This window comes from Neoarius graeffei, chromosome 8 (assembly GCF_027579695.1).
Source record: "Neoarius graeffei isolate fNeoGra1 chromosome 8, fNeoGra1.pri, whole genome shotgun sequence".
NCBI classification, from domain to species: Eukaryota; Metazoa; Chordata; class Actinopteri; order Siluriformes; family Ariidae; genus Neoarius; species Neoarius graeffei.
Window position 1 is genome coordinate 47,030,225 of NC_083576.1, and position 127,227 is coordinate 47,157,451.

Consider the following 127,227-nt stretch of genomic DNA (forward strand, 5'->3'; position numbering starts at 1 on the left):
TGGGTTTCCTCTGGGTGTTCCGGTTTCCCCCACAGTCCAAAGACATGCAGGTTAGGCTAATTGGTGGTTCTAAATTGACCGTAGGTGTGGACGGTTGTTTGTCTCTGTGTCAGCCCTGTGATAACCTGGCGACTTGTCCAGGGTGTACCCTGCCTCTCACCCACAATCAGCTGGGATAGGCTCCAGCTTGCCTGTGACCTTGTAGGACAGGATAAGCAGCTAGAGATAATGGGTGAATTATTATTACAGCATAATTCTCAGAGTTAATTTCCCAGTGTTAAGCAAAAGTGTTAAAATATAGAGTTGAAATGACAGTGTAAAAAAGTTGATTTAACTGTGAAGGAGTCAATTGTGTATTTAGGAAGTGTTAAATTAACACTGCAGAGATTGGGACAAAATAAACACCAGCATAGTGTCAAAACTGACACTCTTAGAGTTGATTTAACACTATAAAATTCGCCGTGTGGTTTCTGCGTCAATACCAATACTTTTAACTTACTTGTTACTTGCAAAACAGTAACTTGGTCTTATCTGTGGTGTTTAATAGCCTGGTTAGTACTGGGACAGGATACTGTAACCGTAGCTGTATAGTCATACCAATAGCTGTATAGTAGCTGTATAGTCATAGTTCTACTCGCTGGCAGGTCATACCAAAGACCATCATAAAAATGATACCTACTGCCATCTGGCAAGGCATGCTGCAATACAGATGCAAGTGGGGAGTCAAACTCTCGTGGTTACTAAAGGACTAGCCCCCCACTGTAACCTTAGCTGTATAGGCGAGAGGCCAAGGGCTATGGAAGTGGAAATTGGTGCCACTCAATGCGCCTTAAGGGCCTGGTTAGTACTGGGATGGGAGACTGTCTGGGAAGACCAGGGCATAGCGTGGGAAGGACTTTAGACACATTGAAGTGGCATTAAAGCTTATGAAAGGATTCTGATTTGTTTCCAGCTCAGAGTTTCTGGACCCGCTCTCATGACCACATCACCCCTGTCCTCCAGAAACTTCACTGGCTCCCCATTCCTTACTGCATCCGATATAAACTTCTCCTCCTCACCTTCAAATCTCTCCATAACCTCACCCCCTCCTACCTGACTGACCTGCTCCACCTGTACACCCCTTCCCGCAACCTCCTTACCCGAGAGATAAATATAAAATTTAAAAAAAAGCCACTCAGCTGTTGCCACAAAAAGTATTTAATGCCAAGCTGGATTTGAATCAAATAGGCAGAGGTGGACAGTAACAAAGTACATTTACTTGAGTACAGTACTTAAGTACACTTTTTGAATATCTGTACTTTACTTCAGTATTATTTTTTTTTAAACTTATGACTTTAACTTCACTACATTTGAAAGACAAATATCATACTTTTCACTCCACTACATTTCTATCAAGGTCCTCGTTACTCGTTACCAGGGCCGGAGTGGGCCCTGTTTTCAGTCCGGGAGTTTAATTCACATTCAGGCCACTTTGAAATGGAGGAGGAATTTGAGTACATTAAAAAAGATAAAACAAATAACTGTTCTTTCACAATGCTTTTTATTTGGTTTAAATTCAGGTAGTGACAATGTATGTTGTTCGTCGTTCTCTGCATTACTTTAGGATTAATAAAACTTCCATTACGCGGTAGTTTAATGACCACAAACGTAATGCAGAGACCGACGAACGATTTCATCTAGTATGAGACGGGGCTCCACTTAAAATTGGATGGTGTGTGGCCGCGTGTCTAATCCGCATATACATTTATCTGTGTCACCAACATGTCCCAAAGTTCCTTGGTGAAAATATTTGAAAACACATCCAAAGGACATGCATCTTCAGAAATCGGCATCTTCGGCCCGGGTGTGGGAATGAACTTTTACGTCGGGGGCGAAATCCAGCTGACTGCCACTCCAAATAGCAAAGCAGCGAGTATGGCTGATTGTTTCGCGTTATTTAAGACGAATTACACAACACATTTTTAGTCACATAGTCTTAAAATAACGAAAGCACCCATCTCGCGTGCATTTGAACCAATGCTTGTGCATACATGCCGCATACGCCTCGAAAATAATGGCAAATCAACAATGCTGGGTACTCAGCAACCGGCAGATAAAGCGTGAGGACGCATTAGGCAACTCAAAAATGGTTAAATGAAATGTAGGCTAAAGCAAGTGTTCGATTCTGCTTAGAATATTGGCATACGCATACACCTCTTCTAAGTTATATATTTAACAACAATTATTTAACATCAAATATGACTTCTAGGCCTATGTGTTCATAACCACAATGTGCGCACGCCTGTGGAAATGCACGGTGTGACAGCGAGATGAAATAGGCTGGATGAGGAAATAACGCGCAACAGCACATTTGGGACCTGTTCATCTAAAATTGTTAATAACTGGGATGTAAAGCAATGTCCGGTTCTTCTTAGAATTAAGACATACACCACATCTATACCGTGTAAATTGCGAGATTTCACATGACATCAAAAAGCTGAATTGACATCGCAAACTATCGACACATTATAGGCCTAGCATAGACTGATAAAATCGACAAACAGGGTTATCATACTCCATATCTTTCGTAACCTACCAGCTGGTCTTGAGAACATATCTGTCAATTTGGCACATTTTGCTGCCACCTCCTTCCTTTTTTTAAGCTTCGTCCTTTCGGTTCCACCTGGCCTCTTTCTGCCCTCCATCACTGACGCGCGCTGTTTCGCGCCAATGTTGTTTAAGTTCCCCGCAATACAGAGGAGGAGTCTTGGACCAAACCAACTGCAGTAGAGGGGAGGGGAGAATTTCCTTATTTGGTAGCGCCTATTTAATCTGCTGCGATGCTGTCGGCGTCTGGGCTGCCATGTGAAAATGCAGAGTGCAGTTGAATTGATGATTAATGCAAGAATAAGATCAGTGACCAAAATTAGTGAAAATTATTTTCCCCATGCTCCAAGCAGGCCACCATTGATGGTTTGGGCTGGGGATGGTCCCGGCTAAATATAGGGCCACCCCGGCATTGCTCGTTACTATGAAGCAGCTTTGAAAGTGGATGTTTTTTGTTTTCTTTTCCAAAACATGATTGGTTTTTTTCACAGGTGACACGGAGACAGCCTTTCAGTAATCACTAGGGTCATGTCACATACATAGACTGTATAAAATTAAGTTCAATTTCTCAGCAGTATTATTTGAACACGATCAGTTGATGGCAGAATGGAAGGAGGCGGTTCTTCTGGGGAATGCACACACCCATGGCCATACCTAGAACCCATGTTTCAGTTTTCTGAAAGGGTTAAAGATTCCTTTCGTTTTAAATGTTTGCTTTGTGTGCCTGAAACGAACCGGCCTTCAAAAACTCGCCGTCCAACCTACAGAAGCATATTGAGGTATGGAAACGTTTTATTCCAAGAGAAAGCTTGCAACGAAGTTGTCTGTGCTTTTAGAACTAGCAATAACGTTGCAATAGCTATGCAGTCTGGTTAGTCAAATTACTTTCTCTGGATTTGCTCGCGGGTGGCACGGTGGTGTAGTGGTTAGCACTGTCGCCTCACATCAAGAAGGTTCTGGGTTCAAGCCCAGCAGCCAGCGAGGGCCTTTCTGTGCGGAGTTTGCATGTTCTCCCCATGTCTGCGTGGGTTTCCTCCGGGTGCTCCGGTTTCCCCCACAGTCCAAAGACATGCAGGTTAGGCTAATTGGTGGTTGTAAATTGACCATAGGTGTGCATGTGAGTGTGAATGGTTGTTTGTCTCTGTGCCAGCCCTGTGATGACCTGGCGACTTGTCCAGGGTGCATACCACCTCTCGCCCATAGTCAGCTGAGATAGGCTCCAGCTTGCCTGCGACCCTGTAGAACAGGATAAGCAGCTACAGATAATGGATGGATGGATGGATGGATGGATGGATGGATGGATTTGCCTACCAAGTTGCTACAGCCTTGTCCATAGCTAGTGATAACACATAGTTAGTTAACTTGGACACCGTTAGTTAGCATGTAAAAATGGAGTTATGCTAACATGAATAACATTAACTTATCTGAAGTCCTTTCAGAAATATGCTTTAGCATCTTCTTCTTTTGGCTGCTCCCGATTAGGGGTAGCCACAGAGGATCTTTCGTCTCCATTGCTCCCTGTCTTCTGCATCCTTCTCTACTACACCTGCCACTTTCATGTCCTCTCTCACCACATCCATGTATCTCCTCTTTGACCTTCCTCGTTTTCATGGGCCTGGCAGCTCCATCCTCAACATTCTCCTTCCAACATGCTCTGCATCTCTTCTCAGGATGTGCCCGTACCATCTCAGTCTTATCTCTCTTTGCTTAATTCCCAAGCTCTCCACATGTGCTGTCCCTCTGATGTGCTCGTTCCTTATCCTGTCCAACCTTGTCACTCCCATCGCAAACCTTAACATCCTCAACTCCTCCACCTCCAACTTTGCCTCCTGTCTCTTCGTTAAGGGTACGGTCTCCAATCCATATATCACAGCTGGTCTCACTACTGTCTTATACATCTTACCTTTCACTTTTGCTGGGACTTTCCTATCACAAATGACTCCTGAAATCCTTCTCCAACTGCTCCACCCTGCCTGCACTCTCTTTCTCACCTCACTATTGCAGCCCCCATTTTCCTGCACAGTTGACCCCAGGTACTTGAATTCACCAACTATCTTTACGTCAACTCCTTGCATCTTCACTACACTCTCATCCCCATTCTCATTGATGCACATGTATTCTGTTTTGCTATTGCTCACCTTCATTCCTCTTTGTTCCAATGCATACCTCCATCTCTCCAAACCCAGCTCAACCTTTTTTCTACTTTCACCACATATCATAATATCATCCGCAAACATCATGTTCCATGGTGAATCTTGCCTCACTTCGTCCGTCAAGCTATCCATCACTATGACAAACAAGAAAGGACTCAAAGCAGATCCTTGATGAAGTTCCACCTTCACCTTGAACCATTCAGTTGTTCCAACTGCACACCTCACTGCTGTTTCATTGTTCTCATACATGTCTTGCACCACTCTAATATACTTCTCATTCACTCCACACTTTCTCATATGCTTTAGCATAATCTTGCCAAATAAAAAGAATGGAGAAATCTTTCTTTTGTAGTAATGTTAGCTTCCCAATATGATTTCAGGTTTGAAAAGAGTTTGCTAGCATGTCAGGTGGAGCTTCAGCTCTACAGATTCTACAAGCTAGTCAGAAAATCCAGTCAGTTGCTTCAGAGGAATTCGGTATTTTAAGCGTTGTGGCAATAATACAACAGTGCACTGACAGAAAATGTACTTTTAATACTTAAGTATTTTTAAAAGCAAGTACTTCAGTACTTTAACTTAAGTAAAAATTTGACTGTACAACTTTCACTTGTATTGGAGCAAGGGCGTAGGTTTGGTATTAACATTGGTGGGGACATAAACCCAATGCCAACCCCCAGTGGCACCAACTTCAGGTCAACATTAGAGGGTCACAATATTTTGCTCTGTTGTGTTCCACCAAAAGAGTATCCGTCATCAACTCCAAAGTCCAGACTTGTAAAATTTGAAGTTCAGAACTGTAGTAATTCATGAATAATAATAATATGCAATTCATTTGATTAATTGCAAATCTTGCATGTGATGATTAACTCGTTCTATCAATTTGCAGATGTGTTTTACAAGTGAATAATGCATTGACTGTTGGGAGGGAGTATGTTCCTTTCCCTCATAAATGGAAGTAAAACACATACGGTGCCTTAAACACTGCATTACATTAGGCTGGCAGGGGAGTAGGCTATCTTCTGTGTGATCTTTAACTAGTTTTAGAATGCTAGTTTAAGCTGATATGTGATTGATCTAACAGTAAAACAGGACGAGGGCTCTAGAAATTTTTTGACACATTGAAAGGTTACAATTTTACTTGGCAACATCACCTTACATTTATGAAGTTTATCACTACACATTTAATATTTTATGAAAAAAAATTACATTTAGCCTACTTTAATCTACTATGCTAAGGTCTCACCTGCAACTCTGTCTCACCTCTCAGCGAACTACAACCCCGATTCCAAAAAAGTTGGGACAAAGTACAAATTGTAAATAAAAACGGAATGCAATAATTTACAAATCTCAAAAACTGATATTGTATTCACAATAGAACATAGACAACATATCAAATGTCGAAAGTGAGACATTTTGAAATTTCATGCCAAATATTGGCTCATTTGAAATTTCATGACAGCAACACATCTCAAAAAAGTTGGGACAGGGGCAATAAGAGGCTGGAAAAGTTAAAGGTACAAAAAAGGAACAATTGGAGGACCAAATTGCAACTCATTAGGTCAATTGGCAATAGGTCATTAACATGACTGGGTATAAAAAGAGCATCTTGGAGTGGCAGTGGCTCTCAGAAGTAAAGATGGGAAGAGGATCACCAATCCCCCTAATTCTGCGCCGACAAATAGTGGAGCAATATCAGAAAGGAGTTCGACAGTGTAAAATTGCAAAGAGTTTGAACATATCATCATCTACAGTGCATAATATCATCAAAAGATTCAGAGAATCTGGAAGAATCTCTGTGCATAAGGGTCAAGGCTGGAAAACCATACTGGGTGCCCGTGATCTTCGGGCCCTTAGATGGCACTGCATCATATACAGGCATGCTTCTGTATTGGAAATCACAAAATGGGCTCAGGAATATTTCCAGAGAACATTATCTGTGAACACAATTCACTGTGCCATCCGCCGTTGCCAGCTAAAACTCTATAGTTCAAAGATGAAGCCATATCTGAACATGATCCAGAAGCGCAGACATCTTCTCTGGGCCAAGGCTCATTTAAAATGGACTGTGGCAAAGTGGAAAACTGTTCTGTGGTCAGACGAATCAAAATTTGAAGTTCTTTATGGAAATCAGGGACGCCGTGTCATTCGGACTAAAGAGGAGAAGGACGACCCAAGTTGTTATCAGCGCTCGGTTCAGAAGCCTGCATCTCTGATGGTATGGGGTTGTATTAGTGCGTGTGGCATGGCCAGCTTACACATCTGGAAAGACACCATCAATGCTGAAAGGTATATCCAGGTTCTAGAGCAACATATGCTCCCATCCAGACAACGTCTCTTTCAGGGAAGACCTTGCATTTTCCAACATGACAATGCCAAACCACATACTGCATCAATTACAGCATCATGGCTGCATAGAAGAAGGGTCCAGGTACTGAACTGGCCAGCCTGCAGTCCAGATCTTTCACCCATAGAAAACATTTGGCGCATCATAAAATGGAAGATACGACAAAAAAGACCTAAGACAGTTGAGCAACTAGAATCCTACATTAGACAAGAATGGGTTAACATTCCTATCCCTAAACTTGAGCAACTTGTCTCCTCAGTCCCCAGATGTTTACAGACTGTTGTAAAGAGAAAAGAGGATGTCTCACAGTGGTAAATATGGCCTTGTCCCAACTTTTTTGAGATGTGTTGTTGTCATGAAATTTAAAATCACCTAATTTTTCTCTTTAAATGATACATTTTCTCAGTTTAAACATTTGATATGTATCTATGTTCTATTCTGAATAAAATATGGAATTTTGAAACTTCCACATCATTGCATTCCGTTTTTATTTACAATTTGTACTTTGTCCCAACTTTTTTGGAATCGGGGTTGTACAACCTGCCAAGATTGTTGCCAAGTTAATCCCTAATGAATTAACAAATGATGCATCCATCCATCCATCCATCCATCCATCCATCCATCCATCCATTATCTGTAGCCACTTATCCTGTCCTACAGGGTCGCAGGCAAGCTGGAGCCTATCCCAGCTGACTATGGGTTAGAGGCGGGGTACACCCTGGACAAGTCACCAGGCATTCGCAGGGCTAACACATAGACACAGACAACCATTCACACTCACATTCACACCTACGGTCAATTTAGAGCCACCAATTAGCCTAACCTGCATGCCTTTGTACTTGTGGAGGAAACCAGAGCACCCAGAGGAAACCCACGCGGACACGGGGAGAGCATGCAAACTCCACACAGAAAGGCCCTCACCAGCTGCTGGGCTCGAACCCAGGACCTTCTTGCTGTGAGGTGACAGTGCTAACCACTACACCACTGTGCCGCCCAAATGATGCATGGTAATTCAAAGTTTATGTCAGACATTACCCATTGTACATAAGCAACAAAACGATTCAAGATTAACTTTATTGTCTCACAAAGTGAGAAATTTGTTCTGGGTCATTCACCCATGCTGCAGCCACAACACAGAACATACAATACAACACAGTACACATACAAAGACATACAAAGGTGCCTAAAAGTGCAAGAAACATTGTGAATTAAAAAAAATAAAATAAAATTGAATTAAAATTAAAAATTAAAAAAATAAATAAAAATACAAAAAATAAATAAATAAGACAATGAATAAATAACACCTAATAGGTGTAATAAAATGCTAAAATTCTAATAAGTAAAAATACTAACCTGTGCAAAACAAACCACCACAAGTCATCTGTGCTCTGGTCTTATCTGACCTTGTTTACCAGCTTAATTGACACAGGAACAAATGAGTTTTTAAATCTGTTCAGTCTGCAGTGAGGAACTCTAAACCTTCTACCAGATGGTAGCAGCTCATACTCGCCATGCATGATGTGTGATGGATCGCAGATAATCTTATTTGCTTGTTGCAGAGTGGCCTGTTCATAAATACTCTGAATGGAGAAGTGCTCTTTAACACCAATAATTTTTCCAGCAGCATGAATTAGCCGAAGCAGTTTGTTCTTAGCTGCACGGAGAGGTTACCAAACCAAGCTGTGATACTATACCTGATCAGACTTTCCAAGACTGCCTTATAAAAAATCAACATAAATCTTTGATCAACACCATGAATTCTCAGACGACGAAGAAAATGCAACCGTTGCTGTAGTCTGCAACACAGGCTGTCGACGTGTGTGCTCCAGGTGAGTGCATTGTCAATAAAGACACCCAGATATTTGTATGACTGCACCTGGGCAATGGCTTGATTGTGGATGACCTGTGATCACCCAGTCCTTGAGGGTCGAACACCATTTCTTCTATCTTATTCACATTCAGAATGAGGTGGTTATCGTCACACCACTCAACAAACCTCTGAATTTCCAGAAAGTAGTCAGATATATCATGATTCTTTTTCAACAGTCATAAAATTGCAGTGTCGTCTGAGAACTTAATGATGTGATTGTTTGTATAAAAACTTCTACACGCATCTGTGTACAGAGTGAACAGAACCGGTGAACTCACGCATCCCTGTGGTGCACCTGTGCTCAGAGTTTTAGTTTCAGATAACGTTCCATTAACACTGACCCACTGTCTACGATTTGTTAAAAACGAAAAGTACCATTTAATAATAAAAAGATGAACATCAAATCATTTAAACTGCTAATTAAAAGATGTGGCTGCAACGTATTAAAAGCTGAACTAAAATCAACCAATAAAAGACGTGCAGATGAGCTAGAATCCTCCAAGTGCTTATTGATAAGGTGGGTCACAGCTAAAATGGCATCTTCAGTACTTCTGTTGCACTTGTAAGCAAACTGAAAGGGAGCTACAAAACCACTAACTTCTGTCTTGAAGAACTTGATCATGATTTTCTCAAAACACTTCATTACCAACGAAGTCAGTGCAACAGGACGGTAGTCATTATTCTCTTTACAGCTTGCTTTTTTAGGCACAGGAATGATAACAGAACTTTTCCAGATAGAGGGAACAGAATGTGTCTAGTGATTTCTGGAAGATGGGACACCAGGCTTCTGCCAGTTCTTTGCTACAGGACTTCAGTAGGCGCCCAGAGATGCCATCTGGACCAGAGGCCTTTCTGGGGCAGATGCATGAAAAAAGTCTCTCCACAGCATGCTGGTCAATAGTGATTACTCCAGGGCCTGATTCAGGTACACCATCCATAGCTACTTTCTTCTCATATGAGAAGTCTCTTAACCCTTTGATGCAAAACATGGGTCAAAAGTGACCCGGCTGAGTTTTTATCTTCTATATCTTTGCAATAAATTAATTCCATCATTCAATATTCAAGGTATTCCTCAATTAACTTGTTTTTGATCATCATACATCCTCATTTTATTTTTTCCTTTCTTACTTTTTGAATAAAAACCCTTTCTGTATCACTACCCTTCTAATGCACAACATGGATCAAAAACAACCTGCATTCATTTTCCAGGTTATTTCATGTATGGCTGAGTGTTTCTATGAGATACTTTTGAAATAAATTCATTTTGTCATTTACTTTTCCAAATATGCAGTAAATATCTTGTTTTTGTTTTGCACAAATCATCATTTTTATTTTTCCTTTCTTAAGTTATGAACAAGCACAGCTTTTGTAATTCTACATCAAGTTTACACACATGGGTCAGAACCGACCCGCATGCATTTACTACAGTGTTTGGTGGGAACTGTGAATTGTGCTTGTGTCAGACATTTCACAGCTCAGCACAGCGCCCTTTGCCCATCTAATACATGGAAGTAATGTTTTTCAATTGTTCGAACATTACCTTAGAAAAAAATTGATTATGTTTAGGTTACGTTGAGAGTGAGTAGATTACTTGTCAGAAAGTTACAAGTAATTACTCTTAGCTACCGAGCTGTTGACATATTCTACTTTAGTTAGCTAATTTTATTGTAGTTGGCTTAGCTAACTACATAGTTAATAAATAAATAAATAACTGGCCCCATTCACTGCTAAAGTAATTACTTGAAACAAATTATTATTATAGTATTAAGACATTTAATTTTAAATCACACTTGGATGACCCATATGTAGTAATATAAAAAGTATTTTTGTTCATGAAGTAGGAAAGAAAAAATTAAATTAATGATTTGTGGTAATTAAAAACAAGATATTTAAAGAATACTTGGAATATTCAATCATAAAATAAATTGATTTCAAAAGATAGAGCAAAGAAAAACTCAGTCAGCATGAAATAACCTGGAAAATGAGTGCGGGTCATTTTTGACCCATTTTGTGCATTAGAAGGGGTGTGCATATGTTTTGCATCAAAGGGTTAAGTCAAATTGGCAAAAAAAAAAAAGTTATTCAGCTCATTAGCCTTTTCCTCCTCATTTAACACATTGATTCACCTCTTAGCTGGAGTCATGTTTGTCATGGTTTTCATAGAGTCCCATAGTTTTTTAGTATTCATACCTGAGCAGTGAGATTCAAATTTCTCCCTCTCCTTCCTCCTAGCAGTCCTTAGTTTGTGATTAAGTTCCTTCTGCGTGTTTTTCATGCTTAGTAGGTCCCCATTCTTAAATGCTACTTTCCTCTGCACTATGCACTCTTTAATCTCCTTGGAGATATAAGATTTATTATTTGGGTACGTAGTGATAGATTTTTGAGTTACCACAGTTGCATTTAACATAGTAGCAACTAAGTCAAATTTACCTGTGACCCTGACTCTTCTTCACCTCTAAATGAAGTCAGGGTCTTGCCTGCGACCCTGTAGAACAGGATAAGCGGCTACAGATAATGGATGGATGGATGGGTTCTGCGTATCTCCTTTAAGTAATAAACTTGAGTACTTTGTCTACCTCTGCAAGTAGGCTATCAGAGGAATATTCTCATGGTCTTTTATAGAAAGTGACCAGGGGCGTAGCTAGGATTTTTCAGGGGGGGGTCACACACTGACTGGCAGCCTGAGTACTGTACATACTCACAGGTTTGTAAATGAAAAAATACATTGAATACATTTGAGAAAATAATGTGGTCTTTGCATCATTCTTTCATCTCATGTTGCGATGTCGGACAATGATTAGGCCAAATCAGCTTTATCCAGCAGTGTATGGATAGCGGCTCGACATCTTACCCTAGTCAACCGATGCAGATCTCTCTATTCTTGTTGTCTTACTGCTCATCGGCCAAAATGTTTCTAAGTAAAAGGCATCGTGGATGACGAACGGCAAAGAGGTCAACGATCTTGTCAATGTCAATCGCTCTGCCATAGGAAATTCTTCCATGTTTTCTTGATGTTGTGTTCTAGAAACAGCACACTAAAACTTAGCTTCGAAGCCACAAAATGCAACTTCGATGGAAAAAATTATATAATAAATTGCTCACCTCTCTTCACATCGAAAGAAGGAGGAAAGTTTGGCTTGTTTTGACATGGCGAATTATTAACACAAGAGGAAATAGTTTAGTTTAGTTTAGTTTAGTTTAGTTTAGTTTAGTTTAGTTTAGTTTAGTTTAGTTTATTAGCTTATTTGACAGGGACCATGTACAAGACATCACTAGTACCAGAGTTAGCTAGAAAGCTAATTTGCGTCTGTGGTCCCTGGGCAGGGAGCTATAAAAACACAAACATACACACATGACTTACTGTTGCCAATATGAAGTACACACTAAAATAGCAACAGCATTCTAAAACATGCATCATACTAAAACATATAAAAAACATATACTATCACATCATCACATAAAAACAACACACATACAACAGACATCGTCATATAAAACAATACACATATCATTTCACAATACTTACTATAAAACAGCACACTGATTAATGATCACATATTTGATTAGCCTTAAGCCATACCTTTAATTATAATTTAAACTGGCTAAAGCTTGCACTGTTTCTAATGTGAACTGGAATTGCATTCCATTTTTCAGCTGCACTAACAGAAAAAGCTGATTGACCAAAGGAAGTTTTCCTATAACCCACATAGCAATCACCTCTCACAGAGGACCTTGAAACTCTTAAATTGTCTCTGCACAGTGATATACACTGCCTAAGAGGTGATGGTGCAAGATCATGGAAAAGTTTATACAATAAACACATATTAGCAAAACAAATAAAACTCTCAAAGGACAGCATGTTGTATTTTGATATAATAGCACAATGATGGTAATATCTTGGCTTTTTGTCCAAAATCTTTAAAGCCATTTTGTAAAGAGAGGCTAATGGTTTTATGGTGGTCACACCTGCCTGTGACCAACTTGTACAACAGTATGACAGATGTGAAAAGATCATTGAGTGTAGGAATAATTTTGCAGCAGACAGTGGCAACTGGTGTCTGATATGCCTAAAATTTACTAAACTAGCTCTAACACATTTGGATATCTTCTTGATATGCATTTTAAAAGACAAATTAGAATCAATGATAACACCCAGATACTTGAAGTTATCAACAGTTTTTATGGCCTCTCCCTTAACAAAGATGTCAGGTTGCTGGCTTGCATCACACCTCTTGATGGAAAAGTACATGGTCACTGTCTTGCCCACATTGAGAGTAAGACAGTTGTGTGTCAGCCAATCTGACACCTTGTTTAAGGCTGAGGTAAGTTTTAGTGCAGCTTGTTCTCTGGTTTTGGCATGAACAAAAATAACTGTATCATCTGCATACATTTGCATTTGAACATCTGGGCAAACCAAAGGTAAATCATTAATATATAAGCTAAATAAAATTGGTCCTAAAATTGATCCCTGTGGCACTCCAGTTGTGCTATTGGACAGAGTAGAGCATGTGCCATTAATTCTTGTGCACTGCTTTCTAGAGTCTAAATATGATTCCATCCATGTCAAAGCGGTAGTAGAAAATTCAAGCTGTGAGAGTTTAGATAACAAAACATTGTGATTAACTGTGTCAAATGCCTTCCTGAAATCCAGGAAGACAGCACCAACTACACCACCTCCATCAAGCTTAGATTTTATTTGTTCTATAAAGTAACAGAGGGCCGTTTCTGTTGAATGGTTTTTCCTAAATCCAAACTGCATAGGATGCAGCAGGAAATGGTCTTCTAAGTAGGCCATCAACTGGTTACACACAACTCTTTCAGTTACTTTAGGCTACGTTTACACTAGACCGTATCTGTCTCGTTTTCTTCGCGGACGCACTGTCCGTTTACATTAACCCCCCTGAAAAAGCGGGGAAACGGGAATCCGCCAGCGTCCACGTATTCAATCTAGATCGTATCAGCTCCGGTGCTGTGTAAACATTGAGAATACGCGAATACGCTGTGCTGAGCTCTAGCTGGCGTCTCATTGGACAACGTCACTGTGACATCCACCTTCCTGATTCGCTGGCGTTGGTCATGTGACGCGACTGCTGAAAAACGGCGCAGACTTCCGCCTTGTATCACCTTTCATTAAAGAGTATAAAAGTATGAAAATACTGCAAATACTGATGTAAATACTGCCCATTGTGTAGTTATGATTGTCTTTAGGCTTGCCATCCTTCCACTTGCAAGTAGTAAGTGATGTGCACTGAGATCACACACACAGCGGCTCAGTCCCGAATCGTGGCTTGTTCACTTCACTCGCGCGCTCTGTGAGCTGCGCAGGGCCGGAGTGCGCACCCTCCAGAGGGCACTCGCTGTTCAGGGTGGAGTGATTTGGAGCGCAGGATGCCTGCGGAGCCGAGCGTATCCGCGTATTGGTGTTGCTGTGTGCACGGCTAACGGTTTTAGTGTCAACGCGAATCGTTTTAAGAACGTTAATCTGATGATCCGCTGATTCGACGTAATGTAGAGATGGTGGGAAGAATGCAAATAGGCCTATAGTTGGTAACGTTAGTAACATCCCCAGATTTAAAAATGGGGGTTATTACTGCTGTCTTCCAGGCAACAGGAAAATAACTTTCTGTAATGGATAAATTGACCAAGTGGGTGATAGGGGTACAGAGTATATTTGCGTATTTTTTGACAAATGCACAATCGCAGTCAAAAATATCTTTTGCCTTAGAATTTTTTAACTGCCTTAGGATTTTAGTTACAGAGGTTTCTGACACTTCTGACATGCTAAAGAATGACATATCATCTTTCACTAGTGTAATGGTTTTCTCTCTTGCACCAAAACCTAATGCAAGATCATAGACTGAGTTAATAAAATAGTCATTGAACATAGAGGAAATTTGGACTTTATCCCTTATAAGGGTCCCCTGCACTAGCAATTCATACTCAGTATATTTTTTATTATTGTCTTTCTTAAGTACTCTATTGATATTTTTCCATGTTTTCCTTGTGTTCCCTTTTGATTCATTTATAATATTAATAAAGAAATTAGCTTTAGCCTTCCTCAAGTCATTAACAACTTTGTTACGTAGCTGTTGAAATGTTCTCCTATACTCGTAATTCGCAACTAAAAAGACTGTAGCTACACTGGCAGCTTGACCATGCTTTCTAGTGCGATTGTGTTGCGCTTGCGCAGGACTGGGTTTTCGCACCCAAACCACAGGAAGTCCGTACAAGGTTATAGAAACCCTAATGAGGCTGACGTGACAATCTAGTTAAAAAATGTTAGAAAAATTACAGTGGCTGCTTTTCTAATATTCTTATGCAGCTATTGAAAAAATGCATGGTCCGACAAAGAGGGGGTCATGGGCACCCCAGGACCCCCTCCTAGCTACGCCCCTGGTGACTATTATTTATCTTCAGTGATACACAGCAAACAAAGAATTTAATTTTCTAAGGCAATGCAGATGTTAATGAGTCTCTATTACAGTGGTGCTTGAAAGTTTGTGAACCCTTTAGAATTTTCTATATTTCTGCATGACCTAAAACATCATTAGAATTTTACACAAGTCCTAAAGGTAAAGAGAACCCAGTTAAACAAATGAGACAAAAATATTATACTTGGTCATTTATTTATTGAGGAAAATTATCCAATATTCCATATCTGTGCGTGGCAAAAGTATGTGAATCTTTGCTTTCAGTATCTGGTGTGACCCCCCTGTGCAGCAATAACTGCAAGTAAACATTTCGGGTAACTGTTGATCAGTCCTGCACACCGGCTTGGAGGAATTTTAGCCCATTCCTTCATACAGAACAGCTTCAGCTCTGGAATGTTGGTGGGTTTCCTCACATGAACTGCTCGCTTCAGGTCCTTCCACAACATTTCGATTGGATTAAGGTCAGGACTTCGGCTTGGCCATTCCAAAACATTCACTTTATTCTTCTTTAACCATTCTTTGGTAGAACGACTTGTGTGCTTAGGGTCATTATCTCGCTGCATGACCCACCTTCTCTTGAGATTCAGTTCATGGACAGATGTCCTGACATTTTCCTTTAGAATTTGCTGGTATAATTCAGAATTCATTGTTCCATCAATGATGGCAAGCCGTCCTGGCCCAGATGCAGCAAAACAGGCCCAAACCATGATACTACCACCACCATGTTTCACAGATGGGATAAGGTTCTTATGCTGGAATGCAGTCTTTTCCTGTCTCCAAACATAACACTTCTGATTTAAACCAAAAAGTTCTATTTTGGTCTCATCTGTCCACAAAACATTTTTCCAATAGCCTTCTGGCTTGTCCATGTGATCTTTAACAAACTGCAGATGAGCAGCAATGTTCTTTTTGGAGAGCAGTGGCTTTCTCCTTGCAACCCTGCCATGCACACCATAGTTGTTCAGTGTTCTCCTGATGATGGACTCATGAACATTAGCCAATGTGAGAGAGGCCTTCAGTTGCTTAGAAGTTACCCTGGGGTCCTTTGTGACCTCGCCGACTATTCCACGCCTTACTCTTGGAGTGATCTTTGTCGGTCGACCACTCCTGGGGAGGGTAACAATGGTCTTGAATTTCCTTCATTTCTACACAATCTGTCTGACTGTAGATTGGTGGAGTCTAAACTCTTTAGAGATGGTTTTGTAACCTTTTCCAGCCTGATGAGCATCAACAACGCTTTATCTCAGGTCCTCAGAAATCTCCTTTGTTTGTGCCATGATACACTTCCACAAACATGTGTTGTGAAGATCAGACTTTGATAGATCCCTGTTCTTTAAATAAAACAGGGTGCCCACTCACACCTGATTGTCATCCCATTGATTGAAGACACCTGACTCTAATTTAACCTTCAAATTAACTGCTAATCCTAGAGGTTCACATACGTTTGCCACCAGTGTTGCGAGTAACGCGCTACAAAAGTAATGAATTACTGTAATGCATTGCTTTTTGCAGTAGCGCGGTAATGTAAGGCATTACAGAAAAAAATTGGAAATATTTTACTTGGTACAAATGTCAGTAACGCGCGTTACAATGCATTTTTAACCTGGAATGAAGTGGTGGGCTTTTTTTTTCCTTCATAAAAATTTGCCAAAATCACACGAGATCAGCAGAGGTGAAACGTCCACACAAAATGTTTCACTTCCTTTTCCTTTAGGCTAGTCAGACAGAAGAGAGAGATGAGTGAACCTGCAGCTGATCTAATGTCGGATAGCACATTCTCCAGATGGGCATACGCCCATTACTTTAAGTTTGTGAAAAATAAGGATGTGAAGAACATCGTAGTCAAATGCACTTTGTGTGCTAAATCTAAAGAACTGTCCACTTCCCGAAATAGCACCAGTAATTTAACTAAACATTTACAGAGGTGCCATAGTAACATGAAGTTAGCAAGGAATCAAGCGGAGGATGAGAGTGGCGATAAAATCACAAAACAGCAAGAAGGTCGCCTCACAGCAAGAAGGTCCGGGTTCGAGCCCCGTTGCCGATGAGGGCCTTTCTGTGTGGAGTTTGCATGTTCTCCCCGTGTCTGCGTGGGTTTCCTCCGGGTGCTCCGGTTTCCCCCACAGTCCAAAGACATGCAGGTTAGGTTAACTGGTGACTCTAAATTGAGCGTAGGTGTGAATGTGAGTGTGAATGGTTGTCTGTGTCTATGTGTCAGCCCTGTGATGACCTGGCGACTTGTCCAGGGTGTACCCCGACTTACGCCCGTAGTCAGCTGGGATAGGCTCCAGCTTGCCTGCGACCCTGTAGAACAGGATAAAGCGGCTAGAGATAATGAGATGAAATGCAATTTGCCAGACTTTCACCTTTTGTCTGTTCTTGCGATGATTGTTCCTTGTATTGTGCCATGAGCCATCACTGTGGCTATTATATTCTAGTGTTTTTAACCATAAGCCTAGCTCAGTCAGATACCACATCACCTTCCACTGGATGTGTGATGAGCTAATTGAGCGTCTTGAGCTACATTTAGATTGCCAAATCCATACTTCCAGTTATTTTGGTGAGAGTAACTTAAAAGTAATGCAATAGTAGTGTAATGCCTTACATTTTAAATACAGTAAAGAGAACCCAGTTACACAAACGAGGCGAAAATATTCTCACATCTTGTCTCTAATATTTACACTGCCGTTCAAAAGTTTGGGGTCACCCAGATAATTTTGTGTTTTCCATGAAAAGTCACACTTTTATTTACCACCATAAGTTGTAAAATGAATAGAAAATATAGTCAAGACATTTTTCTGGCCATTTTGAGCATTTAATCGACCCCACAAATGTGATGCTCCAGAAACTCGATCTGCTCAAAGGAAGGTCAGTTTTATAGCTTCTCTAAAGAGCTAAACTGTTTTCAGCTGTGCTAACATGATTGTACAAGGGTTTTCTAATCATCCATTAGCCTTCTGAGGCAATGAGCAAACACATTGTACCATTAGAACACTGGAGTGAGAGTTGCTGGAAATGGGCCTCTATACACCTATGGAGATATTGCACCAAAAACCAGACATTTGCAGCTAGAATAGTCTCATCTCATTATCTCTAGCCGCTTTATCCTTCTACAGGGTCGCAGGCAAGCTGGAGCCTATCCCAGCTGACTACAGGCGAAAGGCGGGGTACACCCTGGACAAGTCGCCAGGTCATCACAGGGCTGACACATAGACACAGACAACCATTCACACTCTCATTCACACCTACGGTCAATTTAGAGTCACCAGTTAACCTAACCTGCATGTCTTTGGACTGTGGGGGAAACCGGAGCACCCGGAGGAAACCCACGCGGACACGGGGAGAACATGCAAACTCCACACAGAAAGGCCCTCGCCGGCCACGGGGCTCGAACCTGGACCTTCTTACTGTGAGGCGACAGCGCTAACCACTACACCACCGTGCCGCCAGCTAGAATAGTCATTTACCACATTAGCAATGTATAGAGTGTATTTCTGATTAGTTTAAAGTGATCTTCATTGAAAAGAACAGTGCTTTTCTTTCAAAAATAAGGAAATTTCAAAGTGACCCCAAACTTTTGAACGGTAGTGTATGTCCCAATGTCTTGACCACATTTTAGGATGAAAATAATCTTTTTAGATAATCATTTTTCTTGTGGGGCGGCACGGTGGTGTAGTGGTTAGCGCTGTCGCCTCACATCAAGAAGGTCCGGGTTCGAGCCCCGTGGCCGACGAGGGCCTTTCTGTGCGGAGTTTGCATGTTCTCCCCGTGTCCGCGTGGGTTTCCTCCGGGTGCTCTGGTTTCCCCTACAGTCCAAAGACATGCAGGTTAGGGTAACTGGTGACTCTAAATTGACCGTAGGTGTGAATGTGAGTGTGAATGGTTGTCTGTGTCTCTGTGTCAGCCCTGTGATGACCTGGCGACTTGTCCAGGGTGTACCCCGCCTTTCGCCCGTAGTCAGCTGGGATAGGCTCCAGCTTGCCTGCGACCCTCTAGAACAGGATAAAGCAGCTAGAGATAATGAATGAATGAATGAATGAATGAATGTTTTATGCAGAAATATGGAAAATTCGAAAGGGTTCACAAACTTTCAAGCAGCCCTGTAGAGCAGCTGCTGATGGAGCTGTGTTTTTCCTCAGTGCTCCTCTATGAGGGCGCTCGCAGAGCTCTGTTTGGGAAACACCCTCAACGGCGGAGTGTGTGGAGAACACAGACTGACTCAGAGGGGGCTCGGAGACTGGAGCACCAGATAAACAGCACATATGGGCTGAGAGAGAAGAAAGCTCTGCTTATTTCTGCACTGCTGCCCTTCACTCCCATGCATGTGTTTGGTGTTGCAGGAAAGGAGCAGCTGCTGCTTTGCTTTTCGTGTCGAGGCAGTGAGGATGCTGTGCAGAGCTGCGTGTGGTCCGACCATCAGATCTGACTCATCTTAACCGCAGCCTAGAGGTCTTGTATTAAGGCTAAAATAAGACAAAGGGCTGTTTCGCATCGCCATGTTTTGTGAGTTTTAGGGGGAGAGAGAGCAGTGGCGTGATGGAGGCGCCGGGGAGCAGCAGACTGCTGAGGCGGCTGTGTGTTTGTGCTGGACTCATCGCCCTCAGCTGCATTCTCCGAGTAACAGGTGCAGGGTTGGGTGGGTTGTTTGTTTGTTGGTTGGTTTGTTTACTCACACGTTTTTGAAACAGCTACTAATTTGTCCCATCGAACTCGTATGAATCCAGTGGGAGAGATATCATGGGTTGTTTTACAATCAGGGTACAAAGTTTGTGTCACAGGGGTCCAAAATTCAAATAAAAAAAAAAAAAACTATCAAATCTGCACTTTTGGAAATTAATACACATATGAACATCGGCATGTGTAATAGTTTGTATTATAACAAGATTAAGTGTAGCTTTAAAGTGCCATTCCACCATTGGATGTATTCTCATCTCATCTCATTATCTCTAGCCGCTTTATCCTGTTCTACAGGGTCGCAGGCAAGCTGGAGCCTATCCCAGCTGACTACGGGCGAAAGGCGGGGTACACCCTGGACAAGTCGCCAGGTCATCACAGGGCTGACACATAGACACAGACAACCATTCACACTCACATTCACACCTACGGTCAATTTAGAGTCACCAGTTAACCTAACCTGCATGTCTTTGGACTGTGGGGGAAACCGGAGCACCCGGAGGAAACCCACGCGGACACGGGGAGAACATGCAAACTCCACACAGAAAGGCCCTCGCCAGCCACGGGGCTCGAACCCAGGACCTTCTTGCTGTGAGGCGACAGCGCTAACCACTACACCACTGTGCCGCCCCCTGTCTAGTCATGTTGTCATAAAATATATTGTATTTTATGCCAAAGAATACATCCAGGCGGCACAGTGGTGTAGTGGTTAGCGCTGTCGCCTCACAGCAAGAAGGTCCTGGGTTCGAGCCCCGTGGCCGGCGAGGGCCTTTCTGTGTGGAGTTTGCATGTTCTCCCCGTGTCCGCGTGGGTTTCCTCCGGGTGCTCCGGTTTCCCCCACAGTCCAAAGACATGCAGGTTAGGTTAACTGGTGACTCTAAATTGACCGTAGGTGTGAATGTGAGTGTGAATGGTTGTCTGTGTCTATGTGTCAGCCCTGTGATGACCTGGCGACTTGTCCAGGGTGTACCCCGCCTTTCGCCCGTAGTCAGCTGGGATAGGCTCCAGCTTGCCTGCGACCCTGTAGAACAGGATAAAGCGGCTAGAGATAATGAGATGAGATGAGATGACTAGACAGAGAAATCTTTTAGCTTCAAAATGATATATCAAACATAATTTTTTGACAACGACAAGTAGATTAATTTTGCGACCAAAGTCACCTACCCTTTTAATTTCCGCGCGGTAGTGAAACGTGATGTCATCGGCAGGTTCCCCTTCTTGTGTGGCACAGATTATCAGCAATGGCGGATAGAACGCGATTGTCAGCTTCGGAAAAGAAGCGAAGGAAAATAGCAAGACGGTCGATGGTGAATATCGGCACAGCAATCGACAAGTGGAAATCGCGTTCTATCCGCCATTGCCGATCATCTGTGCCACGTCACACGTGACGTGGCACACAAGAAGGGGAACCTGCCGATGACATCACGTTTCACTACCGCGTGGAAATTAAAAGGGTAGGTGACTTTGGTTGCAAAATTAATATACTTGTCGTTGTCAAAAAATTATGTTTGATATATAATTTTGAAGCTAAAAGATTTCTCTGTCTAGTCATGTTGTCATAAAATATATTGTATTTTATGCCAAAGAATACATCCAATGGTGGAATGGCACTTTAAGCAGGGCTGGGAGAAACAAATGAAGTGATTCTCGGAGAGAACATTTTTTTTGACAATTCAGAATCCACTACTTCCATAGTGCTTTTACAGCATAAGGCTGTAAGCTTTGTGTTAGTTGTCTCTAATATTTATGGTCCAATATCTACGCTACATGGTGGTGTAGTGGTTTGCGCTGTCGCCTCACAGCAAGAAGGTCCGGGTTCGAGCCCTGTGTCCGCGTGGGTTTCCTCCGGGTGCTCCGGTTTTCCCCACAGTCCAAAGACATGCAGGTTAGGTTAACAGGGCGTATTACAGAAAAAAAATCCTAACCGCTCGTCCTAACTTAAGATAGGAACTCAAAGATAGGAAAAATCCTAACTTCCTATTACAGAAACAATTCCTAAGTTGCTGGCTGTTTCCTATCTTATCTTTGGCCTCCTATCATATCTTAAGTTAGGAAATCCTAACTGTTCTGTCAGAGTGATTTTTTTTGATTGGTCGTGTCTGTTTCTGCCACTTCGAATGTGCATGAGATAATTACTTTGTAACGACCTAAACCGTTATAGGTGAAAAGACCTAGAAAGTCTTCAGAAAAGCTGACAAAAATGACAGAAAAGAAGCGGAGGGCATTTAATTTTGCGCACGACGAGCTGGAGGCTTTAGTTGTGGCAGTGGACGAGAGGAAGTCCACCTTGTTTGGGTCACCCTTGGCAAAAAAACGCAGAGCATTTGTTACCTGCATCACCACAGGCAAGGCTCCATGTCTCCTTGTGGGTCTTTCCAGGGCTGGACGCAACTCCTCCACCAAATTCAAAATTAAATGTCTTGGCAGGCGATAAAAAGACATCAAAACACGATCCGAAAAATTCAACATGTCATTATGTGGTCTCAGTAGCCTTTCAACCATTAAATTTCTTTTCTCTTCATCCTCGTACAGACCTACTAGCAGTGCTGCTGCCATTTTTTCAGTTACTGACAGTTGAAAATTTGAATTTTAGGACAGAGTGTATGGCCTTGTAACTTAGGCATCCTTACTTAAGATATTCCTAACTTAGGATGGTTCTGTAGTGGCTAAATTCCTATCTTAAGATAAGATAGGATTTCTTCCTAAGTTAAAGGAACAGTCCACCGTACTTCCATAATGAAATATGTTCTTCTCCGAATTGAGACGAGCTGCTACGTACCTCTCTGAGCTTTGCGCGACCTCCCAGTCAGTCAGACGCGCTGTTACTCCTGTTAGCAATGTAGCTAGGCTCAGCATGGCCAATGGTATTTTTTGGGGCTGTAGTTAGATGCGACCAAACTCTTCGACGTTTTTCCTGTTTACATTGTTTCATGTCACTGGTCATATAAACCTAAGTTCAGTTACACAAATTGAAACGTGGCAATTTTCTATGCTATGGAAAGTCCGCACTATAATGACAGGCGTACTAACACCTTCTGCGCGCTTCGACAGCGCATTGATACTTTCACTCAGAAGTGAAAGTATCAATGCGTTGTCGAAGCGCGCAGAAGGTGTTAGTACGCCTGTCATTATAGTGCGGACTTTCCATAGCATAGAAAATCGCCACGTTTCAATTTGTGTAACTGAACTTTGTTTCATGTCACTGGTCATATAAACCTATGTAAACAGGAAAAACGCGGAAGAGTTTGGTGGCATCTAACTACAGCCCCAAAAAATACCATTGGCCATGCTGAGCCTAGCTACATTGCTAACAGGAGTAACAACGCGTCTGACTGACTGGGTGGTCGCGCAAAGCTCAGAGAGGTACGGAGCAGCTCGTCTCAATTCGGAGAAGAACATATTTCATTATGGAAGTACGGTGGACTGTTCCTTTAAGTTAGGAAACCTCCTTCTGTAATACCAAAACTCCTAAATGCCTTCCTAACTTAAGATAAGATAGGATTTTACACTTAGGAAGTTTCTGTAATGTGGCCCCAGGTGACTCTAAATTGACCGTAGGTGTGAATGTGAGTGTGAATGGTTGTCTGAGAAAATCGAATTTCTGCCGTAGCTCGACTGAAATCGAAGTTCTAAATGCCATGGAAACACCTTAGCTCGGCTGAAATCAAACCGAACTGGATTTCTCGTAATCGAGCTACGCGACCTAGATTATGTGATTGTAGCCGAGCTACTTAGTGCATGTAAACCCTATCGAGCTACGTAGTCGAGCTACTTACTTCAGCACTGCCCCTTCCGGGAGTGACGAGACCACAAGCGGGAAACACAACAGCCTCGGTTGGCATGACAACAGTAGTAGTAGCGAGCAGCAGAAGAGGTCAGGAGGAACAAGGAGAACTTTTATACTCTTGAATAGCTCTTCTTCATGACGACAACCGGAAGTGTACCAACACGATGGGGCGTGTAGCGCCACCTGTGGCTCGGGTGCACAATGTACCTCACACAATAGCTCGATTTCCTTGTGTGCATGTAGGATTGGATTTCTCTGGCACCCCTGCTGGGACCCTTTGCTCAATAAACGCACTGTATGTGTCAGCCCTGTGATGACCTGGCGACTTGTCCAGGGTGTACCCCGCCTTTCGCCCGTAGTCAGCTGGGATAGGCTCCAGCTTGCCTGCGACCCTGTAGAACAGGATAAAGTAGCTAGAGATAATGAGATGAGTCTGAAAACTTACTGGCATTCAACATTAAAACTTAACTATGTTTCCAATGATATGGAACCAAATATGTGTTTTATGGTATAAAGAATGATTTAAGTGCATCCCTTTTGGAGCTACCTGTGGTCAAAAAAGCACTTTTTCTAAATGACACGAGTAATTTTGCTAAATATGACACATATTGCCATACATTCACCAAAAATAACGTTATCACCAATTTTTTTTTTGCATGGTAAATAGAGCTATCACAGGGCTACAATAATAAATAAACAACCAAGTTTATTTAGTCAAGCCTTTTGATATTGAAGATAATAAGTGTTAAATGTGATTTTTAGCTTGCGTACCATGATTGTAAAACAACCCTCATCTCAGTTGGGTGCACCTTGTTTCGCTGTCCAACCTTAAAGCCGGGGTAAGTGATTTTTAAGCCAGAGCAATGGATCATATTAAACATGTAAGAAAGTACCTACTGAGTTCCAATACGTCTTAAATGGACAGTCTATTTCTAGAGTCTCTTCAGCACTATATCTTGGGATCACTGTGGCAGATAACTTGTGCTGGAATGAGCATATTAACCCTTTGATGCAAAACATGTGCACACCCCTTCTAATGCACAACATGGGTCAAAAATGACCCGCATTCATTTTTCAGGTTATTTCATGCTGACTGAGTTTTTCTTTCCTCTATCTTTTGAAATCAATTTATTTTATGATTGAATATTCCAAGGGGCGGCATGGTGGTGTAGTGGTTAGCGCTGTCGCCTCACAGCAAGAAGGTCCGGGTTCGAGCCCCGTGGCCGGCGAGGGCCTTTCTGTGCAGAGTTTGCATGTTCTCCACGTGGGTTTCCTCCGGGTGCTCCGGTTTCCCCCACAGTCCAAAGACTGTGGTTAGGTTAACTGGTGACTCTAAATTGACCGTAGGTGTGAATGTGAGTGTGAATGGTTGTCTGTGTCTATGTGTCAGCCCTGTGATGACCTGGCGACTTGTCCAGGGTGTACCCCGCCTTTCGCCCGTAGTCAGCTGGGATAGGCTCCAGCTTGCCTGCGACCCTGTAGGACAGAATAAAGTGGCTAGAGATAATGAGATGAGATGAATATTCCAAGTATTCTTTAAATATCTTGTTTTTAATTACCACAAATCATTAATTTAATTTTTTCTTTCCTACTTTATGAACAAAAATACTTTTTAATATTACTACACATGGGTCATCCAAGTGTGATTTAAAATTAAATGTCTTAATACTATAATAATAATTTGTTTCAAGTAATTACTTTAGCAGTGAGGGGCGGCACGGTGGTGTAGTGGTTAGCGCTGTCACCTCACAGCAAGAAGGTCCTGGGTTCGAGCCCCGGGGCCGGCGAGGGCCTTTCTGTGTGGAGTTTGCATGTTCTCCCCGTGCCCGCGTGGGTTTCCTCCGGGTGCTCCGGTTTCCCCCACAGTCCAAAGACATGCAGGTTAGGCTAACTGGCGACTCTAAATTGACCGTAGGTGTGAGTGTGAATGGTTGTCTGTGTCTATGTGTCAGCCCTGTGATGACCTGGCGACTTGTCCAGGGTGTACCCCGCCTTTCGCCCGTAGTCAGCTGGGATAGGCTCCAGCTTGCCTGCGACCCTGTAGAAGGATAAAGCGGCTAGAGATAATGAGATGAGATGAGATGAGACTTTAGCAGTGAATGGGGCCAGTTATTTATTTATTAACTATGTAGTTAGCTAAGCCAACTACAATAAAATTAGCTAACTAAAGTAGAATATGTCAACAGCTCGGTAGCTAATAGTAATTACTTGTAACTTTCTGACAAGTAATCTACTCACTCTCAAGGCAACCTAAACATAATCAATTTTTTTCTAAGGTAACGTTAGAACAATTGAAAAACATTCCTTGCATGTATTAGATGGGCAAAGGGCGCTGTGCTGAGCTGTGAAATGTCTGACACAAGCACAATTCACAGTTCCCACCAAACGCTGGAGTAAATGCATGCGGGTCGGTTCTGACCCATGTGTGTAAACTTGATGTAGAATTACAAAAGCTGTGCTTGTTCATAACTTAAGAAAGGAAAAATAAAAATGACGATTTGTGCGAAACAAAAACAAGATATTTACTGCATATTTGGAAAAGTAAATGACAAAATGAATTTATTTCAAAAGTATCTCATAGAAACACTCAGCCATACATGAAATAACCTGGAAAATGAATGCAGGTTGTTTTTGATCCATGTTGTGCATTAGAAGGGTAGTGATACAAAAAGGGTTTTTATTCAAAAAGTAAGAAAGGAAAAAATAAAATGAGGATGTATGATGATCAAAAACAAGTTAATTGAGGAATACCTTGAATACTGAATGATGGAATTAATTTATTGCAAAGATATAGAAGATAAAAACTCAGCCGAGTCACTTTTGACCCATGTTTTGCATCAAATTTAATAACATCTGCAAGAAGGCAAATTCAATTCTTGGGCTACTGCGTCGTATCCTTAGTGGATGTGATCCAAAAGTTAAAGATCAAGCCTGTCGTTTGTTGGTGTGTCGAAAGCTTGAATATGGTTGTAGTGCGTGGAACCCCTATACTAAGCAGAGTATCGACCAAATTGAAATGGTCCAGCGACGCGCTGCACGATTCGTCTACAATGACTATTCTCGTTTTAGTCATGTGACTCCAATGATAGAGCGTCTTGGTTGGGATTCTCTTGAAGATCGCAGACTCTTCTTTCAAGCCAGTATGTTCTACAAGATCTTAAATGGACATGTTGGCATTTGTTTCCCTCCTGAAGTGCGTCAAATTACAAGAGCTACTAGACTACCAAACACTCGTCCTTTTCATCAAATCAGTGTATCAAATAATGTTTTTAAGTTTTATTTTTATCCAAGGACGATAACATGGAATAATTTACCTATAAATTATGTAAATTTAAATAATTTTAAATCCATTGCTCTTGCAGCCATTACATCATAAGCAAGTATTTTATATAAGTTTTTTTTAGATTTTACTGTAAATAGATTTTGTTGGCCACTATATTTATATATTTTATTTATATTTTTATTTAAGTTTTTTTCCCCTCCTAGTATAGTGTATGCTGTTTTTAGGAGTATTTTCATTAAAGGATTAAAGGACCTGGGTTTCCTTTCACCCAAATCTAGAGCGGCGGCTACAATTATCGACACCTTTTCAGATTTACCAATAAAGCTGAGTTTCAGTTACAGCAGTTATTATTGGTTAATTAATCAACCAGAAGACCCGCCTCGCCCTTTGATCTTGTCATTTGATGATACAGCTCGTTACCTGAGATGGAATTTTTTCGCACGATCAGCAATTTGAGGAAAACCCGGACATTATGATCGCAGGTAAACATGGTGGAAAGATCACGGACATGTTATTACTTCTCAAATTCACCGATACAGGTAGTCGTCGACTTACGACTGCGTTTGGTTATGACTGACCGGTCGTAAACCGATCTGGTCGTAAGTCGGCCTATGTTAAATGAATGTAAGTATATTGTGATGTGTAATGATATTGTAATCATCTTAAAGTCTTATTTTATCAACATTTTCTTATTTCATTGCCTTGGCTCATTATTTGGTTTAAGTCAAACACTGCATACTACACTGCGTACAGTACAATTCGTTTAATATGTGCAAAACAAAAAATACAAAATACAGGTGTGAAAAATAGAAAACATTTTAGTTTGAAACATACCAAAATACAAATGTAAAACATAGCAAAATACAAAACTTGGTGACCGCTGGCATCACTGGTGCTTGGCTGTGGGTCGTCTACGTCATCATCAGCTGTTGCAGCGCTCGGGCTGGCGGGAGCATTTGCTCGTTTCATAAATCAGGAGCTGGGGCAGAAACTGTCATACGCGGCTGGATGCTGGGCGGGGCCAGGAGCTGGGGCGGAAACTGTCATACACTCAGCTAGCTCAGCTGGGAAACACTTGCCAGTCATAACCAGACGGTCGTAAAGTCAATCGGTCGTAAGTTGCATAGGTCGTAAGTCGATGACTACCTGTATTTCATGATCTCCTTGTCGAAACCTACTTTGTTTCTTACTCTTTCGTTTGACACGACAGTTGGCGTTTTGTATCTAAACGTGCGTTTGAGAAGTCACGTGACGTGTTGATAATAGTGATCACTTTCACTGGTGTCCACCATTATCGACACCCTGTGGAATTAAGTGACATTTACAACTGTTATGGATCGATTTTTGGGTAACGTTGTTGAAGTAGATGAAGTACTTTAAAAAAAATAATAATAATAAAAGTGCTGTGATTTACAATAGGTTTTTTTTCTGATTCATAACAGAATGGAATGTTTATAGAGTATTTGGAATCTGATTGCAATAAATATAATTAGACCAGAATTAAATTCCTAGCATATAAAAAAATTACATGCTTGAAATATTCAGAAAATATCTTTTTTTGCAGTTTGTTGTAAATATCTACCACGTATTACAATATCAGTAGACATTTTATATTTTGGTTCGAGGAATGACATGCGACCTTTGACCTGGATTTTCATGTGGTTACAATATCAATCGCCTGTTGACATTTATCGGTAAACTACAAAACTAGAAATTAATACAACCAACAACGAATGATGAACAAAATGTGATCTACGAAAATACTCCGAAAGTGGGTAGAAAGTGGAACAAAAGATTTTCTGACACAGGTTCAACATTATCAGTTCATTTGTTTACAAACATTAGAATTACTTCCTCATTTACGTAAACACCGACATCGATATATTTCTCTAAAAGATATTTTGTACTAAATATAAGTAAAACACATTTTAAATAATAACTGTGTTGTTAACTTAATATCACATACTGATTTTTTTCTGGTAAATAATCATCTGGATGTCGATAATTGTGGAACGGTGTCGATAACTGTGGATAAAGGTGTCGATAATTGTGGAACGGTGCCACATGACCCCATATGCTAAGTAATCGAGAATCGACTCTTTTTTTTTTCAGTGGAAGTTTGAGTAATTATTCATGCACAATTTACGTATTGAAAGTCTTTTCTACTTTTGCAATGGCCAAAAGATCGTTAAGGTGTTGATAATTGTAGCTGCCGCTCTAGTATTTGTAGAGCCCCAGACTCTGTAAATTGGGAAACCATGGTGTGGGCCACCAGCATCATCCAGCCAATCAAAACAAGGAGGTGTGTCCAGTAGCCAGAAAGTAGCTGATGTACAAGTCTGCGGAAATGACCCTCCGCTAGCAGTGACCAAGCTGTTGTACATCAAATTTCATGCTTTCCAACCATCAGTTATGCACAAAACCAACAATGTGGGCAAAACATGACACTGTGACTATAACTACGACATCAGCATAACAGCAAAACCTGAGTAAAGAACATAAAACAGCATTGCTGAACAGAGGAAGCAGATTGTGCATGTAGCCAACATATGAGCAGTTTTTTTTTTTAATACAACAACCCCGATTCCAAAAAAGTTGGGACACTGTGTAAAACATAAATAAAAACAGAATGTGAAGATTTGCAAATCATGGAAACTCTATATTTCATTGAAAATAGTACAAAGACAACATATCAAATGTTCAAACTGAGAAATTTTATTCCATTTTTTGAAAAATATGTGCTCATTTTCTATTTGATATCAGCAACAAATTTCAGAAAAGTTGGGACAGGGGCAACGAAAGACTGAAAAAGTTGTCGTGCTAAAAAAACTAATTTGGTTAATTGGCAACAGGTCAGTCACATGATTGGGTATAGAAAAAGCATCTCAGAGAGGTGGAGTCTCTCAGAAGTAAAGATGGGGAGGGGTTCATCGCTCTGTGAAAGACTGCATGGGCGAACAGTGCAGTGATTTGAGAATAACATTCCTCAATGTAAAATTGCAAAGAATTTGAGGATCACATCGTCTATGGTACATAATATCATTAAAAGATTCAGAGAATCTGGAGAAATCTCTGAATGCAAGAGACAACGTTGAAAGCTGACGTTGTATGCCTGTGATCTTCGGGCCCTCAGGTGACACTGCATTAAAAGCAGACACGTATCTGTCCAGGAAATCACTGTATGGGCTCAGGAGCACTTCAGAAAACCATTGTCTGTGAAAGCAGTTCATTACTGCATCCACAAATGCAAGTTAAAGCCAAATATAAACAATATCCAGAAACACCGCCACCTTTTCTGGGCCTGAGCTCTTTTACGATGAACTGAGGCGAAGTGGAAAACTGTCCTGAGGTCTGACGCATCAAAATTAGAAATTCTTTTTCGAAATCTTGGACACCATGGCCTCCAGGCTGAAGAGGAGAGGGACCATCCAGCTTATCAGTGCACAGTCAAAAGCCAGCATCTGTGATGGTATGAGGGTGCATGACTACACATGACATGGGTAGCTTGTACATTGAGAAGGCATCATTCATGCTGAATGATATATGCACGTTTCAGAGCAATGTGCTGCCAGCCAGACCAAATCTTTTTCAGGGAAGGCCTTCCTTCTTTCAGCAAGACAATGCAAAACTACTTTCTGCACATATTAAAACTGCACGGCTCCGCAGTAAAAGAGTCTGGGTGCTAAACTGGCCTGCCTGCAGTCCAGACCTGTCTCCTGTTTAATACATTTAGTGCATTATGAAGTGCAAAATACGACAAAGGAGACCTCGAACTGGTTCGAGGTCTCTGATTTTGACATCCTAAAGCCAATGTGATTCGGCTGTATATGCCCTGCAAGATTGGGGGTAGGAGATTGGTTAGCATTGAAGATTGTGTGGCAAGTGAAAGACGAATGCGAGATTGATACTTGGCAAATAATAATGAAATACTGCTGAAGCAGGGTTTGGATAATGGTACTATTGAGACTAATATAGAATATCGTAAGAGAATCGAAGATGCGAAAATTGCCTTGCAGGAGAAGATTCCTCTTCATGGACAGTTTCACAGAGACACAAAAGATCTCAAGAAAGACACAAAAGATTCATGGAAATGGATTATGAAGGGAGACCTCAGAAGGGAAGCCGAGAGCCTTTTAATTGCAGCTCAAGATCAAGCTCTAAATACTAACTCAATCAAGATGACTATATATAAAGAAGAAATCTCTGACAAATGCAGGTTCTGTGGAGATGGAGTTGAGAATGTCACTCATTTAGTAAGCTCTTGTAAAATGCTCATACAAAAGGATTACAAGAGACGGCATGACAAGGTATACTTAAATCTTCATTGGAGTCACTGTCATAAATATGGTTTCCAAGTGAACACTTGTTGGTCTCTCCATGAACCAGATAAGGTCCTGGAGAACAAGCATGCAAAAATCCTTTGGGACTTTACAATACAGACTGACCGGAAAATTGAGCACAACAAGCCAGACATCACTTTGGTGGACAAGACGGCAGATCGGTGCTTCCTTGTTGATGTTGCAGTGCGTCGAGATAGCAACATAACCCAGAAAGAATTTGAAAAGACCAGTAAATATGCTGATTTCAAAGTGGAAACTGAAAAGATGTGGAGCAGGAAAATGACAGTAATTCCAATAGTAATAGGAGCACTGGGGTCAGTTCCTCACAAACTTCCGTATTTTTTGGACAAGTTGAAGATCAAGTACAATGTAGGGGTCTTTCAGAAATCTGCATTGCTCGGAACCATAAATATCTTGTGGAAGGTACAAGGTCTGAGGTCTGGTATCTGAGGTCATGGGGACCTGATGGATATGCAGCAGTACGAATAGACCAGTCAATTACACAGAGACTGTGAACTTATCAGTATAATAATAATAGTAATAATAATAATAATGTCAAGCCAAGTCAGTTTATTTGTATCATGCTATTAACAATATACATTGTTGCAAAGCAGCTTTATAGAAAAATAAAAAATTTTAACATGTGAACTAATAAGTTTATCCCTAATAAATTTATATAGTATAAATACGGGGATGATTGTAGGAAATCACGTGCTGATTGGTTGATAAATTCAGACTATTTCTCGATAATCACCTCGAGTGACTTGGCAAAATAGCGACCAATCGCTTTGCCACCGTAAGTGAGGAAGAATTACAAATTATGAAAGAAAACGCTGTTCCTAAAAGCACTAAAGATGCTACGAAGTTTTGTCTAAAACTATTTAAAGGTAAGGTGGAATTGTGATTTATTTTATCAGTTTCAAACCAAAGTATTTTATGTGACTCAGGAAAGATAAGTGGCCCATTTACAGTGGTGCTTGAAAGTTTGTGAACCCTTTAGAATTTTCTATATTTCCGCATAAATATGACCTAAAACATCATCAGATTTTCACACAAGTCCTAACAGTAGATAAAGAGAACCCAGTTAAACAAATGAGACAAAAATATTATACTTGGTCATTTATTTATTGAGGAAAATGATCCAATATTACATATCTGTGAGTGGCAAAAGTATGTGAACCTCTAGGATTAGCAGTTAATTTGAAGGTGAAATTAGAGTCAGGTGTTTTCAATCAATGGGATGACAATCAGGTGTGAGTGAGCACCCTGTTTTATTTAAAGAACAGGTATCTATCAAAGTCTGATCTTCACAACACATGTTTGTGGAAGTGTATCATGGCACGAACAAAGGAGATTTCTGAGGACCTCAGAAAAAGTGTTGTTGATGCTCATCAGGCTGGAAAAGGTTACAAAACCATCTCTAAAGAGTTTGGACTCCACCAATCCACAGTCAGACAGATTGTATACAAATGGAGGAAATTCAAGACCATTGTTACCCTCCTCAGGATTGGTTGACCAACAAAGATCATCCCAAGAGCAAGGCATGTAATAGTTGGCGAGGTCACAAAGGACTCCAGGGTAACTTCTAAGCAACTGAAGGCCTCTCTCACATTGGCTAATGCTAATGTTCCTGAGTCCACCATCAGGAGAACACTGAACAACAATGGTGTGCATGGCAGGGTTGCAAGGAGTAAGCCACTGCTCTCCAAAAAGAACATTGCTGCTCGTCTGCAGTTTGCTAAAGATCATGTGGACAAGCCAGAAGGCTATTGGAAAAATGTTTTGGGATGGATGAGACCAAAATAGACCTTTTTGGTTTAAATGAGAAGCGTTATGTTTGGAGAAAGGAAAACACTGCATTCCAGCATAAGAACCTTATCCCATCTGTGAAACATGGTGGTGGTAGTATCATGGTTTGGGCCTGTTTTGCTGCATCTGGACCAGGACGGCTTGCCATCATTGATGGAACAATGAATTCTGAATTATACCAGCGAATTCTAAAGGAAAATGTCAGGCCATCTGTTCTTGAACTGAATCTCAAGAGAAGATGGGTCGTGCAGCAAGACAACGACCCTAAGCACACAAGTCGTTCTAACAAAGAATGGTTAAAGAAGAATAAAGTCAATGTTCTGGAATGGCCAAGTCAAAATCCTGACCTTAATCCAATGGAAATGTTGTGGAAGGACCTGAAGCGAGCAGTTCATGTGAGGAAACCCACCAACATCCCAGAGTTGAAGCTGTTCTGTACGGAGGAATGGGCTAAAATTCCTCCAGGCCGGTGTGCAGGACTGATCAACAGTTACCGCAAACGTTTAGTTGCAGTTATTGCTGCACAAGGGGGTCACACCAGATACTGAAATCAAAGGTTCACATACTTTTGCCACTCACAGACATGCAATATTGGATCATTTTCCTCAATAAATAAATGACCAAGTATAATATTTTTGTCTCATTTGTTTAACTGGGTTCTCTTTATCTACTTTTAGGACTTGTGTGAAAATCTGATGATGTTTTAGGTCATATTTATGCAGAAATATAGAAAATTCTAAAGGGTTCACAAACTTTCAAGCACCACTGTATATGCTCCTTTTGAAATTTGAAATAAATGATTTTTTATTTTTATTTTATTTTTTTAAACAATCACCCTTGTATTGATACTAAAAGAATTATCCGCCTCAGGCTCAGTGAATATCGGTGAATGATAACCTTGACTTTGTCTCGGTTATTATTCACCGATATTCACTGAGCGTGAGGTGTATAATTGTTAATTATCCTTAATGAGCAAGCCTGAGGTGGTGATGGCAAGGAAAAACTCCCTCAGACGATATGAGGAAGAAACCTTGAGAGGAACCAGACTCAAAATGGAACCCATCCTCATTTGAGGGATAACAAATGGCGTGATTATAAATAACCCAGTTCTATAAGTGTGTCCTATAGAGTCACAAAGTACAACTGTGTAACCAGGAAATTCATTATAATTTTAACATGAAGTCTATTTTGTTCAAGTTATCAGCTGTTCATTGATGTTGATGTATAATAATAATAATAATAATAATAATAATTGTTACGAGCCTTAAAGCTACTAATATTTTGGATAGAATAGAAAACTGCAGCTCCTTTGGTTTACAAATAGACAGTGACATGGAACATCTAAGAATAGTACAACACTAGGCAGTCAGATTATTATTATTATTATTATTATTATTATTATTCAACCAGCCAATTTAAAGGGAAAGTTTTATGCACAGCATTGTACAGTAGATACAGTTGAGTGAGTCTGAGTTGAGTGTAACGTACGTCACCTGGCATTCAGATCATACAGACAGACATGATTAATTATTCTAAACATGTTTTAAAGCAGGGGTTCTCAACCTTTTCTGCCTTAAGGCCCACCTATTCTTACTTGTAACAAGTCGAGGCCCATTAAAAAAGATCCCCAATTATTTTGGCTCATCTATTCTATTAGAATCTAATAATCTATTGTAAAGTGTATTAATGGAACGCAACATCACTCCCTGTTTACAGATGGGAGCCCAGGAATTAAATAAATGCAATAAAAACAAACTGTTTTTAATTGTAGGTCTTGTATTTAAAACTGTATGAATTTGCCAGAAGCCAACATAAAACCATGCATGCAGGGCATTCTCAGTCAAAAGGGATTAATGATCCAAAAGTGGAGTCTGGTCCATTAACACAAGAACTTATTGCCATGTTTGTGTTCAGCAAACAAGCAAGTTATTAAAACCAATAAGTCCACTCAGAAGAAGTGGATATAGAAACCACTCAATGGGATTAGATCCTTACAAGCTAACAAAGAAGGATTTTTCATGTGAGTTGGAAAATTATCCATCCGTTGAGTTCCCCGACATCTCAAACTACCTGGTGCTGTAGACATCGTTCTACACGGACACACAGATGAAAACCTGGAAGAGTATGGAGGTGTACGACTTTTTATATGTGGCTGGGTTAAAGATCTGGTGATCAGGACACTACAAGATAGACGGCAGTAGACGGATCTAAGTGCAGGAAGAGTGTTTATTAGCACGTCTGATATTTACAAAAACAAAAGCAAAATAGAAAGCAGAATCTTAAAGCAGAGTATTTAAACAGCGTCATAAACATGGCTAGAAACCAATGTGACCGTGATAATGATAATACTTTGCAAGGCCTCTGTGAAAACAGCGTTCGTATCTGCATGTGCTGATTGCACTCAAATCAGTATCCGGTGTTTCCTATAACGACCGGGTCCCTAGCGCGCGCGGCTGCTTGAGCTGCACCAAACTCAAGTGCGCAAAGGCATGACAGTCAAGTGTTCGCGTGCTGTGTGACCACAACTTTTAGCTCATGTGTATATCGTCATGCATCGCCGGCAAAATGCCTAATTGATAATCCATCGCAAAGCATCTCGAGCTGGAGTGTGACCGTAGCTTAATGAGGTGGATGTGATGTCGGATACAACCCAGCAATTGTCCCCTACTATGAGTAAAAATTTGCTTCAACTTGGGGGGGAAAAAAAAAATCACAGCCCACTAGAGGGTGGGTCTGCGGCTCAGTGGTTGAGAAACACTGTTTTAAAGTATACAATTATTTTTACAACTGTGATGGATTTTCACACACTTCATCGTGTCCCAACAATTGATATGCAGATGTGAACTTTGCTACATCATTAAAACCTCCAATTATCTCATATTTCTAAGAAACTGACTGACTTTTCCACCACACAGTGATGAGTCTCCAAGGAATTTTTCTTGGTGATAATATCCTGGAGATAATCCATCCATCCATTATCTGTAGCCGCTTATCCTGTTCTACAGGGTCGTAGGCAAGCTGGAGCCTATCCCAGCTGACCACGGGTGAGGAGCAGGGTACACCCAGGACAAGTCGCCAGGTCATCCTGGAGATAATTTATCTCTGTAATAACAATGAACAATTTAATATTATTTGATCATTGTAATAATAAATTTGTACTATACTACGAAAAGAATCGTCATTTTTATAACAAATATAATTCATTCGCATTTTTGTTACAGTTAATGGATGCAGACACAAAAAGGAGTGTCACGTCATTGATCCGTTTACTGATTAAGAGAAAGATTGTGAACTGAGTACCTCCATGTGTTCTTATTATCTACACTACCGTTCAAAAGTTTGGGGTCACTTTGAAATGTCCTTATTTTTGAAAGAAAAGCACTGTTCTTTTCAGTGAAGATCACTTTAAACTAATCAGAAATCCACTCTATACATTGCTAATGTGGTAAATGACTATTCTAGCTGCAAATGTCTGGTTTTTGGTGTAATATCTCCATAGGTGTATAGAGGCCCATTTCCAGCAACTCTCACTCCAGTGTTCTAATGGTACAATGTGTTTGCTCATTGCCTCAGAAGGCTAATGGATGATTAGAAAACCCTTGTACAATCATGTTAGCACAGCTGAAAACAGTTTAGCTCTTTAGAGAAGCTATAAAACTGACCTTCCTTTGAGCAGATTGAGTTTCTGGAGCATCACATTTGTGGGGTCGATTAAATGCTCAAAATGGCCAGAAAAATGTCTTGACTATATTTTCTATTCATTTTACAACTTATGGTGGTAAATAAAAGTGACTTTTCATGGAAAACACAAAATTGTCTGGGTGACCCCAAACTTTTGAACGGTAGTGTACATAATCCAGTTCTTTTCTAATGTAAGAAGTAATATATGTAACATAATAGTTCTGATTTTACAGATCCCCCTGATAAGGACTTTGATCCGATTTGGTCGAAACGAAAACTGACTCAGCAGAGTGGAGAGTTGAATCAAACATCCAGCCAACCCCGAGCTGGTGAGTTCTAGTCAGTTTCATTTACATTTGCATTTACTCATTTCCCAGCCTTAGCGAGGAACTGCAAGCGCAGAACAGTTCGAGGAGCAAACAGTGCTGCACATCTTTACAAGTGACTAGAAAGAAATGCAAAAATAGAGAACGACAACTCAGCCTTCACAGACACACACACACACGACTCATTTCCAACAACACCAGTGCATTCACACAGGAATTGTAAGCCATTATTATCACATGTAGATTAGATATTTACATTAAAGTATATTTAACCCATCAGGGGGGTTTGAACACACACACGCACACACCCAGGGCAGTAGGTGCTACAGCACCTGGGGAGCAGTTGAGGCCTTGCTTGGGTAGAAGAAAGTACTGTTCATTCACTCTTCCACCCACACATTTTTCTTGCTGGTCCAGAGAATCAAACTGGCAACCATTTGATCCCAGAGTTGCTTCTTTAACCTTTAGGCCATGGCTTCTGCTTCTTGCTTTTTTTGCTTGCCTTTTTTTTTGTTTGGTTGGGGTTTTTTTAAGGAGAGAAGCCGTATAACTGCTCAAATTGTGGATTCAGCCTCACTTATTTAAATGTATTTAAGACACACTAGTGCATTACAGCAGGGGTTCTCACCCTTTTCTATTTTAAGGCCCACCTGTTCATACTTGTAACGAGTCGGGGCCCATTAAAAAACAGCCCCAATTATTTTGGCTCATCTATTCTATTAAAATCTAATAATCTATTGTAAAGTGTATTAATGGAATGCAACATCACTCCCTGTTACAGATGGGAGCCCAGGAATTAAATAAATGCAATAAAACACATTGTTTTTAATAGTAGGTATTGTATTTAAAACTGTATGGATGTGCCAGAAGCCAACATAAAACCATGCATGCAGGGCATTCTCAGTCAAAAGGGATTAATGATCCAAAAGTGGAGTCTGGCCCATTAACACAAGAACTTATTGCCATGTTTGTGTTCAGCAAACAAGCAAGTTATTAAAACCAAGAAGTGGATATAGAAACCACTCAATAGGATAGAGCCTTACACGCTAACAAAGAAGGATTTTTCATGTGAGTTGTAAAATTATCCATCCGTTGAGTTCCCCGACATCTCAAACTACCTGGTGCTGCAGACAGACATCGCTCTACACGGACACACAGATGAAAACCTGGATGGACACGGAGGCGTACTGTACGACTTTTTATATGTGGCTGGGTTAAAGATCTGGGGATAAATCCTGTATCGTTTTTGCCCGGATAAGGAGGAATTTCTGGGCTTTTTGTACACGTCTTTGCGATGATTGCTAGGACGCTACAAGTTTTACTATCGGGTGTAAACAAAGCACAGCCACTCGATTCTCAGTCCTCACTGCTCTTCTCTTCCAGCAGGTATCACAGATCCATATAATTTACCCACAAACATTTATTTATTCTGCTCTCTCTCTCTCGCGCTCTCTCTTTCTGTGTGTGTTGGGTTAAATGCAGAGGACGAAAGTGACAAAAGGCTTGTTCTTAATTTACTCACAAATTGTATTTATTCCACTTGAAAAGTGTACAACAAACCAGCTGCCAGATTTGGGACACTATGACATCCTGAACTATTTTTAGTATTTGGCTTCAAACTTGAAAAAAATTGCGGCCCACTAGATGGCGCCTAGTGGGCCACAGCCCAGTGGTTCAGAAACACTGCATGACAGCAAAGCTGACATTATGTAACACATGAATTTTTCAAGAAATATAATAAGAATTATTGGAAGTGTAACAATACATTCCAGTCACACTTCGCTTCGATTCACAGACACTGGCTTCATAATTTGATTCAAATTGATGCTCGGTATATTTTGAACGAAATTTCAATGAAGAAAATTTATACACATGCTTAGACAGAAACACAGCTAAATGTGAGGGTTGGGACTGCCACAAACATTAGACATAAAGCAGCCTGGAAAACTATAAACGATCGTATATTTGCAAGGTGAAAAAGCTTAATTTACAAAACACATTCTCTCTCTCTCTCTCTCTCTCTCTCTCTCTCTCAAATAGCACTCCTTTACTTTTTCCTTGTTTAGCTATTCCATCTTTTCCTCTCTCATCATTTAGAGACAGCTGCCTCCTTCCCAGCCAAGCTCCTTTTGAGGCTTAGTGTTGCTAAGCAGCAGAATCAGTCATTTCAGAACAGAGAAAGGTCTGTTTTAAGCAGTCAAAGCATGGTGCTCAAGGGAAACACATCACACAGCCCTTAGTTCTACCCATCAGCCCTCTCATCACTCACCTACAGCAATGTGTCTCTGTCTCACTTCCTTGGCCCTCTCTGAAGCCAGCTGCTTTTAATCATTCATGCTGCTTCCAGCAGCGTGTGAGCTCAGATCTATCTGTCTGCTCTGTAAAATCACTGTAAACACGAGTCGAAGTTTAACATCATCACAACGGAGTTCAATCGTATCAATCATAGTGAGTGTGTGTGGGGGGGGGTGTCTAGATCTGCTGTTACATAATTAAACAGAAAAGTTGTGCTGAAGCAACAAACCAGGAAGAAACATCCAGACACACAAGCTAACTGGCTTTCCGTATTATAGTTTACAGTGTCGTAGTTGGCCCTGATTGCGGTGGATCTCTCTGAAAAAAAGGCCAGAAAGGAATCCATTAAAGCAGCAGAAATTGTTTCAACTCCTTTAGGTCAAACTTTAAAGTCAAAGTTTCAGTCCATGATTTCATGTGGAGAAAACGCTGTTGTAATTTACTGGTGATTTCCAATGTTATGATAAAACACTGTGTTGTATCTGACCAGGCGGGTGGAGCACAGAAGCACGGCAGGCCAGAACTGAGTTCTCAAAACTCTTATTTGCAGCTTTTCGACTTTGCCTTTTACACTCTCCCAGCCACACACGCACATACACAAGTCTTCTGGTTGGGGAGAGAGCTCCCTTTCTCTGCTCTCTCTCCTTTTAAAGGGCATCCTTCAAGCGGTGGAGCCACTGCAGGGGCGCGTGGTCCGAACAGAGGGTGAAAGGGCGCCCCAGCAGGTAGTAGCGGAGGGCTAAGACCGCCCACTTGATGGCGAGGCATTCCTTTTCGATTGTGCTGTACCTGCCCTCACACACCGACAGCTTCTGTACAGCCCTGGACGTTCCTCCCCCTCCACCTCCTGGGACAGAACAGCCCCCAGCCCTCTGTCCGACGTGTCCATCTGCAAAATAAAGGGGAGAGAAAAGTCAGGGGAATGTAACAGTGGCCCCCCACACAGTGCAGCCTTTACCTCCGAGAAAGCCCGTTGGCATTGCTCCGTCCACTGGACCGGATCTGGTGCTCCCATTTTAGTGAGATCAGTCAGCGGGCTGGTGATGTCCGAATAATTAGGTATAAACCTACGATAGTAGCCAGCCAGGAACTGTTTCACCCCCTTTTTGGTCTTGGGCCTTGGGCAGGCCGCAATCGCTGCTGTCTTATTAATTTGGGGACGCACCTGCCCATTGCCCAAGTGGAAACCCAGATACCATACTTCCACCCGCCCAATCGCACACTTCTTCGGGTTGGCTGTGAGACCCGCTCGCCTCAGCGACCTAAGGACGGCCCTTAGGTGTTCTACGTGCCACGGCCAGTCATTACTGTAAATAATAATATCATCCAAGTAGGCAGCCATGTAGGTGGTGTGGGGGCAGAGGACCCTATCCATAAGCCGCTGGAACGTAGCGGGTGCCCCAAACAGCCCAAAAGGAAGTGTGACGAACTGGTGTAAGCCAAACGGTATAGAAAAGGCCATTTTTTCTCGGGATAGCGGAGTCAAGGGGATCTGCCAATATCCCTTTGTCAAATCCAGTGTCGAATAAAAACAAGCCGTGCCTAGTTGATCAAGCAACTCGTCAATACGAGGCATTGGGTACACGTCAAATTTAGACACCGCATTGACTTTTCTATAGTCCACACAGAACCGGACCGACCCGTCAGCCTTGGGAACCAAGACCACCGGGCTGCTCCAGTCACTGTGGGACTCCTCGACGATGCCCATTTCGAGCATGGCCTCGAGTTCTTCCCAAACCACCTTTTTCTTGTGTTCGGGCAGTCTGTAAGGGTGGCTGCGCACTACTACCCCTGGGGGCGTCTCAATGTGGTGTTCTATGAGGTGGGTGCGGCTGGGCAGGGGCGAGAACACGTCAGAAAATTCTGTTTGCAGCTAGACGACCTCCGTGAGCTGGGTTGGGGAGAGGTGGTCTCCACAGGGGACTGGAGCGGTGGGCGATGTCAATTTTCTTTTTTGAACCTCCGGCCCCAGCTCCGCCTTCTCCGGAACCACCGACACCAACGCCACGGGGACCTCCTCATTCCAAAGTTTTAGTAGATTGAGGTGGTAAATCTGTAATGCCCCACCCCTGTCCGTTCACCTCACCTCATAGTCGACGTCCACGACTCACCGTGTGACTTCAAAGGGTCCTTGCCACCTGGCGATCAATTTGGAGCTTGACATGGGCAACCACACGGGTACTTTTATCTCCCAGTGTGAGTTCCCTAAGGCGCGTGCCCCTGTTGTACAGGGGACTTGACGTTCTTGGGCCTGCCACAAATTCTCCTGGGTTAGGTGCATGAGTGTGTGGAGTTTGGCGCACAGGTCGATAACATATTGAATTTCATTTTTACTGGTTGAAGGTCCCTCCTACCAATTTTCCCGTAGCACATCCAGAATGCCACGCGGCTTACGCCCGTATAATAATTCGAACGGGGAGAACCCCATGGAGGCTTGCAGGACCTCTCGCACTGCGAATAACAGGGGCTCGAGCCATTTATCCCAGTTGCATGTCTTCACATACAAATTTTCTAATTATGTTTTTGAGGGTGCGATTAAACTGTTCGACTAAGCCCTCCATTTGTAGGTGATAAACGCTGGTATGGATAGGCTTAATTCCCAGTAACCCATACAGTTCGCACAGTGTGCGTGACATAAACGTAGTGCCTTGATCAGTCAGAATCTCTTTGGGGATTCCGACTCAGGAGATGACGTGGAAGAGCGCTTCTGCAATACTACGTGCTGAGATATTGCGAAGAGGCACTGCTTCCGGATATCGCGTTGCATAGTCCACCAGAACTAAAATAAAGCGATATCCTCGTGTTGACCGATCTAATGGCCTGACGAGATCCATCCCAATTCTTTCGAACAGGGTCTCGATTAATGGCAGAGGGCGCAAAGGCATTTGCGGCACGCTGTACACCACCTACGGACATCGCCGTGAATCCCTGGCCAATAGAACCAGGCCATTATTCGGGCTAGTGTCTTATCCTGCCCCAAGTGTCCGGCCATGGGATTAAAGTGAGCCGCCTGGAATATAAATTCCCGGTGGCTCTTTGGGATTAAACGCTGTGTTATTTGTTCCTTAGTCTGAGTGTCCTCCGTCATTCGGTATAATCTATCCTTAATAATGGAAAAATAGGGGAAGGACGGGGTGGCATTTGGCTGGAGAGTTTGACCATCAATTACTCTCACTTGGTCAAACGCATGCCGCAGAGTCTTGGCTCGCGACTGCTCTAACGGGAAATCCGCGAGGGAATCCCCGAGAGAGGGAGGAGGAGCATGCTGCTCCTCACTCTGATGCGATGATGACGTAGATAGCTCTGGGACAGCTGCTCCCGCTAATGCCACTCCGGGAACTCCCCCCCCGCTGAACTATGGCAGGCCCCACTCTTCACTAAATGCATCATGAATTCCCGAAATCCCGGCCAATCAGTCCCCAGAATTATCGAGTGGGTAAGGCGAGGATTAACTGCCGTCTTTACTCTAAATTTTTCCCCTCGAAATAGAATGTGGACCAACACTAAAGGGTAGTTGTGAACATCCCGGTGCACACACAACACCTTCACCAATTGTGCGCTTCCCAATGCCTCGTCTTGCACCAGGCTTTGGTGGATTGAGGTCTGATTACAGCCGGAGTCCACCAAAGCCTGATACGTATCCCCTTGGATACTCACCGGTATGCGATACGCTCCGGCCTGATCGAGGGCAGTCCCTGGCGCGTCAGGGATCCGGACCACCGCGCCCACCTCTATCGCCGAGCACTGATGCTGGAGGTGCCCCGGTTCCCTGCAGCGCCAGCATACCGGCCCAGGCTCTCTCCCTGCACCGGTGTTCCGGAGATCACTCACCTGAGGGGGGGAAGAGACAGACAAGGAAGTAGGAAACGGTAGGGCACCGCGGGCCCGGCAGGCCGGCTGGGGTGGAGCTGGCCCCCGCCTCCGTGGTAGGGGAATGGGGTGAGGACAAGGAACAGAGGGGGAAAGAGAGGGGAGAAGGGGAGACACGCTGTCCTGCCATCGGAATGGCTGCCATATGGTCCTCTGCCAGCTCGATGGCTTGATCCAGCGATGCCAGGCAATGGCACTGGACCCACTCCGCTGTTCCTTCCGGAAGTTGGACGACGAATTGTTTCAGCGCCACCAGATCGATGATTCCCTCGGCGTCGCGGTTGTCGGCCCTCAGCCACCACCGGCGGGCGTCCCGGAGTTGCTGGCCAAACGCGAATGGCTGGCCAACCTCCTCCAGGCGCAGCGCGCGGAAGTGCTGCCGTTGCTGTTCCAGGGTGCGACCCACGCATTGGAGGACGGCCCTACGGAGGTCCGCGTAGACCAGCCGGCTGTTGGTGGCGAGCTGTAGTGCAGCCAGCTGCACCTCGCCTGTTAGCAGGGGCAGCTGTTTTGAGCAGGCAGCTGTTCCACCGGCCAACCCCACGCCTCTGCTGCCTGCTCAAAAAGAGTGAGGAAGGCTTCGGGGTCGTCATGCGGACCCATCTTCATTAGGGTGAGGTGGGGAGGGTCTGCGGCGGTGGTGATCGTGGACCCCGCCGACGCGAGCAGGTTCCGGAATGCCTGGCAATCTTCCTGTTGCGCCAGCACCAGGGCTTCGAACCGTTGTTCCTGCTCCTTTCGGAGGGCGATCAGTGCCTGGTGCTGGCTCTGTTGGGCCATGGTGAGGGCATGGACCAGGTCCTTTAAGGGGGAGGACTCCATGTGGCTGTTCCCTTCTGCACTCCGTCCCGGGTTTCGGCACCACTGTTGTATCTGACCAGGTGGGTAGAGCACAGAAGCACAGCAGAACTGAATTCTCAAAACTCTTTTATTTTCAGCTTTGCCTTTTACACTCTCCCAGCCACACACGCGCGCGCACACAAGTCTTCTGGTTGGGGAGAGAGCTCCCTTTCTCTGCTCTCTCTCTCCTTTTAAAGGGCGCGGTCACTGGGGGAGACACACAAATACAGGTTAATTCCCATCAGGTGCAGTGATTCCACCACTTACCTTCCCTGACTCCGCCCTCCATTCACAGACCGACGCTTGGCCACGCCCCTGCTGCCACACACTGTTAAAACACTGTTAAGGAGATCCATGAAACATTTATTTTGCTTTTCTGATGTTGACTGAGCATCAAACATCCATCCATCCATTATCCGTAACCGCTTATCCTGTGCAGGGTCGCGGGCAAGCTGGAGCCTATCCCAGATGACTATGGGTGAGAGGTGGGGTACACCCTGAACAAGTCGCCAGGTCATCGCAGGGCTGACACATAGAGACACACAACCATTCACACTCACATTCACACCTACAGTCAATGTAGAGCCACCAATTAGCCTAACCTGCATGTCGTTGGACTGTGGGGGAAACCGGAGCACCCAGAGGAAACCCACAGAGACACGGGAAGAACATGCAAACTCCACACAGAAAGGCCGCCATTGGCCACCGGGCTCGAACCCAGAACCTTCTTGCTTCTTGCCACAACACCACTGTGCTGCCCTTGAGCATCAAACATCAAGACATTTGCTTTGCCAAACTTGACCTACAGTAATTAGAGTCTGTTGTGCAGCATTTCCTTCTACAATTATATTCCAGCGTCAGAGTGCTCATCAGGTTGATTATTTAGTCCATCCATCCATCCATTTTGTCATATCACTACAGTGACATGGCCACTCTGACTGCTTCAGCCATCAAAGTCCCTAGGGAACATTACAGTAGTGGTTTTCTTTTGCCTTCTACTGGATTATTATAGAGTTTTTCTCCTCTCAACCATTCACACTCACACCTATGGGCAATTTAGAGCCACCAATTAACCTAACCTGCATGTCTTTGGACTGTGGGGGAAACCAGAGCACCTGGAGGAAACCCACACAGACACGGGGACAACAAGCAAACTCCACACGTCCACACGAGATCCCTCTTCGGCCGCTGGATTCGAACTCAGAACCTTCTTGCTGTGAGGCGACAGTGCTAACCACTACACCACCGTGCTGGAGATTATATAGTAAATAGATTAAATAGTTTATTAGTGTCCCCAATTAGTTGGCTACTTGTGACCAGCTATAAGTTTGACACTTTAATAAAGTTGATCAATTGATTGATTGGCTTGAGGAGATTAACTGATCAATGGTAATATTTCAGACTACAAACATGGAACCTACCTTTTAAGCTAATTTGTTCAGAAATTCTGTCCCAGCTACAGTATGTAGTGTAGTGTAGTGTAGTGACTGATGGATGCCTAATGTCTGAACCCATGCACGAAATGGAATTAGTTGATAATTTGCCTCATGCATGATCACATTCAGTTTCGAAGCTGCTTTGTACTGTTGGCAAACGTTTTGATGGTCAAATAATAGCAATGTGTGCAGAAGCTATGTTTTTGTGCAACAGTTTCTGCATAGAAGAAATCTATATCTGAAATCTATATCTAAATCTTATATATATATATATATATATATATATATATATATATATATATATATAATAATGTGTGTATGATCCAGCAGTTAATTAACTTTCAATCAAAGTGCTGCACGCGGACTGCTGTATAATCGAGGAGGAGGTATTGGAAAGGCTTTTTTTTTTTAAGGCCTTATGCCAGTTCACATCCTGCTTGCAGATCATTTAGTTTGAGAATATGTAATAGAGTACTTTTATTAGATATCTGAATTCCTATTTGATAGAAAAATACCAAACCAGTATTTTGGCACTATTAAAAAAAAAAAGAAATACTGCATATGTTACTGCGTCTGCATAGGCAGCCTGAGTGGAAGCATTAAAGCAGACCTTAGATGGAGAAAGAAAATCTGTGAAGACTTTCAGTTGCTTTTACATCAGTAATGCAAGCTGCTCTCTCCATCTCTAACTCTTTACTAATGGACTGTGTTTTTCTTTCTGCAAACACATGCGCGCGCACGCCCTCAGCGATCAATGAATTTCCTGAAGATGTCTTCACTAAGGAGCAGAGAAGGCATGGGGCGCTGCTGCTGCATATCGTCTGCGTGAGTATCAGACAACAGTGGAATTTTTACACAAAAATCCTTGTGTGAACACACACACTGTCAGCAGGTCCATGTTACAGCATAGTACATAGAAAATAAAGTATACTTTGGTATTTTTAAGATGTGGTATAAGTGCATACATACGTGTCACAGTATGATAAAGTTCATTTTATATTCTCAGTATAAATATGGATGCCAAACCATGACAATGATTTTAGTTGAGATAAAAAAGCACAAAAACTATGCCATTCATCTCATCTCATTACCTCTAGCCGCTTTATCCTGTTCTACAGGGTCGCAGGCAAGCTGGAGCCTATCCCAGCTGACTACGGGCGAAAGGCGGGGTACACCCTGGACAAGTCGCCAGGTCATCACAGGGCTGACACATAGACACAGACAACCATTCACACTTACGGTCAATTTAGAGCCACCAGTTAACCTAACCTGCATGTCTTTGGGGGAAACCGGAGCAAACCCACGCGGACACGGGGAGAACATGCAAACTCCACGCAGAAAGGCCCTCGCCAGCCATGGGGCTCGAACCCGGACCTTCTTGCTGTAAGGCGACAGCGCTAACCACTACACCACCGTGCTGCCTTGTCTCTGCCATTAATGAACAGAATTTTAACTTATTTTTGACTTTGATACTAAACATACAGCATCTTGCAAAAGTATCCATCCCCCTTGCTGTTTGTCCTGTTTTGTTGCATTACAAGTTGGAATTAAAATGGATTTTTTGGAGGGTTAGGACAGTTTGATTTACACAACATGCCTACCACTTTAAAGGTGAAAATTGTTGTTTTATTGTGACACAAAGAATAATTAAAATGAAAAAACAGAAATCTAGAGTGTGCATAGGTATTCATCCCCCCAAAGTCAATACTTTGTAGGGCCACCTTTTGCTGCAATTACAGCTGAAAGTCTCTTGGGGTATGTCTTGATTAGCTTTGCACATCTAGCCACCAGGATTTTTGCCCATTCCTCAAGGCAAAACTGCTCCAACTCCTTCAAGTTAGATGGGTTGCGTTGGTGTACAGCATTTTCAAGTTATGCTACAGATTCTCAATTGGATTGAGGTCTGGGCTTTGATTAGGCCATTCCAAGATATCTAAATGTTTCCCTTTAAACCACTCCAGTGTAGTTTTAGCAGTATGTTTCGGGTCATTGTCCTGCTGGAACTTGAACCTTTGTCCCAGTCTCAAACCTCTGGCTGACTCAAACAGGTTTTCCTCCAGAATTGCCCTGTATTTAGTGCCATCCATCTTTACTTCAATCCTGACCAGCTTTCCTGTCCCTGCAGATGAAAAATATCCCCACAGCATGATTCTGCCACCACCATGCTTCACTGTAGGAATGGTGTTCTCAGGGTGTTGGGTTTGCGCCACACACGGCATTTTCCTTGATGGCAAAAAAAAAAAGAATTTTAGTCTCATTTGACCAGAGAATCTTCTTTCACATGTTTGGGGAGTCTGCCACATGCTGTTGGGCAAACTCCAAATGTGTTTTCTTATTGTTTTCTTTTTTCTGGCCACTCTTCCATAAAGCCCCACTCTGTGGAGTGTATGGCTTAAAGTGGCCCTATGGACAGATATTCCCATCTCCACTGTGGATCTTTGCAGCTCCTTCAGTGCCATCTTTGGTGTCTTTGTTGCATCTCTGATTAATGCCCTCCTTGCCCGGTCTGTGAGTTTTGGTGAGTGGCCTTCTCTTGTCAGGTTTGTCAGGTCTGCCGAAGACCCGCGCGAGCGGAGCTCCATACTTAAGAAAATATGGTAACCCATTGAGTTGATTTTTCATGGACACACAGGGATCCCAGCCATGTACGTCCGTCTGTCTGTACCCCTCGCGATTCTGATTGGCTGTTTGATTTTGGTGGGAACTAGAAGCGCAAGCGCACCTACATAACTTGTTTTTGTCTACAGATAATTTCATATTTATCGGGTTTTTCCACCTAGAACAACTCAAACAGCGCAACAAAATAATAATCATTTTGACAAACTTTTAATACAAACTTTAAAAAGATGTCAGAACAAGTTAACCAAGGAGAGAAAGATGAAGTCAAAACCGGGAAGAGAAAGAGAGTTTTGACAGAGGAAGAAAAGGAAAGAAGACGTGAAAGAGCTAGAGAAAGGCGAAGAAATATTTCACAAGAAAAGCGACAAGCTGAAAGAGAAAGAAAACGTGTAAAAAATGAATTAATAGAAATGATAAGTTGTAGGAATTTAATTCTAAATAGTGATGTTGATTTTGATATCACTGTGAAATCCTTCGGGATCTGACAAGTTGACCTGAATCCAGTCAGTGTTTTCATGAATCGTGTATCTTTTGTTTTCAAAACATTTTGCTATAAATCCCGACAGCACACTGTAGTTTATAGTAATAAAAAGAATAATATACGTGTGAGTTTGGAGAAATGTATCTTCTCGTGATGAAATTGAAACACATCAAAGTACAACCCCGATTCCAAAAAAGTTGGGACAAAGTACAAATTGTAAATAAAAATGGAATGCAATGATGTGGAAGTCTCAAAATTCCATATTTTATTCAGAATAGAACATAGATGACATATCAAATGTTTAAACTGAGAAAATGTATCATTTAAAGAGAAAAATTAGGTGATTTTAAATTTCATGACAACACCACATCTCAAAAAAGTTGGGACAAGGCCATGTTTACCACTGTGAGACATCCCCTTTTCTCTTTACAACAGTCTGTAAACATCTGGGGACTGAGGAGACAAGTTGCTCAAGTTTAGGGATAGGAATGTTAACCCATTCTTGTCTAATGTAGGATTCTAGTTGCTCAACTGTCTTGGGCCTTTTTTGTCGTATCTTCCGTTTTATGATGCGCCAAATGTTTTCTATGGGTGAAAGATCTGGACTGCAGGCTGGCCAGTTCAGTACCCGGATCCTTCTTCTACGCAGCCATGATGCTGTAATTGATGCAGTATGTGGTTTGGCATTGTCATGTTGGAAAATGCAAGGTCTTCCCTGAAAGAGACGTCGTCTGGATGGGAGCATATGTTGCTCTAGAACCTGGTGTGGCAGTTCGTAGGAGGGGGAGGAGCACAGAAAGACGGCAGGCCAGAATAAAGTTCCATAATGCTCTTTTATTTGTTCTTTTCAGAGACAAATATATCCAGTCACACAACACACACCAGTTGACTGGTTCCAGAGAGAGCTGCCTTCCTCTGCTCTCTCTCTCTTTTATATAGGGTGCGGTCACTGGGAAGACACACAAACACAGGTTAATTGACATCAGGTGTAGTGATTCTGCCACTTACCTTCCCTGACTCCGCCCTCCTGTCACAGACCGATGCTTGGCCACGCCCCCGCTGCCACACCTGGATATACCTTTCAACATTGATGGTGTCTTTCCAGATGTGTAAGCTGCCCATGCCGCACTAATGCAACCCCATACCATCAGAGATGCAGGCTTCTGAACTGAGCGCTGATAACAACTTGGGTCGTCCTTCTCCTCTTTAGTCCGAATGACACGGCGTCCCTGATTTCCATAAAGAACTTCAAATTTTGATTCGTCTGACCACAGAACAGTTTTCCACTTTGCCACAGTCCATTTTAAACGAGCCTTGGCCCAGAGAAGACGTCTGCACTTCTGGATCATGTTTAGATACGGCTTCTTCTTTGAACTATAGAGTTTTAGCTGGCAACGGCGGATGGCACGGTGAATTGTGTTCACAGATAATGTTCTCTGGAAATATTCCTGAGCCCATTTTGTGATTTCCAATACAGAAGCATGCCTGTATGTGATGCAGTGCCGTCTAAGGGCCCGAAGATCATGGGCACCCAGTATGGTTTTCCGGCCTTGACCCTTACGCACAGAGATTCTTCCAGATTCTTTGAATCTTTTGATGATATTATGCACTGTAGATGATGATATGTTCAAACTCTTTGCAATTTTACACTGTCGAACTCCTTTTTGATATTGCTCCACTATTTGTCGGCGCAGAATTAGAGGGATTGGTGATCCTCTTCCCATCTTTACTTCTGAGAGCCGCTGTCACTCCAAGATGCTCTTTTTATACCCAGTCATGTTAATGACCTATTGCCAATTGACCTAATGAGTTCCAGTTTGGTCCTCCAGCTGTTCCTTTTTTGTACCTTTAACTTTTCCAGCCTCTTATTGCCCCTGTCCCAACTTTTTTGAGATGTGTTGCTGTCATGAAATTTCAAATGAGCCAATATTTGGCATGGAATTTCAAAATGTCTCACTTTTGACATTTGATATGTTGTCTATGTTCTATTGTGAATACAATATCAGTTTTTGAGATTTGTAAATTATTGCATTCTGTTTTTATTTACAATTTGTACTTTGTCCCAACTTTTTTGGAATCGGGGTTGTACATCATCTGTTGCATGTTTGTTTTCATTTGAATGGAAGGTCCGCTATTAGGTAGGACCTAATTTTATATTAGTGGTGCCATATTCTTTCCATTTTGCTATAATGGATTTAATGGTGCTCTGTGGGATATTCAAAGTTTGGGATATTTTTTATAACCCAACCCTGATCTCTACTTCTCCACAACTTTGTGTCTGACCTGTTTGGAGTCTCCTTGGTTTTCATGTTGCTTGCTTAGTAGTGTTGCAGAGTCAGGGTCCTTCCAGAACAGGTTGATTTATACAGACATCATGTGACAGATCATGTGACACTTTGATTGCACACAGGTGGATCTTAATCAACTAATTATGTGACTTATGAAGTGAATTGGGGCGGCACGGTGGTGTAGTGGTTAGCGCTGTCGCCTCACAGCAAGAAGGTCCGGGTTCGAGCCCCGTGGCCGGCGAGGGCCTTTCTGTGCAGGGTTTTCATGTTCTCCCCGTGTCCGCGTGGGTTTCCTCCGGGTGCTCCGGTTTCCCCCACAGTCCAAAGACATACAGGTTAGGTTAACTGGTGACTCTAAATTGACCATAGGTGTGAATGTGAGTGTGAATGGTTGTCTGTGTCTATGTGTCAGCCCTGTGATGACCTGGCGACTTGTCCAGGGTGTACCCCGCCTTTCGCCCGTAGTCAGCTGGGATAGGCTCCAGTTTGCCTGCGACCCTGTAGAACAGGATAAAGCGGCTAGAGATAATGAGATGAAGTGAATTGGTTGGACCAGCTCTTATTTAGGGGTTTCATACGGAAGGGGGTGAACACTTATGCACACTCCAGATTTCTGTTTGTTTTTTTCATCTTAATTATTGTTTGTGTCACGATAAAACAATTATTTTCACCTTTAAAGTGGTAGGCATGTTGTGTAAATCAAATGGTGCTAATCCTCTAAAAATCCATTTTAATTCCAGCTTGTAACGCGACAAAACAGGACAAACACCAATGGAGATGAATACTTTTGCAAGACACTGTATATGATCGTAACAGAAAAGAAATTACTTCTGTGCAGTGCCACCATATATTTACTGAATCGCTGACTATTTTTATTTCAGTGTATACCTGTAAGTTGCTTTTCAGTTCACTTTTATACAAGCGCACAATGTCGGAGCTATCAGGGGGAGAGAGAGAGAGAGATTACAAATAAGCATCAGGTGTGCTACATTAATATAATCCCCTCATTTCCTCACACCCCCAGGATCGATTGCCTTTGCCTTCCCCTGAGTAACCCGGTTTTTATACTTGGATATTTTTTGTATTAAATTTTGCAGCCAGAATGTAATTTGAGTCCAAGCACTGAAACAAGCAACCTCAATACCAGTTTCTGAATATCTCAAAGGTGAATTATTGAACATGTTTTGAATTTGTGAACACTGAAAAAAATGGAAAAAGGTACTTTTTTTTAAATGTAAATTTCTGAAGTGTAATAAAACTACTATTTACTTCAAGAAGGTGCGTTCAGAATAAATAAAAGTGTCTAGTTTTTGAGCTTATATTATGAAATCAGTGGTTGATTAATGTTCATTATTAATTTTAAAAAATTCAAATCTTTCTCACGTTTTTGCTTCCATAAATTTACTTGTCTTATACTTGGTCATTAACTAAATTGGGACAAAATGCAGACGTCAAATGAAACTTTTCATGCTTCTCATACTTTTCATACTCGCCATACTTTGAAATAATAATTGATAGTACGTTACCTGTATATTGTGCTGAAAGTTCACTTGAAAGTCCACTTTACAATAAAAAACAAATCTAAAATAAAGCTGAGTCTCCCGCCATCACGTGTGAGCAACCCACCTGGAAATGCGAATGTGCTTCCTCGGTGATACGTAAAGTTGGCACCTCATGATGTGCCAACCACCAACCAAACATTTTAACTGGTTAGTTTCATGAGTCAAACCCACATACAGTACCAGTCAAAAGTTTGGACACACCCTATAATTTAATGTCTGTCGTTTTTCTTTACTTAGTTGAACGGTTACTGACATGACATAATACTACTACCAAACCCTTATCTGGTCGTGGGTACACATTCACATCTATGGACAATTTTGAGCAGCCAATTGAACTAATCTGCACGTCTTTGGACTGTGGGAGGAAACCAGAGCACCTGGAGGAAACCCACATAGACACGGGGAGAACATGTAAATGCCACACAGAAAGGCCCCAGTCAGCCACTGGGCTCAAACCCAGAACCTTCTTGGTGTGAGGCGACAGTGCATGACTCATACCTGCAAACTAGTCGCTTTTCGGTGAAATTCGCCGTTTTGCAAACAAAATATGTCATTCTCGTGATTTATCTAGATCTGAAGAGGTTTTTTTTTGGGGGGGGGGGTTGGGGGATCAGCGGTGGATGGGACTTTCAGTAAAATGGCATTGCCATCTTCACAAGAGTCATTTGGCCAATCACACGCTACTCATTTGGCCAATCACAAACATCCAAGTCAATCCATCTTTCTCACGGCGAACTAAACCTTTGCCTGACTAAACCATAGACAGTAAACATACGACCTGCGTCAGAGACTTCAGAGATCTATGGACACTAGCGACAGACTTGAGGTAAGTCTTGTTAGCTGCCAACAATGTAATATGCTGTGTAAATTAAACTTGGTTTGTCAAAGATAATCCTACTTTAGCAACGTTACGTGTATCGTGACATGAAACCTTTTCCAACATGTTTAACGTTATACATAATGTAAAGTTTTTCAGCTTGTATGCTAACGTTAGCTAGGATGTCAGCTAACATCAGTGAATTGTGTGTAGGGATGTCCCGATCAGGTTTTTTTGCCCTCCGATCCGATACCGATCATTTGATTTTGAGTATCTGCCGATACCGAGTCCCGATCCGATACTTCTTATAATCCATAAAAAATAAAGACGAGGAAAGAAACGGATCCAGGATGTTCCTCATTTTTTATTTAACACCTTATTTTAACATCCAACAACTCCGTTAGCAAACAGAGCACTTACGTGAGGCAGTTTGAACAATAAATAACAAATAAAAAAAAATAACCTTAAAATACCTGGCAGGAATGTAAACAAATAAAAAAAATAAAGTGCCACAGTGCCGGTAATTTGCTTTTAAGAACGCATCTCACAGTGGTGTACAGTAATTTCAATTAAGGAAATGAACGTTTTTCTTGATGAAAACAAGCATTTCTACCCTTTCAGGTTTGAGCCCGTTTCTTTTGTCATCCAACGAAAAAAAAAAAGATCTCATGCTTTGCTTTCCGCTTCGAACTGCTTCCGTGTTCAACTTTGCCGGCAACAGGCAGCCAATAACCAATAGCATCTCCGCTACAAAGTGATGTCATGCCGCATGCGTTGGTGTTGCTGTGTTGAGACAAGAGGTCTGGTCTCACTCTGTGCCAACGCATAGCTATTGATGTGTTAAAAATGAGAATATATTATATAGATATATATCCGATCCCTGATCGGGAGGCAATGCCCGATTCCGATTGAGTCTGAAACCATGTGATCGGGCCCGATTTCCGATCACGTGATCGGATCGGGACATCCCTAATTGTGTGTTAACGTTAACCTTTCATGCCAGTCGGTTCAGTTCGAATAATTTTTGTGAAGGCTAGCTCTACTGCATCCATACTGTTATCTGATGATAATGCGACATTGTCACAAGATGAGGAATGAAAACAAACACGTAACATTAACGTTAGTACACCGGCGTTTTTTAAGTGATTGAAACACCTTCTCCGGCGGATCATTTAACATGGATGGATGTAGTTAGAGTTAACCTTTACAAACATTTATGGTAACAAAAAGGAGCCCTGACCCAGCCGATATTTGGTCAATTCTCTTCCAGAATGAGGGAGCTTAAAGAGGAAGATGCTGTTTATGTAGCAAAGCTTGACGCAGGTCTGAGGTGCAGCTGGAGCTGGGCCTGGCTAAAAATCGAGGTCAAGACTGAAGTGAAGGGAGTTCAGCACAGCTTCCTGCTGTCACAATTTTTTCATAAGATAAACAAAGCCGGGTATTCAAAATTCAGCCTTTGCCAAAAAGAAATAAATTACAGCAACAAAGGCTCTCATGCTCTTTTGGCACACTGCCAAACAGAGGCGCACCGTCAAAAAGTGTGCACTGTTATGAGTACATCCAGTGCCCTTCCAGTCCCAGAGCAAAGTGCTTCCAAGAGGCCTGATGTTATGAGGGAGCGAGTTAGGATGCCTGTACCTACATTTCAGCGAGTTGCCAATGCAGAGGTGTGTATACAGTAGATTAGGCTAAATAGGCTAGGCTTGTAGTTTTCTGTAATTCTACCATTTCACTGTTTAACAGGTTACTTGATATTTGCCAGTAGGCTAATGTTAGGCAAAATAGGAGTAGACTAGCCTACATTACCAAAAAATATTGTACATTGCATGTTTAGTTAATTTAGAGATTAACTACCGTAGCCTAGATCATGTCTATTGGAATGAGGATCCAGTCTTAACAACTTTGTAATAGCAGTGGAAGTTTGTGAATATTAAACCAGCTTTAATAATGTAAATCTAATAATATTTTCTTTGTTTAGGCAATGGTTCTGGCTACTCTTGCTGAATATTCACTTCCTTTCACCTTTGTACCAGTGATGGTGAACCTGGCCCAAGTGCTGGCTGAAGACAAAGTAGCCCTTAGTGGGCTGAAGCTATGTTGCCCGAAAGAGACACATGGCAAAGCAGAGGAAACTGGCCATGGAACGGCTTGTCCAGGCCCAAAAAATGAAGAAATGAGATTTACTATTAGTAAATTACTCAGCTTGACATTGTTGTTACTTGATTGTGGTTGATTTTGTTGATTGACCATCAGCCATTTTGCACTGATTGACCAAAAAACAAGGTTATGTTAATAAACAATTTTTTTGTTTACTTGTAGCTATGTTGCACCTTTTTTTGGAGAGGGGGCGGGCTCGGGTTTTGGTTTACGTCGGGGGGTGTAAAAAAGTTTGTCACCTTTTTCAGACCTTCTGAGTTTGCAGGTATGATGACTGTGCTGCCCAGTATGGCTGTTTACTGCATTTTTATTATTTACTATTTGATCTCAAACACATTAAGAAGGCAAGAAATTGCACTAATTAAAGCTGTACTAACTTTCAAATTTTTCAAGTTTAGGTCATAAAAATAATTTTCTCTGACACCCAATTATTTTTGTTCAATGGACTGAAAACTACTGAATTACAATCACAGACTTCCAATTTTATGAGGTTTTTTTTTTAATAGAACAATTAATGAATTTAGGGCCACGTGGCCCTAAATTCTCTGCTATTTTTTCCTGCTTCACCATGACCCAATACAATATACTACATCATGCATCACGTGGTGGGCTTTCCCTGTTCGTACAAAGCATTGTGGGATAGAAATTTGAAACAGGAGAGGGAAATGGAGGACGCGAGTGTGCGAATGAAACATGGAAGACCAACTACAGTAATGGAAAGCGAGAAGAAAAGACGTTATGTTACGAAGGAAAGGAAACGCAGGACCAAACTAACAAATCTCGGCGGTCAGCGAGCACCTCGGTGTGATCAGCTGTTCGTTTAGTGGCAGAATGATGTAACTGTCAGTACACTACACGGTCAAGGTAAACCTGTAGATGGCAGTAATGCAACACTGGATGCCAGCTGCCATAACACCCAAAAGATGAAGAAGAAGAAAAAGACGATGAAGGTAAGCATGTGCATGCGCACACGGACTTCCTCTGTCTGCCTGACTGCGCGAAGCGAGCGATTTTATGCACATTATTTGCTCAGGAATCCCCTCAAATTAAATAACTTCCCAGCCACAGAAAGGCCTGGGTTTGTTTGTTTTTTTTGATATTACGGAAATAAACATATCACAATAGCCAAATTTCAGAGGGAACTAAATTTCACCAATTTTATGAAATCGAAAGGCCATCTACTTTTGACGAGGCACAGCTGTTAATTGAAAAGCCTTCCAGGCTACTACCTCATGAAGCTGGTTAAGATAATGCCAGTAGTGTGCAAAGCGTCATCAAGGTAAACAGAGCTACTTTGAAGAATCTAAAATATGAAACATTGTTTTTTTAAACACTTTTTTGTTTACCGCATAATTCCATATATGGTTCATATGTGATGTCTTCAGTATTGTTCTACAATGTAGAAAATAGTCAAAATACAGAAAAACCTATGAATGAGTCAGGCTTGTAGTACTCAAGTCCAGGACTTGGACTCGAGTCCAACTCGTGCCCTAATTTTAAGGACTCATGACTCGACTTGGGCTTGAGCACCGTTGAACCGGACTCATGCATTAACTGCATTTGGACTCATAAATTGAAGATTAGGACTTGGATTTTTTTCTTTATTTTTTGTAACATGCCATAATAATTTGACATACAATATTTATATCTACCTGAATTTTTGTACGAATTTTGTGTGAGTGTCACACCTGCGTGCCTTGGCGTGTGCATCAGATAGACTCTCGGGCGCGCTCCGGACAGCACGCGCTCCAAGCTGACTCTCGCGCGAGTGCCATAAACAACTCGTACCTGCACAGGATTAAGGCGCAATCAGCATGCCTATATAAAAACTGAAAACACACTTACTTTGCGAAGTATTGAGTTGTGTTGCTGACACATTACTGAGCCTTATTTCCTTGTTTGGTTTCCTGATCCCTGATTTCCCTTTGATTCTACCAAGTCTATGATGGCCTGTGCCTCGCTTGACCTATTGCCTGTTTCGCTGTTTTACGATTTTGCCTGCCGTTCTAGATTGTTTACTGTCTTCACTTGTATTAATAAACACACCTTCTGCATTTACATTCGTCTCCCAACCATCTCTGACAGAATACTTCACACTCCCTGATAAAGAGAGTGCACATTCACCTGTTCATACATCATGTTTAGGAACAAACTAATGTTAATGGTGCTGAAACAGCTACCGTCAAATGGTGCGGTTGGAGTCTTGTTCTCAGACTCGACTCGGATCAATAGTGGACTCGACTCGAAATTTTTTTTAATGGCTTGGACTTGACTCGGACTTGAACACTGGGGACTCGAGACTGGACTCGGACTCGAGGTTTAGTGACTCGACTACAACACTGGAAAGAGTTTGAGTGTACAAACTTTTGACTGGTACTGTATATTATTATATTAAAAACTATTTGATACATCAAAGCATACTACTGTAATATATAAAAGTAGAGTCTCTGATTCCTAGTACATGCAAAGGAAATGAATATTTCATTCGCTACTTATTTTACCTCTCTTCAAGAACAATACATTTGAACATCCTCAAATTAACAGGAAAAGCAAGTATAATGAATGTATGTACAGTATGTTAGTGTACGTTCCTTTACTTGTAGTAAACTTGGATAAACTTGTAGTATCATTAAATCAGCATAACTGTCGGGGAAGTCATTTCAGAGTAAACTGTCGATTAAGACTTCTGAGCACACAGCTACACCACAATGCTGGATTTGTTTTACATGTCCAGTGTCAGTGCAAAGGCTAGTTTAGTTGTTAATCTTCTCTTTCCTCATTTGTTTTACATCTGCAGGCTGTTTACATGTTCTACGCCCTTGCTATTGTCTGCGACGTGTATTTTGTGCCATCTCTGGAAAAGATCTGTGAGGTCAGAGCTGTTTTGCTATTGTCTCTGCTGTCCAACTTTATCCATGTAAGGAGACACATACTTGTATGTACAATACATCCTTTGTATTTAATTTTCAGAACCTACATCTGAGTGAGGATGTTGCTGGGGCCACCTTCATGGCAGCAGGAAGTTCTGCTCCAGAGCTCTTTACCTCTCTGATTGGTCAGTTTTATTGAAGTTGCTGAGGCAGATTAGTTATATATACGTGTGTGTATATATATATATATATATATATATATATATATATATATATATATATATATATATAATTTATTTTTATTAAGGGACTTTCTTCAGACAATTTGCTCCAGTGTGATTTCTATCTCACATTATCTCAGGTGTATTCATCACTAAGGGAGATGTAGGAGTTGGCACCATAGTGGGCTCAGCAGTCTTTAATATCCTAGTTATCATTGGAGTGTGTGGCATTTTTGCTGGACAGGTAGGATACTTGTTTTCCAAGAGTTTTCCCCACAGTAAGGAGAAATTGATATATATACAGTATCGAGATCTTGTTTTCTTTTTCCTCATAGACGATCTCTCTCACCTGGTGGCCTCTCTTCCGGGACTCTGTTTACTACATCATCTCAGTCTTGGCTTTAATTCTGGTGAGACTTGATAGAATTACATGTTAGATAATATAAAATGAAAGTATTGTATATATTCTTTTTTTCTTAGCTTTATTTGTTACAGACAGACATGTTCTTGACTTGCAGATTATTTATGATGAGAAAGTTCTCTGGTAGGTTGCAGTGTTTTTTCCTTGCTTTTGAAACAGTATAGAAATATTGAAACAGAATCTCAGACTTTGTGAACTTTGCTTGGTTGGCACAGGTGGGAGACGATAGTCCTCATATCAATGTATGGAATTTACATCCTCATTATGAAGTACGTAATGATCAGTCATTGAAACTGAATGCTTTTTATAGCGTTTTAATGATAGTAATGATGGCTCATTTATATGTGTGTGTTTTTTTTGTCTTGGGCATGTTTCAGATTTAATGGTCAAATCTGGGGCTGGGTGGAACTGAGGTGTGGTATACCTGGACAGCCATGTTTGGTGAGCAGCCTACGGCAAGATGTAGCAGCGGAAGAAGCTAGCACACACAGTGACACTTCTATGATCCTGTTGAAGAAAGGTGTGTGTGTGTGTTATTTGTACAGTAACACATTATAAATACAACCCCAATTCCAAAAAAGTTGGGATGCTCTGTAAACTGTAAATAAAAAGAGAATGTGATAATTTGCTAATCATGGAAACCCTATATTTCATTGAAACTAGTACAAAGACAATGTATCATGTTGAATCTAAGAAATGTTCTTGTTTTTTTTGCAAAATATATGCTCATTTTGAATTTGGTGTCAGCAACACATTTAAAAAAATTTGGGACAGGGGCATGTTCACCACTGTGTTGCAGCTCCTCTACTTTTAACAACATTCTTTAAATGTTTGGGACCTGAGGAAACCAACTGCTGCATTTTTGAAAGAGAAATGTTGTCCCACTCTTGCCTGATATACAATTTCAGTTGATCAACAGTTCGGGGTCTCCTTTGTCATATTTTGTGCTTCATAATGCACCAAATGTTTTCAGTGGGAGACAGGTCTGGACTGCAGGCAGGCCAGTTTAGCACCCAGACTCTCTTACTGCAGAGCCATGTAGTTTTAATATGTGCAGAAAGCAGTTTTGCATTGTCTTGCTGAAAGAAGGAAGGCCTTCCCTGAAAAAGATTTGGTCTGGATGGCAGCACATTGCTCTGAAACGTGCATATATCATTCAGCATTAATGATGCCTTCCCAGATGAACAAGCTACCCATGTCATGTGCACTAATGCACCCTCATACCATCACAGATGCTGGTTTTTGACTGTGCACTGATAAGGTGGATAGTCCCTCTCCTCTTTAGCCTGGAGGCCATAGTGTCCATGATTTCTAAAAAGAATTTCTAATTTTGATGCATCAGACCTCGGGACAATTTTCCACTTCGCCTCAGTTCATTGTAAAAGAGCTCAGGCTCAGAGAATGTGGCGGTGTTTCTGGTTATTGTTTATATATGGTTTTAACTTGCATTTGTGGATGCAGTAATGAGCTGATTTCACAGACAATGGTTTTCTGAAGTGTTCCTGAGCACATACAGTGATTTCCAGGACAGATACATGTCTGCTTTTAATGCAGTGTCACCCGAGGGCTTGAAGATCACAGGTATACAATGTCTGTCAGTTTTCAGCCTTGTCTCTTGCATACAGCAATTTCTCCAGGTTCTCTGAATCTTTTAATTATATTATGTACAGTACCATAGATGATGTGATCCTCAAAGTCTTTGCAGTTTTACATTGAGGAACATTATTCTCAAATTGTTGCACTGTTTGCCCACGCAGTCTTTCACAGAGCAGTGAACCCCTCCCCATCTTTACTTCTGAGAAACTCAGCTTCTCTGAGATGCTTTTTCTATACCCAATCATGTGAATGACCTGTTGTCAATTACCAAATTAGTTTTTTTTTAACATTATACAACTTTTTCAGTCTTTTGTTGCCACTGTCCCAACTTTTCTGAAATGTGTTGCTGACATTAAATTCAAAATGAGTGCATATTTTTCAAAAAACAATAAAATGTCTTAGATTCAACATTTGATATATTGCCTTTGTACTATTTTCAATGAAATATGGGGTGTGGCAGCGGGGGCGTGGTCGAGCGTCGGTTGTGAACGGCGTGGAGGCAGGTTGAACCAGCAGGTAACATGTGACGAGGTGCACCTGTATCAAATTACTGGCTGTCTATTAACCTGTGTCTCTGTGTGTCTTGCAGACAGTCAGGAATGGGCGAGAGAGCTGTGACACCCTGTCGCGTGTGTGTTTGTTTTGTGAATGGTCACTGAAAAGTGTGCTAAAATAAAAGAACTTGCCTGTTCTGAAGCCTGCTTCCCGTTCCTCTGTTTCCCAAAGTCTGAGAACTGTTACACTGGTGCCAAAACCTGGGTCTGAGGAATGAATGCCACCATGAGATCCAGACCAGTCCAGGAACTCCTCCAAATGCTCGTTAACGACCTCCAGTGCCAACAGCATGCCCTTGTCGCGCTGTCCATTGACCTGAGCTGGCGCTTTCAGGCTCTGCTTGAAGCCTTGGCAGAGGATTGGCAGGCAATACGGACCTGGGTCCAGTCTGCGGCTGCTCCAGCTGTTGTTCCTGCAGCCAGCGTGCCTATCCAGCTGGTGAAGACGGGGCCGCAGGATGACCCTGATGCCTTCTTCGAGCTGTTTGAGCGTGTCGCAGAGGCGAGCTCATGGCCAACCTCACAGTGGGCAGCTCGTCTACTGCCGCTCCTGTCAGGGGTAGCCCAGCTCACAGCTTGACAGCTCCCAGCCACCAACATGCTGGAATACCCCCACCTGAAGTGAGCCATCTTACAGTGGGTCGGATGCAGCCCAGAACAGCAGCGCCAGCGCTTCCACACAATGGCAAAGTGGGCTGGCCGTTCGCCCAGTAGCTCCAAGATGCCTGCTGACAGTGGCTTCTGGCCAGCGAATGCGACATTGAAGCCATCATCGAGCTAGTGACATTGGAGCAGTTCGTTGCTCAGCTGCCGAGTGGGACGTCAGCATGGGTCCGGTGGAGGAGGCAGTCCGACTGGCTGAGGATCATCTGACGGCGTGTCCGGAAGCAGGCTCTGTTACAACTCCCTCTCTCTCTCAACCACTTTCGCTTTCTCCTTCCCCCTCTCCCTGCCCGTCCCCATCCCAGCCCCATGGAAATGGGGGCCAACTCCCCCGAAACCCATTCCCCTCACCCATGTCTATCCTCGTGTTTCCACTGTCCCTTCTCTTTCTGTGTCTGTGCCACCATTAAGCCCCTCTCTCTCTCCACAGATGAACTCATCTATGCCCACCAGAACTGCGAGCGAGCCTGGGCAGGTCTGTAGATGTGGAGGGAAGGCGGGGAATCAGCACTTCTGCAAGGAGGCGGGGTTACTGATTCGCATTCCCGATGCACCTCAGGCTTCCCCTGATCAAGTGGGGCCATCCAGGATAGCTGTGAATATTCAAGGGAGTACACATTAGGTTTTGGTGGATTCAGGTTGTAATCAGACCTCCATACATCAAAGCCTGATTCAATGCGGGGCACTGGGAAATACACGTTTGGTGAAGGTTAAGTGTGTGCGCACAGTGATCTACACAAATATCCGCTGATGCCCATCACTGTCCACTTCCGGGGAGAAAAACATAGTGTAGAGACTGCAGTTAGTCTGAGTCTCACTCACCCACTGATCCTGGGAACCAATTGGCCGGAGTTTAAAACATTAATGAAACAAATAGTAGTGGGTGAGTCCTGCAGTAGCACATCCCAGGGGGATCCCACCGTAACGTTGGCTGGGGAGGCGGTCTTGGGCACTCCTGTGTCAGCTCTGCGTCATAAGAAGAAGAAAAAGAAGCCTTTATTTGCCACATGCACACTCAAGCACAGTGAAATTCATCCTCTGCATTTAACCCATCTGAAACAATGAACACACACATGCACACACACAAGTGAGCCATGAGCACACACACATACTCAAAGTAGTGGGCAGCGCTACAGTGCCTGGGGAGCAGTTGGAGGTTAGGTGCCTTGCTCAAGGGCACTTCAGGCCAAGGCTGCCTCATGTTAACCTAACCACATGTCTTTGAACTGTGGGGGAAACTGGAGCACCCGGAAGAAACCCACGCAGACACGGGGAGAACATACAAACTCCACACAGAAAGGCCCCCATCGGTCGCTGGGTTCGGCCACTGGGTCCGAACCCAGAACCTTCTTGCTGTGAGGCGATAGTGCTAACCACTACATGCCTCATGATGACACAGTGGGTGGGGAGAGCCCTCCTTCCTCTCTGGGGAATCCCTTAGGGGGCTTCCCATTGAAGCATGCACGTGACAAGTCTCTGAGACACGCCTTTGACCAAGTGAAAGTAATTGATGGGCAAATCCTCCAGCATAACGTTGCGCTTTCCTTCTCGTACTTTTTGTATTATTAAGGATAGGCTGTATCGAGTGATGCAGGACACTCTAATGAAAGAAAAGATAACACAGTTGTTGGTCCCAAAGAGCCACAGGGAACCTTTATTCCATGTGACTCATCATAATCCTATGGCTGGGCATTTGGGGCAGGATAAAACACTAAATCATCTCATGGCCCGTTTCTATTGGCCAGGGATTCGCGCCGATGTCCGCAGGTGGTGTGCAGCATGTCGCGAATGCCAGCTGGTAAATCCAGCAGCCACACCAAAAGCACCATTGTGCCCATTGCCACTGATCGAGATCCCTTTCGAAAGAATTGGCATGGATCTCATTGGGCCATTAGATCGATCTGCATGCAGGTATCACTTTGTATTAGTCATTGTGGATCATGCAATGCAATACCCGGAAGCAGTGCCTCTCCGCAATATCTCAGCACACAGTGTTGCAGAGGCAATCTTCCGCGTTATCTCCCAAGTCGGGATTCCGAAAGAAATCCTGACTGATCAAGGCACTATGTTTATGTCACACACACTGTGTGAATTATACGAATTATTGGGGATTAAATTGATTCGTACTAGTGTTTATCATCTGGACGGGCTGGTCAAATGATTTAACCAAACACTTAAGAACATGATTCATAAGTTCGTTCATGGGGATGCTAAAAACTGGGACAGGTGGCTTGACCCTCTGTTGTTTGCAGTGTGTGAGGTCCCACAAGCCTCCACCGGGTTTTCCCCATTTGAATTGCTGTATGGGCTCAAGCCTCATGGTGTCTTAGACATCATTAAAGAAAATTGGGAGGAGGGGTCTTCTCAAATTAAAAATGAAATTCAGTATGTTCTTGACCTGAGAGCAAAACCCCATGCACTGAGTCACATAACCGAGAAGAATTTGTTACAGGCCCAAGAACGTCAATCTTCCCTGTACAACAGAGGGGCACAGCTAAAGGCATTTGCACCGGGAGATAAAGTCCTCATTTTACTCAAGTTCAAAATTGTTTGCCAAGTGGCAAGGGCCCTTTGAGGTCACACGGCAAATTGGGGAGGCCGACTATGAGGTCAAACAGCTAGATAGGGATGACACGTCAAATTTACCACTTCAGTCTCCGGAAACCATGGAGAGAGGAGGTTCCTGTGGCTCTGGCGATGGTAGTTCCAGAGAGGGCGGAGCTGGGACCGGCGGCAAGTCCAAAAAGTGTGGCCCAATTCACCCCGGTCCCCTGTGCAGACCACCTCTCACCATTCCAGAGAGCACAGGTAATTAGGAGTTCGCCAATGTGTTCTCACCCCTCCCTGGTCACACTAACCTCATAGAACACGATATTGAGACTCCTCCAGGGGTGATGGTGCACAGCCGCCCATATCAGCTCCCCGAACACAAGAAAAATGTAGTACAGGATGAACTTCAGGCTATGCTTAAGATGGGAGTAATTAAGGAGTCGCACAGCGACTGGAGCAGCCTGGTGGTCTTGGTTCTCAAGACTGACAGGTCAGTCTGGTTCTGTGTAGACTATAGAAAAGTCAAGTTCAAGTCAACTTTATTGTCAATAATGCCATATGTGCAGGACATACAGAGAATTGAAATTGCGTTTCCCTCTTATCCGCAGTGCAAACAGTAATAAGCATGAAATATAAAATATAGGTACAAGATATAAACTCCTGTGATGACCTGACGACTTGTCCAGGGTGTACCCCGCCTTTCGCCCGTAGTCAGCTGGGATAGGCTCCAACTTGCCTGCGACCCTGTAGAAGGATAAAGCGGCTAGAGATAATGAGATGAGGTGAGATATAAACTATAAAAAGGAAAAAAAGGGGGAGGGGAAAAAACGGGGGGGGGGGGTGTTACACACACAAGCTAAAGCTATCTAAGAAAAGACAAGACAGTGGCAATCCAGAAAGTGCAAATGTGGCAGTGTGAACAGAATTAACGGTATAAATTTAAATGTGATGAATGACAATATAAACAGAATGAACAATGTAAACGGGAACAGCAGTCTGACATTATAGTAATTCAGTATAAATATAAATAAAGAAAGAAATGGCAGTATGAGCAGAATTTTCAGTGTAAGTATAAATATGGCAGATATGACAGTATAAACAGTGTAGCAGTGAAGTCTATCAAAGATTAAAGATGTATAAAGTGTAAACAGTGTTGTAAACGATTTTTATATAGTGCAATTAACTATTAAAAAAAAGCAGTATGAACATAATTTTCAGTGTAAGTATAAATATGGCAGATATGTGAAAAGTGTAAACAGTGTTCTAAACAGTTTCTATGTACCCGTGTAGGCAGTATTGTAAACAGTTTTAACATAGTGCAATTGAATTCCGTTACAGTTCGTTAAAGTGGCTGGTGACATTTGGTTTGTGTATTAGGGGAAGGGGGTACTGGCCTGGGAGGGAGTTCAGCATCCTGACGGCTTGGTGGATGAAGCTGTCTCTCAGTCTGCTGGTTCTCGCCCGGAGCCTTCTCATTCTCCTCCCAGAAGGCAGGAAGCTGAAGAAGTGGTGGTTGGGATGGGTGGAGTCTCCCGCAATCCTGAGTGTCAACGCTGTGTCTAAATTTGATGCATATCTGATGTCCCGCATTGATGAACTGCTCGATCGGTTAAGCGTAGCTCACTTTTACTCAACACTGGATTTGACAAAGGGATATTGGCAGATCCCCTTGACTCCATTATCCCATGAGAAAATGGCCTTTTCCACTCCGTTTGGCTTACATGGTAGTGTAAGTGGTTAGCACTGTCGCCTCACAGCAAGAAGGTTCTGGGTTTGAGCCCAGTGGCCGACAGGGGCCTTTCTCTGTGGAGTTTGCATGTTCTCCCCGTGTCTGCGTGGGTTTCCTCTGGGTGCTCTGGTTTCCCCCACAGTTCAAAGACATGTACTTGGGGTAACATGGGACGGTCTTGGGCTGAAGTGCCCAAGAGTGGTGGTGCGCACTCATGCAGTGGCTTTGCTCTCCTATGATGAACTAAATTTCATTGTACATTTGTGCAGTGACAATAAAGGTATTCTGTTCTGTTCTACACCAATTTGTCACCCTTCCTTTCAGGTTGTTTGGGGCTCCACACTGCATAAAATGATATATCTTAGCAAGTGAAAATATCTTGAAAATAGTTGAAATGATCTAGCATTTCCTATTAGAAGAATACAAGACACCAATTCTGAGATTATTAAATCTAGTTCTAGACTGCAGCCAACTTATTCCAAGATGTCTTGTCAAATAAAATTATCTGTCCATGCAGCAAGATAACTTCACAAAGTAATTGTCCATGCAGCAAGATAACTTCATAAAGTAATTTTCTCCTCAAATTCAGTTTTAAATTTTTTGCAGTGCAGCGATGTTTCAGTGTCTCATGGACTGAATTCTCTGTCCCCAGAATGCGTATGCGGCGACTAACTTTGATGATGTAATCATTTATAGTAATGATTGGGAGCGGCACTGCCAACATCTGAGGATGGTTCTGAGGTCACTGAGGCGTGCTGGGCTCACAGCAAACCTGAAGAAGTGTGCAATTGGATGGGTGGAAGCATGGTATCTGGGCTTCCACTTGGGTCATGGGCAGGTGCATCCCCAAATTGATAAGGCTGCAGCGATTGCGGCCTGCCCGCGACCTAAGACCATAAAGGGGGTGAGGCAGTTCCTGGGGCTGGCTGGCTGTTATAGGCGGTTCGTGCCTAACTTTTCGGACGTCACCAGCCCACTGACTGACCTGACTGAAAAGGGGGCGCCAGATCCAGTCCGGTGAACGGAGCCATGCGGACAGGCTTTTGCTCAGGTAAAGCTGGTTTTGTGGGGGGGCCCACTGTTGCATTCTCCTGACTTTTCTCTCCCTTTTGTTTTACAGACCGACGCGTCGGACAGAGGGCTGGGGGCCGTTTTGTCCCAGGTGGTGGAAGGTGAGAAGCGTCCAGTGCTGTACATCAGCCACAAGCTCTCCATGTGAGAGTCGAAGTACAGCACAATAGAGAAGGAGTGTCTGGCCATCAAGTGGGCAGTCCTCACTCTACTCTACTACCTCCTAGGATGCCCATTCACCCTCCATTCCAACCATGCCCCGCTCCAGTGGCCCCACTGCATGAAGGATGCCAACGCGCGGATCACTCTTTGGTATCTGGACTTTTAGCCCTTTAAATTTGAGGTGGTTCACAGGCCGGGGGCACAGATGGTGGTGGCGGATTACCTCTCCCGCCCCCCCCAGGGTCAGCTGCAGGCCGGACGGCTCCCCGCCCTGAGTCGGGCGGTGGGGGTATTTGGCAGCGGGGGCATGGTCGAGCGTCGGCTGTGAATGGCGAGGAGGCAGGTTGAACCAGCAGGTAACATGTGATGAGGTGCACCTCTGTCAAATTACTGGCTGTCTATTAACCTGTGTCTCTGTGTCTTGCAGACAGTCAGGAATGAGAGAGAGAGAGAGCTGTGACACCCCATCGTATGTGTGTTTATTTTGTGAACGGTCACTGAAAAGTTTGCTGAAAAATAAAAGAACTCTCCTCTTCTGAAGCCTGCTTCCCGTTCGTCTGTTTTCCAAAGTCTGAGAACTGTTACATGGGGTTTCCATGATTTGCAAATTATTGCATTCTGTTTTTATTTACAGTTTACACAGCATCCCAACATTTTTGGAATTGGTGTTGTACATTGAGGTTGTTTAGAAATTGGCAGTAGATTACTAGGTTAAAAACGTTGCATGGGAAGCAGAGCATTGTTCCACTTTGATGAGATGTTTAACACTAAAACACTTTGTACTGCTCAGGTCAGTGTGCAAGTGAACAGGACTCAGCCGTGGTGATGGTGGATGAGCTGATGAGTCTGCATCCTCACCAGTTCTCCTTATCAGAGGCAAGCCTCCATCTCATGGTCACCCCCTACTTGTCTCTCCCGCACATGCCTCAGCATGGCCGGATACATGCTCATCGCTGAGGTAATGCCCACCCACTCACCCTTCATGCTAGCTGACTGGCAGACACAGGACAACTGCATTCTCTTAGCTGATAAAGCACGGGTTTTCTAGTGAAGTGTGCAGATATTAATACTGCTAGCACCATAAGGTAAGAAAGCGACCTTACAATATTACAAATATCACTAGAACACGAAAGAACCAAAATGACATCCATCCAGATTGCTCTTGCTTGTGCCTGTTTATTCCCTGAGAACTCTGATTGTGTTTCGGATTTGTTTACCTGGATTTTCTCATTGAACTACAGACTGCACCTGCATCCTCATCTGCCTGTCTGTTCATAACCCTCTGCTTCCCATCATGCTTTACAGAATGTTTTTAACCCTCACATTCTCTTCACTGCATACTAATCGACTGTTCACTCGGTCTCTCAGTTTTAGTTTTGTTCTCAGTTAAATATAATCATCTGGTCGAAACAACAAAAGGATTATAATATTTGTCCCTTCTATCAATATGCTGTGTTCTCTTTGGATGGGTCTCCCATTCTCTCTCTGTCTCGCTCTGTCTTATCCCACAGAGGCAGAGATTGATCATGAACCGGAGCTCAGGAGAAAGTGGCAGTGGCACAGGAGAAATTCCAGGTCAGGAGTGCCCAGGCATAGAGGGAGCACCCTGGGGATTAGAAAATGGCGATAACATGGACAGTGAGACCCAACTGCTAGAAGAGGCGAGGACGAGGGGCAACGGGGGAACAATGGAGCAGGTGGAAGACGCGGGGGATGCACAGCCCAAAGACACCGATGAAGATGAAGAGGCAGAAGAACAACAACCCTTCAATCCTCTGATTGTGCCAGGCCAGTAAATTTAAAATAAAAATCGACTTCTCGATAGGCTGGATATACTGTAACTGGTCCCCTGTAATGGTAGCACTTATGTAGCCTAATTATCTTATTTTGAGACATGGCCCCATTTGGGATTTTTTTTTCTTGGTGACCTGATTAGTGGTGCTCATATTAACCTGCCTGAGTGCATTAATGTGCAAAAAGTACTATAAAAAATAGTTGTTCCAACAGATAATGAGAGAGATTTTCCACTTCCTGTAAACGCTGCTAGTGCCAGCGACCAATTTACAGTAATAGAACAGAACAACTTTATTTATCACACATACACTTAAGCACAGTGAAATTCCTCCTCTGCATTTAACCCATCTGAAGCAGTGAACACACACACACACACACACACACACACACACACACACACACACACACACACACTTGTGAGCAGTGAGCAATTTGAAAGAGTTCCATCTTTTCAGAAAAAAAAGTCAGTTTCCTGCTGGCAAAATACAATCCGTTTCAGCAACACAGAACTGCTGGTCTGTACCATAGAGCTTAATGGGAGAGGTCATTGCATGATGTGAACACCTCTTATGAACATTTGTACATTCAGAATAAGCCAAACTACAACTTTAAAGCAAGTAACCATTTGTCATTATAATTGCATCTGTAGCAATGCTGTTATAATGTGAAGAGATGCTGAGGCATCTGACGACGAGAATTCCCCATTATCGTTATGAATTAAGAACCTCCCATACTGTATGTTTTGGCTCCATGTGGAAACATGAGCAGGTTCTTCGGCTGGTGTCCTGACACCTTGGTGTTAAAAAGGCTAATTGTAGTTCAGTTTTAGCGTATGAAAGGTAAACTGCATTGATACAAAGAATCTTTCACTTTTTATACAGTACTGTGCAAACGTCTTAGACACATGTAAAGAAATGCTGTTGACCAAAAATGGCTTAAAAATAATGAAATGAAATGTTTCAACATTAAAAAAATACTACAAACAGAAGTAAGCCATAATGAAACAAAATCAATATTTGGTGTGAACTGACCCTTTGCTTTAAAAACAAAAAACGGTAATCTCAGGTACGAGTGCAATTTAATAAGGGTTGTTTTACAATCAGGGTACAAAGTTTGTGTCACAGGGGTCCAAAATTCAAATTGATTCAAACTGGTTCTTGTACCAGTTTTTAAGTGAAGGACAAGTTAAAGAACAGATTTCAGGTAATTTTTTGACATATGTGTATGGTAGTTTTGTGTAATCTGCTGTAAGATAAAGAAAAGTAGCAAAAATGTTATCAAAGACTCCTTGTCAAAAATGAAGTGATTCTCGGAGAGGACTTTTTTTTTGACAATTCAGAATCCACTACTTCCATAGTGCTTTTAAATATAAGGCTGTAAGCTTTGTGTTAGTTGTCTCTAATATTTATGTCCCAATATCTTGACCACATTTTAGGATGAAAATCATCATTTTAGATATGTTATTTTATATTGAAAAATTAGCTGTCTCGGAGAGGACATTTTTTTGACACAATTCCATACTAATTTGATCAAAATAGTCTGAAAACTTACTGGCATTCAACATTAAAACTTAACTATGTTTCCAATGATATGGAACCAATATGTGTTTTATGGTATAAAGAATGATGTAAGTGCATCCCTTTTGGAGCTACCTGTGGTCAAAAAAGCACTTTTTCTAAATGACACGAGTAATTTTGCTAAATATGACACACATTGCCATACATTCACCAAAAATAACGTTATCACCAAATTTTTTTTTGCATGGTAAATAGAGCTATCACAGGGCTACAATAAACAACCAAGTTTATTTAGTCAAGCCTTTTGATATTGAAGATAATAAGTGTTAAATGTGATTTTTAGCTTGCGTACCCTGATTGTAAAACAACCCATAAGGAAATGAGCTGTAGGTTTTACTGAGCAGCTTGCAGAACTAGCCACAGTTCTTATGTACACATTTGCCGCTTTTCCACTACCAACGCGGCTGAGTCGGGCTGAGCCGTGCCGTGCTGAGTCGAGCTGAGCGGGGCTGTTGGAGTTGCATTTCGACTACAACCGCGCTGAACCGTGCTGGCTGGAAGTGGGTGGACAAATTGGGTGGAGTTAGCGAAAGTGGGTGGATGTCACGTGATGTCGTTAGGCGGCACAAACAGTGACATCAGTGACCTTTTAAGCGGTAGTCTCACAACCCGGAGAGTAAACAATAAACATGGAGGACATGGAGTCGTTAGTGTTGCTGGTCTTGGTGCTGTGGCTTGTTGTCACCGACAACGCCAACAGATACTGGCAAGAGCGTATAGATGAGGCGAGGCGCATAAGGCTTCAGAAATTCTCGTAATTCTTCTTCTTCCAGGTTTACGGTGTTTACAGATCCCAGCGCGCTCGCGGGGCGTGTGGGCATGTGAGGACACTCCTCCTCACCAATCAGTGCACAGGGGAGTGTCTGCTCACGCCCCCAGCCTCACTCGGCTCGGTTTGGCTCGCTTCAGCCCCACTCCAAAACCGTGCGAGTTTTGGGGGCTGAGCAGGGCTGAAGCGAGCCGAGTCGTGCTGTTCTTAGATAGTCGAAACGCGAGCCGTGTCGGGCTGAAGCGAGCTGAAGTGAGCTGAAAAAGGGTAGTGGAAAAGGGCCATTTGTCACACTTGCTTCTTAATTTTGCACCAAAACCCAGTACACTTCATTATGTTTTCTTTTTTAATCTGAAAAGTGTTCTCTTATGTAATATGCTGCTCAGACACACATTTTTTTTTCTGTAATATTTAATTTTGTGCTGGAAAACGAACGTTTGGAATCTAAGATGTTTTTGTATTAACTTCATAACATAGAATTCATAAAATAGAAATCTATAACAAAGTTTGTATGAATAAATAGGGGGCCTAAGACTTTTGCACAGTACTGTAGGTATCAGTAACTAACAAGTTAGGTGTTATTGTGATTTGATTGATCACAGCTGATATTATTCAATAATCAGTATCATTATACATAAAGGACACTTTTTCGATGGAATAAAAACATATTCAATTCCCTTCTAGCGGGTTTCATTCATTTAGTTTGATAGCATGCAATATCATTAGCATATCGCTTATCCTATGTGTATTATGCCACTCTGCCAAATGAAGAACAAGCGTTGAATATGGTTTACAATATTGCATGGTTGTCAAGACATGATGTCACACGTCGGAGCTGATGTGAATATTCAGTGAGAGTTTTCTGCTGCACATGCGCAGAAATATTTGCTTGTACGTCGCCGGCACCCGCAGTAAACCAAAATGCTGTATTATCAGTGGTGAACCGTTCTGTTAGAGCTGGGACTTCAGCTCAGCCAAAACTTAGCTAGACACACCAAAAAAGCAACAGGGCAAAGGATTTTGCAAGGGATTAGCGGCAGGCTGCCAGGTCTCTCTGTTGTGTGAAGTTGTCGATGTTGATTTTAAAAGTAGCTAAGTAAATTACAGAGGGAAATGAATACTTAAGTCTGATTTGGCCTTAGAGATGGCCTAGGGTGATAAATTTTTGGTCCCTCCCACTATAAATCAAAATCTGATTTGTTAATTCATCTGTCATTTCCTACATAAACATACACTGTGATGGCCTTCTGTCCCGGCAATGAAGTCCTAACTAATGAGTGAGCAGCTCTAAACTCTTCTCAGCCTAGAGATTACAAACAAAAAAATCTCTTTGGATAACTCTATTTTAATGTTTTCAGGACAGTAACCCTTTGATTTCTGAAGCAAATTTGATAGAAAATGAGGCCGAATTAGAAGAGAATAATTATAATGAAATTCTGAAAGAAATTAAAGAATGAAAGAAATTAAATATAACATTTGAGATGCTGATATGTTTGGGCCTTCTCTGAAGGCCTAGAAGGCCCTGATGGTTCCCCTCTGTGTATTGCACATAAAACCTCTGCGCTAGCAAGCGACTGTGACAATTTGTAAACAAATCTATAATTGTTCCATCGAATGTGTATGTATAATAATAATAATGATGATGATAATATTGGCTGGCTTTTGTTCGTGGTCTATCAGATATATAACATTCAACTAACATGATATTGAACTAATCTTCAACTCGTTCAATATCATGCTAGCTGAATGGAATATATCTGATAGACTATGAACAAAAGCCAGCTAATATTATTATTATTATTATTATAATACATATGGGCCACTTTTTCCATGGAATAAAAACATGTATTCTGTTCCCTTCTAGTGGGTTTATTGATGGCATGCAATATTATCATATCGCTTATCCTCTGTGTATTACGCCACTCACACGTTGCCAAGACAACACAACGTCACACATCGTAGCTGTAAAACTTCCGCCTTAGTGAGCGACAGTGACAATTTGTCAACAAACATGGCCTCCAGGTTTGCGTTGTTAAAAATGGAAGATTTTGAGAGAAATTTGACTGCCAGGTAGCTCCATTGTGTGTAGTTGTCGAAGTTGATTTTAAAAGTAACTAAGTAAATTACACAGGGAAAATAATAATAACAATAATATCCGGCTTGACTGCACTATCGTTGGCCTTCGCTAACACTACACTGGCTGGTAGGTAATTAGACTGCCGCACTAACAGCACCGAGTTGCGGGTCAACTAGCGTTGGCCTTCGCTAATGATATTGCTACACTGGCTGGAAGCTAACTGGACTGCTGCACTAACAGTATCGAGTTGTGGGTAAGCTCCCATCAGCCTTCGCTAACACTACTGCTACGCTGGGTGGAAACTAACTGGACTGCCGCGCTAACAGCACCGAGTTGCATTAGCAACTGTCAGCCTTCGCTAATGATACTGCTACGCTGGGTGGAAGCTAACTAGATTGCTGTTCTAACAGCACCAAATCATGGGTAAGCTACCATCGGCCTTCGCAACACTACTGCTACGCTGGGTGGAAGCTAACTGGACTACCCTGCTAACAACACAGAGTTGCGGGTAAGCTACCGTCAGCCTTCGCTAACGCTACTGCTACGCTGGGTAGAAGCTAACTGGACTGCCGCACTAACAGCACCGAGTCACGGGTAAGCTAGCGCCAGCCTTCGAGAATGCTGATATGAAGAATGTATGTGTATAATAATTATAATATTGGCTGGCTTTTTTTGTGATACTGTATATCAGATATACCTCAGATATAATGAGTCGAAGACAAGTTCAGTATCATGCTAGCTGAATGGAATATATCTGATATACCACGAAAAAAAGCCAGTCAATGTTATTTAAATATTCAGTGGTTAAATCAGGCTTTCAATAAAGTTGTTTTAATGTTCAGATTTAATAAAGGCACCCTGTAACAGCTGTCTCAGGACAGATTCAGAAATTTGATCAATTGTTAAACATGCATACTCTGTCATATTACAGTTTGGAATAAATTTCACTGAACTATATTTTATGCTGTTTTTATTCTGAAAGAAGAAACTCATTTCACTTTGTTTAAAAAAAAAACTCCAATGAATTTTGTTTAAAAAATTAACAGAAACGTTATGTTCAAACTGTAATATCTGTATAACATATTCATGACATACATATTTGGACAATTTCTGACTTTGACCAAAAGTAATGTTCCATTACTATAGTGTGTTTTAATAAAAAAGTTGAGGGTAGTTCATCGAGGGAGTGGGGCATATTTAATTCCCCTCTTATGTAAAGTTTTAGAGACAATGCTGTTACAAGAATCTTATCACTAGGCTATAAATGAGAAACAGTAAAACTGTGGATTTTTAAAATCCCAATATGGTAGTTAAAAACTACAAAGCCAACTGATGCATTTGGCTTTATATATAACTTCTTGCAAAACTGCTGACATGCAGCTGGAGGTTTTGAAATCCTCAAGGCTTTTGGTTTCCTTTCAAATGTGTCTGTAGGGTTATTTTGTTTACCTGAATGGGGTACAGAACCAGATCTAATATGCTTCTGTGTTTTGTGTTGAGTAACTCCAAAGGTTCTGTATTTCTACAGCTGAAGGGCTGCCAAGGCAGTTTCCTGTCAGTTTCCTGTGGAACTACAGTGGGGCAAAAAAGTATTTAGTCAGTCACCAATTGTGCAAGTTCTCCCACTTAAAAAGATGAGAGGCGCCTGTAATTTTCATCATAGGTACACTTCAACTATGAGAGACAAAATGAGAAAAAAAATCCAGAAAATCACATTGTCTGATTTTTAAAGAATTTATTTGCAAATTATGGTGGAAAATAAGTATTTGGTCAATAACAAAAGTTCATCTCAATACTTTGTTATATACCCTTTGTTGGCATGACAGAGGTCAAACGTTTTCTGTAAGTCTTCACAAGGTTTTCACACACTGTTGCTGGTATTTTGGCCCATTCCTCCATGCAGATCTCCTCTAGAGCAGTGATGTTTTGGGGCTGTCGCTGGGCAACACGGACTTTCAACTCCCTCCAAAGATTTTCTATGGGGTTGAGATCTGGAGACTGGCTAGGCCACTCCAGGACCTTGAAATGCTTCTTACGAAGCCACTTCTTCATTGCCCGGGTGGTGTGTTTGGGATCATTGTCATGCTGAAAGACCCAGCCACGTTTCATCTTCAATGCCCTTGTTGATGGAAGGAGGTTTTCACTCAAAATCTCACGATACATGGCCCCATTCATTCTTTCCTTTACACGGATCAGTCGTCCTGGTCCGTTTGCAGAAAAACAGCCCCAAAGCATGATGTTTCCACCCCCATGCTTCACAGTAGGTATGGTGTTCTTTGGATGCAACTCAGCATTCTTTCTCCTCCAAACATGACAAGTTGAGTTTTTACCAAAAAGTTCTATTTTGGTTTCATCTGACCATATGACATTCTCCCAATCCTCTTCTGGATCATCCAAATGCTCTCTAGCAAACTTCAGATGGGCCTGGACATGTACTGGCTTAAGCAGGGGGACACGTCTGGCACTGCAGGATTTGAGTTCCTGGCGGCGTAGTGTGTTACTGATGGTAGCCTTTGTTACTTTGGTCCCAGCTCTCTGCAGGTCATTCACTAGGTCCCCCCGTGTGGTTCTGGGATTTTTGCTCACCGTTCTTGTGATCATTTTGACCCCACGGGGTGAGATCTTGCGTGGAGCCCCAGCTCGAGGGAGATTATCAGTGGTCTTGTATGTCTTCCATTTTCTAATAATTGCTCCCACAGTTTATTTCTTCACGCCAAGCTGCTTACCTATTGCAGGTTCAGTCTTCCCAGCCTGGTGCAGGTCTACAATTTTGTTTCTGGTGTCCTTTGACAGCTCTTTGGTCTTGGCCATAGTGGAGTTTGGAATGCGACTGTTTGAGGTTGTGGACAGGTGTCTTTTATACTGATAATGAGTTCAAACAGGTGCCATTAATACAGGTAATGAGTGGAGGACAGAGGAGCCTCTTAAAGAAGTTGTTACAGGTCTGTGAGAGCCAGAAATCTTGCTTGTTTGTAGGTGACCAAATACTTATTTTACCGAGAAATTTACCAATTAATTCATTAAAAATCCTACAGTGTGATTTCCTGGATTCTTTCCCTCCATTCTGTCTCTCATAGTTGAGATATACCTATGATGAAAATTACAGGCCTCTCTCATCTTTTTAAGTGGGAGAACTTGCACAATTGGTGGCTGACTAAATACTTTTTTGCCCCACTGTACTTACTGGAGAATTACTATTTGCTCCTTTCTTTTGCTAAATACCTATAGCAAAGTTATTAATACATGATTGTGACAGTAATGTAAATGATGTCCTGTGGATAGTGCTCATTACATTACAGGCATTTATCTTATCCAAAACGACGTACAACAAACCCAGAGCAGTCCGGGGAGCAGTTGAGGGTTAGGTGCCTTACTCAAGGGCACTTCAGCCATTCCTACTAGTCCAGGGACTTGAACCAGTGACCTTTTGGTCCCAAAGCTGCTTCTCTAACCAGTAGGCCATGGCTTCCCCACTGGTCTGTTGTTATCAAACTCCTATGCTCTAATTGCAGAAAAGATAATCAATCGTCCCACAATTTACTGCATAATTTCAGAAACTTCACCTGGATCCCCAGTAAATCATTAGAGGCTTGATTTACCAATATGGCCCACACTGTATCTTGCATAGCTTTTTCCATCCTCTGTTACAGTCTTTGAAACCCAGCGCCACAGGAATGTTGATGTGTCAGAGAGAAGGGGTAATAATTTAATGCCCCCTGGGCCTGTACACCAAAGAGCTGTCCAGGTGCCAACAGCAGCTGGCACAGGATGTTTTATTTTTTTGCCAACAATGGCATTTGGCCCAACAAAACTTGTCTCATTGTCATCCATTAGCAGTGCCAGTGATTTCCCTCACCCTGTTGCTTTGGCTCTCAGAGCTTAAAGTGCTATTTGTAGAATTTCTCTGCCTATTGCATCATGTATTACATTGCCTATTGCAGTGCATCATATCTACCAGAGGCATTGATCTCAAGGCCCTGTCCACACGGCAACGGATTCAGGTGAATCTGATAAAATTGTTTATCGTTTCGGCCTGGCGTCCACACGGCACCGGCGTTTTGGGTGCCCCACAACGATATTTTTTGAGAACGGGTTCCAGAGTGGAAAAATCTGGCAACGGCGCCGTTGCGAAGTCGTCTGGATGAGTAGAACGGATTTGTTTACGATGACGTCACAACCACATGACTAGAACAAGCAGCACTCTCGCTGTTTTGTATGAACTACTGCATTGCATTCACTTTTGTATACAGCTTTTCTTTTAAATAAACAAGTAACTGAACCATTTCTTGAATTTTTTTTTTTATTGGATAAGACTGCTTTTCAAAATGTTCACACACAATATAAAAAGTTATATAAATTATATAAAAATGCTTTTCAAAATGTTCACACACAATAAGAAAATTAAGTTATATAAAACTATGCACACTAATAAAACTAATTTGTACACACAGAAGACACGATTTCCTCGCGTAGTCGCAGCCATCTTCTTGTTGTGTTTGTTCCTGACAGTGCTTCACACCGGGTAGAAGAAGGGGTTTCTGCGCATGCGTTTACTTCTTCTATTGTTCTGGTGTCTCCGATGGGACCGTCTTATAGCGCCCCTAGAAGTGTGGCATGTGTATTGCATCGTTTTCAGCAAGCGTTGCATTGCCATATGTACCTGATGATATTTTACTGATCCGTTGCCCATGTGGACGTGATATTTTTTTTTTATAAAATCTCGTTGCCGTTGTCGTGTGGATGTAGCCCAAGCCTAAGGATTCTGCATATGTCATTGGAGACAGTATGCCTGCTCTTCAACATGCCCTTAAACAGCAATAAGAGCATAATAGCCCAGCCATTTGCATGGGCAGATGTACCACAAAATGGATTAGGCATTTGTCAAGCCATATTGGGTGGAGGATGGTCTTTACATCAGTCTGCAGCATAGACAGTACTGCTGCTATATTGTACTCCTGCTTTGTATGCCAATCTTCTCACTGATCTTATTATAAACTACCATCACTCCATACCAAATTGGGCCTCATGAATAAGATGCAGTCACTGATAACACAGCAAATGCTTGCATATGGCCCACTGCCCATTTCTCTAATCGTTTCATCTCAATGGTCTTTGCAGATGCATCAGCTGCTCTCCTCTCCCTTCACTGTGGTTGCACAGCCTCAAAGGAAGATGATGAACAGCCAAGGCACAGCCTTGCTTTGATTTTAATCTTTTAATGTACCTGTCCCAGATGTTTTGTCCCAAACAGTTTGGGAATAGATCATGATTGTTGTCCAGCTGTTTGGCGGAAAAGCTCACTTGAAACACACAGGAGGCTAGGAAAAGTGACAATGTTTCAACACCTTGCATAACTTATGAGTTTGTGGCCTTATTCTAACAGTGCAAGATTAGTTACTCTGCATCTACAGCACCGACCCTGCCACACTCAAACTCAAACAATAAGCCACATGTCTTTTGTAGCAGCACAGTCAAGAGTGACAAAAGACATGGATCATCACTTATAGCACACGTCCGCTCAATCTATCTGACAATGCAGATTTTAAAGGTGTCATTGCATCGTTTTTTCATTAATTGTGCGGTGGTCTCTAGTATGAATGAATGCCCTGTGAGCCGGTTTTGGTGAAAATAATGCTGTGGTGCTCCTGTTTCAGGCTGTTCTAGTTTGGTGGAGGAGTGGGTGGCGGGAGAACGACAGGATTTCAGCTCTTACTCATGAATATTCATGACATGTAAACATATCGCTTCTGATTGGCTAACAGCACTGTGACGCTCCCTCCAGTGGGTTATGGGCGAGGCCATGACTACTAATTTTCGAAGTGACGTAAGTTCGTAGGGCTTTTTCTGATTCGCTCGTTTTTCCGTCTATTTTCTTTCATAGGCTAATACAGGGAATGGGGGTAGAAGAACATTTTCACGTGCAGCATGCATATGCAACTCAGAGTGACCTATGGTATTTCAAAAAGAGCAAGTATTAAACGGTTTGTCGTGGAATGACACCTTTAACAATTATGTGAAGTTTGGAGTGGCTGACCTTTCTTGCAGCTGAATAATGAAGGATGCAGCTCAACATAGCCAAGTTGAAGGCAAACAAAGGCACTAACCATACTACTCATGTCTGACCACAGCTTAGGTATGCATGTCTTTGGACTGTGGGGGAAACCGGAGCACCCCCACACAGACACAGGGAGAAATGCAAACTCCATACAGAAAGGCCCCTGTCGGCCACTGGGCTCAAACCCAGAATCTTCTTGCTGTGAGGTGACAGTGCTAACCACTACACCACCATAAAAGAGTCGCAACAATCAAAGGATTAGAGAATGATCACCTACTCAGTGTCTTGAATCCACTTCCTCAAGTCCTAGACAATACTAGAATGGGAAGGAGGATGAGCATGATGTGGAGAGCACCTTTCATAGGGTATAGAACCCTTATGGGGTCATAGTCACAAGATGATCTCGACAAGGAAACAAGTAAACCACCTTCAAACACATTTAATATCAACCAAGTCCAGTACCAAACAACGAAAAGGAATCTTTATAGAATTGGTGCCATTGCCTTTATTTAGCCTACAGTGTCTTGCAAAAGTATTCTTCCCCCTCTGTGTTTGTCCTGTTTTGTCACATTACAAGCTGGAATTAAAATGGAATTTTGGGGGGTTAGCACCATTGGATTTCCACAACATGCCTACCACTTTAAAGGTGAAAATTGTTGTTTTATTGTGACACAAACAATAATTAAGATAAAAAAAAACAGAAATATGGAGTGTGCATGGGTATTCACCCCCCAAGTCAATACTTGTAGAGCCACCTTTTGCTGCAATTACAGCTGCAAGTTTCTTGGGGTATGTCTCTATTAGCTTAGCACATCTAGCCACTGGGATTTTTGCGCCTTCCTGCTCCAGCTCTTTCAAGTTAGATGGGTTGCATTGGTGTACAGTAATCTTCAAGTTATGCCACAGATTCTCAATTGGATTGAGGTCTGGGCTTTGATTAGGCCATTGCAAGACATTTAAATGTTTTCCTTTAAACCACTCCAGTGTAGCTATAGCAGTATGTTTAGGGTCATTGTCCTGCTGGAACATGAATCTTTGTCCCAGTCTCAAACCTGTGGCTGACTCAAACAGGTTTTCCTCCAGAATTGCCCTGTGTTTAGTACCATTCATGTTTCCTTCAGTCCTGACCAGCTTTCCTGTCCCTGCAGATGAAAAACATCCCCACAGCATGATGCTGCCACCACCATGCTTCACTGTAGGAATGGTGTTCTCAGGGTGTTGGGTTTGCGCCACACATGACATTTCCCATGATAGCCAAAAAGGTCCATTTTAGTCTCATTTGACCAGAGAATCTTCTTCCATGTGTTTGGGGAGTCTGCCACATGCTGCTGGGCAAACTCTAAACATGTTTTCTTCAGCAATGACTTTTTTCTGGCCACTCTTCCATAAAGCCCCACTCTGTGGAGTGTATGGCTTAAAGTGGTCCAATGGACAGATACTCCCATCTCCACTGTGGATCTTTGCAGCTCCTTCAGTGTTATCTTTGGTGTCTTTGTTGCATCTCTGATTAATGCCCTCCTTGCCCGGTCTGTGAGTTTTGGTGGGCGGCCTTCTCTTGTCAGGTTTGTAGTGGTGCCATATTCTTTCCATGTTGCTATAATGGATTTAATGGTGCTCCCTGGGATATCCAAAGTTTGGGATATTTTTTATAACCCAACCCTGATCTATACTTCTCCACAACTTTGTCTCTGACCTGTTTGGAGGCTCCTTGGTTTTCATGTTGCGTGCTTAGTAGTGTTGCAGAGTCAGGGTCCTTCCAGAACAGTTTGATTTATACAGACATCATGTGACAAATCATGTGACACTTTGATTGCACACAGGTGGCTCTTAATCAACTAATTATGTGACTTATGAAGTGAATTGGTTGGACCAGCTCTTATTTAGGGGTTTCATACGAAAGGGGGTGAATACCAACGCACACTCCAGATTTCTGGTTTTTTTTTTCCATCTTATTGTTTGTGTCACAATAAAACAACAATTTGCACCTTTAAAGTTGTAGGCATGTTGTGTAAATCAAATGGTGCTAATCCTCTAAAAATCCATTTTAATTCCATCTTGTAATGCAGCAAACCAGGACAAACACCAATGGAGATGAATACTTTTGCAAGACACTGTATAAGTGCAGATGAAGCTTAACTTTTCTATTCACACTGACCATGACACATTTATTCATTTTAACATCAGTCTTGACTCATTTATTATTCCACACTACCCCCAACTAATTTATTTATTTCATCTGCCCAGGACTTGTTAATTCAGTTTACACACAGTCAATGTTCTTCATTCACTGGAGCCCAGAGTTTCATTTCCATGCATTCTCACTATGGGTCAGTAATTACATCATGCAAAAACAGCTGCATATTGATAGATTACTATAAACATGTTTTACTATTGCATATAATCATCCATCCATTATCTGTAGCCGCTTATCCTGTGCAGGGTTGCAGGCAAGCTGGAGCCTATCCCAGATGACTATGGGTGAGAGGTGGGGTACACCCTGGACAAGTCGCCAGATCACCGTAGGGCTGACACATATGGCCCTTTTCCACTACCCTTTTTCAGCTCACTTCAGCTCGCTTCAGCTCACTTCAGCCCGACACGGCTCGCGTTTCAACTACCAAAAAACAGCACGACTCAGCTCGCTTCAGCCCTGCTTAGCCCCTAAAACTCGCACGGTTTTGGAGTAGGGCTGAAGCGAGCCAAAGCGAGCCGACTGAGGCTAGGGGCGTGAGCAGACACTCCCCTGTGCACTGATTGGTGAGGAGGAGTGTCCTCACATGCCCACACACGCCCCGCGAGCACGCTGGGATCTGTAAACACCGTAAACCCGGAAGAAGAATAATTACGAATTACGAGAATTTCTGAAGCCTTATGCGCCTCGCCTCATCTATACGCTCTTGCCAGTATCTGTTGGCGTTGTCGATGACAACAAGCCACAGCACCAAGACCAGCAACACTAACGACTCCATGTCCTCCATGTTTATTGTTTACTATCCGGGTCGTGAGACTACCGCTTAAAAGCTCACTGATGTCACTGTTTGCGCTGCTTAACGACATCACGTGACGTCCACCCACTTTCGCTAACTCCACCCAATGTGTCCACCCACTTCCAGCCAGCACGGTTCAGCGCGGTTGTAGTCGAAATGCAACTCCAACAGCCCCGCTCAGCTCAACTCAGCACGGCACGGCTCGGCCCGACTCAGCCGCGTTTATAGTGGAAAAGCGGCAATAGTCACACAACCATTCACACTCATATTCACACCCAGGGTGCGATTTGTCAAAAAAACAGAAGGGGGGGATGTTTTTTTTAAATCATGAAACGTCACAAAATTAAGGTAACAATAGGCTAACAGCTCAATAACATCTGATGATATTGTGATAACCTGTGTTGTGTTGTGTTCTGTTACCTGTTGAGTTTCTTATGTTGTTATATGCCTTTTAGGGGAACTGGGGGGTGGAGTTTAGGTGTGGGTGCGCGAGAGTGAGCGCGGGGGGTTGGCGCTGTTTATGGGCTGTTAGGAAGCGTGAGTTGTGGCTAAAACAGCAACTCCTTGTTAAATACTTGTTAATAAAAATAAAGGACGCAGTGTGTGTTAAGAAGTGTCCCTGGCGTTCTTACAATATCAAATGAATAACACTAAATGAAAACGAACACTAAACCAGAGATAGTAAATTCATCTTCGTATCTCTCTGACTAAATACACGAACACTAACACACAACAAAGTTCGCATTGCTTGTCGCGTTGCTGTGATGTTTCTCTCCCTCCGGATTAAATGGACAGTAACTCGAAAATCACTAAAATACATGAATATTAAATGAACAGTTTGCTCTGATGGCGCAGTTCACATTGTGCGCAGCTTTCCGATTTAAACTGTTTTTTTTTTCTCATCCTTATACTTCCTGTTTCATGGACTGTAACGGATTTGCTTATTTAGTAATTTTAATACAGAATTTACTTTGAAATTATAATCAGACACTCCAATGCCCCCCCCCCCCCCCCCCCAAAAAAAATCGGCCGTGAAAAAGGCGGCATCCGCCAAAAGGCGCGCTGTTTACATCCCTGCATAGAACGCAAAGATATTGTTATTATCTACAATGTATCTATTTGCTGGGGACGTTCGTGAACATCAAAGCTGCCACTTCGGGTCATTTTGAAAGTGAGTGCAATGTAGACCATAGAAAACTGTGTCACAACATGCCTGTCATGTCAACTTTTTTTTTGGTTTGTTTGTTTTATTGACGGGGTTGTCCCCGAGGATTATTTTTCAGCAGAAATAAAAACCAGAGGGGGGGATGATCCCCACCATCCCCCCCAGCAAATCGCACCCAGTTCACACCTATGGTCAATTTAGAGCCACCAATTAGCCTAACCTGCATGTCTTTGGACTGTGGGGGAAATCGGCGCACCCGGAGGAAACCCACACAGACATGGCGAGAACATGCAAACTCCACACAGAAAGGCCCCCGTCGGTCACTGGGCTCAAACCCAGGACCTTCTTATTATGAGGTGACAGTGCTAACCACTACACCATTGTACTGCCCCATAATCCCCTCTATAATCAACTAAAGGTTATTAGCTTGACAAAATAAAGCCTGTCTGCACAAGGGATTTAAAGGGAGCAGCCATGGCCTGAAGGTCAGAGAAGCAGCCTTGGGCCCAAAAGATTGCCGGTTCGATTCTCAGGATTGACAGGGGGGGAGTTGTGTGTGGGGGGGGTTGAGTGGATGAACAGCACTTCCCCCTTCCTCTGTATCACGGCTGAAGTGCCCTTGAGCAAGGCACCTAACCTAAGTTGTAGCATACTGTAGCTGCCTACTGCTCTGGGTATGAGTGTGTGCTCATTGCTCACTTGGGTGTGTATGCTTGTGTTCACTGCTTCAGATGGGTTAAATGTAGAGGAGGAATTTTGCGGTCCTTGAGTGTACATGTGACAAATAAAGGCTTCTTCGAAAAATAAACTATAAACGTTTACAAATATTCAATCTGGTCCAAATTAATCTCTGATAAATGCTTCAGATGGGTTAAATGCAGAGGATTTGCTGTGTTTGAGTGTACATTTGACAAAAAAAAGGCTAAGAAAAAAATAAACGAGCTTTCAATTCCACATTAGCAAACACCTCTTATTTAAAGATATGTAGAGCAAAAATGAAGATACAAGAGAACACATGCCTGCAGAAAAATTAAAGACTCTGCTGCCATTATGTTGTGTCAAGGACACAACACAATATTACAACCTCAGTTCCAAAAAAGTTGGGACACTCTGTGAAGCAAATAAAAACAGAATGCTATTATTTGCAAATCATGGAAAACCTATATTTCATTGAAAATAGTACAAAGACAACATGTCAAATGTAGAAACTGAGAAATGTTATTTTTTGAAAAATATGTGCTAATTTTGAATTTGATGTCAGCAACACGTTTCAGAAAAGTCGGGACATTTGCAACAAAAGACTGAAAAAGTTGTGTAATGCTAAAAAAACTAATTTGGTTAATTGGCACCAGGCCAGTAAGATGATTGGGTATAAAAAGAGCATCCCAGAGAGGTGGAGCCTCTCAGAAGTAAAGATGGGGAGGCGTTCACCGCTCTGTGAAAGACTGTGTGGGCAAACAGTGCGATGATTTAAGAATAACATTCCTCAATGTAAAATTGCAGACAAGTTGAGGATCACATTATCTATGGTACATAATATCATTAAAAGATTCAGAGACTCTGGAGAAATCTCTGTATGCAAGAGACAAGGCTGAAAACTGACATTGGATGCATGTGATCTTCAGGCCCTCAGGTGACACTGCATTAAAAGCAGACATGTGTCTGTAGTGGAAATCACTGTATGGGCTCAGGAACACTTCAGAAAACCATCGTCTGTGAAAACAGTTCATTACTGCATCCACAAATGCAAGTTAAAACCAGATATAAACAATATCCAGAAACACTGCCACCTTCTCTGGGCCCAAGCTCTTTTACAATGAACTGAGGCGAAGTGGAAAATTGTCCTGAGGTCTGATGCATCAAAATTAGAAATTCTTTTTCGAAATCATGGACACCACGTCCTCCAGGCTAAAGAGGAGAAGGACCATCCAGCTTGTTATCAGTGCTCAGTTCAAAAGCCAGCATCTGTTATGGTATGAGGGTGCATTAGCACACATAACATGGGTAGGTGGTACATCTGAGAAGGCATCATTAATGCTAAATGATATATACACGTTTCAGAGCAATATGCTGCCATCCAGATCATATCTTTTTTCAGGAAAGATGTTCCTTCTGTCAGCAAAACAATGCCAAACCGCTTTCTGCACATATTAAAACTGCATGGCTCTGTGGTTAAAGAGTCCGGGTGCTAAACTGGCCTGCCTGCAGTCTAGACCTGTCTCCCATTAAAAACATTTGGCGCGTTATGAAGTGCAAAATATTACAAAGGAGACCCCGAACTGTTGAGCAACTGAAATCGTATATTAGGCAAGAATGGGACGTTTCTCTTTCAAAACTACAGCAATTGGTCTCCTCAGTTCTCAAATGTTTACAGAGTGTTGTTAAAAGTAGAGGTGATGCAACACAGTGGTGAACATGCCCCTGTCCCAACTTTTTTGAAACACATTGCTGACATCAAATTCAAAATGAGCATATATTTTCAAAAAAAAATTCTCAGTTTCAACATTTGATATGTTGTCTTTGTACTATTTCCAATGAAATATACGGTCTTCATGATTTGCCAATTATCGGGTTCTGTTTTTATTTACAGTTTACACAGCGTCTCAACTTTTTTGGAATTGGGGTTGAACATCATGGCAGTTAGTGTTACTGAAGTTTGAACATGGATACATGGCAATGTACTCTTTAATAGTTCCTTTCTCTAGTAAAAGGCATCATGGGCTTGTAAAATTATCTATAGTCTCAGTACAAATGCTTTTCCTATGTATTTTTCCACAGGACGCTGCTGGGAACGGGTGAAGTGGTTCCTCTCATGGCCTTTAAGCTGTCTGCTTTATTACACTGTGCCCAACTGTTTGCTGCCACACTGGGAGCGCTGGTTCATGGTCACCTTTGTGGTCTCCACACTCTGGATTGCTGTTTTCTCCTACCTCATGGTGTGGATGGTATGCTTCATTGTACTTGACAAAAGGAAGTATTTAACTTACAGGAGTGTACCAACTTTAAATCTCATTCTGCCTTCGTTTTCCAAAAATAATCTGCTCCTCTGTATTCTGTCTTTAGGTCACCATCATCAGTTTCACACTGGACATCCCAGATGTGATTATGGGCATCACATTTTTAGCAGCTGGCACAAGCGTCCCGGACTGCATGGCTAGTCTTATAGTTGCCCGGCAAGGTATATATACTTAGCGAGAAAACGTATTGTTTTAGATCAGATTCAGATTCACTTTGTCATTTCCCTGAGTATTTACATACACAGAAAGAAACAAAAGAGTGTTTCTTCTCAACATAATGCAGTGCAATTATCAATTTAACAATTCTTGATCATATCAATTTAAATGCTAGATTATTTAACTCTTTGTATATGCATTGTGGATTTCCAGGTATGGGAGACATGGCTGTGTCTAACTCAATCGGTAGTAATATATTTGACATTCTATTGGGCCTTGGTTTCCCATGGGCTCTGCGGACACTCGTGGTGGATTACGGGTCTACGGTTAGTTCTTGCCAGTTTCCTCAGTTTTGCCTCTGTGCTCTCACTTGGCTTTTTTTTATCTGAGTGTTGAATAGAAATGAACACTGCTATTAAATATGATATTCTTAAGATATGCTTAAGTCTACTTTTTCTCATTCTTCTTTTTTGCATTTACTTCTCAGGTCTTCATTAATAGTAAAGGACTGGTGTATTCAGTTATTTTACTGCTTGCTTCAGTCTTTCTCACAGTGAGTACTGATATTAAGACCTACTATATCCTTTTTTATGCCCCGCTGGCCGAAAGGCCCGAAGGGGGATTATGTCATGGCGATGTCCGTCCGTCTGTCCCGGTGTAGCAGGCCAAATTAACCCCTGCTCAGATTAAACCCAGGTATAGTTTGGCCCAGGCCAGAGTATACCCCGGGGGATAAACTGTCCTAGGCCAAACTATACCCAAGATGTAAAATAGCCTAGGCCAGACTATACCCCTCCAGGCCAGAATATACCCCTCTGTGTAAAGAGGATTTGATTGTATTTACACAGTATATATACTCACTTTTTAACCCGGAGGAAACCGAATGGGTTCCTGTTTCCAAGTGATTAAAGTTTTTCTCATTTTGTGCACATCATTGTTTGTAAACTGAAATCTTTCTAAATTACAGTTAGGAAAGTCTATTTTTTCTAGGGCCCTAGCTAGTGAGATGCCGACGTTAAATCCTATTGGCGGGGATAGATGTCCGTGAAATCAATATAAGGAATATGTTTACATAACATCTTGAGCTTCCTTGCACATTTTTCATTGGACTCGACTGTTTAACACACTGCTGAAGTTGGAGTTTCAGTTCGTTATGAGTTTTATTATATTATGAATCGTCAAATTAATTGAACATTATGTTACAATTGCATTATAATGTTTTGGATATGTGCTTTTATTTTAATGTGTAAACTACTGAGAAGTGTGGCTGTAATCTTTGATCTTTGTGGAAGTTTAATATTTTTAGTGATTAAAGTTTTTCTGGTTGAAGTAATAAAAGTCTATGTGTTAAGAGTTTTAAGATTTAGGTCAGTTAGCTTTCTCACTTACCTGACAAAACTGAATTCTCAATAAAATATTGAAAAATTAAATGATTCTTGTGTACAGTATATCGCTCAACACTACTGATATCATGGGGGTATAATTTGGCCTGAGGGGTATGAGTTGGCCTAGGCTATAATACGTATACCCCAGAGTATAAATTGGCCTAGGCCAGAACATACCCGGGGTATAATCTAGCCTAGGCCGCTTTAACCCCAGGTATAGTCCGGACTGGGGGTATACTATGGGCTGTTACACCGGGAAGGGTACTCACCTTCTGAAATCAACTCCTCTTACAATTTTTGGAGGAATTTCGCAAAACTTGGCTGGAGTCTTTGTTATACAATATGTCAGTAATACAACCCCGATTCCAAAAAAGTTGGGACAAAGTACAAATTGTAAATAAAAACGGAATGCAATAATTTACAAATCTCAAAAACTGATATTGTATTCACAATAGAACATAGACAACATATCAAATGTCGAAAGTGAGACATTTTGAGATTTCATGCCAAATATTGGCTCATTTGAAATTTCATGATAGCAACACATCTCAAAAAAGTTGGGACAGGGGCAATAAGAGGCTGGAAAAGTTAAAGGTACAAAAAAGGAACAGCTGGAGGACCAAATTGCAACTCATTAGGTCAATTGGCAATAGGTCATTAACATGACTGTGTATAAAAAGAGCATCTTGGAGTGGCAGCAGCTCTCAGAAGTAAAGATGGGAAGAGGATCACCAATCCCCCTAATTCTGCGCCGACAAATAGTGGAGCAATATCAGAAAGGAGTTCGACAGTGTAAAATTGCAAAGAGTTTGAACATATCACCATCTACAGTGCATAATATCATCAAAAGATTCAGAGAATCTGGAAGAATCTCTGTGCGTAAGGGTCAAGGTCGGAAAACCATACTGGGTGCCCGTGATCTTCAGGCCCTTAGACGGCACTGCATCACATACAGGCATGCTTCTGTATTGGAAATCACAAAATGGGCTCAGGAATATTTCCAGAGAACATTATCTGTGAACACAATTCACCGTGCCATCCGCCGTTGCCAGCTAAAACTCTATAGTTCAAAGAAGAAGCCATATCTAAACATGATCCAGAAGCGCAGATGTCTTCTCTGGGCCAAGGCTCATTTAAAATGGACTGTGGCAAAGTGGAAAACTGTTCTGTGGTCAGACGAATCAAAATTTGAAGTTCTTTATGGAAATCAGGGACGCCGTGTCATTCGGACTAAAGAGGAGAAGGACGACCCAAGTTGTTATCAGCGCTCAGTTCAGAAGCCTGCATCTCTGATGGTATGGGGTTGCATTAGTGCGTGTGGCATGGGCAGCTTACACATCTGGAAAGACACCATCAATGCTGAAAGGTATATCCAGGTTCTAGAGCAACATATGCTCCCATCCAGACGACGTCTCTTTCAGGGAAGACCTTGCATTTTCCAACATGACAATGCCAAACCACATACTGCATCAATTACAGCATCATGGCTGCGTAGAAGAAGGGGCCGGGTACTGAACTGGCCAGCCTGCAGTCCAGATCTTTCACCCATAGAAAACATTTGGCGCATCATAAAACGGAAGATACGACAAAAAAGACCTAAGACAGTTGAGCAACTAGAATCCTACATTAGACAAGAATGGGTTAACATTCCTATCCCTAAACTTGAGCAACTTGTCTCCTCAGTCCCCAGACGTTTACAGACTGTTGTAAAGAGAAAAGGGGATGTCTCACAGTGGTAAACATGGCCTTGTCCCAACATTTTTGAGATGTGTTGTTGTCATGAAATTTAAAATCACCTAATTTTTCTCTTTAAATGATAAATTTTCTCAGTTTAAACATTTAATGTCATCTATGTTCTATTCTGAATAAAATATGGAATTTTGAAACTTCATCATTGCATTCCGTTTTTATTTACAATTTGTACTTTGTCCCAACTTTTTTAGAATCGGGGTTGTACACATTGTAATTTCATTGAATTCGGTCACATTTTACCAGAGTTACAGCCCTTGATTAACAAAATTAGACTTTGACAATTCCATGAAGGTGTGCTTTCCTTCTGAACTCAACTCCTCTCATAATTTTTGGATGAATTTCTCGAAGCTTGGCAAAAGGCCTTGTTATGTGACGGTAATACGCAGATTGCGATTTAATTCCGTTTGCGAAAATTTTCCCAGAGTTTTGACCCTTGATTAAATAACTTGTACTTTGACAATTTCATGAGGGTGTACGTTCTTCTGAAATCAACTCCTCTCACAGTTTGTGGAGGAATTTCACCAAACTTGGCAAAAGGCTTGGTTATATAACAGTTATACACAGATCGAAGTTTTGTTGGGCGGCACGGTGGTGTAGTGGTTAGCGTTGTCACCTCACAGCAAGAAGGTCCGGGTTCGAGCCCCGTGGCCGGCGAGGGCCTTTCTGTGTGGAGTTTGCATGTTCTCCCCGTGTCCGCGTGGGTTTCCTCCGGGTGCTCCGGTTTCCCCCACAGTCCAAAGACATGCAGGTTAGGTTAACTGGTGACTCTAAATTGACCGTAGGTGTGAATGTGAGTGTGAATGGTTGTCTGTGACTATGTGTCAGCCCTGTGATGACCTGGCGACTTGTCCAGGGTGTACCCCGCCTTTCGCCCGTAGTCAGCTGGGATAGGCTCCAGCTTGCCTGCGACCCTGTAGAACAGGATAAAGCAGCTAGAGATAATGAGATGAGATGAAGTTTTGTTTAATTTGGGCAAATTTTACCAGAATTATGCCCTTGATTATTAACAAACTTGGACTTTGGCAATTTCGTCAAGGTGTGCTTGCTTTTTGAAATCAACTTCCCTCACAATTTTTATCCCCCGCCGGCTGAAAGGCCTGATTATGTCGTGGCGATGTCTGTCCATCCCAGGAAGGGTACTCACCTTCTGAAATCAACTGCTCTCACAATTTTTGGAGGAATTTCACGAAACGTGACAGGATTCTTTGTTATATGAGTGATTCCACGCTTATGGGTAGTGAAATGGGGACATGAACTTATTCACCTAAAACCATTTCTTTTTTTACCATCAGGTCACAAAACATGTAATCTTTAATGAATGATATGTTAAAATATAACTTTAATTTTCTGAGATGTAATAAAAACATATTTATATGCCAAAGTCAAGCCTATGAGTTCCAAAATGATGTCTGTTACATTACTTCTGTTACGATTGTCCATCTCGCGTCTGTCTCATCTCATCTCATTATCTCTAGCCGCTTTATCCTGTTCTACAGGGTCTCAGGCAAGCTGGAGCCTATCCCAGCTGACTACGGGCGAAAGGCGGGGTACACCCTGGACAAGTCGCCAGGTCATCACAGGGCTGACACATAGACACAGACAACCATTCACACTCACATTCACACCTACGCTCAATTTAGAGTCACCAGTTAACCTAACCTGCATGTCTTTGGACTGTGGGGGAAACCGGAGCACCCGGAGGAAACCCACGCGGACACGGGGAGAACATGCAAACTCCACACAGAAAGGCCCTCGCCGGCCCCGGGGCTCAAACCCAGGACCTTCTTGCTGTGAGGCGACAGCGCTAACCACTACACCACCGTGCCGCCCATCTCGCGTCTGTTACAAATTAATTACAATCTAGCTATATACCATGTTAATCTTATTGAAAGAATGTGTATGTTTATTCTACTACACATGTTTATTAATTATATTTGCTAAAACATCACCTTCCTATGTTTCAAAAAGTAATTCTACATTGTTAAAATTGAGAATATATATGTCCACAACACTTCTGTTACGTTCTGACTTTGGCATATAAATATGTTTTTATTACATCTCAGAAAATTAAAGTTATCTTTTAACATATCATTCATTAAAGATTACATGTTTTGTGACCTGATGGTAAAAAAAGAAATGGTTTTAGGTGAATTTTTAAAAATAAGTTCATGTCCCCATTTCAGTACCCATAAGCGTGGAATCACTCATATGTCAGTAATAAGCATATTGAAATTTTGTTCAATTCGGTCGCGTTTTACCAGAGTTACCAGTGGGGGAAATTGTGCTCTCAGAGCACTCTTGTTTATTAAGGACCGCTGATGGGATCAGTGAATTCAACAATTGTGTGCTCAGAATTGGTCTAAAAAATAATTTAAAAAAATTATTATTATCTGCAAGCTAACACAGCTGACGGTGGCTGTTCTGTGTGAATATTTATCCTTCTCCTGTGCTGCAGGTTCTCAGTGTACATATGAATCGCTGGAGACTTGACCGGAGGTTAGGCCTGGGTCTGATGATCTTGTATGCCATCTTCCTTGTCTGCTCGATCTGCTTTGAGAAGCTCTAGGACACAGCAAGCAAAACTTTATTGTGACTAATACACTGGACTTTTTCATGAGGAAGCATCACATTACTGTAAGTATTGCATCAGAGGCAAAAGGAGCAGATCCTGTGTGAGTCAATCAGTGATCAGATATTCATAACCCATATTCAAAGTTATTACTCACTGTATTATTTATACTGCTGATGAGAAGTACTGATACACTTAGAAGTCAGAACAAAGCTATGGCCTGCATGCCATTTGCCCCACAATGAGAATTTCAAGATAAAATTACATTTGGCCCACTTTTGAAAGAAATGTACAATAGTGGGAAAACAAATTAAGTTCCTGGTTTGGACACTGGGTGTCACTAAAGCCCAATTTTTAAACTCTGCCTCTTGCCATATTTCAAAGTTTATTCATTAATCTACATTAATCTTACCACAATTTTGGGTAAACAACATGGCAGCACCAAAGAAACAAAAACAGAAAGTGAATGCAGGAGGGTTTGGGTTTGTTTGGTTTTTTTTTACTAAGAGAAGGAAGGTGGCTCTGAAATCAGTTGCTGTGAAAGAATATGACGAGCAAGTGAAATATGTAGCACTATTCAAGCATACAGAGGGAACTACTTAAAGCTGTACTGCCTTTCAGATTTTTCAAGTGTAGGTCCTAAAAGTAATTTTCCCTGATACCCAATTATTTTTGTTTAGTGGACTGAAAGCTACTGAATTCGAATCACAGCCTTCCAATTTTATGAGGATTTTTTTGTTTTTGTTTTTTCATAGGACAATTAATGAATTTAGGTAACCTGGCAAGCCAGACTAAATGTGAATATTTAGTCTGGTCTCAGTCGGAGACATTTCCGAAGGGTGTGGGTAGGAACAACCCGTTGTCTTTCAAACTGTCTCTGTGCGTATAGGCCAACGCTCTGACCAATCAGCGCAACAGTGACTGTGACGTAGTCAGAGCGACAGAAAGCAGTGGGGGAGGGTAAACAGCTGGTAGATCAGACTTTTGCCATAGCCGGTCGGCAAAACAGCAAAAACGTCCTTCTTGAAAAGGAATGAGCAGAGAGCCTCTTCCTGCTCATGTTTCAACGAAAACTCCAAGTCTAATTCTTCTAAAACTGATTCCAAAGCGGAGTCAGATGAGCGCTGTTCAATAGCCATAGCCATCTTTCCTGCTGCGCTTTCTCCAGCGTAGCGCAGCCTTGTCGTCACTCCTGCAAAAGCCCGCCCAAAGAATCTAAACAAAAACCTTGCGTTGTGATTGGCGGGCACGATTTGATGCCCGGGGTGTGTTGTTGATATGGTCTGAGGCTAGACCCACTCGTAGGCAAAAATATTTTTGGCCGCTAGGTGGGTGGGTCTAGTTTACTAGGCTAGAATTTAGGGCCACATGGCCCTAAATTCTCTGCTATTTTTTTTCTACTTCACCCTAACCCAATTCCAGATGCTATGTAATGCACCATGTGGTGGGCTTTCCCCATTTGCGCAAGGCATTGTGGGATACAAATTTGAAACAGGAGAGAAAAATGGAGGACGTGCATGTGTGAATGAAACATGAAAGACCGACTACAGTAACAGAAAGCGAGAAGAAAAGACTAATTATGTTGCGAAGGAAAGGAAACGCAGGACCAAACTAATGAATATCGGCAGTCAGCGAGCACCTCGGTGTGATCAGCTGTTCGTTTAGCAACAGAATGATGTAACTGTCAGTACACGGTCAAGGTAAACCTGCACATGCGCACACAGACTTCCTCTGTCTGCTTGACTGCGCGAAGTGAGCAATTTCATGCACATTATTTGCTGGGAAATCCCCTCAAATTAAATAACTTCCCAGCCACAGAATGGCCTGGGTTTGTTTTTTATTTTTTTATTTTTAGATGTTACAGAAATAAACATGCATCACAATGACCAAATTCCAGAGGGAGCTAAATTTCACCGATTTTATGAAATCAGCTACTTTTAAAGCCGATTTCATAATTTTTTTCTCTACCCTTTTGCTCCTGATATCCCCAGTACGACTGAACATGACTGGTGTAAGTACACTGTTAAACTCGGTTTGTTTCTTGATTTATTTAACAATTGTTTGCCAAAGGCGAAGTGAATATTGGTGAATAATAACCAAGACGATCTCGAGGTTATTATTCACTGGTATTCACTGAACTTGAGGCAGATGATTGTTTTACTGTAAATGCACAGGTGATTATTTTGAAAAATAATTTTTTACAAAATTATTTAAAAAACATTTATTTCAGTCTTCAAAAACAGCACAGTGCAGATTTGTGTCACTTATCGATTCCGACTCGCATAAAATACTTTGTTTTGAAATCGATAAAATAAATCACAATTCCACCTTACCTTTGAATAGCTTTAGACCAAACTTCGTAGCGTCTTTAGTGATTTTAGGAATGGCATTTTCTTTCATCATGTATAATTCTTCCTGACTACAGTGGCAAAGCAATTAGCAGCCATTTTCACTCAAGGTGATTATCGAGAAACGGTCCGAATTTCCCGACCAATCAGCGCGCACGATTTTTTATAATCACCTGCATATTTATACTCAATATCTTTAAAGTTTACACAACTGACCATTATACCAGCTTGAGTCCTGCAAATTGTATTTCAATAGACCCCTTCGCATGTTTGTAAACAAACCGACCGTTGCCAGGATGCGCGCGCAGCCTGGACCCAGAAACAATGGCGCTGCCCATAGACCGGCATTATGAGCTGTCAGATTATGCCAAACAATTGTCGTTACAAGATCGAGAATGCTACATAAATAAGTTAACTCTAACAAGTGAACATCGCCTACCGGATCAGTATTTAATTAAAGAGTGGACGGACGATGTTAGTAAGTTCCCTGGTATACAATGGCCAGATATATACTCGTACCTTACTGACAAGACTTCAGTGTACACCCACGAAAAACATCGTGCCTACAAGTCTTTAGACGCATATGATTGTTATGTGCGGGCATGTACAATTTGATTAACAATGGGACATTCATATTCATTTTGTTTTAATCAAATTATGCCAGTGATGTGATGGCAATGTGGCTTTAGCTACAACAGCAAATACCAACACTAAACAGCAATTTGCAGGAGGTAATGGCATGAAAGGAATGATAGTGTAAAGAGTGCAGCTAAGAGAAATCAGAGCTGCGTAAAAAGCGAGAGGCAGAGAGCAGAAATGAAACTGAACGGGGCGGGAGCTAGGTTAGAGCAGTCACCGTAAGTTGGCATTTAGAGTGAGGGCACATGATTTTACCTTTCCATCCTTGCTTTAAAATTGTGATTTTCGGCATACACAAATAATGATGACACAAAATCTGGACTGCTTGAGTCAAGCGAGACCTCTCCTACAAACAAAATTGCATGCAAAGCTAAGTTAACATGCTAACAATATTCATTACATTGTGTAACTATGACCCAGCTAATCAGACAAACGTTACCAAAGTATTTTGCTACATCAATAAACGAAGACTAGAAAGAATAAAAAAGAAAGATTTAATAAATAGCCTGATCTTACCTGTGATGAAGTGGGCGCTGCAAACCCGTGCATTTTTGATGGTGCTTTCATCCCAGTCTACACGTTTGATGGCTTGTAGCCATAGACGTCGGCAATTTTTTTGGAATGGGTGAGATCCTGCTGGAATTCTGAACATTTTAACCCCGTCACTGCTACGATTCTGACATCCGACAACACAACAACTAGGCATTTCTGAGTCTTTTTTGGGTCCAGGCTGCGCGCGCAATTTCCGCTTACGTATGAATGACGTTTACTGCGAAGGGGTCTATACTGAAAAGTTGTAGAGGTTTGAGCAAGATTTTAAAGCTGTAATAAACTGACTATGATTATTAAACAGGATTAACATAAAGTTCCGGAATTAAGCCACAGGATATGTTTACAAAACACGGGTCACCTCTTTACCTTGTACTTGTACGTTTTCTATTCTAAAGAATCTAAAATGATGTAGGAATACAACAAGACAAAACAGAAAAACAATTCAAAGCTCCACTTTGTTTGCAATGAGTCAAATGATTATGTATGTGATGTATGTTGTAATATTTTCTTTGGAAAAGTATTTCTTTCAAAAATGGATTAGGAAGAAAACATGATGTTTCAGTATTTTGAATTTTGATTCATTAACCAAAACAAAAAAAGTACAATTTATTTTTATTTCATGCAAATCTGGATATGTTTTTCTGCACATTTTACAATATGTTGCAGGTAAAATCCGTTCTCGGGTTAAACCTGTATTCAACCTAGTTTGGGTTAGCTTTTTGTTAGGGTTTGGGTTAGCTTTTTGTTAGGGTTTGGGTTAGCTTTTTGTTAGGGTTTGGGTTAGCTTTTTGTTAGGGTTTGGGTTAGCTTTATTTTAGGGTTTGAGTTAGCTTTATTTTAGGGTTTGGGTTAGCTTTTTGTTAGGGTTTGGGTTAGCTTTATTTTAGGGTTTGGGTTAGCTTTATTTTAGGGTTTGGGTTAGCTTTTTGTTAGGGTTTGGGTTAGCTTTTTGTTAGGGTTTGGGTTAGCTTTATTTTAGGGTTTGGGTTAGCTTTATTTTAGGGTTTGGGTTAGCTTTTTGTTGGGGTTTGGGTTAGCTTTATTTTAGGGTTTGGGTTAGCTTTTTGTTAGGGTTTGGGTTAGCTTTATTTTAGGGTTTGGGTTAGCTTTTTGTTAGTGTTTAGGCTAGTTTTATTTTAGGGTTTGGGTTAGCTTTTTGTTGGGGTTTGGGTTAGCTTTATTTTAGGGTTTGGGTTAGCTTTTTGTTAGGGTGTAGGTTAGTTTTATTTTAGGGTTTGGGTTAGCTTTTTGTTAGGGTTTGGGTTAGCTTTTTGTTAGGGTTTGGGTTAGTTTTATTTTAGGGTTTGGGTTAGCTTTTTGTTAGGGTTTGGGTTAGTTTTTTGTTAGGGTTTGGGTTAGCTTTTTGTTAGGGTTTGGGTTAGCTTTATTTTAGGGTTTGGGTTAGCTTTATTTTAGGGTTTGGGTTAGTTTTTTGTTAGGGTTTGGGTTAGCTTTTTGTTTGGGTTAGCTTTATTTTAGGGTTTGGGTTAGCTTTTTGTTAGGGTTTGGGTTAGCTTTATTTTAGGGTTTGGGTTAGCTTTTTGTTAGGGTTTGGGTTAGTTTTATTTTAGGGTTTGGGTTAGCTTTTTGTTAGGGTTTGGGTTAGTTTTTTGTTAGGGTTTGGGTTAGCTTTTTGTTAGGGTTTAGGCTAGCTTTATTTTAGGGTTTGGGTTAGCTTTATTTTAGGGTTTGGGTTAGCTTTTTGTTAGGGTTTGGGTTAGCTTTATTTTAGGGTTTGGGTTAGCTTTATTTTAGGGTTTGGGTTAGCTTTTTGTTAGGGTTTGGGTTAGTTTTATTTTAGGGTTTGGGTTAGCTTTTTGTTAGTGTTTAGGCTAGCTTTATTTTATGGTTTGGGTTAGCTTTTTGTTGGGGTTTGGGTTAGCTTTTTGATGGAGTTTGGGTTAGCTTTTTGTTGGGGTTTGGGTTAGCTTTTTGATGGAGTTTGGGTTAGTTTTATTTTGGAGTTTGGGTTAGTTTTTTGTTAGGGTATGGGATAATTTGCAAGGTTAACCTGTGTAGTGTTGTGGTAAACACTGTAGACTATGGATCTGGAGAGTGTGAGTTCAAATCCTGATGAGTACAATAAAAAAATCTTTATTTCATTGTGGTTTGTAGAGAGGTAGTTGAGAAGGTACGACATCAAAGGAAGTGAGTCCAGGTGATGAGAACCAGAGAGAGGAGGTTAGTGGGTAGAAAGAGGAGAGAGAGAGAAAGACTGTGTGAGAGAAGACAATTTCCATTTTCTTTTTTTAATGATTTTTTAAAATTGCTTCAACCCTCCCAAAAAAACCATGCCCCTATTTTTTTTTATGACACCCCATAAAACAATCCCTTTTCAGACAGTTGAATCTCGGTTGAATACACATTTTACCTAGGTAAAATATGGTTCACCAATTCTGCCTAGGTTGAATACAGGTTTAATCTAAGACCGGATTTAACCTGCAACATCTACAGTATACTTACCTGCAAGTCATTTAAACACTAGTCTGCATGTTGGGGTTCACCTGGTGTTTGTTTGTTTGTTTGTTTACAATTTAGAATAATTGGTGAATGGAAATTATCCTTCAATAGAAGGACACTCGGTAAAATGTATACCTCCACCAAGCCACATGTTTGGATTTGCATCAAAATCTAATCACTTGTTCCTTGGCTCACTTTTCTTAAAAATTTCATCAAAATCTGTTCACTACTTTCTAAGTTATGTTGGGAACAGACAAACAAATGGAGGCAAAAACACAACCTCCTCCGACAAAGTTGGTGGAAGTAATAAGGACCTGAAAAGTTGATAAATCATTTTGATGATTTTGATTTTGATTTTCAAGTGATGTATGAACATGTCTGAGTGTACCTCCTTACCTTTGTTACACTTCGATCTGTATTCTTAAATAATATGTATGTTGTTGAGAGTGCAATTAAACATGCTGCAATGGACCACTTTTTTTTCCCCAAAGTCATTTCATTTTGAGATATTGTAAACAGCAGAAGATAAAGATTTGTATCTATTTAGATTTTAAAATCGATTAGAAATCGAATCTGTACATTATTTAGCTAGAATAGAATAGTAGGCTATTTATCAAGCATACGGGTGAACAGGAATTTAACTTGTTTATGTGCACATTCATGCAGTTGATCCAACCATAATATTATTTAGATAAAGGCCAGGAGCTTCAGGTAATGTTCAAATGAAACATCAGAATAAAAAAGAAAGTGTGTTTCTGAAATTGCTGATCTCCTAGGATTCTGATGCACATAAGTCTGTAGAGTTTCCACAGAACAGTCTAAAACACCTTGCTGATATCAGATACCAAAGTCAGACTGCTGTCAGTAACAGCGTTGAGAGTGTAAGCTCGAAGCAGCCTCCAAACATGGCCACCATGAACTGCACTTCCCATGAACCACAGCGCCTTCTGTCTCCAGCATATTAAGTACACCTGTCACTCATTTCCGCCTTAATCAGCTCCGCTACTTAAACTCCACTCACATTCAATGCGAAGTAACGTTCAATGTTTATCTCCTGTTCAATGTTTATCTCTGAGCCATTCACTTTCTGCCTGCCAGTTCGCTATTTGACCTTTGTTTACGTTTTCCCCAAGCTCGTCTCTTAGTCTCGCCTCCAACATTCCTTTTGCCGATCGACCGACCTCCGCCCGTCTCCTTGACCATGAGTCGTCTGCAGTTTTCTTCTCCTGCATCCGTAAGTGCCTGCACCCTAACAACTGCTTTGAGATGACAGGAAAGCTATTGTATCTCAGATAACCTTTACAATTGAGCTGAGCGGAAAAGCATCATGGTGTACAACCCCAATTCCAAAAAAGTTGGAAGGCTGTGCAAAATGTAAATAAAAACAGAATGCTATGATTTGCAAAGCATGGAAACCCTATATTCAATTGAAAATAGTACAAAGATAACATGTGAAATGTTGAAACTGAGAAATTTTATTGATTTTTGAAAAAAATGTTTATTTTGAATTTGATGCCAGCAACACGTTTCAAAAAATAGGTTGATTGGCAACAGGTTAGTAACATCCATCCATCCATTATCTGTAGCCGCTTATCCTGTGCAGGGTCGCAGGCAAGCTGGAGCCTATCCCAGCTGACTATGGGCGAGAGGCGGGGTACACCCTGGACAAGTTGCCAGGTCATCGCAGGGCTGACAGGTTAGTAACATGATTGGGTATAAAAAGAGCATCCCAGAGAGGCTGAGTCTCTCAGAAGTAAAGATGGGGAGGGTTCACTGCTCTGTGAAAGACTGTGTGAGCAAATAGTGTAATAGTTTAAAAATAATGTTCTTCAATGTAAAATTGCAAAGAATTTGGGGCTCATGTCATCTACAGTACATAATATCATTAAAAGATTCAGACAAACCGGAGAAATTTCTGTGCACAAGGCTCAAGGCCAAACACCAATATTGTATTGCTTATTTCAGCCAAACAATATTCTGTACGTATTACAACTGCATGGCTCTGGAGTAAAAGAGCCCAGGTGCTAAACTGGCCTGCCTGCAGTCCAGACCTGTCTCTTATTTAAAACATTTGGCTCATTATGAAGCACAAAATATGGCAGACCCCAAACTGTTGAACAACTGAAACTGTATCTCAGGCAAGAATGGGGCAACATTTCTCTTTCAAAAGTATATCAATTGGTCTCCTCAGTTTCCAAACATTTACAGACTGTTGTTAAAAGTAGAGGTGATGTAACACAGTGGTGAACATGCCCCTTTCCCAACTTTTTTGAAACGTGTCGCTGACATTAAATTCAAAATGAGCATATATTTTTCAAAAGCCAATAACATTTCTCACTTTAAACATTTAATATGTTGTCTTTGTACTACTTTCAATGAAATATAGGGTTTCCATGATTAGCAAATCATTGCATTCTGTTTGTATTTATGTTTTACACAGCGTCCCAACTTTTTTTGGAATTGGGGTTGTACCATGGGCTACAACAGGGGAACAAAACTTTGAGTTCCACTCCTCTCAGCCAAGAACAGGAATCTGAGACTACAGTGGGCACAGTCTCACCCAATCTGGACAGTTAAAGATGAGAAAAAGACCAAGTAATGATTTTTCCAATCTTCAACTGCACACTTAAGATGAGCTTGTGCCCACTGTCACCTCAGATTCCTGTTCTTAGCTGAGCGGAGTGGAACTCTATGTTTTTCTCCTGTTGTAGCCTCACATTTCTGACATTCTAGCATGCTTTTCTGCTCACCATGGTTGTAACAAGTGGTTATTTGAGTGACATTAGCCTTCCTGTCAGTTTGAACCAGTCGGTCATTCTCTTCTGACCTCTCTCACTGAGTCACTGAAATAACACTTTAAAAATGAAACCATAAAATGTTTTAAAAAATCTATAAATCAACTTACATGCACAAATGGCAACAGATTGCTAAAAGTAATCAGTTTTCTCAGACAAGGCATTTAGCAAGTAGGTCTGGGGGTAAAAGTTATGTGAAGTTTCCGTCAGTCTGCCAAATGGCATTCAATGTGCAGGAATGACATAAGAAAGAAAGCATATTCCTCAATATATACACAAGACCTTCTTGTAACATCCAGGAAAATATTGGTCCATACATAGGTTTTTGTTATCCCATTTCCACTTCAGTGAAAATGGGATCTTGAAATTGCTTAGGTTTAGTGTACACGTCGTAGTAGTAGATAAACAAGGGTCATTTCTCGCTCAGTTTTCAAGATATCTGGATGAAACTTGGTGTGCATATAGGTAGTGACTATCTGTGACCTCCATATCATGCATGATGTCACATGCCGTCATAAAATTTTCAGGAATGGCTATGAATGGGCCCACCTGGTACCGTACAGTACCAGGACAAGCTCGACAAAATTCTTTCATGCCATCTTCCATGGCCCTTATACCTTAATACTTTTTTGCACTCGTATGACCTCTGACCGGCGGCACGGTAGTGTAGTGGTTAGCGCTGTCGCCTCACAGCAATAAGGTCCGGGTTCGAGCCCCATGGCCGGCGAGGGCCTTTCTGTGCAGAGTTTGCATGTCCTCCCCGTGTCCGTGTGGGTTTCCTCCGGGTGCTCCAGTTTCCCCCACAGTCCAAAGACATGCAAGTTAGGTTAACTGGTGACTCTAAATTGACCGTAGGTGTGAATGTGAGTGTGAATGGTTGTCTGTGTCAACCCTGTGATGACCTGGCGACTTGTCCAGGGTGTATCCCGCCTTTCGCCCGTAGTCAGCTGGAATAGGCTCCAGCTTGCCTGCGACCCTGTAGAACAGGATAAAGCGGCTAGAGATAATGAGATGACATGACCTCTGACCTTTGCCAGAATTAGATCAAAGCTCTCTTACACATTAAATCGCTACTCCTCCCTCACTTTTTCATGAATTTTCACCAAATTGGGTATGGAGAACCTATTTAGGGGGCTTCAAAATATTTCACATCGGTTAAGTGATTTGACCCATTTTCACTGAGTTGCATGACCTTGAACTTATCAATTAGGTGACGCTATAGCAAAAAGTCAGCGTTTTGTCTATTTTTCATGGTCTTTGAGCTAGCCTTGCTCCTTTGGCATAGAAAAACATGTTTTCATGAGTATTTATAGTTTTGACCTTTGACTTACAGTGCCTTGCAAAAGTATTCATCCCCCTTGGTGTTTGTCCAGTTTTATCGCATTACAACAGGGGTGGGCAATTATTTTTTCCATGGGGCCACATGAGAAACAGAAAATTTTGTGGAGGGCCGGACCAAAAGGCTGAACTAAATTCTGCATAATATTAATTGTATTTATGACCTGGCGACTTGTCCAGGGTGTACCCCGCCTTTCGCCCATAGTCAGCTGGGATAGGCTCCAGCTTGCCTGCGACCCTGTAGAAGGATAAAGCGGCTAGAGATAATGAGATGAGATGAGATTAATTGTATTTCTTTATATAAAGCAGTAAATAACATTGTTTTTACAAGCTGCTAAGACTGGTAAGAGTATGGAAAAAACGAGGTTGCCTTACAAAAAATGTCATTTATTCAATAAAATATCCCAAAACAATGGTTAACAAAATGTGAACGTTTGTACCATTTTTTTTTCAGTCACATTCACCCCAAAACACAATAAAGACATCACAATATTGTCTTTCTACTCCACATATCAAACAAGATACATCGTATAATAATGATGCCGTGTCGATTCGGTGTAGGTATCAGATCTACAGATCGGCTCGGGCTCCGGCGCCTGCTGGTGACATCACACTATGTGTTTGGCTGGACCGTTTGAAGGATGACGTACAAGTTTGTGGTTGGTCTGGACAAATTACGGAAGTAGTTATCGCAGGATTAGGTTTCGTGGGATTCCATGTCATGTTCATGTCGCACGCATTGCGTTTTTGTTGAACACAACTTCAAAATAAAAGCAATGCACATTCAGTCCATGCATGAGGTAAAATTAGAAAATACGTTTATTTTGTAATTTCTAATTAACCTTATGCGGGCCGGTCAGAATGAACCAAAGGGCCGGATGTGGCCCGCGGGCTGTAAAATGCCCAGGTCTGCATTACAACCTGGAATTAAAATGGATTTTTGGGGGGTTAGCACCATTTGATTTGCAAAACATGCCTACCACTTTAAAGGTGCACATTGTTGTTTTATTGTGACACAAACAAAAATTAAGATGAAAAAAACAGAAATCTGGAGTGTGCATAGGTATTCACCCCCCACGCACCCCCAAAGTCAATACTTTGTAGAGCCAACTTTTGCTGCAATTACAGCTGCAAGTCTCTTGGGTATGTTAAAGTGGTAGGCATGTTGTGGAAATCAAATGGTGCTAACCCCCCAAAAATCCATTTTAATTCTAGCTTGTAATGCAACAAAACAGGACAAACACCAAGGGGGATGCAAGGCACTGTAGGTCAGTATTAGGTCACATGGCCTATATCTCAAAAATGGAGTAAGATAAGGCCATAGTTACTGTTAATCATGAATAGGAACTCATATATGGACTTTCTTTTGGCACCAAAAAATTTGACCTGGAGTGACTTTGAAAGGTCAGATCGCTGACCCCCATATTTTCGAAGGCCTGTATCTCATAAACTGTGCTGGATAGCTCCATAGTTACTATTAACCATGAACATATGGACTTTCTTTTAGCACCAAAAAGTTTGATCTAGAGTGGTCTTGAAAGGTCAAATCAATGACCTGCATATTTTTAATGGCTTGTATTATGAAAATGGTGCGAGATAGGCCCATAGTTACTATTGATCATGAATAAGAAGTCATTTATGGGCTTTCATTTGGGAACATTGGTTTTGCCCTGAAGTGACCTTGACAGGTCAGATCAATGATCTGCATATTTTTCACTGGCCTGCATCAATAAATTGGTGAAAGATAGGAACTTAGTTAATATTATTAACCATGGAAGTATTATATCCTTTGTCATCAGATTCCATACAAGTGGCCTCATTTCTCTCAGTTCTGTGACCTTGACCTTTGTCTCAAGGCCTGGAAATGGGATACCACTGTGCCCTTGGCAGTTTTGTTTTTCTTTTAGTTTTTCTTTTCTTTTTATTTTTTAAGCTGGACGCTATGATTTATCAAAGATCAAATGATGAGGGATATTAGTACTGTCTGATACGTTCACCTGCAGTTTCACAAACTTCCAGACAGCAATATCCATCATCACATAGTGTGGTCATTTATCAAAGACCAGCCTCTGTGTATCGTATTATACACCTTTCACTTTGATAGATATGGCTTGAAGACACAACAGCACAATCCTGGAACACACGTCACTACGTGACACACTGGCACACACGTAACACTATGTACTTAAGGTCTCTGTGTATTTGCTCAGGTAAAAATAAATATGCTGTCTTCTGATTTATTAAGTGCCAAATTGAACATCTGAGTTCTATTATAGCTTGTATTTCAAGCTATAATAGATACACAGCTGGTTCAGTAAAGTAGTAAAACTAGAATTTACACTTTGGTTCAATCAAGCCAGCTTAATGCACTTAAAATGTTTTCAGGTGTCGACTGCTTCTGCAGACTTTAAAAAGGTAACTTCATTTAATGACTTATTACAGCTATAATGTACTACATTCAAATGTATCAGAATATCAGTTATGCCCCCCTTCCCCTACCCAAAAAACAAACAAACCAAACATTAAAAGTACTTGTGTAATAAATGCATCAAATCTGCTCATGCAAGTACTAAGCCATATTCTCATCTCATTATCTCTAGCTGCTTTATCCTGTTCTACAGGGTCGCAGGCAAGCTAGAGCCTATCCCAGCTGACTACGGGCGAAAGGCGGGGTACACCCTGGACAAGTCGCCAGGTCATCACAGGGCTGACACATAGACACAGACAACCATTCACACTCACATTCACACCTACGGTCAATTTAGAGTCACCAGTTAACCTAACCTGCATGTCTTTGGACTGTGGGGGAAACCGGAGCACCCAGAGGAAACCCACGCGGACACGGGGAGAACATGCAAACTCTGCACAGAAAGGCCCTCGCCGGCCACGGGGCTCGAACCCAGGACCTTCTTGCTGTGAGGCGACAGCGCTAACCACTACACCACCGTGCCACCCTAAACCATATTCTGAATTTTAAAAAAAATAATAAACAATAATAAATTATATAGTTAACAAATAATATAAATTAAGGCAATTTTGTGACTGGTTAGTTTCATATACAGTATCTTCTAAGCTAACTTAATCGTAATAGCATCTCTTCTATTTTTACTGACTGCAAAGCTGCCAACGCCCCTGCAGTTTTACAACAGCAGTTTCAGGCCAGTGGCATTCAGTGCATGTGCTGACACTTTCCTTGGTTTCTCCAAGTGACTTTTAGGTTAATCGACATTTCAGGTTTAGGCTTAGGGTTTGGCTTAGGTTAAGGTTAGGGTGACAAGATCCCTTCCTAAATGGATATAGACACAAATTGTTGCTGTCTATATCAAGGACCCGTCACTGCAGTATGCGGGATGGGGCGTGGCAGGTATGTGGGCAGAGCGAGATATAGCGCACTTACCATATATGCGGACTATGACATACGAGGGTTATGATTAGGGTTTGGGTTAGGGTGTATTCTGTAATTGTCCTTATATGGTTCATGTGTGATATCTCATCCCGCTACAACCCATCCTGCAGGCTGCAGTGAAGACTCTCTCCTCTGCGTGGCACAATCATGCAAATTAACAGGGTCACGTGATCTCCTACTGTGCATGAATTCAATGCCAATTGCTGGAAACTGCTGTTGTAAAACTGCAGCTCTGTAGCTCTGCAGTGAGACCCTTCTCAGTGGGTTTGGGAATTTGATCCTATATGCTTCCAAAAACAGGCTGGTGCTTCTTCCTCATCTTACTTTGATTAGAATGATTTTTCTTCTCTCTTTTTATGTTAATTAGTTCACTAATTCACTGTCTAAAGTATCTAGCTATAACAGCATTATTTCTGGAGATTAAGCGCTAGCTACTAAGCATAGCTTGGCTAGCTTTCACTAGAGTTACAAAAAAGTTGGGACGGGGCAACAAAAGACTGGAAAAGTTGTGGAATGCTCAAAAAACACTTGTGTGGGACATTCTACAGGTAAACAGGTTAACTGGTAATTAGAAAGGCTCGGTCATTTACAAGCAAGGATGGGGTGATGTTCACCACTTTGTGAAAAATTGTGTGGGCAAATAGTCCAACAGTAAGAACAACATTCCTCAATAGAACAAGTGCAAGGAATTTAGGGATTTTGCCATCAACAATCCATAATATCATCAAAAGATTCAGAGAATCCAGGGAAATTTCTGCACGTCAGGGGCAAGGCCAAAAACCAACACTGAATGCCTGTGACCTTCAAGCCCTCAGGTGGCACTCCATTCAAAACTGATGTGTGTGTATAAAGGACATTATGATATGGGCTCGGGAACACTTCAGAAAACCGTTGTCAGTAAACAAAGTTCGTCACTGCGTCTACAAATGCAAAATAAAAGCCATATGTCAGCAACATCCAGAAATGCCACCAAATTGTTTGGCCCCATGCTCATCTGAGATGGACTGATGCAAAGTGGAAAAGTGTGCTGTGGTCTGGCGAGTCAGGGGCGTAGCTGGGGGGGGGTCCTGGGGTGCCCGTGGACCCCCCCCCCCCCCCTTGTCAGACCATACATTTTTTCAGTAGCCGCATAAGAATATTAGAAAAGCAGCCACTGTAATTTTTCTAACATTTTTTTAAACTAGATTGTCACGTCAGCCTCATTAGGGTTTCTATAACCTTGTATGGACTTCCTGTGGTTCGGGCACGAAAACCCAGTTCTGCGCAAGCACAACACGATTGCACTAGAAAGCATGGTCAAGCTGCCAATGTAGCTGCAGTCTTTTTAGTTGTGAATTAAGAGTATTTCCTCTTGTTAATAATTCTCCATGTTAAAACAAGCGAAACTTTCCTCCTTCTTTCGACGTGAAGAGAGGTAAGCAATTTATTATATATTTTTTTCCTTCAAAGTCACATTTTGTGGCTTCAAAGCTAAGTTTTAGTGTGCCGTTTCTAGAACACATCAAGAAAACGTGGAAGAATACACTATGGCTGAGCGATCGACATTGACAAGATCGTTGACATCTTTGCCGTTCGTCATCCACGACGCCTTTTACTTAAAAATTTTGGCCGATGAGCAGTAAGACAACAAGAATGGAGAGCTCTGCATCGGTTGACTCAGGTAAGATGTCGAGCCGCTATTCATACACTGCCGGATAAAGCTGATTTGGCCTAATCATTGTCCGACATCTCAACAGCTCGCAACATGAGATGAAAAAATGATGCAAAGACCGCGTTATTTTCTTAAATGTATTCAATGTATTTTTTTCATTTACAAACCTGCAGGTATGTACTCAGGCTGCCAGTCAGTGTGTGATTCCCCCCCCCCCCCCCCCCCGCCCTTTGAAAAATCCTAGCTACGCCCCCTGCGAGTCCACATTTTGAAATGTTTCAGAAAATCGTGGATGTTGTGTCTGCCGGGCAAAAAATGAAAAGAAGCATCCAGATTGTTCGCAGGACAAAGTTCAAAAGTCAGCATCTGTGATGGTATGGGGTTTGTTAGTGTTCATGGCATGAGTAACTTCTTCACATCTTTGAAGTCACCATTAATGCTGAATGGTACATACAGGTTTTGGAGAAACATATGCTGCCATTCAGACGACGTCTTTTTCAAGAATATCCCTGTTTATTCCAGCAAGAAAATGGAAAGCAACATTCTACACATGTTGCAACAGCATGGTTTAGTAGTAAGAGTGCAGGGGCTAAACTGACCTGCCTGCCTCCTATTGAAAATATGTGGCGCATTATGAAGATACATATTTTATAAAATACAACAAAGACTCCGGACTATTGAGCAACTGAAGTCGTATATCAAGCAAGAATTTGAAAGAATTTCACATTGAAAACTTTATCAATTAGTGTCCTGAGATCTCAAACACTTATGCTTGTGTCACATTGTCTCGTATCTTGCTACGTAAGTGGTGTGTGGGTCAAACGGCAAGAAACGAGGCATATTTTTTCCAAAATTAAAGTTCTGTGATGTACACAGCGTATGTGTGGCGTTACTGTGGCATATCTGAGGTTTGTATGGGGTTCAAGGGACATAAAGTTATGGCGTACTGAGGCGTATGATGCGTTGCCGTGGCATAACCATTTCGTTGGCGTGGCGTTTCGTTCTTGCGTGTGACGTTGCTGTGGCATTCACGCTGTGTTCGTTGTCATTCGTCACAGTCAAGAAAGCATCATGCCAGCAAAGAAGTCAGGACCCAAGAAGGGCAAGGGAAGAGGGAAGACATCAGCTGCATCCACCCAGCCAGCCACGGAACCACCTTCATCAGACACATGTCAACTAAAGCGTTCGCATGGCGTAATAGGTGTTCGAGCAACGTTCCTGCTGCGTCACTGCTGTGTAGCTTTCGTTTTTACAGCGTACACATGACATATATGTAACGTATCAAAGCTGCTACGTATGTGCTACAGATTTAAGTGCGGACTTAAAAATACACCGCACCCTGGCGTACAAGAAGATCGTGTTACGCATCCTAGAGTATTAGCTACATAAGCTGGCGATGCTGTGACATTCCTTTCATAAGCCATACATATGCAAGGCTGAAACGCCAATGTGTGACACAAGCATTACCGAGTGTTGTTGAAAGAAAATGCGATATAACCCAGTGGTAAACATGCCCCAACTTTTTACTGTAAACTGTAATAAATTGCTTATTTATTGGTAACGCAGTATTTATCGGTACATAGTACTGTATATCTCAATAAAACATTGTCTGCTCTCAAATCTGATGTCTTATTTTTAATTTCATTTATGAATTCACTTTCAGTAACCACTTTATCATGGCACCAGCATGCCACCAACTTTGCTTGCTCGTTTGTTCAAAAAGGAAAATGGTACTATATTAAACAATTATTTAAAATAGAACAAATGACATAATCCAAGACGACTTTCTACTAGCTTACATCTTTTAGGCCTGGATGAAGACAATGCTATGCTTTGACATTTCCATATGGTCCATACGTCTGATGAGCCACGTAGGCCATAAACAACATGAGATGGCTGAACAGTGGCTAACGTGTAAGAGAGAGTCAACATTTGTCAGGGCTCACTGTGCAAGCAGAGATAGGCACCCTATGAATTGTGAGTACACCTTGATTACACCTATTATGAGAGTGCTGTCACACCAAAACCATTTACACTGATAGGGTGACATGAGCAATATTGATCCATCCAGGATAGATGGCCCTGGAAAATATAAAACTGAAGTCCCTTCCTACAGCCAGGAAGCAAAGACTCAAGTGGTTCAAGATTCTGCCAGCATGCTGTCTGTGGCACTGCTCTACATTTTGGCCATGGTTTTCCCTACAGCTAATGCATTACCTTTATACTCAGATACAGCTTTGACACCACACGAAGGTAAGTTCAACAGGTTTCTTGACCAATTTGAAAGACAAGTCAGAGTTTTAATGTAACAGATGCAGAAAGGGGATTGCAGTTTATATAAATATATATAGACTGCAATACATTATATTTTCATACTGATACTATTACAGTGCTGGTCTGCTTACTGGCTGTCTTAGGAGTCTTTATGAACAGATTTTTTTTTTTTGTCAAATAAAAAAAATGGTATTAGAATTTGAATAAAATTTCTTATGCAATTCAATACTGTTTTGCTTACGTTATGTTTCCTATTGTGTCATCAAAAACTAGATAGAGCGTTCAGATTACAAAAGCACCACACGTTGTCAAGCGATCTCACATTCCTACATCTGGCCCAAGACCGAAGTTTGAGTTGACTTTTTAAATGAGATAAGATGAATCTAGGTGCTTGTCGAATTAATTTTAAAAGTTCAGAGCTTGTGGAGTTCAGCAAAAACGTCTCCAAATCAATCCATTATTCACACAGGTATGTTTAACAGTGGATGCTCAAAGTATACTTGGCAGGATATTTATTAGTGCCACTCTGTTAGCCAACTTTTGTATTTTTTCTATGAGACCTCCTTCAGAAACTGGTGACAGAAATAGAGGACGGACAGAACGATGACCTGATTGCACAAAGAGACGTCAAAACGATCCTTCCCGTCCTGCTTCACCAGGAAAGAGACAGAGACACTTGGTCTAAAGGTGGGAAAATGGGAATAACTGTACTAATTATGTATAATTAATGTGAATAAAAGTTTCAGTAGTTGTATAGATCACTTGTATTAGTTTTCACCTTTTGTGATTTAAATCTGGGTTCTGCTGCATGTTTCAGGAGTGAAAGAGAATCTCCAACAGGAGAAAATGAACAACATGGTAAGAACATTCTGATGTTGTCGTCGTCTCAAGTTGCTTTTCCTTTAAAGTCGTTTTCTGCTGATTGTCTGCCGTCAACGAAAATTGTCTCTCAGGTGGATGACTTAAAAGAAGTCGTCAGGAAATTAGCAGCAGCAGATAACCTGCGCTCTCAAGGCTTCCTTCGATCTGAGCAGAACTTACCCAAACCCAACAAGAGAGGTCAGACTTGGCTTTGTGAAATAGCTGCATGATTTGTTTGTATGTAGTTTTTCTAGCTCTTGATCAGAGGTGGAAAAAGTACTGAAAAATTGTAATTAAGTAAAAGTATCTTTACTTTGCTTAAATTCTACTCAAGTAAAAGTACCCATCTAAAAATCTACTGGAGTAAAAGTAAAAAAGTACTCAATTTAAAATGTACTTTGAGTAAAAGTTACTTAGTTACTTTCAATTATTTGATGTAAAAAAAGAAAGGACAAGTCATAAATCAAATTGTTTTTAATGAACTATTAGTCCACATAATAACCTTTCAGGCAGTATAATGTATAAAGCTTTGTTTGGACTACCCCATAAAACATTTTCAAGTACAAGTTGCATAACTTGTAAATTCTATCATCCATTTTTTTCTTTACTGACAAACGCCAGCTATTAAAGCCACTAAAGCAGACTTACTAAATGGCACATATAAAACGTAAACCAACCAAACTCAGTGTCCAGGACTCTCACGATTTAAAGACAGCTAAGCGATTCCTTAGTAACACTGTGCTCTTCCTTATATAGAAAATATAATTGACAAATTAACTGCATAATGTTTACAACCTGTCGAGAGGTAATGTGCAAACTATTTTGAGACCACCCCATAAAACATTTTTAAGCAAAGTGCCAAATTCTGAATTGTATGGTCCAACTCAAACGCCACAATAAAAAAAGAAAAGAAAACCAAAATCAATCAAAGTATCCAAGACAGTGAAAATCTCATCTCATCTCATTATCTGTAGCCGCTTTATCCTGTTCTACAGGGTCGCAGGCAAGCTGGAGCCTATCCCAGCTGACTACGGGCGAAAGGCGGGGTACACCCTGGACAAGTCGCCAGGTCATCACAGGGCTGACACATAGACACAGACAACCATTCACACTCACATTCACACCTATGCTGAATTTAGAGTCACCAGTTAACCTAACCTGCATGTCTTTGGACTGTGGGGGAAACCGGAGCACCCGGAGGAAACCCACGCGGACACGGGGAGAACATGCAAACTCCGCACAGAAAGGCCCTCGCCGGCCACGGGGCTCGAACCCGGACCTTCTTGCTGTGAGGCGACAGCGCTAACCACTACACCACCGTGCCGCCCGACAGTGAAAATGTTGAGCAATTCCTTATTAACAAACTGTGCTCTCTTTTTCTTTCTATAGCAAACATAAATTATATCAATTGTCTTAATTGAAAAATGAACACACTGACTGCTGATAAAAAAAATGAAATAAAGTGCCCTGCCCACTCTGCCCACTGAATACTAAAACATTAAACCGAAAAGCTCTTGTTGAGTTTCAGCAGGAGCTGATTCTCAAAGTTTGTTGCACTAATCCGTGCTCTCTTTGCGGTAAACAATAAACCAGCCGAGCTGAAAAGGCGCTCACAGGCAGCTGAGGCCGGAAGGCCCGTGTTGAGTTTCAGGGAAAGGTTTTTTTTTTTTTTTGGAAAGGAGTTAAGAAGGTCCATGCTCTCTGAAACACAGGCAAGGTAGCCCTGATAAAACAAATTTGTAAACGTGTGATTCATTTCATTTAGGTTACTTCACTTGAAACGTTAGTGATCAGTATGGATGCTAGGCAGCCAAAAGAATTGATAATGAAGGCACATTTTACTCAACAGTGGAAGGTTTTAACCCAACAATAAATATAACATTTGGGATACACAGGTAAATGCACATATCTACTTACGACCACATGCTTCCGCAGATTTGATGTGGAAGTTTTGTAGACTGATAGCTCTGTACGGCGGGGCAGGCACATTTTGCAATGCATTATTATGTTATTGCCTCGTTTGCGTTTGAATGCAAAGTACTGGCTGAGATACGGCCAAGGATTTCCCTCGCTGTCCGGCGCATCTGTTCCACGGGAATTCTCTTCTTGGCAATCCTCAACCTCCTCCATGACCTCCTCTATCTCTTGCTCGGCTACCTCGGCACCAGCCATCATCCAACGATACATGTAGGCTAATATGGATATTCCGCGCGCACGCCTGCGCCAGTTTCCTTTCAGTTTAGGCCAATTGGGTTTTTTTCCCTGCATTTAATTTTTTTACTCAGTAACGGGCGGTTTTCGAATGTAGCGAAGTAAAATACTTGGTTCGAAATGTACTTGAGTAAAAGTAAAATTACCCATTTCAAAAACTACTTAAATTACAAATTACACAAAAATCTACTTAATTACAGTAATGTGAGTAAATGTAATTCATTACTTTCCACCTCTGCGTCTTGATGAACACTAAAGCACAATCAGGCTATTATGGTTCTAGGCTTCTGGGCTACAAAAATGTACAAAATGAAAGCATGTTTATAACGAACGGTCTTATGCAATGAGACTGGAGAATGGAAAGTAATCATTGTTTACTTATTCTGCATTCCAAATAGCTTGCTATTTCACAATGTCATAGAATGTGCTCACAGTTTTACACTGAAGTCAGATATTATTCACTTACGGGAAGCCATGGCCAAAATAGTTGGAGAAACAGCTTTGGGACCAAAAGGTTGCTGGTTTGATTCCCTGAACCAGCAGGACTGGCTCAAGTGCCTTTGAGGCGCAAGGTGCCTAACCCCCAATTGCTCTGGCAAGAGTGGTGGTGTGTCAGACCTTGTGTCTGATTAGCCAGAGGAAAACTGATAATGTGATTATCACTTTGGGCAAGAACCCAGCCATAACTAATAACTAACTAAATTCAGTTTGAGAAACCTGAATCTTTTCCTTTAAGACTGTATGTAATCATATTTATATTCAGGACCACCTTTAGCTTTCTACTGTTTGGCTATATCTCATCTCATTATCTCTAGCTGCTTTATCCTGTTCTACAGGGTCGCAGGCAAGCTGGAGCCTATCCCAGCTGACTACGAGCGAAAGGCGGGGTACACCCTGGACAAGTCACCAGGTCATCACAGGGCTGACACATAGACACAGACAATCATTCACACTCTCATTCACACCTACAGTCAATTTAGAGTCACCAGTTAACCTAACCTGCATGTCTTTGGACTGTGGGGGAAACCGGAGCACCCGGAGGAAACCCACGCGGACACGGGGAGAACATCCAAACTCCGCACAGAAAGGCCCTCGCCGGTCACGGGGCTCGAACCCGGACCTTCTTGCTGTGAGGCGACAGTGCTAACCACTACACCACCGTGCCACCCTGTTTGGCTATATAGTACAGACAATTTTCAGTAATTTATCTTCTTTTTAATAAACATGGTATCATACTTTGTAACGATTATCATAATCATATAAAAAGACGTTTCAAGTTAAGCAGTGGGATTTGCATCTACAGTATACCTTTGCGTGTGACTTTGTTTGTATGGAAACTTAGGAATATGTTCTGCTTGATGTCTACCTTGTTTGAAAAACCTTGTCGAGTATTTCAGTTTGTGTTTTCATTTTTAGAAGCAGTATAGCATGATGTTAATAATGTAACTTTTTTTTTATCGCAATATATCATCAAAGCAACGTATTGCCGCACTGCTAGAAATAACCGAACAATGAAGCTCTTTGTCATTGTCTGTCCCTGACAGCCTGTTTCTGGAAATACTGTGTAACAAACTAGGAGTCCTGAGGGAATGATGGAGGAACAGACACCAAAAAGGTCACGTTTGTCTTCTTCCTTAGACATCAATCCAGCAGCCCTAGCTCTTTAACAATGTGTTTATCAATGGAACTACAGCGCATTGACTACGTAGAACATGGATGTATTTTTAAACAAAATGAATACAGCTAATGACTGTAAAACATAGCTATATATCGAGAAGTGGAGCTTTTATGAGGCCAACACTGTGTTATGTTATGTTATGAGCATTTTGTCCAGCAAATTTGAATCACCTCAGTATTTTTCAATCAGCAATACATCTTCATTCCAAGATCTGCATGTTCATAAACACACGAAAGAACAAACAAATGTGCACAATGTTATGTATTAAATGATCTTTATTCTTAATTAAATTGTGAAATGAAATGCATTCGAACGTTTCCTTCAGTAACGGTACGATCTTTGATCTGAATGTAACCTTTTCTGTAATACAGTTACCCCTTGTGGATGAATGCAGAATACCTGAATTATGTACATATAACATGAAAAATCAGTTTATGATGTTGATTCAGAGATATGTTTGCCAATAGGCTTTGTTATGGTATAGTGCTTTAACTGACCTTTATCTTACTTTGCAATATTATAACAGCATGATACACGTATGCATAATACTATGTATATACCTAAAATGGACGTGTTGGGATCGAATAGTAAAAAAGATTCCTCGTGTTTCTTTTGTATGATTAACAGATGTAGCTTTCTAAAGCTTGTCAAATTTTGAAGGGCTTTACGGTACATAACAACAACCAGAACAACAACTAAAAACCAAAACAAAAGTGTAAAAAAAAAACATTTAGAAGAATGTTTGTGTAAAATACATATATACACTATGGACACTGCAAATCATATTTGATGTGCATTAAATTGCACATCTGGCCTGTTTAACAGGCTGCATAAGGGGTTATGCAGAGGCGATCCAGAATGATAAAATAATGATTCAGGGATTCCTATTTGAAAATATAACATGCCAATATGACAAATGAAGATAGAGAATTATTCATCTGAATCTCTAGTGTTTTAGGTTTACGGGCTAAATGACTGGTAAAACCATTAAATGGCACAGTTTTACAATTCAAAACATGAACAAACATTTCGATATTATACCAAACTCACAGAATGCAGTCATTTAAACTGAATCTAACACTTTTTTTTTTTTAAAGCTATTTACAAAATTTAGGCTGAATGTCCTCGTTCCTGTATAGAGTTGATGGAAATGTTCTAGCTGGAGGTTTATGTCCTCTTGTTAGCAACACTCAGATAGGCTTTCTCAATCTCAATGCTCGCTGGACAAGTCTGGCTGAACTCCTCTCTCGCGGATGCATTCTGTAAGTAGCGATGTACGCCAGTGAAATGAGCCGGGATCTCAAAGTTACAGTACTTCTTGGCAGCAACCTTTCAATACACAGACAACGAGACATAAGATGACTTTTGGTTTACTGCACATTGTTAAAAACATATACCCGGACCGGGCACTCAATATTGGTCAGAAATATTAAGTGAGCTATCGGAGCTATCAGGCACAGCAAAAATGTCGATTCCATGGTAGATTTATAACATTTCAAGAACACAATGCATTTATTCTTTCAATTCAACCTGTCTGTCTCACCTTGATCACATGTAATTTGGGCAGCAAGTTGCAGTCTGCCAGTGTCAGGCGGTTGCCATCGAGGTACTTCCTCTTGGAGACAGAAATGTCTTCTGTAGAGTTGTGGTCGATCTCCTCGGGCAGCGGTGTGTTTAAATAAATATCAAGGCGTTTGAACTCCCTTAGCAAAGCCTGCTCTTGTACTGTGTGGACAAAGAATAAACAAGTGTATATTATTACCTCGCCGGCGACGGAGTCCACCAGAGGGTGAGGTATTGTTTTCAGTGTGGTTTCTTTGTTTTGTTTTTTTTAGTTAGCAACATTACAGGAAAACGGCTAGACCAATCTTCATGAAACTTTCAGGATAGATGGGCATTGGTCTCAAATAGAACCTCCAACATTTTGAGCATCATCTGGTCAAGGTCACCAAAAAGTTCAAAATCTTTTTTTTCCCACTATATCTTCCTTCATATTCATCATATTTACTTCAAACCAATTCCAAAATGTTCATCTTTCAATTCTGCTTCCAATGATATGCTACATGATGGGGTATCTCTCATAGCTTTCTTAGTGGTTGGGAGTCAAATGTCGGGGGGGTTCATTGCTAAAATTTGCATATTTTCCATTATAACTCAAAAACAGTTAAATATAGAGAGATGTTCATCATTATCAACATATAGAAAGTCATATATGGGCTTTCATTTGGCACCATGACCCTTGTTTGTTTGTGTCTGTTAACAATCTAGCGTCTAGATGGTTGCACCAATTGACTTCAAATTTTCAGGGTAGGTGGGCAATGGTCCATAGATTACCTGATTAAATTTTGGGTGTAATCAGGTCAAGTGAAGGTCAAGGTCACCGGAAAGGTCACCCTTTCGGTCAAGATGGCATATTTTCCATTATAACTCAAACGGTTGCCGATAGACAAATGTTTACGATTATGAGCATATACAACTCCCATATGGCCTTTCATTTGGCACCATGATCTTTGACCTTGAGTGACCTTGAAAGGTCAAAAACAAGGTAATGGATTTTCAGAGGGCTGTAACTTGAAAACGGTTGATGGTATCCACTTTATAGGAAGTCATATGTGGGCTTTCATTTGGCACCATGACCTTTGACCTTGAATGACTTTGAAATGTCAATGGATTTTCATAGGACTATAAACCTGACAGTTGATGATTGAGAAACATTACTATTATCAACACATAGGTATAAAATAAGTGCTGCCGGGCGAGGTTTGTTTTGCCTGGCAACACTTGTTTGTACTTCTAGAGTACTTTTTATACTCTATCCACTGGATTAGGAACACCTGTACACCTGCACGTTCATGCAATTATCCAGTCAGCCAATCATGTGGCAGTAGTAAAATGCATAAATTCATGCAGATACAAATGAAGAGTTTCAGTTTACGTTCACATCAACAGTAGCGGCAAGTTCATCTAAATTGGACGGTTGAAGATTGGAGAAAGGGCCTCCTGTAACGTCACATTCCTGTTCTTGGCTGACAGGACTGAAATCCAATGAGGGCTTCGGCTGTTGGAGTCCATCCACCTCAAGGTTCAACAAGGTTGTGAGTTCTGAGATGCTGCTTTGCTGAGCAAAGTTTTCAAAAGTGGTTAATTGATTAGTACCATAGTCTTTCTGGCCTCTCAAGCCAGTCTGAACATTCTCCTCTGATCTTTCTATTATCTCTGCATTATCTATCCATATCTCTTCATGGAGATCTCTCCATTATCTCAACAAAGCATTTCCACCCACAGAACTTCTGCTCACGAGATTGTTTGATTTTTTTTTTTCTTACTGCTCACTGAATTGGACTTGCCCAAAGTCAGTTGGGATTGGCTCCAGTTCAGCCATGACCCTGATAGATAAGCGGTATAGATGATGGATGGATGGTTTTTTTTTGTTTGTTTGTTTGTTTGTTTTTCACACCATTCTGTGTAAACTCTACAGACTGTTGTGTGTGAAAATCCCAGGATATCAGCAGTATCTGAAATACTGAAACAAGCCTGTCTGGCATCCGCAACCATGCCACAGTCAGTCACTGAGATCACATCGTTTTCCCCATTCTGATGTGTGACATGAACATGAACTAAAGCTCTTGAACTGCATCTGCATGAATTTATTCATTGGATGTACAGGCATCTTAATAAAGTGGCCGGTCAGTGTAATTTCTGGAAAAAAGTCAGAATCAATCAACGTACAAAATACATGCATAGTCATCAACCCAGTATGATATTTACTATATTTAGATGTGTATAAACTACTAAACAATCATTGAAGTGCATTTTTTTTACATTGGCTAAATATCACTCACCTCTGTTGTTTGGACTGTTTTTGATGAAGGCAGAAAACTTGGCAAAAATGTCAGCACCCACATCAAATGACTCTTTATTCAGGGGACTAAGATGAGGGTATCTGAGGGTAGGGCAGGAGAGATTGAGTGAGATCTGTGTGTATGCGTGAACTATACCTCTGTGTATGTCCAGGTTAATCATGGGTTACATGGGGCTAAATTTTAAAAGGTTATACTAAATGAAATAATCCCATCGTTTTTTTAATACAATAATATGTTTGTTATTCATCAGCAAAGTCATTTAAAAGAGTCTTAACCCTGTGTCTGAAATCACTCCCTACTCACTATAGAGTGAACTATATAGTGAGGTTGCCATTTTGTAGTGCTGTCCGAATGTAAATGAGTGAGCATTATTACACCCTAGTGCACTCAAAGAATCCCACAATGCATCACGAAAAGCAGTGTACAACCGATGGTCACTAACCAAGCAATATATACCATCATGCATTGCGGTCGCACTGAAAGAAAAAAAATGGCAGATGACCGAGAGGAGCAACCAGTGCAGCAACGAAAGAATATATATAGTGGCAAAGATTGTTTGTTTGTTTGTCTTGAGCTAACATCGTCATTTCTCGACGGATTTTCACCAAATTTGGCAAGTAGGTCCGGAGATGACCTGGAATTTCGCATATATAAACAAAATTCATGTACAGGCCCCAGGGGGTCCCCAGTGGGCCCCTGGGTGGTGGATGTTTGGATTTTTGTTCGTCTTGGGTTAACATCACCATTTCTTGACGGATTTTCACCAAATTTGGCAAGTACGTCCGGAGATGACCCGGAATTTCACAGATATTAACAAAAATCATGCACAGACCCCAGGAGGTCCCCAGTGGGCCCCTGGGTGGTGGATGTTTGGATTTTTGTTTGTCTTGGGTTAACATCACAATTTCTCAATGGATCTTCACCAAATTTGACATGGAAGTCTGGGGGCAACCCAGAATTTTGCAAAACCCGGGCAACCTGCTCGTTATGTATAAATGTAAGTAAACTTCCGTTTGACTTGAGTATTTTTGAATTTTGTTTTACTGTTTTTAATGTAGTAAACATCACACCATTATGGCAGAAAGCACGGCTACACTGCAAAAAATTGAAAACTGAATTTGAGGAGAAAATTACTTAATACGAGTGAAATTATCTTGCTGCATGGACAGATGTTTTTACTTGATAAGACATCTTAGAATAAGTCGGTTGCAATCTAGAAGTAGGTTTAATAATCTCAGAATTGGTGTCTCCTATTCTTCTAATAGGAAATGCTAGATCATTTCAACTATTTTCAGGATATTTTCACTTGCTACCATTTTTTGCAGTGTAGCGATCTGGCACATTTTAATTGTGCGATGGTAATGATGTAAATAAAGGCGTGAAGGAGTAGTGTCCGAAAGTGTTTTTTCATGAGCTCACTATATAGTCTTCTATATACGGTAGTAATTTCCTATATAGTGAGTAGGGAGTAGTGAACAAGTGAGTGATTTCGGACACAGGATTAGATGTAAGAGTACAAACATGGAGGATTCGATGAAGTGTATGTTCGAAAATACCTGGGAGGGGCAAGCGTTGCCTCCAGAAACTCCTCAATCTTCATGAAGTCAGTCTTAAGAACACCGTTGTATAGGAGAAAAGGAGGGTTGGTCCCTGGAGCTAAGTCTTTCAGTTCCTCTGGCTTCCTGCACAGTAAAAATGTGTTGGTATGTGACCTACAGGGTGTGGATGAACTCATCAATCACATGGAGCACTTATTGGGTCTCATTTGTTTCTGAATCAGGCTTGCGATGATTAATCGCTCTTTCACCCGTCTTTGTTATTCATGAAGCAAAACACATGGATGTGGGAGAGGCTGGCTGTGACAGAAGTGAACAGAATGACTGAGTGAGTGAACTAATTTTATTTGCTTAATACAAACAGTAATAACAAAAGTAAGTTATCACAGGCATGACAGCTACTCAGAAATCCATATCCGGTGGGCCCTCCCAATGGGATTATTCCAAGAATGTAACAACTGATGAAGTTTCTGTGGCTAACGGTTAAGGGCAGCACTTACTTCCTCATATCGACTGTAGTAACTGTGAATTTGACTCCTTTTAGCCACAGCACCATGAAGAGACTCTGACAGAAAGGACAGTTCCCCACATTCTCTCCATCATGGCCAGCCTGGAGAGACACAGGGCAAATCCGTGTTTAATGTCGTAGCCCGGACACACGGGGTCCTCATATTCATCCACTAAAATTAAAAATAACATTAAATGAAAACCTGGTCTAGCTTTGCTCCTCTGTGCAGAGGAGCAGAAAATGGAGTTGGGTTCCTACAGGATACTTATAAACAGGATAAATCACCATTTTTCCTCCTAATTCATTATTCTTCACCCGTCCAGTGTGTTCTGGGTTAGGTCCCTTTCCTAGGGTTTCTTGCCTAAGCAAGTACATCCGGCTAGCTACTCCTCTGCTGCGCTGCTTTTGGTCACGGACAATTTAGAGCCACCAATTAGCCTAGCTGCATATATTTGGACTGTGGGGGGAAAACCTGAGCACCCAGAGGAAACCCACGCAGACACGGGCAGAACACGCAAACTCCACACAGAAAGGCCCTCGTCGGCCGTGAGGTTAGAACCTGGAACCTTCTTGCTGTGAGGCAACAGTGCTAACCACTACACCGCCCCTAAATTGTTATTGTATCTTAAACCGCAGTCGATTGTCCAGCCGTTACTTTAAAAAGGACCTCAAAAACAGGAAGATAAAAAGTGGTGGCTGTGTTTGAGCACTCGGGCTTTTTCTAGGACGTAATCCAAAGAAAGGAGTCCACTTTAGTCCAGTCGAAGCAAAGCACACTTGCTCCAAAAGCAGCAAAATCAACAAACCTGTAATTCAAGAATGTTGTGATGTTTAGTAGAAATAATGTCTTGTGCCATATTTCAATTGAACAATCCTTTGGAATCCTTCTGGTCATCATGTTTATTGCCAAAGGTTTCAATATAGTAGGCAAGTTAATAGGAGGGGCGGCACGGTGGTGTAGTGGTTAGCGCTGTCGCCTCACAGCAAGAAGGTCCAGGTTCGAGCCCCGTGGCCGGCGAGGGCCTTTCTGTGTGGAGTTTGCATGTTCTCCCCGTGTCCGCGTGGGTTTCCTCCGGGTGCTCCGGTTTCCCCCACAGTCCAAAGACATGCAGGTTAGGTTAACTGGTGACTCTAAATTGACCGTAGGTGTGAATGTGAGTGTGAATGGTTGTCTGTGTCTATGTGTCAGCCCTGTGATGACCTGGCGACTTGTCCAGGGTGTACCCCGCCTTTCGCCTGTAGTCAGCTGGGATAGGCTCCAGCTTGCCTGCGACCCTGTAGAAGGATAAAGTAGCTAGAGATAATGAGATGAGATGAAGTTAATAGGAGGATTAGAATGTGTGTGTGTGTGTGTGTGTGTGTGTGTGTGTTTATATACTACTGAGGACCAAATGTCCCCACAAGGATAGTAAAATATGACAATTTCAACCTTGTGGAGGCATTTGGATGGTCCTTATAAAGAAACTGCTGTTGTGGTGGTGGTGTTTAAAAAAAAAAAAAAAAGCCAAAGAGTTTCCTTTTCATTACTGAGGTTAGGGTTAGATTGAGGTGCAGGTACAGCATTAATTAAATGCAATAATAATAATTACATCAATGGAAGGTCCTCACAGAGACAGTGAAACAAACGTGTGTGTGTATGTGTGTGTGTGTGTGGGCCTCAGGAAGGGGTCTGGGATTTCCAGCGCTTTCCTGTGTGTGTTAGATGATAAGATGCCAACCCCCCCTCATCTCTTGAGGTGTGTATGTTGTGATAAAGAGCAGCGTTTAAGACCACAGTTACACACCAGGCGCTTTTATGCAACTCCAACAACCTAATGACAGGACAGTAAACTTCCAATTCAGAATGAACATAAAGGAGATCTTTGCTTCTTGAGACAAAGATCACTGATAAAGACAAGACAAATGCAAAACCGATGTAGTCTTACACTCTCAAAGTTGCAATGTTCTCCAGTTACATCAGCCAGTTTTCTTTGAATTTGTCTAAATTGTTCATGATATCAGCTTGAGATTGTCTGATAATAATGTACAGTCCTGTCAGTATATAAACAGGTCATATCCAGAACCCTTATGGTTTTTGTTTTTTAAAAGTTGACATCACTATTCACTTTGAATTAGAATGGAAAACAACTGATCCTGGCTGTATTTCTCTTTTGTAGGTAAAAGTTAGAAGTAAGTCTGTTTAATTTTGCTTGCTTTCCTAGAACTTAGTGGGTTCAAATATTCCATTCCTGTTCTAACCCTTGAAAATGTAAGAGATTCATAATAATTAATAATGAAAATAGAAAGCACCAACCTTTATGAAGAGCTCAATGCTTGGTTCTTTATCCTGTTGTAGTGCCATTATTTTCCACAATCTGGATGTTTGTTAGGCCAAAACTGTTCTGAAGTGATCCTACAAATTAGCTGTAACCAAGAGGGAAACGAAAAAAAGAAACAAAGAAGAAAAAAATAATCACCATGCATGTATATGCCAGTGTGCAGGAGTTAGTTGACTGTTAGCTGGCTGGTCAGGGATCTGCTCTTTCAACACTTTAAGTCAAAGGGGGAGGGAAAGTTGGATGGGTGTGGCAGCGACTTATATAACCTAGTGGCCAAGTAGATGCAGTGTTCAAAAATAGCTCACATTTCAGGACTCAGTACGTAGATCGTAATTAACAAAGCCAATGAGTATGGCGTTCCACTTGCATTCCATCCACTAAAGCCATCAACAGTTAACATGTGTGCTATTTCTAGTCCCTTCTGCTTCCTGTAACACTACTCTCAGTGCCTGTGAGTCCCAAAACAAAGCTTCCACTATGTCCATCCACAATGCCCTTCTCTCTTATTTAGTTTAATTAAAACCAATGGAAAAAGAAATACAATTTTCACTGTAGTGGGATGTACGAAGAGAATCTAAATGTAGTTTCAAAACATGCTGATTTGTGTTAAAAAGCCAATGCGTTTAAATTCACAACACTCTGGTGTACTGTATGTGTAGTTGAATCAGGATTCATATATATATATATTCACTACCGTTCAAAAGTTTGGGGTCACTTTGAAATGTCCTTATTTTTGAAAGAAAAGCACTGTTCTTTTCAATGAAGATCACTTTAAACTAATCAGAAATCCACTCTATACATTGCTAATGTGGTAAATGACTATTCTAGCTGCAAATGTCTGGTTTTTGGTGCAATATCTCCATAGGTGTATAGAGGCCCATTTCCAGCAACTCTCACTCCAGTGTTCTAATGGTACAATGTGTTTGCTCATTGCCTCAGAAGGCTAATGGATGATTAGAAAACCCTTGTACAATCATGTTAGCGCAGCTGAAAACAGTTTAGCTCTTTGGAGAAGCTATAAAACTGACCTTCCTTTGAGCAGATTGAGGCCCTGTCCACACGGCAACGGATTCAGGTGAATCTGATAAAATTGTTTATCGTTTCGGCCTGGCGTCCACATGGCACCGGCGTTTTGGGTGCCCCAAAACGAAATCTTTTGAGAACGGGTTCCAGAGTGGAAAGATCTGGCAACGGAGCCATTGCGAAGTTGTCTGGATGTGTAGAACGGATTTGTTTACAATGACGTCACAACCACATGTGCTTCACGCCGGGTAGAAGTGTAAGGAACTCGATGCGAGTTGTCAATAAATCCTATAACTTGGTTCATGAAACGCGCTTACAAAATATTTTCACTGTGAATATTTATTGTGTAATGGTGCAAAGTGAGAGAGAGAGAGTGAGAGGATAGCCCTTAGGGCAGAGGCAATCCCGCCAGCAAAAATAGGGATAAAAAAGGAGCGATCTCACCTCTTCAGATGTTGGTTTAAGTCCTACAATGCAGTCCTCAAAAAGGGCGTAGAAGAACAAATTAATCCATCAACGTGTAGCATTCAATTTATTCCGGACCATTAAAGACGCCGCCTTCCGCATAGAATCATACGTCATCCTCGCCGCCATATTGGATGGGGCAAAGCGGAGAATAAAGATGCCTCATTCATGTGCTGCGTTTAACTGTACCAACAGGTTTGCCGTCCAAACAAGATCACATGGGATTACCTTTCACAGGTGAGACTGGAAAAATACCTTTCATTGTATTTGGTCATTATAACGTAATTTTACGAACAGATTTTTCTGACTTTGTGGCTAATATGAAGTCTCGTGCATAATAGTTTATGCGCATGCGTCCTTACTTCTATTATTCTGGTGTCTCCGATGGGACCATCTTACAGCGCACCTAGAGGTGTGGCATGTGTATTGCATCGTTTTCAGCAAGCGTTGCGTTGCCATATGTACCTGATATTTTACTGATCCGTTGCCCATGTGGACGCGATATTTTTTATTTTTTAAATCTCGTTGCCGTTGTCGTGTGGATGTAGCCTGAGTTTCTGGAGCATCACATTTGTGGGGTCGATTAAATGCTCAAAATGGCCAGAAAAATGTCTTGACTATATTTTCTATTCATTTTACAACTTATGGTGGTAAATAAAAGTGTGACTTTTCATGGAAAACACAAAATTGTCTGGGTAACCCCAATCTTTTGAACGGTAGTGTATATATAATTTTTTTTTAACAAGTTTGTGCTAGTTTTCTACACCTTCCAGAAACTTCTTTGAAATGCCTTGGAAGAGAGCAGGCTCTGATTTCTGCCATGAGTCATGCAGAGGGTGATGGTGATGGGAGTGGGTGTTGTGCATGTGAGTGTGTGATCAGTGTTAAGAAACTGTTGTTCATTGAAGCTCATCTAGATATATTTAGGGGAAGTATTGAGTCATTGATGAGGTCTCAGGTTCATGATTCAACACTTATTTCAAATGTTTGTTGACCGTTAGCATGGATACCATGCAAACTGTTTGGACTCAGATACGTGAGCCATCCTGAAGAGAAAGAAATTATATTTGCCTACGTTCAAAGTGGCTTTAAATTGTTACCAAGCTCCATGAGCAAAAGGCAAACATGCCCGGAAGCTTTGTGAACTAAAAATGGATAGTGAGCAGTTTCTTTTCTGCTTTATAGACGGGGATTTGTTGCATCATTATGGGGGATTTCACAACTGTTTCAGCAACAGTCCCAGTGGGACTGCAACAACCAAATATCTTTGAAGAGATAAAGTACCAGACGCGAGAATACACACAGTGCCCAACAGAAAGTAGTAAAGTTCTGTTTTCTCAGAATATTCATCAGAAAGGGGGAGAGGGGATTTCCAGTATGAAATGTAAGACTGAAAAACAACCCCTTAGAATGGAAATTACTAACAAATCCTGGAAATGAAACAAGGCCACACTCAAGCCAGCAGGAAGCAGGATAGGGCAGAGTTTACTCTTGGCTCAGTGCATCCCCTACCTCCACTCTTGTACTACTCTGTTAGTATTAGATCTGTGTAGATGTTAAATCCACGTCCTTTAACGGTAGAAATCAAAGCATGCTACTTTCATGAAATGGAAAGACCTACAAAGACATTTCCATGGAGATTCTGATGTCACATTCGAAGGAATGGAATACCGGATCCTCCTTTTCCCTTGTGTCAGCATACTCGGGATTCGACAAACAAGGCAGAGGTCAGAGATGTGAGCGGGAGTACGGCTTTTTCTTCACACTACTCTCCTTCGTGTTGAGGGAGAGAGAGTATCATTATGGACTCTGTGCTGATAAAGCAATATACACTGTGTGCCTCCTACAACTCCTCTGTGCTACCCAACACTGATAACACCTAGGATTTTACAAGACCTGAGTCACTACTCATGTTTACTGCATGCTGTTGCTGAAAAATAAATAAATAAATAAATAATAAACAAGTGTTGCCAGGCAAAACAAACCTCATTCGGCAGCACTTATTTTATACCTATATGTTGATAATGGTAATGTTTCTCAATCATCAGTGGTCAGGTTATAGTCCTAAGAAAATCCATGACCTTCAGTTTGACCTTTCAGGGTCACTCAAGGTCAAAGGCCATGGTGCCAAATGAAAGCCCATATGGCACTTCCTATAAGTGGATAATGGTAAACATCTGTCTACCATCAACCGTTTTCAAGTTACAGCCTTCTGAAAATCCGTGACCTTGAGTTTGACCTTTCAAGGTCACTCAAGATCAAAGATCATGATGTCAAATGAAACACCATATGGAAGTTCCTATATGCTCATAATAGTAAACATCTGTCTATCGGCAACCGTTTTTTTTAGTTATAATGGAAAATGTTATTTTGACCGATGACCTTGACCCCCCTGACCTTTAACCCCAAACTGCTATGGAGACTGTCCAAGCTACCCCATCATGCAGCATATGGTTGGAAGCAGAATTGAAAGATGGACGTTTTGGTTTTGG

The 127,227-nt window shown here is 41.7% G+C and overlaps 3 protein-coding genes across 3 annotated transcripts; 2 read left to right on the forward strand and 1 right to left on the reverse strand.

Annotated features, from left to right (window-relative positions):
- The first annotated feature begins 19,920 nt into the window (after positions 1–19,920).
- On the forward strand, positions 19,921–92,786 carry slc24a6a (solute carrier family 24 member 6a). Its single transcript, XM_060926718.1, is given in 18 exon segments — positions 19,921–20,008; positions 37,192–37,287; positions 46,474–46,550; positions 58,447–58,521; positions 58,620–58,704; positions 58,881–58,984; positions 59,076–59,150; positions 59,259–59,284; positions 59,377–59,430; positions 59,539–59,681; positions 68,277–68,398; positions 68,400–68,444; positions 68,998–69,274; positions 86,689–86,855; positions 86,974–87,088; positions 87,297–87,409; positions 87,571–87,636; positions 92,676–92,786. Coding segments are annotated over 18 exon segments (1,839 nt in total).
- A 17,348-nt stretch (positions 92,787–110,134) lies between these two features.
- Positions 110,135–115,002, forward strand: urp1 (urotensin-related peptide 1). The gene is made up of 5 exons (XM_060926915.1): positions 110,135–110,231; positions 110,811–110,939; positions 111,070–111,110; positions 111,206–111,311; positions 114,869–115,002. The coding sequence occupies exons 1-5, from the start codon at positions 110,135–110,137 to the stop codon at positions 114,898–114,900; spliced, it is 405 nt and encodes a 134-aa protein (XP_060782898.1). The 3' UTR covers positions 114,901–115,002.
- A 257-nt stretch (positions 115,003–115,259) lies between these two features.
- On the reverse strand, positions 115,260–123,451 carry clic2 (chloride intracellular channel 2). Its single transcript, XM_060927698.1, has 6 exons — positions 123,223–123,451; positions 120,922–121,031; positions 120,422–120,547; positions 118,845–118,945; positions 116,546–116,727; positions 115,260–116,331 (listed from the first exon to the last, which is right to left on the reverse strand). Exons 1-6 carry the CDS (start codon positions 123,268–123,270, stop codon positions 116,170–116,172), a joined length of 729 nt encoding a protein of 242 aa, XP_060783681.1. The 5' UTR covers positions 123,271–123,451; the 3' UTR covers positions 115,260–116,169.
- Positions 123,452–127,227: the final 3,776 nt, after the last annotated feature.

Excerpts from the sequence above, each read along its gene's own strand:
- urp1 (XM_060926915.1), top strand. The coding sequence starts at position 110,135 with ATGCTGTCTGTGGCACTGCTCTACATTTTGGCCATGGTTTTCCCTACA. Across the intron at positions 110,232-110,810 it reads AGCTTTGACACCACACGAAG|ACCTCCTTCAGAAACTGGTG; the intron begins GTAAGTTCAACA and ends TTTTTCTATGAG. Across the intron at positions 110,940-111,069 it reads CAGAGACACTTGGTCTAAAG|GAGTGAAAGAGAATCTCCAA; the intron begins GTGGGAAAATGG and ends TGCATGTTTCAG.
- clic2 (XM_060927698.1), bottom strand. The coding sequence starts at position 123,270 with ATGGCACTACAACAGGATAAAGAACCAAGCATTGAGCTCTTCATAAAG. Across the intron at positions 121,032-123,222 it reads GCATTGAGCTCTTCATAAAG|GCTGGCCATGATGGAGAGAA; the intron begins GTTGGTGCTTTC and ends GTGTCTCTCCAG. Across the intron at positions 116,728-118,844 it reads AAACAGTCCAAACAACAGAG|TACAAGAGCAGGCTTTGCTA; the intron begins GTGAGTGATATT and ends TTGTCCACACAG.